At 44.4% G+C, this 140,648-nt stretch overlaps 10 protein-coding genes and 1 long non-coding RNA gene across 15 annotated transcripts in view; 6 read left to right on the forward strand and 5 right to left on the reverse strand.

Annotated features, from left to right (window-relative positions):
- LOC308147491 (histone-arginine methyltransferase CARM1-like) overlaps window positions 1-435 on the forward strand; it is a gene marked incomplete at its 5' end in the record, with an annotated part of 5,160 nt that extends 4,725 nt beyond the window's left edge. Inside the window, 3 exons of the mRNA XM_080519663.1 lie at window positions 1-19; window positions 194-263; window positions 386-435. The exon at window positions 1-19 is cut by the window's left edge and continues 71 nt beyond it. Coding sequence (XP_080375789.1) covers window positions 1-19; window positions 194-218 — 44 coding nt within the window. The 3' untranslated portion in view covers window positions 219-263; window positions 386-435. The remainder of the gene's footprint in view (window positions 20-193; window positions 264-385) is intronic.
- A 3,174-nt stretch (window positions 436-3,609) lies between these two features.
- On the reverse strand, window positions 3,610-11,777 carry LOC308147487 (ubiquitin-protein ligase E3A-like). 2 transcript variants are annotated; one of them, XM_080519654.1, is made up of 11 exons: window positions 11,643-11,777; window positions 11,025-11,069; window positions 10,487-10,776; window positions 9,008-10,266; window positions 8,782-8,926; window positions 6,866-7,071; window positions 6,621-6,785; window positions 5,700-5,855; window positions 5,543-5,616; window positions 5,065-5,208; window positions 3,610-4,886 (listed from the first exon to the last, which is right to left on the reverse strand). In XM_080519654.1, exons 1-11 carry the CDS (start codon window positions 11,747-11,749, stop codon window positions 4,766-4,768), a joined length of 2,712 nt encoding a protein of 903 aa, XP_080375780.1. In that variant the 5' UTR covers window positions 11,750-11,777; the 3' UTR covers window positions 3,610-4,765. The 2 variants fall into 2 exon arrangements, with proteins under 2 accessions (XP_080375780.1, XP_080375781.1); XM_080519655.1 differs by having other exon boundaries at window positions 11,591-11,771.
- A 3,585-nt stretch (window positions 11,778-15,362) lies between these two features.
- Window positions 15,363-18,250, forward strand: ddx4 (DEAD (Asp-Glu-Ala-Asp) box polypeptide 4; the record flags this gene model as incomplete). Its single annotated transcript, XM_080520156.1, has 12 exons — window positions 15,363-15,381; window positions 15,462-15,485; window positions 15,873-16,129; window positions 16,282-16,434; window positions 16,517-16,671; window positions 16,748-16,877; window positions 16,973-17,139; window positions 17,216-17,361; window positions 17,436-17,535; window positions 17,653-17,923; window positions 18,000-18,098; window positions 18,176-18,250. 12 exons carry the CDS (start codon window positions 15,363-15,365, stop codon window positions 18,248-18,250), a joined length of 1,596 nt encoding a protein of 531 aa, XP_080376282.1.
- A 2,087-nt stretch (window positions 18,251-20,337) lies between these two features.
- ccdc14 (coiled-coil domain containing 14) lies at window positions 20,338-23,067 on the forward strand. Of its 2 annotated transcripts, XM_080520078.1 has the most exons (10): window positions 20,338-20,444; window positions 20,722-20,765; window positions 20,873-20,945; window positions 21,239-21,410; window positions 21,507-21,971; window positions 22,048-22,162; window positions 22,232-22,284; window positions 22,368-22,451; window positions 22,519-22,600; window positions 22,672-23,067. In XM_080520078.1, the coding sequence occupies exons 1-10, from the start codon at window positions 20,421-20,423 to the stop codon at window positions 23,021-23,023; spliced, it is 1,464 nt and encodes a 487-aa protein (XP_080376204.1). In that variant the 5' UTR covers window positions 20,338-20,420; the 3' UTR covers window positions 23,024-23,067. The 2 variants fall into 2 exon arrangements, with proteins under 2 accessions (XP_080376204.1, XP_080376203.1); XM_080520077.1 differs by having other exon boundaries at window positions 22,048-22,284.
- Window positions 23,068-23,610: 543 nt separating this feature from the next.
- On the reverse strand, window positions 23,611-29,388 carry LOC308147682 (ankyrin repeat domain-containing protein 10-like). The gene is made up of 6 exons (XM_080519975.1): window positions 29,128-29,388; window positions 28,213-28,365; window positions 27,749-27,840; window positions 25,472-25,686; window positions 25,295-25,396; window positions 23,611-25,150 (listed from the first exon to the last, which is right to left on the reverse strand). Exons 1-6 carry the CDS (start codon window positions 29,323-29,325, stop codon window positions 24,828-24,830), a joined length of 1,083 nt encoding a protein of 360 aa, XP_080376101.1. The 5' UTR covers window positions 29,326-29,388; the 3' UTR covers window positions 23,611-24,827.
- Window positions 29,389-30,762: 1,374 nt separating this feature from the next.
- On the forward strand, window positions 30,763-33,217 carry hsf2bp (heat shock transcription factor 2 binding protein; the record flags this gene model as incomplete). The annotated part of the gene is given in 8 exon segments (XM_080520157.1): window positions 30,763-30,810; window positions 31,351-31,554; window positions 31,557-31,634; window positions 31,724-31,873; window positions 32,227-32,371; window positions 32,482-32,599; window positions 32,776-32,879; window positions 32,958-33,217. Coding segments are annotated over 8 exon segments (1,107 nt in total).
- A 601-nt stretch (window positions 33,218-33,818) lies between these two features.
- On the reverse strand, window positions 33,819-35,426 carry cryaa (crystallin, alpha A; the record flags this gene model as incomplete). The annotated part of the gene is made up of 3 exons (XM_080519553.1): window positions 33,819-34,028; window positions 34,943-35,065; window positions 35,229-35,426. 3 exons carry the CDS (start codon window positions 35,424-35,426, stop codon window positions 33,819-33,821), a joined length of 531 nt encoding a protein of 176 aa, XP_080375679.1.
- A 3,970-nt stretch (window positions 35,427-39,396) lies between these two features.
- Window positions 39,397-96,297, forward strand: LOC308147608 (diacylglycerol kinase zeta-like). 3 transcript variants are annotated; one of them, XM_080519857.1, is made up of 36 exons: window positions 52,413-52,484; window positions 56,860-57,981; window positions 60,046-60,154; window positions 60,360-60,455; window positions 61,072-61,149; window positions 61,389-61,451; window positions 62,417-62,473; window positions 62,551-62,619; window positions 63,109-63,180; window positions 63,277-63,393; window positions 63,729-63,800; window positions 63,889-63,987; window positions 64,078-64,160; window positions 64,250-64,310; window positions 64,391-64,504; window positions 64,587-64,724; window positions 65,330-65,408; window positions 65,481-65,536; window positions 66,623-66,685; window positions 66,770-66,843; window positions 67,191-67,302; window positions 67,388-67,474; window positions 67,671-67,783; window positions 67,869-67,969; window positions 70,415-70,494; window positions 79,507-79,576; window positions 81,883-81,923; window positions 83,891-84,036; window positions 88,517-88,606; window positions 89,680-89,736; window positions 90,432-90,481; window positions 93,525-93,565; window positions 93,780-93,900; window positions 94,003-94,039; window positions 94,124-94,223; window positions 95,605-96,297. In XM_080519857.1, the coding sequence occupies exons 2-36, from the start codon at window positions 57,062-57,064 to the stop codon at window positions 95,719-95,721; spliced, it is 3,783 nt and encodes a 1,260-aa protein (XP_080375983.1). In that variant the 5' UTR covers window positions 52,413-52,484; window positions 56,860-57,061; the 3' UTR covers window positions 95,722-96,297. The 3 variants fall into 3 exon arrangements, with proteins under 3 accessions (XP_080375985.1, XP_080375983.1, XP_080375984.1); XM_080519859.1 differs by lacking the exons at window positions 52,413-52,484; window positions 56,860-57,981; window positions 61,389-61,451 and adding exons at window positions 39,397-39,561; window positions 40,740-40,849; XM_080519858.1 differs by lacking the exon at window positions 61,389-61,451.
- LOC308147610 lies at window positions 94,112-95,728 on the reverse strand. Its single transcript, XR_013937165.1, has 3 exons — window positions 95,591-95,728; window positions 95,343-95,442; window positions 94,112-94,217 (listed from the first exon to the last, which is right to left on the reverse strand). It is a non-coding gene; the product is annotated as an uncharacterized lncRNA (long non-coding RNA).
- Window positions 96,298-100,984: 4,687 nt separating the features above from the next.
- LOC308147723 (midkine-B-like) lies at window positions 100,985-111,633 on the forward strand. Its single transcript, XM_080520038.1, has 5 exons — window positions 100,985-101,061; window positions 107,012-107,088; window positions 108,001-108,168; window positions 108,635-108,796; window positions 111,213-111,633. Exons 2-5 carry the CDS (start codon window positions 107,013-107,015, stop codon window positions 111,239-111,241), a joined length of 435 nt encoding a protein of 144 aa, XP_080376164.1. The 5' UTR covers window positions 100,985-101,061; window position 107,012; the 3' UTR covers window positions 111,242-111,633.
- Window positions 111,634-122,927: 11,294 nt separating this feature from the next.
- The window catches only part of chrm4a (cholinergic receptor, muscarinic 4a), a gene marked incomplete at both ends in the record, with an annotated part of 28,550 nt that continues 10,829 nt past the window's right edge, over window positions 122,928-140,648 (reverse strand). The window contains 6 exons of the mRNA XM_080520195.1: window positions 122,928-123,173; window positions 125,738-126,007; window positions 127,353-127,442; window positions 127,666-127,864; window positions 129,054-129,208; window positions 130,205-130,803. Coding sequence (XP_080376321.1) covers window positions 122,928-123,173; window positions 125,738-126,007; window positions 127,353-127,442; window positions 127,666-127,864; window positions 129,054-129,208; window positions 130,205-130,803 — 1,559 coding nt within the window. The remainder of the gene's footprint in view (window positions 123,174-125,737; window positions 126,008-127,352; window positions 127,443-127,665; window positions 127,865-129,053; window positions 129,209-130,204; window positions 130,804-140,648) is intronic.

Here is a 140,648-nt window from a genome sequence, read left to right on the forward strand (position 1 = left end):
TCAAGAACCCGTTCCTCAGGTAGGAACTCACTGCAGGGAACCGCTTTCCTACAGGATCCAAAAAATTAATTCTTATGATACATTAAAAAAAATCTAGCTAATTTGAGGTATTCAAATGATTAAAAATAGTGAGCAGAAGTGGAGAAGTGAGCATTTTATATTTTCTAGAAGACTTTTCTTGTGTTTGGTGCAGGATGTCATCCTGGTTGAACTGTTAACGTCTCTACTGCGCCTCAACGGGACAAATAGCGAGTAGAACAAAGGTACTAAAACAGTTAAATACACAGTGTGTACATTAATGTACAGTGGTGCAGTGGTGAGCTCAGTCCATTACACTGAATTGTTGACAATAAGTTTGATCACTCATTCGCTTTGTGTTTTCCAGAGGAGCCTCATAAGGAGAAAAAAAACGGCCTTGTTTTTTTTAAACATCAGCATTTTTTTATATAATTTTAATTTTCTGTAATAAACATCACAAAAAAACTGTTCATTGATTGGTGTTTATTTCTGCAGCTAAACGATGGCTCAAATGGTTCAAACTCGTCAAGACAAAATGCAAATGCATGCATAGAATTCAAATATCTCAAATTGCTGAATTAAAAGGTGAAATGGTAAAACTGGCTAAAAGTGTAAAACAGTTGCAAGAATAGATTGTTGTAAAAATGGTTAAAAACGTTAAAACAGATCAGATTGTAAGAAAAAACCCCACCTGAAAAGGTCAAATAGGTAAAAATACTAAAATCAGTTTTGAATAAAAGACTACAAAAAGTAAATCTAAGAATATTTTTGTAAATAGACAAAGAATGAACTGACCAATCACTATGGTATGTGACTTTGGATTTTTAAGCACTAAATCCTGAAATCGGAGTGATTTTAGTCACTTAGTCATTAATATAAGAAAATCAAACAAATGTTCTATTAATAGTATTAAGTTACCTTAAAGTGAAATTACCTACATTTTTGTTGCATAAAATAAACTTTTCCTTTCAGTAGGCAGAGAAATGCCCCATTTAGAGAATACTTGTATTGTTCAGTTTCACAGAAAGTTTTTTTAAATGGTAAATTTTTTTTTTTTTTAACATTTTAAATCAGTTTGAACGTGAAACTGAGATCAAACTGAGTGTTTTCATTGCTGCTGATGTTCTGAAAATCAGAACCTGTTCTGGGTTAAATCTGGATTAAAATCAGGCCAAACAAGCTGGAAAAAAGCAGTTTTCTTTATTGAGCATGTTTTCACAACACTGAGCACTTTCAGCCTTTCATCGAACCCGTGACCTTTTGACCTCCAGCCCGGTCACAGGTCCAGGTGAGCGTCACAAGCCTCCCACATGGAGGCACTCCCTTCACTGAAACCAAAGGGCTTCTCCATAAAACCCAACGAGGAGGAGAGGAAACGGAGCGAGAGCGGCTCGCTCAGCATTTAGATCCAGGTCCAGACCAAGACCCAGGTCCAGATCCTGACCCCGGGTCCGGACCCAGAGCCGGCAGACTGTTGGCTCAGGTATCGTCACATGAGAAGTGGTTTTCTGGAGCAGCAGATGATCAAACAAGCCTTTATGTCTCGACGCGAACGCCGCCGCATGTTGAATGATATGAACTGTTCTTGTGGAGTGGACAGGCTGAGGAGGCTGGTGTCAAATTACTTGTTTGAAAGTGAGACAAAATGTGACGAGCGCGGACGTCTGGTAACTTTAGGACCAAAAGAGACACTTTTTTTTTTTAACCACTTTACATCTCCAGCTGCTCATCTTTCATTAAATCCACTATAATTTGATTTAATTTTGCCATTTTTAGCAGTTTGTTTCTTGTGATATCAGCAGTGTTTAATCTATTTGAACTTTTTTTGACAAAAGTTTGCAGTTAGACCCATTTCACACTTTCATTTTATATTTATAAAGCAGTTTTACCCATTTAGACACTTTCAGAAGTTTTAGCTCACATGCAGGTAAAAGTGTCGTCAGGAATCTGGTTTCCTTAAAAGATGATCTGCTGTGCATTAAAACCACAGTTAAATGTTGGTTTCTTTGACGCTGCAGAGCCGCGGCCCTCTGGGGTTGTGCCCAGCTTATTTTCGGGTTCTTAATTTGTTTCCCCTTCAAACAAGCGGCGAGGACACTTTGGATAAATGAATTGTGTCAAACCAAAAAAACAAAAAAAACCCAACCAAAAAAACAAACTGAAAATAATTAAAAAAAAAAAATCTGAGAAAGCTTCCAGCTGCAACACATCTGAGGGAGGAAGTGGTAGAAATGACAGAAAACATCCTTTCACAGTCAATAACTCTGTTTATATCAAACACAAAGTGCTAACAATCAGCAGTGGTTACACCCGTCTCTCTCCACAGATCCAACCTGAATCAAACACTCAGTTCAGCTCCGTCCTCATCTTCTGGACATTATTCACCCACTGCAGTGGCACATTACAGCCACATTAATACCAATTAAAAAGCCCCAAAACGCATGGATCATTTGAAAATATTGAAATGCATTATTGTAGATTTTGTTGTGCATTTGTAAAAAAAACATAAAAGTCTTGAGAAAACATTTAAAAATTCTTACCGAGGAGCCAATTTGAGAAACAAAATTTAGAAAACAGCCAGAATAATTTTTTTTCACTGATTTCAGAAAATATTAGTTATACAAACTATAAGAAAAAAAGCCTTAATGTCAGAAATATAAACAGAATTTTTTTTCTTCACTTTCTGACTTTAATAGTTAGAATTTCTAATGTAGCCAGAATAGAAATAAGCAAAACGTAAACATATTGTTTATTCAGATAGCTGAAGTGGAAAATTGTACAGAAATAATTTAATGTTAAAATATATCAATTTTTAGAAATTAAAAAGAAAAAAAATGTAATCAATACAGGCATGATAATAAAATTCAAGTAAAAAAAAAAATGGCAATCTTTTGAAATGATTTAAAAAGATCAATGCATTTCTATTTCCATTTTTGAATATTAGTAAAACCTATTTAAAAGAAATTTAGATCCAGAATACGAATATCAAAAAAGAAGAAACTATCAAGAATTAAGTTAAAACCGTAAACGTTTTGAGAAGTTTGGTACACTAATAAAAAAATGGGTGAAAAGTCCACATTTTAAGATCAAATAAGTGAAAATATCAATAATTAAGCTGAAACATTGAGAATTTCTCACTTGCATGGAAGAATGAAATAAAAATCAAATTGTAAAAGATTTAAGTCAAATTGAGTTCAGCAGAAACTCAAAAATAATGTGAACATAATGTCGAATAAAAACTAAAAAAATAGACTTTAATAAAAGAAGAATTACAAGCATGTGGTCAAAATGTCGATGGGAGGAAACAGAAAAAAAAATGGAGAATATAAATGAATAAAATGGACATCATAAAAAAAAGAGAGAAGTTTCAGATTAGTCTGGTTGTTCTAATCTGCCGCCACCGAGCGGGAAGTTATTGACGGGAGTGTCTCACCAGGTAGTGGAAGGACGGGTGTAACCAGAGCCGGGACCCCCGGTCCAGATCCACATCCAGACCCCTGGACCCCCCCCCCCCCCCCTCCCCCGCCGAGCGCGAAGGATGGCGCCAGTAGAGCGGACGGTCTGTGAACGGCCCCGCGGCGGCTCGGCGTCCTCCGACTGAACCGACGTATAAATACTGTTTCCTTTTCTGTTTGTTTTATTCAGAATCGTTAACACAGGAAGACAAGGAAATAAAATGCTTCGAACAATCATGGCGACGTGCGGCCACAAAACAAACATTCTGAAAATGTCTAAGTGCACTTACACAGCCTGACATGTTTTAGTCCAACTTGCAATGCCCCCCCCCCAAACAAAGAAAGGAAACGAAAGAAACTAGTGAAGCAGCGATCTGATGATGTGCCGTTGGAAGGAGCCTCGGCGGGCTGAAAGGAACCGTGGTGGGTCATGGAGGATGAGATGGACATGATGAACCACGGGGAAAAAAAAAAAAAAAAAAAAACCCAGAAGGGACCGAAGAGAGAAAACGGTGGTGAGAGACGTGATCGCAGTCCGTCAACGCGTTAAGTCGGTGAGGGACTGCGACGGATCCTATCGGACCATCCTGTTCCACGATGGCAGGAACAGAGTAGGCTATGATAGAACCAGAACCTCCAGCAGGAACAGAGTAGGCTATGATAGAACCAGAACCGGGCCCGGCGGGCCGGATCACACTGTGGTGAACCGTGCTGGATCAGGTCCAATCAGGTGTGAGTGGAATGATCACTGGGGGGAATACAATATTTTGCAGTAAAAGCTACTCTAATACTAGATCCTCTGTGTGTGGACCAGAGTTCGGGGCTACTTGAACGTGGTTTTAATCCACACATTACGCTTTACATCGTCCCATATTTACGTTGCTTAATTTGAACCCTCCCCCAACAGGCAGGCAGGAAAATAACCCATTTCACCTTAAAATAAATAATAAGGAAAACCATCCTCTCTGTACATTTAAAAATCAAAAAAAAAAAACCAAAAGGAGGGAGGGGAGGCTGCGTGGATGTGGGAGTGGGTACTTCAGAAGGTGTGTGTGCGACACTGACTGAGGGGGGAGGATGCAGGCACAGCAGCAGAACTACAGCGCTCTACCTCAACCAGGATTCCTCCAAACACTCTGCTCCGGCGCTTTGTCACCTGGGAGATTGTGTCGAGACGGGAGAGGGGGCGGGGTCCGGGTTCGATGGGCTATCTGAGAAGGAGTCCGTTCGGAGAGAGAGAGGGAGGAAGGGGAGGGAAGGAAGGAGGGAGGGAGGGGAGGGGGGGTGGGGGCTCAGAGCATGCCAAACCCTTTGGCATAGGTGATGGCTTTCAGCAGTCTCTCCCTCAGCTTCTCCTTGTTGCTGTACTCGGGCAGCAGCAGCACGTTAAAGCAAGTGTGAGACGTGGGTAACCTGCACCAGGACACACACACACACACACACACACACACACACACACACACACACACACACACACACACACACACACACACACACACACACACACACACACACACACACACACACACACACACATCAGAGATCACGTCCCGCCTCCTTGCGGCCGCTCCACCTGTGGCAGGACCCTCACCTGTCGGTGTCGGGGCCGTTCTTGGCGATGATCATCTTCAGCTTGCCGAGGCCGCCCACCGGGGCTCGGTCGGTGCCGGTAGTGAACTGCAGGAAGAGGCGCTTCTGCTCCTCACCGAACGAGTGCAATGTCTCCCAAAACTCCCTGCGGACGGACGGCTGAGGTGAGACGGGAGCGACACACAACTTCCACCAGTTTAAAAGCTCTTTTAACTGCGTTTCCTCTACGACAGCTTATCTTCAGCCGTTCTGCTGTTTCAGGTTATATTGCCGTCTCTTTTCACACATTTACATTTCAGGCTCTCGTATTCTTTCCATCCATTTAAACTCTTTCATCACGTAAATTGTTTTAGCCATTGTCAGCTCTTTAAATCTGAATTTTCATTGAAGCATTTTCAGCCATATTAGCAGTTTTAAGTTTGTTTTTTTAAAGACAAACTTCAAGATGAGAGTTTAAAGCAACAACAAAACTTTCTTACTTGATGATTCGAGAATCTCTATTATAACCGCCGTCGTACTCTGTGGTTTCTTCCAGTGCGAGGAAGTCCAGGTTCTGAGAGGAGCAGAGACAGGACAGTGAGTGTGAAGAAGAGGACGAGGAGGAGGAGGAGGAGGAGAGTCTGTGGCGGTCCTCACCCTGCTCCCACAGATCAGCAGCTCGATCTCCTCCGGTCTGAACAGGTACTTGAGAGGAGACTCGTTGGTCACCATGTGGAAGCCTCTCCTGAACGCTTTGAACTGCTTCTCCACGCTTTTGTTCAGCATGTACTCTGAATACTGTGCAACAAACTCCTGCGCGCGCACACACACACACACACACACACAAACACATGAGGGATGCTGGACGTAAACAGATTTCAACCCTTCAAGATAAGAGCTGCAGATGAACATGTGACACTGGACTGTGATATAAGCAGTTTGTTGTTTAGATGATAAAACGTGTTTTTTTGTTCTCCACTTCTGTAAAAATAAGCTCATGAAAAAGCAGCTGAAGTATTTTTTTTTAACAGATAAGAGTATTTAGCAGCATGAAAGGAGTACTTTAGAGAAGCACAGAGGTTAAAACGTGAAATCTGTGGCCTGTTTTAATTAATCGATTTATCAAAATTTGTAGCCAAAAGAGATTTTTTAAGCTTGAATTTGTTGAATTCACATTTTATTTTAAGGATTGTTTATATGCATTTTAGCTCCGAGGACAATCACAGCAATAAATATGCACGTTTGACAACATAACTGATGTCTGCAGATATTATGTGCATTGAGAAATGTTTTTTTTTTTAATTAAATCTTTCTTGGAAAAAAAAAAGAAAAACGTCCAAAACCACCCAGCCCAGAATTAAACCATTATTTATCTCATTGATCAATTCTGCTTGTTTTCCCACCGTAAAGTGATAAACACCTGACACATGGGGATTTTAATTATGCTGTACAACAACTTATCATCCAAATAAGACACGTCAGAGAAGATTCCATTCCTCTCATCATCTCCATGTCTTCATGCAGTTGAAACGAGTCGAGATGAGCTTCTGGAAAAAGGTTGACCCCGTTCGTACTCACCTTCCTGTTTTCATTGGTCACTGGGATCTTGTCCCCGTTCTCCCTCAGGTCGTACATGAGCGGATTCCCAAAGAGGTCGGTCTGGGAGATCTGGAAGGTGATCATCATGTCGTCCTCCACGCTGCCCTCGTACTCCAGCAGCACCTTCAGGCTCTGGAACAGAACCTGAGCAGCAGAGCACCGACGTGAGCGCGGCGCCGACGCACAGAGGCCCCGCCCACAAACCGCGCCACAATCCGTGTTACCGGGTTAGCGTCCGCCAGGTCCCTGAAGGTCCCCTTCTTGCCCATGAGCTTCCTGTAGACCACCATGGGGAAGTGGACGTCCAGGATACAGTTGTTGTAGATGGCCAGGCCCAGAACGATGCCGATCAGCGTGTACTGGCCCTCGTTCTCGAACGACGACGGGTTGAACCAGAACAGCTTGGTGCGCTCGTCGTACGTGAACATGCCTGCAGGAGCACAAACAGGCCGCGTCAGTCCTCAGAGGCGCTCTGCTGCCCCCTGTTGGCACGGAACAACTCCAGGACAAAAACCATCAGATCACGTCAACGGAGGCCAACGTTATGGGATTTTCTCTGATTGAGGAAACTTCAGGATTAACTCTGGGGTTCCCATGCTGGTTCACTTCTTACCAGTAACTTACTCTGAACTGCTCACCTGCTCCGGAGCAGGTTCTGTTCTGGATAAGAGATCAACATGTATAAACGCTTCGCCCCATGACCAATCAGATCTCTTGGAAAGTGGCCTGCTCATTCTTAGAAGACCCTGATTGGTACGCAGATTGAGAGCGGACAGGAAGGTTTGAGAGAAAGAGTTCTTCGGAAGTGAAGAAATCCTCTGACATAATAAAATTAACCCTCGTCACTGAGCGCTTTATGCTTGTTCTCAAGTCCACTGGGGATGATGTGAAATGATGAGGTTCATGGTCACACACGGCACAACTGCAGAAACATCAATACATGTACCGACAACTACTTTAAGCCTGGTTGGTGTGTTTGAAGTCTTCATATTTTGGGAGAATGATCACTCCTCCGTCACACAGGCACTTTCAAAGCAGACTGGTGTGAGCTTGCAGACGAGGCGAAAGTGAAACAACAGATTCCTCTCCGATTACACCAGAGACAGTTTCTCTCCGTCTTCACTCGTACGGATTGAAGTGGAGCCACATTAGCAAACTGTCTGAAGGCAAGACCCACTAAACCAGTGACGATCAGCTGCAGTTAGAAGATCTGAGAGCGTAATCTCAGGATCAGAGGAAATACACACTCGGTGGATTTAACCATTTAAAGTCCTGCAGCACTTTCAGCTTTAAGTTGTGTTTTCAAGGTTCAAGGTGTTTTATTGTCATATCACCAGTAAAAGCCAGGTTTCACAGTGAATGAAATTCTTATTTTGCCGTCTACCCTGGAGCCGACATACATAAATAAGAAAGTATATACACAAAAAATAGAATAAAATAAAATATAAAAATAAAATAAAATAAAATAACAGAGCAGTGCAAAAATATTAGTAAGAAAGTGAGATGTGCAAAATGTAAACATGTCAGAAGCTGTTCAGAAGTCTGATGACAACGGGGAAGAAAGAGTTTTTGAGTCCATTCGTTTTGCTTTTCAAGCAAAACGATTTTATTCTTTTCAACTGCGTTCAAAGCAGTTCAGGTTTTTCTCCCCATTACTTTTGATCATTTTCACCAGTTTACCTTTTGTTTGTTCTGATTCTTTAAAAACTTTGGCCTTTTTTTTTGATTGATGACTTTTCTTGTTTCATCTTTCGTTGCGGATTCAGCAATCTCCTATCTTAAGCCATTTGAGAAATGTTTGCTTCTTTAAGCCGTTAGTATTTGGACTCTGCACCTAAAGTTTGTTAGACATCCATAGTGAGTCAACCTTTTAATCTTTTCCAGAGCTTTGAGCTTTATTTAGCCATTTCATTAAGTTGAGTAGTTTTTTTTCTCCATTTTAGTTGTTTCAGCTATTTCACTTGTTTAAGGTTTGAATTTGAATGTTTTCAATTGATCCAGTACAGAGGAGTTGCAGAGCGGCGTGGGTTATTGAGATGCAGTGCTTGTTTTTTTTTTTAATGAGAAGTGGGTCGAGTCTGAAATATTGGAAAAAGATCTCCTTAGTTTCTGGGGTGTGGGAAGAGAAGAAAAGAGTTACCAATGTCTGGGTTGAAGATCTCCTCCACCACCAGCTGAAAGAACTCTTTGGAAACGCCTCCCTCGTCCACACCTTGCTCTCCCTCGAACTCCACGTACAGCTGCTTCTTCAAGTCTGCAGGATTCTCCATGGCAATCATCTCCAGCTGCGGGGACAGGATAGACACTGGGTGAGATGGAGGGTGGGGGGGTGCGGGGGTAGGGGCAGCGTGGGGTCGACCACCTACCCGGACCAGGGCGTCGTCGATGATATGGTCGCGGCGCACTTTTAGACGGAGGTAGGGGTTGAGCTGCTGCCCCTGCACCAGGCTATAGAGCACAGTGATGCGCCGCTCGCTGTACATGCGGATGCGGTTGTCGTAGTAGAGGCCGAGGTTCTTGGTGACGGCGTTCAGGATGAAGGGACACGTCATGAAGGAGAACTTGTTCTCCGTCTCCACCTTGAAGAACGTGTAGTCCTTGTCCATCTCCAGGACTTCGTTGAGCGGCTCGTTCACAAACTCCTCGAAGGGAATGAGCGGCCGTCGGCAGTCGTTGGCGCGGATCCCCTGCTCCGTCTCCAGGGGGTCCACCCGGGGCCCCTTCTTGTTCCGCCGCTCCTCTCCCAGCAGCTCCTGCAGGGTGAGCTCGCTGGACTCGGGGATGGGCTCCTCGTCCTCCTCCTCGTTGTGCTCCGTGTCCAGGTCACCGCCCAGCACATTGGCGTAGTACACGATCTTCAAGCACTTGGTGGCGGCCACCACGGCGTCGTCGTCGTTGACCAGGTTGCGGCTGTTGAACTCGTTGCTGATGACCTTGTAGGTGATGAGCTGCTGGAAGGTTTCCACCATGCGTCGCATCTGCTCGGCGCTGTAGCGCGACCACAGCCGTGCCAGCTTTGCCTGTGCTGCTAGCGGCAGCTTGCTCATGGCCTTGCAGAACTGCGGCAGCGCGATCTCCAGGTACTCAGGGCTGTGCAGGTTGCTGTTCTCCATCACGATCACGAACAGGTTCAGGTAGTTGGGGTCCCGTGAGTACACGTTGTGGTAAGTCAGGTCGCACTCCACGTTGGGTGAGAGGTATACCAGCGCGTTCAGGAAGGCGGCTTCGATCTTCTCATTGGACAGGAGGCGCTCGTAGACCCGCCGTACAGCCTCGATGTCCACCGACACCTCGTCTGGGGCCAGCTTCTGCACGTCATTTTCCCCGGAAGACCCCTCTCCGAGGCGGGACGATGAAGACGAAGAGGTGGGCGAGTCCTCTTCTTCCATGGCGGTGGCCGAGCAGGCGGCCGCCTCCTTCTCATCCTCGTCTTTGTCTTCATCTTTACCTTGGAGAGATTTGAGCTCCTCCTTGGTATGCGGTTTGGACCGCCGGAAGCTCTGGACAAGACCCTCGGCACTGGAGAAGACCCGGCCTATGACCCGGATCAGGGGAGAGTAGTCCTCCTTCTCTGCACAGATCTCCAAGATCTCGTACATCTTCTCCTCCGTCAGGTAGCTCACATCTACGCAAACAATCAGACAACACATCATTACTAACTGCATTCTTGAACTGGAAGCTTCCTTCAATGTTCACCACCAGACACAGCCTCGTCCGTAGCATTAACAGCCAACAATACACATGAGAAAAGGCTGAATAAATATTCTGGCACTCACTTAGGCCAATGAGATTGATTTGGAAGGGTTGCCCACATTAATAAATGTTTGTGCTGCCACTTCTCTCACCTTTGAAGTTGTCTCGTACGGAGTGCACGTCTTTGTTGTTCATCTTCATGTTACCATGGGCACCGCTCTCCAGGTAGGCCGACGCCGTGCCCTTCTTGGAGGGGTGTGGGTCACACAGCTTGGCGTTGCCCTTGTAGAGCTCCAGGGCTTTGACCGCCGCCGCGTTGTTGTCCATCCGGCTGAAGCCCGCCGACGAGGCGCACCACGAGTTGGAGCATGACTCATTCCCGCAGCCCTCCGTTAACTGGTGGTAGTAGCGCTCTATCAGATGTTTGGCGGCTGCTCGCTTCCTGCAGGTCAGAGGTAAACGCACGGTGAGTACCATTCATTCAAAATACAGACACACTATGTGTTCCCTCTGTGGAGCCACAACAGAGGGGCTATAGAGCCACATGTGGCTGCAGAATGACATTAAAACAACATTTAGTTATAAAGCACCGTTATTAGGTGGAAAATATAAACAGCGTGATGGGAAGCAAAGGAAACAAGAAGTGAGAACAAGCAGAAAATCTATGAAAGAAAAATGAGCTGGACTTACATTCGGCTTGCTTCTGGGTTTTCTATTTCAGGCTCCTCAAATTCTCTGATAGAACAACAAAATAAGAAGGATGAGGAGCACGTCAGAGGTCAGTGTGTCACCGCTTTTCTGCCCGTCTGGATCAAAAGGGACTCCACTGAAACACTCTTACTTATAATACGTTACACATTACCTTTCTTTAACTGTAATTGACTGTAACCTCACTGTAGTCAATGCATTCTGCTAAATGTGCAGCCACATGTATACAGTTCCTTATAACACAGCAGTAACTGTCAGATATACACCCTCTGCCCTGTTATTTTGGGGTTTGGGTCTAGAGAAGTGTCAGGTACCTGTGCATTAGCACTGTGCTGAGGCTAGCTCGCTCACACTGCTCAGCTTTCATGCAAAAAATTACAATTTTAAACATAACATGTTATCAAAACTCCTTTTTATTAAACCAAAGCTTTGTCTGACATGTGCCTAATGAAACCAGTAACATATTCAAACCGCACCCAGCACTACACTAGCTCTCCGCGGCATAGGCCCCCTTAGCATCCCCGGCTCTTTCCTCTCGGTGTCCCCACCTATCGGCTCCTCTCCCCGGGCTAGTCTCGGCCTGTGGTGGCGCACACTCACAGTCCTCCTTCTCGTCGGAATTCATACGAGACTTTCTCCGCTGTGGTTTTTCTTATTGTGCGTGCTGTGTGTGGATGATGCAGGTCCTCCGCGGGCTCTAACTTCATTTACGGCCTTCCCGCTGCGGCTCTTTCCTCTGCCTCAGCTTCGCCATCTTGACTTCACCAGCAGCCCACGACCCACAATGCACTGCGTCCTGAAGGAAGACATACTGGACCGGGCCGAAACGAGGACCGGAACCGGACCGACAGCACCACCGGAACGGGACTCCACAATGGATGGAACTAATTGGAATTGAACTACAAGCTAGATATATGGGGCAAGAACCGTAACAATCACAAACATAAAAGTTGAATCATAGACATATAGTAGTAAACTCAAAAACAGAAAACAAATACGATTGAAGACGTATACCTGAAAATTCCAGAGGAAATTGTTAAATAATAATACTACGATTAAACGGCCACCTAGAATAGTAATCTCTGTGTGTTGAAACTAAGACAGACACAATAATTTCTTCATGTAGATAAGTATATCCATAACATACAAAATTCAGGACCAGGAGACTTCTTGTCCGAGTTCAAAGATTCAATAAAATGTGTTATTGTAGTGAGTTTACTTAATTTACATTAAAAGTTAAACCTAACATTACTTACTAGATTTTATCAAATCAAAACACACGATTCTAGAAGATTGCTTGCTCACAACTTTTCATTTTTTGATAAATATTCGTTTTAGAGCTATAAGTAAACGCATGTCGGTGTGGCTGCCATCTTGGATTAGGACCTGCGTCTCCTTCCTCTTTTACATTCGATAAGGAAATCGTTTAAGGCATTAAATAATCCAAAAAATACGTAAGCAAAAATAACCACAACTCACAATATACACATTGGTTTGTAATAATTTTTAATATATCAATGACAGAAATAGGTCCTCTTTCAAGATGGCGCCGTGTTTTGCGATAGTTCGCGTGGGCAGCCAGTTTTGATTCACACTCGTAAGTAAAAACATAAAACAAAGTCATTTAAATGAAAGGGAAACGAGGGGGGGGGGGGGGGGAACAAGCGAAATTATAGAAACTGAACTATCCCAATATTTTGAATAGAGTATATAGCTATAGTTTGTGGTTGTGTTTTTTATGCATAGAAGCTTTGGTGTTGAGCATGAAAGTATCGGAACTGGCAACCCAGCATTCGGCGAGGTCAGACTGTACACGTGCGGGCTACTTGACCAGAGAGCCCGAGGAACCGCGACGGGACAGTCACGTTTTAAGTTTCTGCAAGTTTTTCCCACAATTTACGATCTTTTTTTTTTTTTTATTTCAGCAGGTGTTTGACTGCTGGTAATTTATCAACTAATTTGAAAGAGCAGGACGACAAGTAGGTGAGTAATCCACATTTACGGCAACACTCCGTAAAGTCGTTTTACTGAGTCGCAACAAGCCAGCAGATGCTAACTTTTTTTTTCACTTAATTTTTTTTTTTTTTTTACTAATAAAGCGTCAAATTTTTATTTTCCTCCCGCCCAGGCAGAATGGAACTGATATATTAATGATAATTAAAAGATAATGTGTAATTCTCTTATTTTAATTTACCTAATAAAATTGCCATATGACGCAAACATCAGAGCGATTTCACTCATTAGTGAGTTTAATCCATACTTTAGAGGTAATTTTAACCTTTAAATCGCGTGTTTCGTGTAGGCTAAGGTAGCGGAGACACCTGGTGTGGGCCGCTAATGAGTCACGTGGTCACCGCGTGCTGCGACACATGTTCGACCTCTGACCTCGGAAAAGTAAAACTCCCACGAGGTGTGGCCTTGTGGGTAATATTTCTCATCCGAGCGTCGCTTTGGCGTTTAATGCAAAGTTATTTTATGCACAATCCCAATGTAGCCCGTTAGTGATGTCTATGAGATAATGTTAAAAATGAAGTTTGATGGGACTTGACCATTTCTGTAATAATAATAATAATAATAATCATTTGGGTTGCCATTCATTTGAAATAGGGTTAGGGTCATTTCATGAAAAAGTAAATTACAAAATGTAAATAATGAAAAAATATATATTTATTGACCCTTTTTGTCAAGTTTGTGATGTAATTAAATGGTGGGATTATAAATGGGTTTGTTGTGAATTATTTTGTATCGATGAGCACCTTAATAACTTGAAGCTTGTTCTTCATGTGATCAGGAGAGAAATGGACGAGTGGGAAGAGACAGTGAGTATACTCTTGAAACAAAAGCTGCTGCATGTCTGCTCGGTGTGAATCTCCATCTCACCCGAGTCTGTTTCCAGGAAGCGGAGATGACGCGCAGCACCCCCTCTGAAGGTCTGGACCTCTGACAATGACGTCTGATGTTTCACTGCTGCTTTTAGTGTGTTAATGAGCTTTAATCTGAACAGTGAGTGTGGGATCCAATGGAGACTCGTGGAAGAGCTTTGGAGAAGAGTCCAGGCGTGGTGAGGAAGAGGCTCTGCTGCTTAGTTCACATTCTATAACCCATGAATAAATGTGTGTGTGTGTGTGTGTTTTCAGGTGATGGTGGTCGAGGTGGAGGATGTTTCAAGAGGAACTTCTCAGGTTCATGTGTTTTTCATCTCAGCTGTGACGATATTGGAGAAATCTTCCACTGAAGAGCTTTAGAACACATTTTTACTACTTTTCATCATTTAAAACATGTTTGACCTTATAAAATGAAGACAACGCAACTCAGACAACTTGTAGACGATCAGCTAAAGTCAAACTTATGAAGAATCAGATCTGAAACTGATGGTTAGCTATTCTTTTAATTTCAGCCTTTTTTAAAAGCCAGTTTTCTCTAAGAGTATTTATAGTCAGTGAAGTTGTACCTGTCTTTTTAAAAACATTTAGTCTAGTTAGCCACTTAAGCTGTTTGCATAGCTTTTTTGATATTCTGCTATTTTGTATTATGTGACAGGATTTTCCTGTCATCTTTTTTTTTCCCCAGTCTTAAGTGTTTTGTTATTCATTTTATTGAGTTTTTCAAGGGGTTGAACAGGTTGGAGACTCGTCTGTTTTGAGGTTTGAGTGATTGATGTTTGGTTGCATCTCTGACATCTTCACTGAGCTTTACACCGGGTTGGTTGGTAGTTAATTAAAATATGTGGTTCACGTGTTGTGACTAGGTGTTGGTGGCGATGGTGTCCTGAATAATGGTGAGCATCGTGTTTGTATCATTGAGGTTTTTTTCTTTCAGACGGGGACAAATACAACAGTGGAGGAAGAGGAGGCTTTGGAGGGAGAGGCCGTGGTGAGACGCACACATTCAACCTAACATGTTGAATCCAGGTGGATGAGCTCAGCTCTGGTTGATAAAATCGGTCTCAGCCGTGGTTTGGATTATAATTTTTTTTTAATTGGTTTCAGAATAGAACATATTCTGAAATGTGACTTAATTCAGAAATTGGCATGTTTTCAAAACTCCACAAAACAATGATAAATATCAAAACATAATATAATTGTCCACCTTCAATTAAAATAATCTAGAGTGTTAATCTCACAAATCTCTAAATATTAGGGTTTTTTATGATTCATCCCACCTCACCAGGAGACAAATGCCATTTTTCAATAGTTCTTCCAGTTAATTGTGCCTCCTCAGTTGGTAAACAAGATTTCCTCACTGGATCATCCAGGGTGTATTTCACTATAAACATTAAAAGCTCGCTGTTAATTTTCAGGACATGGGAGTGGATTCAGAATGGAACGCGAGTCTGAAGGTAATGCTTGAACACAGTTTATCCGACCTGCAGATATGTGAGCTGCGACTGACCTGGTGTTGCTCGTTGTCTTTGTGCAGGAGGGGATGGAGACGGTGACACCGGTAAGCTGCTGCTCCCGGTTTCCTCCCAAACAAACTGCTGAGAGTGCCAGTCTTACCGTGTTTGTTCACAGGAGCCTTTGGAAGAGGAGGCCGAGGAGGCTTCAGATCAGGTATGAGGTGATAAACCTGAGCCGTTTGTCATTGTGACGTGTTGGTGAGTGTCTGTTTGCTGTGTTGAAGGAGGATTTGAGGGGAGGAGAAACGGAGGAGGAGGTGAGTGGGAAAACTGCTTCCTGTGAAGTATTCTGTTGCTGAACTCTCGTCTTTTCAGGTTATCGAGGCAAAGATGAGGAAGTCTTCACTCCAGGTTTCTACTGACTTGTTAACAATTCTCATTAACAGTCATTTGTGTTCTGAAGTTGTGAGTCTGACCAGTTTGTTTGTCAGGAACGAATGACGGTGAGGAGAAGGAAGCCGGCGCTGGAGAAGGTAAAGTCAAACATGGTGGAGCTGCTCTGGTTTGTTTCAGATCAGCGACACCCTTACACATCTCTTCTGCAGGGCCAAAGGTCACCTACATCCCACCGACCCTCCCCGACGACGAGGGCTCCATTTTCTCTCACTACAAGTCTGGAATCAACTTCAGCAAGTATGACGAAATCTCAGTGGAAGTCAGCGGGTCAAACCCTCCCAAGGCCGTCGCGGTGAGTTCATCCAGCAGGGATTTGGTTTTTACTGATGTTAAAGATGAGTCTGGACACACGAGCTCTGTTCAGGACGAAGGTTAAAATACTTGTGATTAACAAAATGTTGGTGACGGTATAAAGTGAGGTGACCGTACACGTTTTCTCCTCAGACCTTTGAGGAAGCGGGTCTGTGTGAGTCTTTGAAGAACAACGTGAGTAAATCAGGGTACGTGAAGCCCACCCCGGTGCAGAAACACGGGATCCCCATCATCACCGCCGGCAGAGACCTGATGGCCTGCGCTCAGACCGGATCGGGGAAGACGGTGAGTGTCATGTCTGCAGACCGGCACTGTCGACCGACTGATGGTGTGAACCTCCCTCCTCCTCCTCCTCCTCCTCCTCCAGGCGGCCTTCCTGCTCCCCATCCTGCAGCAGCTGATGGCCGACGGCGTCGCCGCCAGTCGCTTCAGTGAACAGCAGGAACCTGAAGTGGTGATCGTGGCCCCAACCAGAGAGCTCATCAACCAGATCTTCCTGGAGGCCAGGAAGTTTGCCTACGGGTGTGTTGGACCTTCCTCCTCCACTCATTGTGCTTCAGGGTTCCCCGGCTCATTGTGCTGCGCTGCTGCGTTTCAGGACGTGCGTGCGCCCGGTCGTAGTCTACGGAGGAGTCAACACCAGACACCAGGCCAACGAGATCAATAAGGGCTGCAACGTCCTGTGTGGGACTCCAGGGCGTCTTCTGGACATGATCAAACGAGGACGGGTAGACGGAAGAGAGAAGAAGAAAAAAGTTCTTGGTTCTGTGTCCAAGTCTATAAATGTTTAAAACACGTTCTCCACGCTTCTTCATTCGTTCAGGTTGGTCTGCAGAAAGTCCGTTACCTGGTGCTGGACGAGGCCGACAGGATGTTGGACATGGGCTTTGAGCCTGACATGCGCACGCTGGTGGGCTCCCCCGGGATGCCGGGTCGAGAGAGCCGCCAGACGCTGATGTTCAGCGCAACGTACCCCGCAGACATTCAGAGGTCGAATCACGCCACACACACACGGCACTCCGCTTAATGGAGTTCCATCCTTCAACCGCTTCTCTTCCTCCTCCAGGATGGCCGCCGACTTCCTGAAGGGGGACTACCTGTTCCTGGCCGTGGGGGTGGTGGGCGGGGCCTGCACAGATGTGGAGCAGTCTTTCTTGCAGGTCTCCAGGTTTGCCAAGAGGGATCAACTGGTGGACTTCCTCAGGACCATCGGTTTGTTTCCCATCATGCTCTGCTTCAGCCTGGCAGTGGGGGACGGGGTCCTGACGGGTGTGTTGTTGGTGTAGGAAATGAGCGCACCCTGGTGTTCGTGGGGACGAAGAGGCAGACGGATTTCATTGCCTGCTTCTTGTGTCAGGAGAAGTTTCCATCCACCAGCATCCACGGGTCAGTCACAGTGATGTCACGACCAGATTTATCCTTTCACCTCTTTAATACTTTCATCTTGGAGTTTTAGCTTCAGCATCACTAAAACGTGTTGATCTGTTGTGGCGGCGGCTGCAGTGACCGCGAGCAGCGCGAGCGGGAACAGGCTCTGGCAGACTTCCGCTCCGGGAAGTTCCCGGTCCTGGTGGCGACCTCGGTGGCGGCTCGTGGTCTGGACATCCCGGAGGTGCAGCACGTGGTGAACTACGACCTCCCGACCACCATTGACGAGTACGTGCACCGCATCGGCAGGACGGGCCGCTGCGGCAACACCGGGAGGGCCGTGTCCTTCTTCGACCCCGGCGTGGACGGTCCTCTGGCTCCCTCTCTGCTGACCATCCTGTCCATGGTGAGACCCTCCTCTTCCTCCTCCTGAGGACCCCTCCTCTTCCTCCTCCTGACCGTGCCTCCTCCTCCTCCTCCAGGCTCAGCAGGAGGTACCCTCATGGTTGGAGGAGTGCTCCCGCAACAGTCACAGCACCTCCAGCTTCAACCCGTCCTTTGGTTCCACTGACACCAGGAAGGTACCGACCTCCCCTCCTCTTTACTGCCTCTTCTTCATGTGCTCCTCCTCTTCACCTGCTCCTCTCTCCTCCTCTAGACGAGCTCCTTCAGAGACGGCGGAGCGTCGAGCCAGCCGTCTGCGCCTCCTCCAGTGGAAGATGAGTGGGAGTGAGGAAGAGCCTCGTTATTTTTTCATTCACTGTGTTATTTTTGTTTGTTTCTCAGTGTTTGTGTTTGATTGTTCTCTGGATGGACATAGTTTAAATGTCCTCATGAAGAAAGTATCGTTTCTCAACCACAAAAACCTTTTGGCTAGTTTGTTTTTCATCTTTGCATTTAAAGGTGGTTGATCATTAAAATTGAATGATGGCAAGTTCAAACTGAGCTGATCGAAGTGTTTTCTGTCAGAATAAAACGAAGTCTCATTACAAAGGATAACGACTGAATGGATTACATTTTTTCTGGTGAAATGCAAGATCAGTAACTTCCAACCACGAAGTGACGAACATTTTCAGTGCTTTTTGCTGAAGATGTTGTATAAAGCCCATTAAGGCAGTGCTTCTCAAATGGTGGGGCGAGCCCCCCTGGGGGGGCGTGGTGGGGTGTCGGGGGGCGTGAGGCAGGCGCGACTTTCAGTATTAGTGTCTTTATTCATGCTTGAACGATAAAAAAGGGCCTCCAGCTCATTTTATTAATTTATTTTGATAATCAGGCGATTGTATGCAGAATGCTGGTGCCAGCAAATCATACAGTGGTTTATACAGATAGATAAATATATATTATCAGGTTCTCAATGGTAGTACAATTTGGGGGGGGGGCTGAACATTTTTTTGTCCTCTAGGGGGGCATGACAAAATAATTGAGAACCACTGCATTAAGGTAACATGAAATGTCCGTTTTAGGGCCTAAGCAGCCACACAACGCTTTTCTGAGACTTGATTTACAATGACTGATTCTATAACATTAATTGGTTTTATTATATATATATATTTTTTAAAAATTTCTTCGGACTTAAACCAGGAGAAAATGTCAACAAAATGCTTGTACATGCTGGAGAATCAGCAAGTTATTATTTTTGGATTAGAAACATGTAAATGAGTACTAATAGACTTCAGCATTTCTCTGGAAGTGACCTCCGGCGACTTATGTTTCATGCCGCTGTAAACATGGGGCTGCTCAGATTAAAACCTTTCCATTGCTTTCTGCAACAATTAAAATCTACTAGCTTCTGTTTTTAATATGTTAAAAATACACACAACTGCAATTACTGATTGGGTCATATGTATGTTAATCAGTGAATATCACAAACTACAGAATTAAATATATTAAATATGAATATTAACAGGTTGTATGACATGTCTGGTTTGTGTGAGTGTGCTTATAATAGTTGAATTAAATACGCTATGGACAATATGAAAACATTGTTATTGGTGTGTACAAAGAAGACGTTCTGTGTTTTTGTGTGTGTGAGGGAGAGAGAACTCAATCTGAATGAATAATCAAGCAGTGTAGTACAATATTATATATACTTTATATGTTTGATATACTTGTTAATAGTCCATTTGTATGTCTTTGCGAAAGAGCGTAATATGAAGTATTTCAGCATGTAGGCACGTATTTTCAACACGTTTTTCGGGAAGTTTTGATGCTTTGGGGGGACACGCGACACACTTTGTTGTAACGTCATCAACCATTGGGAGTTCAGCCAATCCGGTCTTCGGTACGGCGCAGCAACATTTGCATACTACTTGGAGACAGCGCAGGAACAGATGCAGTGATTTGTCTCCATCCTGTATTTCACGTGTTTGAGAGCTTCTAATGATTACTGAGAGTAAGTACACCTGCAGTGTAACGGCTGACTGTCTCCACTGTGTGTCAAATGAACATATTCACTTACAAACAAGTAGTTTTGGTCAAACTAAAGTAGAAGGTGGGACGTTAGAGATATTAGGATGTCTTACATAATTTGACCAGCAGTGGTCAGTAGTATAGCGGCTCATTCTCTCCAATATAGTGGAAACTTCAAGATTTAAGTAGAAACCTAAACTGCCACTTCCGGGGTCGTCATGGTTGACGCATTGCCTTCTATGTGTAATTCTCCGTGTGTACTACTGCAGAGCAATGTCATGATGTGTTTTTATCAGTGTTTTGATTCTACCTTCATAACTCTATGGCTTCCTCTTCTCCAATGAGCGGGCACGTTTCGAGACAAGCGATTTGATTGGTCGATTTCAAACTGATTTCCGCCCGGAAGCTTTGTTGTGTTTAGAAACTTTCTGAGACTGAAATCCGGAAAAGCCACAGTTTGTCCTGCAGCCGGATTCGTCTTTCTACTCGACACGATGAAGGGGAAAGTGAAACGGAAGGTAAGACAATGTGATGACGATACACAGGTTCACTTCCTGTAAGCTCAGGTGTGTGTGTGTCACAGCAGTTTCCTGTAATACTGTGATCCATCAATACATTATTAATTCCTCTAAAATCTTCGTCCTGGAAACTATTGTTTAGGTTCAGTGTTTAGCTGCTGGAGCAAAAGTATCCTGTACATCCGGGTCATCCACCATGCAGCCTGCGGCCCTGCAGGGGTTCCAATGCATGCAGTTGTTAGTGTTGTTGTTGACAAATGTTGTCTGTGACTTTCAGGTGGTGACATCAGGGAGGCTGAGCGGAGCAGTCAAAGCCAGCCAGTGAGTCCTGAACAGTTCCTCCAATCCAACTCCTCCAATGACTCTGTGACTCACACTGTCTGTGTCTGTGTCTGTGTCTGTGTCTGTGTGTGTGTGCGTCCTGTCAGAGGGTCTGTAAACCCTGCAGTGGTCCGTCCTGAGCCTGCCTACTCGCTGTACTCTACAGACTCAGAAAACCAGGTAATGAAGGAATATTTCAAGTCTTTTTTTTTTTTTTTTAATTTCTGGTGTTTTTAGTAAAGTCTCAGGTGCTGTTCTCTCGTTCTCCATGTTTGTATTATTTATATCATTGTCTTCCTTTTTCATCTCTTTCGCACCATTTCTTTTTATTGCTCTTCTCACTGTCAGTTGTTCCCGTGGACGTACTTTCCTGTGAATGTCCTTGTCCTTCCTCTATGTTCCAGTCTATCCTCGGTGTTTGTTCTGGAGGACTCTGCTTCTTCTCAGCTTTGTCTTCACCTCCCTCTCGTCAGGTCTCCACTCTCCACCAGGATCTGGATCGCTGCGCTGCCTTACTGAGCGACCTGCTGCAGGCTGAGCATGTAGGTAAGTCACCTGTCCTGACTGTGAAGCCTGAAGCCAAACCTGCTGCACCTCCCGCCTCGCAGGGGAAGAAAGTCCAGAGGAAGCTCCCCACACACACAGGTGGGTGTGTGCGTCCATGTGGATATTCACCTGACACAATCACAGCGGTTGCTATGGCGATTCCATTTAGTCTGAAAGTGTCGTCGTCTCCTGCAGGTCAGCAGAGAGCCGCTAACAACACCAGGGCTCGTTCACACTCCGTTACAGCAGCAGCGAGGCCGCCGCCCCCCCACAGAGGGATGCCGGCCTCTCACAGAGGGCCCCCGCCCCCCCACAGAGGGCCGCCGGCTTCTCACAGAGGGCTGCCGCCCCCCCACAGACTGCCTCCGCCCCCCCACACGAGACCACATGTACTCCACAGCGGACCGCCAGTCCCCTCCTCGGCCCCTCCACCACACAGCTCCATGCACCAGTCGTCCTCTGACCACATGTGTGTTCCTGAGGCTCCGCCCACACCCCAGCTTCATCAGGAGGAAGAGGAGGATGATTTAGTTCCTGTGAGGGACTCGGACGGCGTGACGACAAGGGATGGCGTGATGTCAAAAGACGGCGTGACGACGGACAGAACGGAGATGCTGCGGAATCTGCTGAGTGAACTTAAAGCTCTGATCACTGGACACGGTGAGAAAAACTCTCCTCTCCTCTTCATTCACTGCTGGGACTCAGCTCCTGTGTGTGTCTGTGTGTGTGTGTTCAGGCAGTGTAGCTGAGATGCTGCTCAGCCGTCTTGAGCTCGTCGTGTCCTCCAGTCTGCAGAGCAACGACACACCAGACCTGCTGTCACTGCAGAATGAGAATGCTCAGCTCCGCAGGTATCACACACACACACACACACACACACACACCTTCACCTCCAGTGCCCACAGCTTCGTGTGTTTCAGGCGTGTGTGGACTCTGAACCAGCAGCTGCAGCAGAGTGAGGAAGCAGAGAAGCGTCAGTAAACGTCAACATTCCAGATTCTTACTGTTGTTCATGCGCAGAGCGGTCAGCTGATCACGGACTGTGGCGTGTCACAGGTGCGGCGCTGCAGCAGGACGACCTGGCGGAACTACGGCGAGCGCTGGAGGCCAGAGAGGAGGAGAACGCCCGCCTGCAGACAGGTGAGCCGCGCACTGTGAGTTGACTCCGCCCCCTTGCTGGCGGCACCCTGACCAACGTGATGTGCAGACGTGGAGGAGGCGAGGAGGAGGCTGCAGGACGGAGAGTGGCAAAGGAGCCGGTTGGAGGAGGAGCTTCAGAACCTCAACAGGTGAGAGAGAACCAGGAGTGGTGATCTCGTCTCGTACAGTCTAAAACCTGCTCCTGTGGTCTGTGTTGAAGCCTCCTGCAGGTCGGCGGCTCCTCTGGCGGTCCCGCCGTTACCGACACTAAACACCGGGGGCAGGACTCCTCAGCGCCTCCCGCTGACCACATTGCCCGCTACCTGGAGTCTCTGAGCCTGACGGAGCCGCTGCCCCGACCGGAGCCCTCGTCCCAGAAACTGAGCACACACCCGGACCCGTCCCACGGTTCTTCTGAGCCGGAGCCGCCTGGACCCCCCTACGGAGAGTCGGCCTGGTCCGAGTCCAGCTTCAACACCAGAGATGAGGCGGCGTTCCGGGACGGGCTGGCAGCTCTGGACGCCAGCATCGCCAGCCTGCAGAGGAGCCTCCAGCTGGACCTGAGGAGGTGACCCCCCACCCCCACTCACTTCTGTTTTAATGCATTTATAATAAAGCTTTTTATTCTATTCTCACCTGGTCGTCATGGAAACGGTGAAAAAGTGCTGCTGAGTCTGCACCTCGAGAGGAAATGTTAAAATTAAAACTTTAATCCTCAATATGACAATCTGGAGCATAAATTAAGATATTTCACACTGAAGCGCACATCATATTCCTATGTTTCATTAAAATTCAAAGTCAGTTTCCATGTTTGTGTTTTGCTCCTATTTTTATATATCATGTTTATATATCACAAAACTAGGTCAGATTATACATTAACAAGGTTTAACAAAATTAGCATTTCAACTTTATTCTCCCCCTTATTGACATTTTAGTAAATTTCATGTGGGATTAAATGTCCTTTTTTAATGAATAAGAGAACATATATCGTGTTTGTGTCAGAATATCAAGTGTTGAGTTTATGATATATTAGATGTGATTTTATCAGATAAAAGGGTTTAATAAAGGGAAAAATGTGAGTGACGGATGAAGAAATAAATAAAGACCAGACCGTTTTTATTATGAAAATGTAAAACCAGTTTAATAGAAAGTGTAGAAAAGTGTCCGTCAGACTGCAGCGTGTCGGTGAAAGGCAGTTTTTGGCAAACATTCCCACACGGCTGCTGTAGTGTTCAGAAAACGAGAGACGGTACCAAAAAAACAATTTGCTTATAAAACAGGTCGAGTTCCCTTTGGTAGAAGGAGGAGGTAACGGTCCACATCAGCTGAGCACCGTTTTCACCAACGTGTTCAAATACTGGCAAAGATTCAGCTCAGAAATACAATTATACCATCAAGTTCAGAACTTTGAGCACTGAGGCAGCAGCCTTGTGATACCACTCCGTACCACAAAGTGGTGCAGTGAGTCGAACAGACAAAGGACGATTTGAGATTGGACACGTGGCTCACTGCTGCTATCTAAAAGAGGGCCATGTCATTTTTATGATAGTCTTAGCTGTCTCCATGGTAACGGAAACATTATAGGCTAGAAGCTCCGCCCCCTCACCGTATTAGCCGACATAAACGATAATAGGTCCAATAACAGATATTCTTAACTCAGAAGTCTAAATCAGGGGTGTCAAAAAGGTGGCCCCAGGGCCACTAGAGGGTCCAGTCGAGCCTGTCGAATGGCCCTTCATCACGTTACAATGATAAATTATACAAATTCAATTAAAGTAAACACTGTTTCCTATTCATCTACTGGGAATAACAACTTTTAGAAAGATTAGTGGACATATAACAACACTATAATAATGCTAGCAAAGTAGCATTAGCATTGAAGCTAAACTGGCACGTGCACACACAGGGCTGCTGAAATTTTGTAAACCGTGCTCAAGTTTTTTTTTTATTATATTGAATTAAATGCACTCTTTTTGTAATGTTTTTGTCCCTTTTCATACTAAAACAACTCTTTTAAAGAAGGAGGAGATGCTAGCTTACAGTTTCATCCTACCTGCTTCTGTAACCGTAACAAAACAAACTGGAGAAAATAAAAACTACGACAACACAGAATCATCTGCCGTTAACCTACAATCCAAAAAAAAAAGAAGGGACGGTTTTGTTTGGAGTCACCTGGCCCCGGAGCATTAGCATAAAGCTCACAGGGTTAGCAAACAGTATTTAGGCTAAAGTATTTTTTTTTTGCTAACAATGCAAAAGTTGATTATGGATGGAATTGTTTGGAGAAACAAACTTTCACACATTCTAATATTCCTGTCGTACAAATACATGGAGTTGTTGGGACATCTTTGTTGCCCCGCCCTGCGGGCGTGGTTCTTACGAGCCATGGTACAGGTGGGGGTTCCCGGCCGTGGCCTGCGCCGCGGCCTTGACGTGGCCGTGCTCCTTGTGGTCGCCGTCACTCAGCTCCTCCGCCGTGTCGCCGAAGCCGTGGAAGTGTCCGTAGTGCAGGAAGTCGCCGCAGTCCTCCCCCATCAGCCCCCACCAGCTCGGGCGGTGGGACACGCAGCTGCTGGGGCTGCCGCCCAGGTGCAGCGAGCCGCACATGTCGGTGGCGGTGCGGCGGGTCGGGGGCGGCGCCGCCTCCTCCTGGCGGCTTGGAGGGGGAGGCAGGACTGGCAGCGCGGGAAGACGTCGCTCTGCAACAAAGGTCAAGGTGTTTCAGTGTTTGTCTTTGGTTTCCGTCGTGTCTTAAGTTGTAAATATTCAACGTTATTCTTTACATTTACTGCTTTAGTTTTTGACATTCTGTCTTTAATCTGAACGCTCAGTCTTGTTCTTACCTGTCATGGGTTCCTCCGCGTTCATGCTCTCTTCGTTCATGTTCTCTTCATTCATGTTCTCCTCGTTCATGTTGTCCTCGTTTATGTTCTCCACCTCGTCGCCTGCAGAGCATCAAACTGGTGTCAACCTTGTCCAGGTGTGTGTGAGGCGTCCTCGCCTGCTTGCATGCTTCTTACCGTCGGCTCTGCGGGACTTCTTCACGAGGCCCGCGTCCTCGGCGGTCCGCTGCCTCTTCCTGCCGGGCACCTCCTCGCCATAGGGGGCGCCGTTGCGGTGCAGCCCGGAGAGCTGCAGCAGGTTCTTGTGGGCGTTGGAGATGAAGCAGAAGCAGTCGTGGAAGCCGTGAGCGTGAGCCAGGTCCGCAGCCGTCTGCCCGCGGGCGTTCTTTAAACTGAACCAGAGCAGGGAGACAGACTGAGTGCTGCCCCCTGCTGGACGCCGACAACAGTCTGGACTCACAATTCACTAATTCTGAGTCAAAAGTTAGAAAATGTTGAAAACTTCATTCAATTCTACCACAGCATTTCAGAACACCTCTTAATGTGTTTTAGCAACATTTAAATTTTTACTGTCAGAACGTTTAATTAACTTACTGGTTTAATTAATGTTATGAAAATGCTGATTGTTGTTCTCTAATTTCTCAACTTTTATCCTGAATCCTGAACAGATCCAAACTGGATATCTCAATATGCTTCAGTTGTTAACTAGAGTTTCTTTCAAAATTCTGCTTTGAAAAAATACTTTTAACAACCTTTTATCAAGTTACAATTTGTTGTGGACTCCCTCGGGGTTCTGTTCTCAGGCCTCTTGAATTCCCATGTATCTTACGGTTAATCTGAATCACTTTATTTGGACCTTCGACTTAGTTTTATAGTCAAACATCATCTTATGTTGACGTTATGTAGTTCCAAAGAACAGTTATCGTTAATATTTCACTGTTTGTTTGCTTTTTTCAACTATTCCTGTGGTTTAAAGAATGTTAGTTATTTTATCCACCTTTTGCGACAATTTGGATTTTTCCCCCCTCCATTTTTAATTGTTTCTCACAATTTTTGCATTTTAACAAGAATTGTTTTTTTGCATCAGTGATGAACTATAATAACAGAAGATATTAAAGTAAATTTATTAATATAGATTTCAATGCAATTTATGGTTACATTTTTACACCAAATGCTTTGAATTATTGTACATCTGGAATGAATGTTATAGTAAATGTATTTTCATCTGGTATGTTGAACTTGCCATTAGATTGAGCTTGTGTTTACAGAAACTCTTGAGGTTCTGACATGCTGTTGTAGAGAAGAGCTGATAGTATAAATGAATACTGACATATCCTAGGTTCTATCTATATGTAGTAGAAGAGGAGGTAAACATGCAGGCCTAGACATGGCTATCATGATCAGAGCTTTGTAAGCATTGAAACCAATCGCTGCAGGAAATACCTGGACAGAAACTGGAGGAAGCGATAGTGAACACTCATTGCCACAGACGTGTAGCAGATTCTGCAGTGCCTATTTGGATTGCTCCCTCTTTTCTGGGATTACTCGAGAAAATCATGTTCAAAAGCCCTGGCTGTAAAACACGAGAATGTGCAGGGTTTGTCTCTGCCAGCACAGTTTGGACATGGAGCTCAGGGTCAGCCACCGATCCTGAGCTCAAGCAGTCACAATCAAACAACAGGCGCACCGCGGCTGACTGTCAAAACCTGAAAAGCTCATGAGGCGTCATCACCGGCTTCCTCCTCCGGTTCAATTCACAACATCAACGCCACTCATTTAAAACTCCATTGAGAGAAATTTGAAATTAAAGGAAGTTCCTGTGTTGATTCTACAGTCGGAATTCAAAAATAACATTGCTTCAGATTTTAGTTTTTGACTTTCGTGTCTTTCGTTACATATGAGCTTTTCTGCTTTTGAAACACGTGAATAACACACAGATACACACACACACACTTTATAAACGATTCCTTACTTCATCATTCACATTATTACAGTTAAAAGTTTAATTCACTTTGTAAACTGAAATTCTGGCATGAACTTAAAAAGGAAATAAAAAGTGCCTTTTATGATCTAAAACGTTGAAATGCTTTTTCTATAGGATGAAAATTTGTTATTCTTAAATCAGCTTTCCCAGTGAGAAAGAAAGCTGGGTGTTACTGAGTGGGAAATCAATGAAGACATTTGAACACGAATTTTCACCTTTAAAAGGCAGAAAATGTGAGATTAGGATCCCTTTTGTGAGTTTTCTGTGGTAAAACTGCTTCTGTTGGAATCAGAACCAATGACATGTAAACTGGGCTCAAAGATCAACAAGAAATTAGAAACACGTTTCTCCATGGATACAGTCTGTGTGTACTGCTAGCGGCTACAAACCTGCCGTGAGTTGTGTGTAATCATGCAACAGTTGCTGTGGTACAGACACACACACACACACACCCTGTGCCGGTTACTCACTGTGGTTTGGCGCCGGCTATCAGCAGCACCTGGATACACTCCAGGCTGCCGCAGCGAGCTGCTTTGTGAATGGGAGCTTCACCTACCAAATCCTGGAAACAATTCAGTTCAACTTTAGTCATTTTGCACCAAATACAACACAATAATTTCTTTTTAAATAGGGAAACCCAACAATTCAGTATCACATATTCCATTCGGATTATTTATTGCTAAAGTATGGAGATTATTACACAAAGTGAAAGTTCCTGATGTTTACTAGATAATGAGGTGGGACAATTTAATATGTAAGATTAAGACAACACACCTTTCATATACACACAGATCGGTCTTACCGATTTTAGCAAGAAATTTCAACATAATTTGTAAGGTCAAAAGGCCAGACGTGTTTTGTGGCTGCTGTTTAGTGTTGTAACGTGGCGATCGCGTGTCTTTGGGTGAGCGCTGGTTTTGTGCTCCACACTGACCTGATGGTTGACGTCGGCCCCAGCCTGAGCCAGCCACACCACGCAGTGTGTGTGTCCCCCAAACGCCGCGCTGTGCGTCGGCGTCTGGTGGAAGCGGCTGGTCACTGAGTTCACCTGGCAGCCCATCTGCACCAGACAGACTACACACTCCAGCTGTACACACACACACACACACACACACACACACACACACACACACACACACACACACACACACACACACACACACACACACACACACACACACACACACACACACACACTTACTGATTAGCAGCAAGAAAGAAGACATCATCACTATCTATCACTGTCAAAATAAAGTAAGCCGCATTGTGATTGTTTCCCAGGTCATAACTACATCTCTGCTGTTTGTGACAAACCAATCCAGGTAAAAATAACTTGTAAGATCAGTGAGTTGTGATTTTTATTTTATTTTATATAACCTTTATTTAGCCAGGAAAGTCCCGTTGAGATTAAAAAAAACTCTTTTTCTAGGGAATCCTGGCCAAGAGGTCGATTATTTTAACTGTGCCAAGACCTCCATCAGGAGAACTGAATGTACTTTAGGATCCTCATCCAATATGGCGGTCTGGCTGGTACGTTATTGACATTTTCATTTCCTGGTTTTGCGACGCTGTTTTGGCGCCCGGGCGGTGATTGGCTCCGCGAGAGCCAATCCGCAAACACGAGGCCAGTCTATGGTTTTAATTATTTAATTTATTGATTCAACAGTAAAAACTTTATTTAGCATGACAACCGTTTGAAAACAGCATCTCGCAATAAAACATTAATCACGATATAAAAACTTCATCTAAAGTGACTTATTCCCGCCTTATTCGGATTAAGCAGATTATAAGAGTGATTAATGGAGCCGGAGAGGGACATTAGCCATGGAGTCGCGTTGGGGGTCCGTACCTGTCCGTGGTGGGCTGCCCAGTGGATGGGGCTCCATCCGTAACAAGGGTCCTCCGCGGTGAGATGCGTCGGGTTTGACAGCTCCTCCAGTACCGACACCAGAGCGCGGACGTCCCCGTCCCGACAGGCGCGGTGGACCGGGAACCGGAGGATGAAGCCCTCATCCCCAGACAGAACGGCCTCCAGCCCCGCAGACATCAGCGCGCTTTCCGGGGTCTCTTTCCTGGAGGATCCCGGTCCCGGTGCAGGCACGATCCGGGGTTCAAGCACAAAGGGAGAGAGGATCAGACTGTGTCCGCCCGGAGGGACACAACACCCGGACTGGAGCCGAAAAGGACGACCCGGACCCGGAGGGACACAAAACCAGGACGGGATCGGCAGAGGAAGACCCGGAGCCGAAGAGACGCCACCTTCAGGCCGGAGGAAGGTAACCCCGGGGCTATTATTCTATGCTATTTTATTCTATCCCCTTTTTAAAATGCTTCCTTTCCATTTGTCAGTCGTTTATCTTTTATAAGCTGTATATTCTCACGTTTGTTTTCATTGTAAATTCTTGTGATTTTGTCTTTGTCTTGTTGATAATTCGCTACACATTATTGTAAAAATATTTAAGATTTACTACAATAATAACTACTTAAGCTTAAGCTTAGGCTTTAGCTTATTTATTTTAGCATTGAATAATGGAATTTCTTCTTCTTCTTCTTCTCGTTCTTCTTCTCGTTCTTCTTCTTCTTCTACTACTTCTTCTCGTTCTTCTTCTTCGGCTGTCTTCATACGTCATCACGTCACATTTTGTTAGCTAAGTGTTGCTAACGGTAAGTGCCGATAGAATTACTAAATTTTGTCTAATATGTCACCTAATGTCGTTTTTTTAACAACCAAAATATAACGTGTTGCTTAAAAATGCCAGTGAATTTTATTGACTACTTATTCTTTACTTACTCATGACTAAACATCCAGATACATACTTAACTCATAGAACCTGTAAAATCCCGACATTGATTAACTTTTACCCCAAATGGAAAATTCAGTTATTTAACAAAATAATAAATGTCTCGAACCAAATACACACATTTATTTGTCCAACATGCTTCATTATGAATTAAGCGATCTGTTTTCCACTATAAATGGTAGAAAAGTAACTTTTAATAATAATTTAACAATATTAATGAAGAAAGTACGAAATATTGTTGGAAAGTTTAAATGGTTTAATCCTGTTTAAACAAAAATATCTAACTGTTTAGAAATATGATCAATAACTACTCAAGTTCAACTGTATTTGGTAACTATTTTTTGTAATTTTTCTGTCAAATTTTATATTTAAAACATTAAATTGGAGGTCAGAAGTGTGTCAGATGTGACAACAGACATCCACTGAGAAATCACTCATCCATGAGCAAATTTAAGAAAAATATAGTTTTTTCAAAAGCCTGATTTTGCTCAATTTTGCACTTTACAACAGATTTGTTTGTTAATTTCCTTCACTATACCTTTACAACCAATTCAGTTTTTTAGTCTGAGTGCATCAAATTGAGAATTTTAATGAAATAAATAAATGTGGGAGCAGCTGTACTGTACTGTACTGTGAAGGATGTTTTCTACCATGTGGCAGGAGTCCGGAGCAGGCGTAATAACATGTCGGCCTCACTGAGAGAGAAAACTCTGCTGTGTCCTGGAGGAAAGGTAAGATGTGAAACATGCTGCTGTCAGCAGAAAAACCCTGCTGCTTTTGACCCCACCTGCGTCTGTAAAGGAAATCCCAGCATTTTTAGCTGTTTTTAATGCTTTTATCTTTTATCTCTGCTCACGCACTTTTAGATAAAGCAAAGGCTCATAAATGTATCAAATGAAATTATCACATGCTCACATGTCATCAAACAACAAACAGGTATCCAGATGTTCTGAAACCAAGTTTGTATCCAGTTCAGAAGCTCATTGTGCTGATTTGATCCAGTTTGACCCATTTCTATTGTACAAGAACAAAATGTTATAAATAAAGAATTCAGTTCATCTGGAATGGAACATTTATTTAAGTTCTGTCAAATTAATCTTCCGTGTGTGTGTGTGTGTGTGTGTGTGTGTGTGTGTGTGTGTGTGTGTGTGTGTGTGTGTGTGTGTGTGTGTGTGTGTGTGTGTGTGTGTGTGTGTGTGTGTGTGTGTGTGTGTGTGTGTGTGTGTGTGTGTGTGTGTGTGTGTGTGTGTGTGTGTGTGTGTGTGTTCCAGGAGGACTTTGTCCGGGTGAGGAGGAGAGATCTGGAGAGGTTGAGCACAGAGGTGATGCAGCTCAGAGAGTTTCTGCCCAGGGTGGTGAACAAGGAGCTGATGGAGCTGCTGCACAGAGCGCAGAGCACTCACACGGGTACGCTCACACCGAACAGCACATGGCAGGTGATGATGATGATGATGAAGACGGTGTGCGTTCAGCGCAGGAGAAGCTGCAACAGGAGTGTGTTCACCTGCAGTCCCGCCTGGACGCCCAGCAGACGCAGTGTCAGAGGGAGAGAGAGGTGACAGACTTTCAGCCGGGAGAGGGCGTGTCGGATCAGACCTGGACCCGTGTGTGTGTTTGTGTGTGTGTGTGTGTGTGTGTGTGCAGGAGAAGCTGCTGCTGCGGGAGCGGCTGTGGCAGAGCGGCGTGGAGCTGCAGCAGCAGGCAGATTTCTGCTCCACTCTGGGCTCGGCAGCCTGCGGGCTGCTGTGGAGCTGCTCGGGTCAGGAGGACACCGTCACTCTGTGGCTGGCCGACGTGAGTCCTCCTCTGTTCGATGGATGTTTGGATGAGATCAACGTTCGCTGCCCTCTGCTGGAAGAGTTAACGGACACAGTTTATACACAACGACATGATACTTCACCTGAAGAGGCTGACAGCAAAAACCTCTGTCGAGACTTAAAGACAATTATTAAAGTTCAGATGCCCACACTTGTTTTTTTGTGTTTGTCAAATCTACTTCTGGACACTGTGTGTGTGTGTGTGTGTGTGTGTGTGTGTGTGTGTGTGTGTGTGTGTGTGTGTGTGTGTGTGTGTGTGTGTGTGTGTGTGTGTGTGTGTGTGTGTGTGTGTGTGTGTGTGTGTGTGTGTGTGTGTGTGTGTGTGTGCAGGGGAAGCTGCCCTCCTTCCTCACGGTGGCCGCTCAGACTCTGGAGAGCTTCGTCCACTCTCTGGACGAGGAGACGAGGACTCAGACGGAGGATCCGAGCTCCCAGGAGCACCAGTTTGTGTTGGCTCTGGCGGGGAGCGTCACCAGTGAGTCAAATTCACCTTTCATCCACCAACATGTGGCCCCTCAGCCCCTCTGGAGTGTCTCTTTTTGGGTCCCCTGCGCTGTGAGTTCTCTTTATATTCCCACCAATCAGACATAGCAGCAGTGACATGTGGGCGGGACTTCCTGGCCACCTCCGCACATGTCCTTTTGGACACTCTGCTGAAACTTCTAGAGCTGATGAAGCCGGGAGTCTTCCCCAAACTCAAAGTGTACGTACAGCTCAGATTCACATCACAGGACGTGACGTGACATATCTCCTGTCATGTCACATGTCCAGTCACCTCAGTTTGTGTTTTTTTTCTAACTGGTGTGTAGAAACGGACTGGTGTCTGTTTGTGGACACCGGCTGTCACAGTGTGTGTTGTGTTGGTGTGTTTCCCTGCAGGTTGCTGCTCATGTGTCTCTACAATGTGAGCATCAGTGTTGCTGGACTGAAGCACATCAGTGAGAACCAGAACCTGCTCCCGGTCATCTGGACCCTCCTGGAAGGTAACTGCTCCGTGTGACTGCACAGTGCATGTCGGTACCCTTCAGCTAGAACCATGCTGTGTGTGTTTCTCGGGGCAGACGGGCACTGGGAGGTGAGCCTTCACGCTCTGCGCCTCCTGCAGTCGCTCCTCCTGGATGAGGAGGTGGTCCTCCAGCTGGGCTCGGCGCTGCTGGATCCGGACCTCCGAGCTCGGGTGGACCGCCTGACGTCCAGCGCTCAGCCCGGACTGAGGCAGGCCGCCCAGCAGACCTTGGAGGACCTGCAGCAGGTCGCCCGCCCATGCCTGAGGCCACGTCATGAGGTACACCTGCTCCAGGGTGCAAAACACAACCCCTGACGCCCGCTTTCATCCAGTCACGCTGGACCAACGTCTTTTCATGTTGGAGTTCAAGAGTTCAACGTTTTCACACTTTAAGATGTTGGAGTGCTCTCAGTGTTCCTGGTGTTACTCCCCTAATACCTTCTGGTTCTCGCAGGTTCCATAACACATTCAACACCACGTTTGTGTTTTCGGTGTTGCATTAATCTGCTGTACTTCTCTGAAAGCAACAAAGGTGAATATTAGAGCACTAAAACTCCCTCCGATGGGCTGAATCTGAGAACACGGCGGGTTAAAGTCGCTCACGGAGTGAAAAATAAACTCAGGCGTTGTGTTAATTGTACAGCTTTATTGTGTGTTTCTTTAGTACGGACTGACGTGTCAGTCTTGAGCGGGTTTTCCACTGAACGAGGCCTAACGCTACAGAACAGAGTCAGAACAGGAGAGGAGAGGCTCGGTCAGCAGCCGCGCCCCGCTCCCCACACCGGCCGCCTCCCGCTACTCCAAACAATCATACTAGCCGAGTGTGCTGAGAAGAAACTAGAGAGTGAAGCGAGGAGGACACACATTTCCTCGAAGGTGGAGGCGAAGACGTGGAGGTCTTCGGGGCCGGGCCCGTCTAGGAGGAGGCGGCGGCGTTGGGCTTGTCGTCACGGGTGACGGGGATGCTGCGCTCGCTGCGGCCGGACTCGCTGCCCCCGCTGACCTTGGGGCCGGTCAGGGTCAGCAGGCCGTCGGCCGACAGGTTGCAGGTGATGGCTGATTGGTCCACGCTGGAGGGGAGGCGGTAGCGGCGGTGGAACTCGCGGGAGACGAAACCGTGGTCGTCCTGTCAAACACAATCCCAGCTTTGTCTTCCATTTATACTCTTGCACAATTTAAAGACACACATGCTTTAACCTTTAACGATGCCAGCGAGAGCAAAATACAGTGAAATATCTTAAAACCACCTCGTCATAATGTCATCGTGTTGGCTCGTATTAATGTAGCTTTTCACTGCTTCACTTTTACAAAAACTGCAATTCTTAGTGAATAAATCATATTCAGGTGCGACATATAGTCCATAAAATGTGGTCCTACCAGCTGAATAGTGCATCGTTTTCCAGTGGAGAAGAAATCTTTCAGTAAAAACACGTGGGAGTGACGATAAGAGCTTCAGCATTTCATCCATATTTCATGTTGAATAAGCTAAAATGGCTAATCCCAACTGAAAACTTCTAATCAATGCTAAAATTACAAAAAAATTCTAAAGTGACTAAAATGGCAAAACATCTGAGCTCCAGAAAAACGCTAAAAATGTTAGATAAAAGACGGATAGTTTTGCTAAAGTGCCTAAAATGACCCAAGCACTTAACAACAGTAATCAAACATCTTATTATATTAATTATAATTCGATAACAACATAAAGAACAGTTTTGGTAAATAATTAAAGTCTACGTTGGTGTTAATGAGCAGTTTTCTTCAAAGTGAAAGTGAGCCGCCTACCTGCTGAGCACATGATCAAACTTTGATTTATCAGATATTAAATGCTTAAAATAGAAGTTACTGACTTCCAAAAGTCAGTGAAGTGTAAATAACCTCACACTTCCATCAGAGTTTCACTACAATTCTGTCACTTGCGGCCATAAAGCGGCTCTGACTTCTTCATAACTTGAATTCACTCATGGATTGACCGTCTCCAGCCTGGACGCTCCAGTGACTCCCCTCCCGTCTCAACTCTTCCCAGAGGGCGTTTGAGCGTACCTGTCTCTCTCCATGCTTGCCCTGGATTTCCACGTAGTCGTCGGTGACCTTTACACTGAGCTCATCGGGGGAGAAGTGCTTGACGTCCAGGTAGACTGTGAACTTTTCTCTGTCGGACCTCACCTGAGGAGCACACACAGCATTACCAGAGAGGACATCCTGCAACAGTTAGCTTTAACAAAGTGAAGAACAGCGGGTGGAAGACGACCTGTACGAGGTGTGAGCAGTCTTTCTCTTTAAAGAAGATTAACTCAGACTGAATACGTGTGTTTCTGGAGTCGGTTACCTCAGACATGCCGGTGCTGAAAGAGTCCACAAAGTTGCGGAACAAGGACTGTCTGTAGTACGGGCTGATGGTGGAGGTGGTGTAAGGAAGAAGGTCGTAGTCGAACATGCCCTCGCCGAAAAACTGGTCAAAGAGTCGGGCGGGATAGGCAGAGCCCATGGCGCGTCTGAACCAGGGGTGCTGGATGGCAATATCCATGTCTGCTGGGGGGAGTCGGGCTGGGCCGGGGGGCTGGCAGGTGCAGGTTGGCAGGCCGAACGGAATGAGCGTAGACTGAAGCAAGAGAGGAAGGTTCCCAGAGCTTTGCTCCCCGCTCCACGCTCCCTCCTCTTTATATACCTGAGAGCCAGAAAGAAGGGCTTTACCCACGATCCCTCTGGAATGGCATTATCTCATGGTGTGTCGGACCCCGTCAGCACAATCGGGGGGCTGAGCGTGGTGGGGGCACGGCTGGGTCCGGACCCCGGTGAGACCCAATTCCACCCAGTTCCACCCGCCCGCCCGCCTGCCCACACACACACACACACACACACACACACCAGAGCAGACCAGACGACCGGGGGGAGCCAAAACAAACCCAGGGCACGGCGGCGGAGACAAAGAGGTCAGGAAGCCAAGTACAGACACTGATAGAGTTCACCTGGAGCATAACACACACACACACACACACACACACACACACACACACACACACACACACACACACACACACACACACACACACACACAAAGCTGCAGGATTGTCCCGCCGATGCAGGGGAATGGAGGGAAGCTTTACAAACAATGCTGCTCAGAGTCAATGGAGCAACAACACACACACACACACACACACAGTTGGGCATTAATATTTAAAAGTTGGATTTTTGATCTTTTCAACATGGAAATGTTCAGAGACCCGTGGTTACTGAGGTGATGGCACGCTGCATCATGATCATGTGGAGTAAATGATTCCCAGTGATTACAAACGCTCTTCCGGATGATGTGAACGTACCATCAGTCTAGTTTGCACACAGATATCTACGATCCCAAACCAGCCGCAGCATTGCGTACACCTGACCAGCTGCATGTGTCTTACATTGAGAAGTAGTTTCATTTGATCCTTCCAACAAGGTGCAGGGAACATTTAATCTTTCCCTCGTCTTGACATGATGGAATGAAAACAAACATTCAACCACGAGACGAGGCCAAAAGCAAAAATTGAGAAAAATATAAAAACGAGTCAAAACACAGCGAGAGTAGCTGAACTTGTGAAAAAAATTAAATGGTCAAAATAGCTTAAGAGAGTCAGTGAATAAAAGAAGTTGAAGTTAAATCAGTTTAAATGACTTGACTTCCAGCTTGAACTGTAATAAGAGCTCTACCATCCTAGGTTATTGTGGTGAAACATCATGAAATGAAATGTTTTATGTAAAAAAACTATGAAAAGACCTTGACGAGCAGATTTGATTAAAAGGGGTTAAAGTGAACTCTTTAGCTCGGAGCTCCTTCCCATGCCTGTTGTTTGAGCAGCAGTGTCTGAATTCAGATAATCCTCCAGCTCAGAGGCTTAGCCGCTCCGCAGCCGCAGGCCAAGAGCAACTGGAGCCGCGGCGCTCCAGGACCATCCGGGACGCGCCGGGGGCCGCGGCGTTCCGGCCGCGGTTCGGGGGAAGCTGGCCACCGCAGACCGGACGCTGATGCGGTTCAGCTGAGTCAGCGTTCCGCGGTTTTATCAATGGGACAGACAAAGGCTGTGCGCTCAGCTCTGAAAAGTTGTTTTGGACGGCGTGTCCAGGTTCTGCCCAGTTCACAAGGAACCTACCGAGGTCACGGAGGGAGAGACGCATAGTTCACTTCTATGTTGTTAAAACACGGCGCTCCTTCCTCAGCCAGACTGACGTGAAGACGAGGGTGCAGCTGATCACAACACAAATTATAAAAGCAGAGCTGCACTCGGTAGAGCGCAGACCACATCGGTTTGTGGAGTGAGCATCGCCAACGTGGTAGCCGCGTGTTTATAGCGAAGCTTTTGCGAAAAGTTGGTATATCAGTCAATCTAATCTTTAATAAACCTTTTTTCACACTTTAAGATGACAAATGTGACTAAAACAGCTAAAAAATACTGGAAGAATTAAGCCACCAAACAGATTAAAACACTCAAATTGCTATAAAAACTAAAACAGCAAAAAAACGGCAAAGAAAGAACAAATGTCACTACTTGATCAGAGAAGATGTTTTGCAGTGGGTGCAAATAAATAGGTCAGGGTGAGTTGTCTACAGTCGTTCGCTCTCAGAGAGGCAGCATCTTCTTCCTTTGAAGAAAACTTCATCCACTTTTCCCATTTTCTAAAAAAAGTCAGTTCTATTTCTTATGTACAAAGTATTTTTTTCATTGTGTCTCATTCTTTGTCTTTGGCATTCAACTGCCATCACGGCCTCCAGCATTGTCTTTGAGTTTGTTTAACTTGGGGTGTAAGGAAGAAGAGAACACTCAATGTTTGATTGGCCGTTTCGTTTTTGGTTCCCTGGTGGAGTTTGGTCCCATTTATTTCCAATTTTGTTTGGATTTGGTCGTTTTCTTTGGTTCACTCTATGTCTTTCCATCTTCCCTGATGTAGAATCTCACTTGTGCAGCACAGACATATTCTTTTAAAATGGGTACCGACAGTTCACCCTCATCTTTATTTAATTGAAGTGTTTTAAATCTGACGCTTGGTTTCTTTCCAGCCCAAATCCACCTGGATATCAATTTCTCCCAGGACCTGAATTGCCCTTCAGGTGTGTATTTTAAGAACCTCAGTTCTTGTCTCAAAGAACTAGTTTTAGTATTTGCTTTGAAATTAGCATTCGTGATAGTTGATGGTATTGTTGCAGTCAAAAGTAAGTTTGCACTGGTTGTAGCACTAAAATAATAATTAGCATTAGCTTGCGCAATAACATGAGTTAAAGGTTTTAGCTTTCTGAGGTTCACAACAGAAGAAAAGACAAGTTTAATCATGTATGAGATCCTGCTCTGAAACACTCTGGCTCCCTCTGCTGGGCAGGGAGTGAACACCTCTGCCACAAATTCATAATAATACATATATTCATTAATTATTTACATAGAACTTTCATGGAAAAATTAAATGCTCTCATTTTCAGATTTTTATTTTACATTTTGAGCTTTTTAAGAACAAAATCATTATTTTTCCTCAACTGACATCACAATGGAATATTTCTTAGTTTGAGACTGATGCACATATAGTTTTGGTGGATGACTAGTTTGCAGTCTTGTGTTAAACACATGCATTTTCCACATTTGTAATAAACCTGTTCACATTTTAGATGAGTGGACGCGTAAATGAAATTATTTCTCCACTCAGGACTCTGCTTTGTAATATAGTCTGCGGCAGATTGTGAATAATTCACACTGATGATTTTTCCTCGCTGTGATCTGCATTGATTCACAATAAAATAGAAATAAAGAAATCAGAATTCTTGGGCGGGAAAGGGAACAGTTCTTACTTCGAACTGCCAGTTCTGAAAGAAAATCAGCATACTGACATTAGTTAAAACTTCTAGTGGAAAATGTATAATTCTGATTAAAAAAACATAATTGTGAGAAAAAATCCTTTAAAATTAAATCCAAAGATATTAAATATTCATTTTTGTCCAAACAGAATAAAGAAAAGAAACAACCAAGTAAACAACTTAAAAATAAGTAGAGCAAAAAAATACATAGTATTTTACAGAGCACACTCCATTTTTCATATTTGGCTCTATAGCTTCACATGTTCGAACGTGGTAGATGTAAATGTAATAATAATAATTCTTAACTTTCATAGTCCGAGGTCGCAGTTTAAGCTGAGCGGAGGATCGTTAGAATAAAAGATTTATTAGACATGAATGCGGGTGGTTGTGTGGATTATTAGCGGTCCTCCGTCAGCACACCCCGCCTCCACACTGTACCACGGTCACAATAATGACATGAATATCTGATGAGTCCCAGCTGCTGGATCGGAGGGACGGAGCTCCTCGCACCGCGCACACCTCCACCCTCCGCCCGCCCCACCGGCGCCCGTCCCCCGCGGTGTGACACCCGGAACGAGCCGGTCCCTCCGGCGGGGCATGGCGCGGAGCTCCGCCGCTGTGACACGCGAATAGCCAACTGTCAGCCCCGGAAGACGTCCGAACGGGCGGACACCTTCCACCTGAGCAGCCGACACAGGCGCACCGAGGCGCCGCAGCGATGAGGAGGGAGTCCGGTCCTCCTCCGGTGGTGGAGCGGCCCGCGCTGGAGGACGTGGCCGAGGAGGAGGACGCGTCCGGCGGGGAAGAGAGCGTCAAGAGCCCGCTGGAGTGCGGCGGCTGTCAGGTGTGTGTGTGTGTGTGTGTGTGTGTGCGCGCGCACACACACACACACACTTCCTTGTACTTCCTTGGTAACTCGCTCACACTTTAACTTCTTCCTTTATGAAGTGTTAATTGAGCATAAATCAAAGTGAGGACTGAACTGAGGGCAGAGAACAACAACACCTTGTTTGAAACTAAATAATCCAGCAGTCGGCTTATTTGGTGTTTAAAAGAGGACAGTTTGTCTCCCAGGTGCAGGGGTGTCAAACTCAGACCCTCGAGGGCCGAAACTGCATGTTTTCCACGTCTCCCTCCACTGAACGTCCTGATGCTTCATCAGTTCAGCACAAAGCCAGATAACCAGCTGCTCATTGCAATCAGCTGTGTGGAAACAGGAACATGTCTAAACCCTGCAGGGCTGCAGCCCTCGAGGACCGGAGTTCCACATGTGTGCCCTGGTGGTTTCAGGTCGTTAGTCCAGGTGTGTGTACTGCACAATCACTCTGCAGCTGTGTGGACCAGCATGGGCGTCCCTGTCCTGTTGGTCCTGTCCTATTGGTTTCTGCCCCGTCCTTTTTGTTTTTGTCCTGTGGATCCCTTTCCTATCCTTGTCCTGTCCTATTGGTCCTTGTCCTGTCCTATCTTGTTGGTCCCTGTCCCGTCCTCCCCTGTCCCCTGCCACAACCGCCTGCATTTCCTCCCACCTTCCACCAAATGTAAACTGATCCCTTTGTCTGTTTGAAATACGATCAATCTTTTATGTACCTCTTTTATTTCTCAGGAAAGCAGCGAACTGCCTTGTGTTTGATGCTGCTCTATAAATAACTTGCCCTGCCTAGAAAATACACACACACACACACAAAATGTTTATGTCTTTATTGACACAGTGATAACAGAACAAGGAAGCAAATATTTAATTAGCTTCAATTATAGTTTTGCATTGTAAGTTTAGTATTTGATTTTCAGGTTTAGTTTTTGTGTATTCAGTGTTCATGTTGTGGCTGTTTGGTTTGTTTTAACTTTCAGCTGTGACTTTTGAGTTCGTGTTTGTCTCCGTACTTGTTTTAGGGCTTTTATTTTGTAATCGCTTTGTGACTTTGTTGCATTAGGAATGAAGTCCAAACTGCTGTTGTCCTCATTCTGCCGAACGCTCGACGACTTTGAGGACAAATGTTGAGAGAACTTGTCTGTTTATTGTAGGCGAGGGGGTCCAGAGCCACGGAGGAAGAGGAGGAGGAGGAGGAAGGGCGGCTGTCTGCCATGGAGGCCGAGTTCGCTCAGCTCAACCTGAGGAAGCAAGTGTCCTACAGGTAGGGAGCAGGTGTCCTACATAGGGCTGCTCGATTATGGAAAAAATCATTATAACGATTATATTGGGCAATATTGAAATGACGATTATGTCTTTGAATTTGGAACAGAATTTATTGAACATGTTTTTAAAAAAAAGACTTTCCTGTTAAATATACATCTTGTAATGTAGTAGTAAAAAAATAAACCGTTGTACGACACTCAATCTTTTTAAAACAAGTAATAAATAACTTTAGATACTAATCTAAACTGCAGTAATGAATCATGTTGCTTCACATTATATGTTGATAATTTGGCTGTCCTGTATTTAAAGCTACCGTAAGTAATAAAGCTAGTAGCCCCCGTTAAAATTACTTCGCTTTAAAATGACACGGAACCTCAAACGCTGGTGTAGCATGTTGTTATTATCATCAGTGTATGTTAGTTTACAGCAGGTATAACAACGGTGAGCACGCGCAAGAAACCATCCAATCAGAACATTTTCGAGAAATTTTAAGTAGCAAGTTTGCGCTGAGAAGCTCACGCCGGCGTGTTCAGGTTAAATGTGTCGTCATTTCCTGTCTGCACCGGAAATGCCTGCGAGTGCAGCTCCTGCAGATGCGAGTCTCACAACGAAAACACCACATAATTGTTTTTCCTTGATTATATGAATTTTGAGATCGTCTGGAGCCAAAATCGTAAACTCGATTAAAATTCAATGAATTGAGCAGCCCTGGTCCTGCAGGTGGGGAGCAGCTCCGACACGAAGTAGGACATTCAGCGGTGAATCCAGCACACGGATCAATCACATCGAGCTCGGCCAGCGATTCTAAACTCGCTCTCAAGCTGCTGAACCAGCAACACAAATCACATCATCTAATAATAAATAATAACTCAAAATACTAAACTGAAATTACAAAAAATTCGTCCTGAAAGGTGTGGAATTGTATAATATTAAATTAAATACATTAAAAGGAACATCAGACACAGAAAAACCTCTATTTGACTTCGTTTTATTACATTTGTACTTTTTTCTCTATATTTGTGTCACTTCAGCTTCATTTTCCAACATTAGCTTCAAATATTCAACGTGTCAAGTTTGCGTATTACTTATAGATGTTTATATTGTAGAATTATAATTTTTTATCTTATCAATTTGATATTTATATTTATTGTGTTTTTTGTTTTGCTTTAATTGTTTTGATGTTTTTCAATTATACTTTCTTTTGTTTCTTATTTCATTCAGAATGTGGGTTTCATGACTAAAATGTATACATTTTTGGCATATTTTAGCTTTTGACAGAATTAAAATGTGATTAAATTGCTTGAAATCTGATTTTCATGTAAAACTTTTATCACTTCACTAAAGATTTTGACCTTATTCTGACAATAGGAGATATATTCTTGACATTTGGACTTTACTTTGGGATACTTTGGGATACTTTGACCTTTTCCCCAAAATGTTGACATGTTTATAACATTTTTCTTTGTCACGATTTTTGGTTTTTTATTTTTCAGGTTAGGGTTATTTCTATTTTATGTTCAGATATTTTCACATTCTTGGCACTTTTTGCATATAATTTGAGCTTTTAGAGATTTGTTTGGAATATAAATTCTTAAAAATTGTATATCATCTCTGGATTTTTTTTGGAATTGATTTTAACTTTGATATCTGATATCCTGATTTCACATGAAACCCATGTTTTTAATTCTCTTTTTAAACGATTTCTCAACATTAAAATGGTAAATTTGGACGTTTTTGCCAAATAAATGGTGACTTTTACTTAAAGTTCTGGTTCAACTCTCACCACCGGAGGTTTCGTGAGTTTATTTCTGAGATGTTGAATCACTCTGGAGGTTGAACTGAAGGAAACGACTCTTCCTGTCCTGAACCTCGTATTGATGACTGCCTCTGTCTTCTGAATGACACATTGGCCAGTTTAGCTGTTGCCGTGGAAACGTGTTTAATCTAATCTAATCTGGTCTCAAACCAGATTCTCCCGAACCGTGTCATCTCGGACGCCCCGTGCTGCACGGTTCAGATTCAGGTGTAAAAGCTTTGCGAGATGAGTTGATCAGACGGCTTCCTATGTCACTGCCAGCGCCAGGCGTAATCTCAGAATAATTTGGTGTAGTCACTAATCCAGATGGGATTGTGTGAGTGGGACTGGTGGGGGCAGGGTGGGCTGGCACAGCCGTCACTTCCACTGAGTCAGAGCAGTTATATAAGCAGCAGCTGTATCTCTGTGTGTGTGTGTGTGTGTGTGTGTGTGTGTGTGTGTGTGTGTGTGTGTGTGTGTGTGTGTGTGTGTGTGTGTGTGTGTGTGTGTGTGTGTGTGTGTGTGTGTGTGTGTGTGTGTGTGTGTGTGTGTGTGTGTGTGTGTGTGTGTGTGTGTGTGTGTGGGTTGTGAGGTATACTCATCACGAGAGGTAAGAGGGTTTTGAGGGAAACGGCTCTAACCCACCACATCAGCACACGGCTGGAAAACGAAACTCTGTCGGCTTCGTTGGCGCACTGAGACGTTTAACGTCGATCAGTTGGTTTTTCATGCGCGGAGGCAGAGCGTCCTGCTGCACGCGTCAGGAAAATGCTCGAGAGAGTCGGGTTTGATGGTCCGCCGTCCCTGAAATCTATTGTGTGGATTCAGATCTATTTGAAGACTCAACATGAATTAGTGAAGCCTTTAAAACCTTCGTCTCAGGATCATAGTGTGTCCAGGTCGCCAGAATCCACTCAGGAAAAATACTGATATTTGTGTTTGGTAGTTGATGCTCATCTCTAATATATTTTCAACACCTTTCTGAAGGAAATGTGTCTTTCCACTCATAAAAACACATATTTCCAGCATGATAATTTGCACATTTCAGCCTCCCCTCGTGGTTCGAAGACTCTTTCTCTGAGAAAGTCTGAGTTTTTCTATTCGGGGCTGAGTCGGTCGAATGTTGATATTTTCACCATCATCTTTGATATTCCAGAAACCCTTGCAACAAGATTCCATCGACGACGTCAGTTAGAAAAACATACCCGGAGTTTGATGGCCGTGTCAGTCGTGTAGCGTCGTGCGACAGGACGGCTGTTTGCACAAAACAGGACGGTGGCCTGGTTCTGCTGCTGCTATTTATATGTACAACACTTGAGTGGAAACACGGTGCAGATGGAGCTCCGGTCTTCAGAGGGACAGGAATTGAATTACCTGGAGGTCTTGTTGTGTGTGACACATGCTGATGATCGCCAGGTCTTCCTGGATATAATCATGCTAATTAGGATATATACTGTTTGTTCCTCATAATCGGATCTGTTTGCCGTTTGAAGAACGTATAATGAAGGTGAAGCAGACGAGACTCTTGATGCCACGTCTTCCTCAGAGTTCATGTTCCACCTCCAGGGGAGGGGAAAAAAAGAAAAAAGGTCTCTAATCACCAGATTTTAATTAGTATCCTCTCAAAAAGACGAAGTGCTTTAATTCTGATCAGTCCAGGAGCTTTTCTATAGCCCCTTTTTCCACATTATTTGGCTGAAGTATCATCAAAAATCTCAGACGTATTCATAGCAACAACAGCGCTTCATGAAAGGAAACGACCTCCACGTTTATTTCCATGAACTCTGGAGGATTAAAAAAGCAGGAAGCAGCCTGGTCAGTCTTTTCTAAATGACATGATATATAGATTATGTAGTATTGTGATCATGGCACGGTCCTATAATCCCGCGGAATCCCTTTAAGACGCCTTCCCCTCTGGAGGGTCTTTTCAGTTTTCAGTCTCTTGACATTGTCTCGCATGAGGGACACTGATTGAGTCCTCTTGACCGGAGCGTGGAAGTGGAAGAACAATGCTCGTCGTGTGTCACGCCAAAATGTTGTGTAATCCAAGAACAACAGCACAGCAGATGGAGGCCGGCGCAGATGGAGCAGATAAGCACACCGGAAGTCCAAAACTCGCCGTGCAAACCCAAAGTTGCTCAATCTGCTGGTTGTGACTGTGGAGGACGGCGGAGGACTGAGTGTCCCACAGCAGGGGGAAACAAGCCATACTAATTAGAAGAAAGAAAAAGGAAAAAGCCAAAACTTGACAGTGGGGCTGTTATTGTAACGACTCTGACACTCTGCTTCGGAACGGTTTTGTCCTTCATGAATACTAATGAGATGAATGAATGTATTCATGAGACCTCGGAGAGACAGCGATGCCTCCAGATGAGACCAGCCACGGTTTCAAGGTTGGTTTAATGGGAACAAAATGTGGAATACGACAAGCTGAGTTTGCGCAGAGACGATATTAACTCAACGGTTCATAGAAAAAGATTTAATGATGACACTTTTTGTGTTTTACATCAGTGGAAAAATCCTATTATGTTTTCTTTGACTTCTTCCTGTAGTTCTTGATCCTGGAGGCCTTGTTCCTCCTCTGGTACAGAAGATCCACCAGTGAGTTCCAGGCGTTGCCGCCTCTTGGCTACTTGTGGTACCTGAGGTTTACCGCTGGATCTTAATCCAGCCACTTGTTAAAGCCTCCTGACGAGCTCTCGTATGACAGACGGTGGTTTTGTCAGTTTGTCGGTGGGAGTTCAGGATGATTCTGGTGCTGGAGGTTCTGTTCTGTCCACCAACAGCGACGCATTTCTCTTTGGAATTGGAGATTTTCTGTTTTAAAAACGTTACGAGATGTTTGTTGTAACTTAAACTCTGGGTTTCTCCTCTTTTTGAGGTTTATAGAAGTGGATCAATTAGTAAGCAACTGAAAACTCCTTTCTGTGTCTCGACGCTGTGACTGAACTTGGCTTCCTGTGACGATTCCATGGTGCCGACTGAACAGTGCCATTAGCTGGACGTGTGCAGGGTCAGATACAGTAAGTAGGTTAATCAATAACTCAGATCATTGCCCCCCCCCCCCCCCCCCCCCACAGAGGACAGTTTAATGGAGTCACTTGACTGCGCTGCCTTGTTGTTGATCTTCATGTTTTGTAGCAACATGCTAACCCGTCCTCCCCGTCGACGGCAGTGCAGATGGAGTGGACAGATGGCTCCGGTCTCTTTGTCTTTGACGTGACGCTCGTCACTCTCCACGATGAGAGACATTCCTACAGCTGATCTTTGAGCAATCATAGCCCGTTTGCTTGATTATAGTCATTTAGCACTTTCACTCTGACCTATTGTTTATAAGTTGACGTGATGGTTGACAGACTGTCTCCTGTTTGTCCCGTCTGCCACCTCAGAGGGAGAAAGACCAGATGAGAGCAACACGTTTGTTTAAAACCACAGCAGAGCGGCTAAAGAGGGACACGATTCTCGTTTGTGACATTATTCTAACGTGATGCTTCAAATTGATTGAATTTAGCCGGAGGTGTTTCTGGCAGATTCCAGCAGCTCCATCTGAGCCGTACTTCTTTGATTCCTTCGTCTCCCCCAGCTTGTCAGTATGATGGTCCCGCCGCCGTGCTTCACATTAGGAATGATGGACTTTTATCTCGGGGATTCGTTTGAATTCCCGACAAACAAAGTCAGAAAACGTAAGATTATAATTATTATAATGCTTTCCTGAAGATGGATCTGTTCTCTGTGAGCGTTTCTGCCGCGCGTGACGATGAAGCGGCGTGTTTGCGAGCTCTGTGGCCCGTCATCAGGAGAAGCGTTCGCTTTCGGGGTCAGGTAGTGGATTAATGCTGGAATTCATAATGAGAGGATTTAGGTCGGCTGTGGGTGTTGGGAAGTTAAAAGGATCTCCGTGAATTGTGCTGCGTTTTTTTATTTGTCATAGAAATGTGGAGTGTGTGTGGGATGATGTGGGATGGTGTGTGTGTGTGATTTGAGGCCATAATCACATTGCACCATAACAACAGCAGGTTCTGTTTGTTCTGGTGGATGTTTGACACAGATGGTGATGTAACGGTCAGGACGGGGTTAAATCACATCCGCACAGAGACGTTCCTCTTTTAATCCCCCAGAAGCTTCAGAATGTGAGATTATGCTAATTCAGTTGGAATCGGCATTTGTGGCGTTACGACGATAAAGCTAATTCACACCCTTCATATGTTTGTTGAGTTCAAGTTTAATTTGTTTATTAACTGACATTTTTCCATCATCTGTTTATTTCTATTCATATTTAGGATGTTGTTTAAAATTTCTGCTATTCTAGTTACTACATTTGCAGGTTTAAATCGACTCTCTCTGAAGAGAGTAGTATTATTATATTGTGCTCCCTGGCAAGATTAGTTTAGTTTTAGAAAATCCCCCAGGAACAAATTCAGGACTAAAATCAAGATTTTGGAAACATCAATGAATGGAATAATGTTCAAATAACTTATAATACTTTCACAATAACGACTCGAAGTGTTCAAACTGATCCCAAAATATCAGTAATATAAATATGATTGATGTGACGAAAACGTCACTTTTTAAACGATTGTATTATTTTTATTTAAAAACCTAAGAAGTGTTCAGCGTAATGGAGTTTCTGGATGAAAACCTTAACTCATAACTAAGTACACAAGTAACTAAGTAAGATTAAAGTATGTCAGAGACTTCTTCTCTCTGTAGCGCAGTGCCCCCCAGTGCCAAAGTCTAAACACTGCAATGTGCCCAAACTCTTTCTTAGAGCATAAAAAAGTGTATTTTTAGTATTATTGAATATTCATAGAGAAGTTGAAGTTTGTGATCTAAATATATCTTCTGGCTCAGTTTAATCCCATGGAAGTGTTTTAATCATACATTTACATGCTGCACAGATACTGGAAGTTGACTTACTTTCATATTATTTATTAAAGTTTGCTTAATGAAATAACTTCCAAGTGCAGTTTCATGAGGTATAATGAGCCCAAGATAAATATTTAAATAGAACAAATGGAAGTTTTAGTCGGTTAGTTTAAGTTTGCTTCAGGAAATAAACTTAAATATGGTTAAATTAAGTCCAATGTGCTGATGAATAGTATTTTTTTTTAAGTATAATCCTGAGTTTACTCACTCCGGATGCAATACTTGGAAAGTAAATCTGCATTTTTTTTTCAGTTTATTGAAAAGTTCAAAGCTAGTTTTTTCATGTAACATGTGCTCAGTTTTGTCTAATAAAACATAGAAGTAAACTATTATATTAATATAACTAAGTACTACACAAAGTGTAAATTCTGAAACCTCACTTAAGTTGACAATATTTGAGTTTTGCTGATGACGTGTAGCTTACAGACTACTCGCATAAATGGAGCACTTTCTGTAATTCACATCAAAATGTGGAATAAAATGCTGCAACTTAGTTAAAGTTTAAAATGATAGCGTCATAAAGTCAAATGTTCTGTAAATGTATGGTACGTGTTAAAGTGAACCACAGTTTTCTAGTGAATGTGTGGAAACTGCTGAGAAGTTTCGGTGATTTCTGTAAGTTTCCTTCATGGAATAAACTTTGAATGGAGTTTTGTTCACAGTGTGGTTTCAGTTTGAGTCAGGCATGTGGGAGGGCAGCTCACAGCCAGGCCCTGACTGTTGTCATTCTCACTTCCTGGTCTGAGCCGGGCGGTGCTGCTGCCTGGAGTGGAGGAGCAGTGTGTGTTGACTGAAGAGTGTGTGTGTGTGCGTGTGTGTGTGTGTCTGTGCATGCCTCACATGGAGTTTTACTGAACCCGGAGAGACAAAGTGAGGACGAGGAAGAGGAGGAAGAGGAGGGGAGGGAGGGGGGGTATGAAGAGGGGGCGAGGAAGAGGAAGAGGAGTGACTGTCACAGGATCAGTGGACGACTCTGATACTCACACTGCTGCTGACATGGAGACCAACGAGGATTAACTCTAATCTGTGTCCACACACACACACACACACACACACACACACACACACACACACACACACACACACACACACACACACACACACACACACACACACACACACACACACACACACACACACACACACACACACACACACACACACACACACACACACACACCTTGTACGTCTTGTAAAAGACCTTTGGCATGTGGATTATTGACTTTGCAGGCACTGCAGGGAGCCATGTTTTTGAGCCTTTGGGCTGTTTGACTGTCACTTTGTTTGTTTGTTTATTGGCGCAGGAAACCGCTTTCATTAACTCGTGTTCGGGTATTTATAGATGACTTTTTTCTACCTTCATAGCTTAAAACTTTTTGAAAAGGCGTTTTTAGTGCTGAAAACACAAGGTTTTTCTTCCTGGTAGACACAGACAATTGGAGGCTTTGTTCAGGGTTTTAAACATAGAAGCTGGAGTTTCCCTGGTCAACAATCAAACACTGCCAACGAGGCTTTACAAAGCAATTTTTTTACACTGTTAAAAACCTGTTTGTTGCTGCCATGAGAAAGAACACAATGCAATTAAGTCTTTAAAAAAAAGCATGCAACTTGCACATATTAGTCTAAATCTATATGTTGTTATTTTGTCGTTAGAGGATGCTTTACTACCAAAGTAAAGTCTGCTGCAGACAATCAGACCGTGCCAAAGAAGTGAAAAGATAATTAAAAATCCAGCATATTGTTGCTGTTGGCGCAGAAAACCTCTGCTTTATAATGCGCATTTAGAACCATTTGTTGTTGCGAAAATCCCCAAAGTCTCATTGTGGCCATCAGAAAGAGCGAAGGCCCGGCACCCTTCCCTGCTGGACTCCTCTGTTCTTGACGAAATGTGAATCGAGTCCATCGTCTGGACTATGGATTCCGAAGTGGCCACCGAGCCGGAGACCAAAGAAAACCCCGAGGACATGGACACAAACGTGGACGACGACCTGGACCTGCTGAAAGGAGACGAAGGGGACGTCAGCTCCGCGTCCTCCTCGTCGAACTCGCCGCCGCCGTCCCCCTCGCCGTCCCCCACCGTCTGCGTGGACGAGGAGGAGAGACTCACCGGGTGCTCCAAGACCTTCACGGGACTCAAGCTCTTCAGGAGGTAAGCTGGGCCTGCAGCCCAGATTGTCTGCGAGCAATGAATTATATGAAGAGGCTCAGAGGCCGGGTTGCCGGTTCGATTCCCTGGACAACATGGTGGATTGTTAGCAGAGGAGTGGAAAGTTTTGCTTGTTTGGGCCCTATGCTGCAGCAACCTGCAGTAAACACCCTGTGGAAATACAACAGGATTGTTCACCTATTTAAATACTTTAATGTGCAATTTAAAAAGAAAAAAAATTATTAAACTTGCATGAATCATTAATTTTTCATTTTATATGAACATGATGTCTATATAAATCACATTCCATTGCTAACCAATTTAAGGTATATGTGACAAGTCTGCTGTCATCGTAATAAGAAAAATACCTTTTTAAAACAGCTGAACACATCACCTTAAATCAGTGCGATTCATTATTCTACATACATCAAAAATTGTCATTTGTAATAGTCCTAAGGAGCAGTGAGGTTGTAATGGCAATACAGGCCCAGCAGGGGGAGCCCTGACCTTCTGCTTGTAATACATGTGACAACTGAACAGATGTGAAGAGTCACATGGAGACACACACACACACACACACACACACACACACACACACACACACACACACACACACACACACACACACACACACACACACACACACACACACACACACACGTCCTCATGACAGTACGGGCCGTTTCATTGGCTTCAGGACACTCAGACTCAGCTGTGAACTTGAAAACAGGCCTGGAAACATCTTTGTCTTAAAATGTCACCATTTGTAGGGATTTGCTTTTTGTCCCCACGAGGAGAATCTGTCCGCACAACATCCATGAATCTCACTCACACACACACACACACACACACACACACACACACACACACACACACACACACACACACACACACACACACACACACACACACACACACACACACACACTCTCATGTAGATGATGATACCGACATCAGAGCAAGATGAGCCACTGTTGTGATGCTTATTTCACATGTTGGTGGAAAAATTACTTTTTGTTTTTTTTTAACCCCGTTGTTTCTGTGAATCACTGCGGGATGGTTTCAGTGTGTGTATGTGTGTGAGTGTGTAACCTTGCCGCTGGGTCAGTCGTCGCCATGTGGATGGGTGACACAGGGTTGCGGTTGTCATGCCAACAGAGGCAGCGGTGGCAGGCGAGGCTCCAGCGGCACGGCTCTGCGGGGGCCGGTGGGAGGGAAGTGAAGGGCCGGAGCATCACTGGCGGCTAATTGTGTGCGTTTGTGAGCGCTGTAGCGAATATGGCTTTATTTCACATCGTATTATCGTACAGTTTTGTACCACGGGCGTCTCTGTTGACGCGTCCTTTGCTCATCAACCTGCCGTTTAATATTTAACGTATCATGAAAAGTCACATTTATTTATCACAGCTGTTGTGCAGCACAGCTCCACGCTAATGCACAGATTAAATGACGCTGTGCAGATTAATGTACCGCCTATTTTTTCCCCACTTTAATGTGTTCCTGATGCATCCTAATTCCACGTATTCTCTCGTCTCAACATCTCAGCTTCGTTCTTTAAATAATGTTCCTCCAATTCTTTCAATATCTTCAGTGGCATCTAACTTTTTTTTCCTGTTTTTAGCTTCAACTGTGACACTTGTTTTTGATAAGTCATTGTTGTGTTTGTAAATGGATTCAGTGCTTAGTAATAGATGGACGTTCTTGGACATTCATTCCACAGTCGATGCTTTTATTTAAAATATTTTCTCCAGATGCCTGAAGAAGTTGTTTAATGGGATCTTTTTTTTTTTTTTTTTAAGCAGTTTGAGTCTTTTTCATACTTTAACTAACTGGGAGAGTCGGAACGCCTGTAGTTTCATGAGTGAAACTCACACGAGTTTCAAGAGATTAAAATATAAACGCAGGTTTAGATTTTAATCTTGTGTTGCTTTTAAGTGGTGAGAACGTGCAGTTAGATTTAGTCTTGAGTTTCAAGTCAATCATAGAAATTTCACTCGTGAAAACATGAGATTAGAGTTAACTGCGTCATGTTTAGAGTTAACCACACAACTTTCAAATCAACCACACGAGTTTAGAGTTAACCACTTCAGTTTGGCCTTGCAACAAGGTCAGCTTAAAGTTAAATGTGCAAGTTTCTTCCTGAAATTGATAGAAATCGAGTTTAGAGTTGATCTTTTAAGTGAGAAGTGTGTCCTGCTATAGTAAAACAAACACTATATTTGACATGTTTTCACCCAGCAGGCTGGTGAAGTAATAATCACGCTGAGAGCGAGTCTATTTGATCCCTCTGAGATAAAAATAATTCATGGAGGTGGGCAGAGAGTGAGTGAGTGAGTGAGTGAGGGGCTTGTCCCTCCCGTCCCCTGATTTTCATCCTATTAGCTGCAGCTGTGGAAATATATAATCCTTGTGGTTTTCTACTTAAAAACTGAAGAGTAGGTGTTGATGTGTCACTGTAATCTCACATTAACTGGTGTGTAATGTGGCGATCTGTCTCACGCCATCTCTGTTTCCTCTTTCTGGGGAAACATTTGATCTCAAACAGTGTTTGTGTGTGTGTGTGCATGTCCAGGAAGTATATTTAGTTATTTTAGTCCTCTCTTAGGCCACGCCCACTTTCTCTCCCCCCTCTCTCTCTCTCTCTCTCTCTGTCTCTCTCGCCTCTCGCCTCTCTTCTGTTCACCAGGCTTTAGTCTCAAATCATACATACATACATGAGAACAGCCTTCACAGCATGGACGGATAGTTGTCTTCACCTTTTCACAGGTTGGCTTTAATTTTCTTGTTTCGAATCGCTGTCGCCGGGCTTTTCTTAAACTTTTACTGGATGTCTGTAGTGGTGTGAACTCCTGGAGCGTGATGCAGTGCTGCTTCGGTCCCTGTCAACTCAAACACTTCACCAGAGGTTGGAAGACAAATCCAGCGAGAAAAAGTTATTCTACTTGGAGAAATGTTTGACGTTAGTTTGCTGATGTGTAGTATTACTTGTTCTTTCTTTTTAGATTCGGATAGAAAACTTGCAAACACTTCGATGCCAGCATGTGAAATCCGTCCACCCCTGCTTTCTACACGCTTAAAAACACACAATATTCTTTAATGTCTGGACAACGCAGGATTTAATCGATGATATTGTGGAGAATGCTGACTGTGAATACAACTTGCAGGGAGCTTCAGCAAACTTTAAAATCCAAAGGAGCTGTTATGAATGATTCAAATAATCTGAATACACAGAATTTTGAGAATGTTTCACTTCAAACTGAGTTGCATTTTCAATTTTTTCCAAGTATTTTCATTCCGTTTTTCATTCCCAAGTCAACAAGTTTTTTTTGAGGATCTTTTAGAGAAATTCCAGTGTTTTACGATAAAGTAGAGTTTTTTGTGTTTTAATAGCTTTTATAGTTGTAGCACATTGTTTTTAAACCATTTGATCAATTTGAACTCCTTCGCTCTGACCTTTTTCTGTTCGGTAACCGCGAACTACTGAAGCTTTCTCGTATTTGTCAACTGAAACTCTGACATGAAAGCAAAGTGAAGGATTGTGGGAGATGAGAACACGCTTTGTTCCCTCCCTCAGTAAAACCACCTGCTCAGACTCGGTATGTGTTGAACTTTGATAAAGAAAATTTGTTTCCTGGTTTTTCCCGTTATACTGCTGCAGCAGAAAGCCCTGAAACGTTCAGCTTGTTGTTGCTGCAGATGAATCAAAGCATAAATTAAGCGTAGAAAGATCACCCAGGTGCTTGTGCATTAGTGGAAATGCCTGTTCAGATAATTGCAGTTATTAGACTGCGATAAAAACTGTTTACACTGACAACATGTCCCTGTTTAAACCAACGACAAGGACATGAGGGCAGTTTAATATCACATCTGTGAGGGACAACAACACGACAAAAACCTTCAGACTGCTTAGAAACACCGTCAGTGCAGCTTCCCCAAATGTGTATTATCTCTGGAAGTTCTACCACAAAACTATGAAACCAGAATCGTTTCATAGTTTTGTCACTTTTGGCGTCTTCGTCACGTCTGGTTTGACTGCAATCAAGACATTTCTGTGTTCCTGTGGGCGAGGTGGTGATCAGACACAGAGAGAGGAATTAACGCCTTCTTAGCGTTTTTTAACAGATTTTACTTGTTGCTTAAAGAACCAAATCGGCTGAAGATGGTCATAGCAGCTCTAAAGGTTAAAATGACTATAAATGTGACAAAAACAGAAGGGAAAAAAACGCTCCCATAAAATGAATAGGTATAGTCGCTTAAAACTGTTCAAAAGGAGAAAAGAAAAATCTAAAACTGCAAAAATTGTGATAACAGTTCTACAGTTCTATTCTATCTCTATACATTCTAGTTGTAAAGCTTCATAAAATCCAGTTTTGTCTTCATTGTAAAGTTTCCGTGGCTCCAGATGAGTTGAATTTGGTAAAAGCAGATGTTTTGGTGCCAACTGTCGCACCTGCAGGTCGATCTTTGTGGTCAGGAGATCAGAAGAACTCAATTCTGTCAGTTTACTGGGAAAAAAAACCCAAAACAGTTTGTGATCAGGAGCGAATGCTATCATTAAATGTGTTTGCGTGTCCTTCCGTGTTCCTGGTGCTGAACTTTGCTCTGATGTGACGTCTCCGGGTTAAAAATAGCCTTTGAAAGCTGAGGGGAAATGTGTGGAATAATAATAAACTGAGCAGTGTGTGAGACGCTCACACACACTCACACACACACACACACACACACACACACACACACACACACACACACACACACACACACACACACACACACACACACACACACACACACACACACACACACACACACACACACACACACACACACACACACACACACACACACACACACACACTGTTTGTCTCCTGGGCAAAACCAGGACAGTTCTGACGTATTCCAACTGAAATTGATGTGTTTTAGTCTCCCTCAGAGAGCCTGGTGTAAACAATATAAAATATCTGCGTTCTTGTGGATAGAAGTGAGTGAGTGTGTGTGAGTGTGTGAGTGTGTGAGTGTGTGTGTGTGTGTGTGTGTGTGTGTGTGTGTGTGTGTGTGTGTGTGTGTGTGTGTGTGTGTGTGTGTGTGTGTGTGTGTGTGTGTGTGTGTGTGTGTGTGTGTGTTGCACAGCACTGCTCTGTGTTTCTTGTAAATATTGGAGTGCAGCTCGTCTCTGGACAGTGTTCAGTTCTCTGGCACCGACAGCCCGTTAGCTGTGGTCAACTCCTTCACTCAGCCCGATCTCACGTCCTGATGCTGAAGTTGGCATTAAGAAAAAGCTCCGTGACGGCGTTCATGGCGGCGCTCCTCACGTCTCCTGCCTCTCCTCCGCCTGACAAAGAGCATTAATCCACCATCAGATGTGTAACCTTTTATCACTGAGTGCTTTCCTCTCATCTGGCTCTCACTTTGGAGGATTATCAGCTGTTACGTAACGACCGCGCACAAAAACCCGTCGTCACAAAGGAAATGGTGCTCGGCTTTAAGTAATGGCGCCATTAACAAGGTCCTGACGATGATAAAGGCTAATACTCTTTAACATGTGAGCAGTTTTCCTCCTCGCTTGTCAAGAAAGCAGGTTAATAAAGAAACTGGGTAATGGCAAACTCCTCTGCCTGGGACTTCCTACACTATCGGCGTGGCATTTCATCTTTTTATAACGGTAATTACATCATTCTTCAGGGTGGCATGAATAGATAAACTTCCTTAAATAGTCAAACTTGCTAACTCAAAAAAGTAAAAGCTGCCAAAACGAATCATGCAGTTACAATGAATGGTTCTGAATCTCTAAAATTCCAAAAAATTGAACAAATATTGTGAAAATAGCTCAAACTGCTACGAAGTTGAACCCAGTTCAAAAGGGAAATAGGAAAACATCCAAAACCGCAGATAAAAGACCTTGAACAATTTGCACTGTCATGAAATTTTTAACACAAAGCTGCTCTTTGAGAAAAGTTTTTACTCAAACTAAAAGTTCGAACAGTTCAAAGTGTGGCGACTGCAGAAAACGGGAGCGGAGGGTTGGGGGCGTGGCGGGAGAGCCGCCCGGCGCCGTAGGAGGCCCCGTTGGTTTCTGACGATGCGGCGTTGAGTCAGGCTGAAACTCCTCCAGCGGGGTAAATGTCACGGCTGGAACAAGCGAAGACGCTCTGGTTTCAGACGCTCACGGTTCCGGCGAGCGTCCTGTCCGTGCACGCCGTGGTCTGACGGCGGTTTGTGGCGTCCTGCTGTGCTGGCGTTTTGTTCCCACGGCTTCACCAGCACTCTCAACTCAAAGATCTTTATCGAGAATGCAAAGCTTCTCTTGTAAAATTTAACTTATACACAGATAATGCAACATTTTCTTCCTCTAAAGATCATTTTACCTTCCATATGTTTAGATGTTGTTTTGGTTTTCATCCAATTAGACAGGAAGTTAATGAAACATTAGTTTATTTGCAAGTTTCCTTAAAAAAAAAAAAAAAGGTGTAAAATTGTGATTTGTTGACCAAGAACTGTGCAGGAAGGTAACAAAAGCGTAGATAATATGAAAGGGAGTATTTCAGGTGATGCTGGTCTTTCCACCTCCACCACGGCAGAATCTGATCCGTTCAGCTCAGTCCACCTCTACCGTCTCTGCAAAGCTCACATTTCTACTTTTCTGCCCAGAAACTTGTTTTCTGGCTTCATATTCTGAACCTATGGAGGAATTACTGATGTGTTACTTTCCCACCTTCGTGCTTTGTACTTTAATTGTTGTTAAGAGGACACATGAGGATCTGCTTCCACCACTTTCTTACGCTGGTTTTATCAAAAGACAGGAAAAGTCATTGGGAGACGGTTTTCGTTGCTGTTAGTTTGTCGGTTGGTCAAAATGATAACTCAACAACTCGTCAATAAGTTTTGATAGAAATGAAACGTATAAAAGGACAAGGAAGAAGATCATATCTTCACCAGGTGACTGTACACCTTCTCTGAGGGCCTTTTTGTTTCGCAGTCTTCTTGACGTTCTACTTTAGTTCAGCTTTAGTGACTTTGACCGAAATGGCACTGCATCAACGATGTTTTTTTAAAGATTTCAGTGATTATCCAACATGTCTTGGTCTTCTGTCGATGGTCATGATAGAAGAACGTGAATAACAGAAAAGCCTATTTGCCTCTTCAGACTCTGGACGAGAAGACATGAGGTCTCCCGGAGTAGCGAGACCGTCGTCTTACTTCGTCTTCCACTGGACGGATTCCATCTCCTTCAGTCCAAACATGAACACGTTAACTTTTATCTCACGTCTGTCTGTCAGATGAACGTCGCCGCCGTGTTCTCCAACCCACCAGATGCCATGAAGCTGCTGTAGGTCAGCCTGGACGTGATGGAGTACTTCTTCCAACGCCACTTCCGTCGACGGCAGAAGAGACAGAAGCCGGCTGCCGTGGCGGTGGCAGCGCGTCAGCCTGCCCCCGCGGTTCAGACCAGCAAAGCCAGGAGGCGCTCTAACGCGGGCCTGCCTTCTTTAGCGCTGGTTCAGTCCCGCCGTTCCTCCGTCGGCTTGCCTCCCTGCGCGGAGCAGCGGCGGCGGCCCAGCGCCGGCCTGCTGGTGGCCAGTGGTCAGCGCAGACAGTCCATCATCGAGCTGTCGCTGGCAGGGGAGCCGCTGGCCAACGTCAAGAGAGGAAGGGTCCACTGGCGGCGTCCCTCCGGCGCCGCCTCCTGCGTACACAGAGGACTCGCAGTCCGACGCAGACGTCCGTCCAAAGTCAAATCCATCGAGCCTCACTTGCTTGGATCGTCGATGCTGCTGGCGAGTGTGGTTCAGATGGGAGGAGGAGGAGGAGAAGAAGAGCCGGGGAAGTCCGAGTGTCAGACGGAGTCAGACGGAGAAGAAGCGAGCGACGAAGACGCAGAAAACACAATAAAAGATGGAGGCCGTGAAGCCGGTGATCAGATGCATTTGGCTCGGGGCGTCGTCGTCGAGAACCTCCGCGCGCGGCCCCTCCTCCGAACGCCTCGCTGCCTGAGAAGAAACTCCTCCCACCTCCTGCCCGCCGACTCCGTGTTCCAGGGCGACACGGCGGGTTACGGCGTTTACGGTCGATATAATCCACAGACGAACCTCAGCGTGAACAAGCCTCTGCAGACCTCCGTGACCAGTCCCAGTCTGCGCTCCGGCCCGGACCTGGACGCCCGAACCGACGGAGCCGCTCTTCCAAAAAGCTGCTCGTCACCAGTGGACGTCTCCGAGGGAACCATTTATTATGACCCTTATTCTGAAACATGGGACAACTTCCTGTCGTATGTAACACACAAACAAAAACACACTTGTTGGTAATAGGTCTGAGTTAACTGCCCCTCTAGAATCCATCCAAGTTTCAATATTCAAGATTTCATTTTAGGAAATGTTTATTACATCTGCCAAGGATGCATGTCCGTCTGTATGATCGTTAGCAAGATTACGTCAAAACTGCTGCACGGATTTTGTCGAAATCTTCACCACAAATAGAAATGAGGCTCTGGAAGATTCCATTAGATTTTGGAGGTGATCCGATAACAGGTCAGACTTTGGCAGACGTAAACGTTCTCGGTTTACTCTTGATTTTTATCTATTTTTTGGGGCGATAAAACCAAGTGAAGCTTTCGGAGTTAATAGTCTGACCCACTTAAATTAGATGTAGACTCCACATGGCCCCTGAATTAAAATAACAGCTTCACATTTTACAAGTTTTTTTTTTTAGGCACGTTGCACCATGTTTGTTTTCAGGTCTCGAGATGATGAGTGTCACGTGGAGTTGTGTTTTATGAGGACGACACGTCATCAGAATGTGCCGGAATAGAGATTAAGGTTATTTAAGCTGGTGAACGTGGCTGTTTGGTCCAGATTTGTGCAGCTGGCAGAGCAGAGGAAGTTTTGACTGACAGGATAACAACTTATTCTAAATGCTGGCTTACATTCAGCATTCTGTTTCTACATGAAGCCTATTGCCATTCGAACACAACTCCAGTCCTCGAGGGCTGCAGCCCTGCAGGATTTGGGCGTGTTCCTGTTTCCACACAGCTGATTGCAATGAGCAGCTGGTTTTCTGGCTTTGTGCTGAACGTGGTGATGAAGCATCAGGACGTTCAGTGGAGGGAGACGTGGAAAGCATGCAGAGATTCGGCCCTCTGGGATCTGAGTTTGACACCCCTGCATTAGAAGTACACTATTTACCCCTTTTTTATCCACAGCTATAGAATAGAATAGAATAGAATAGCCTTGAATGCAGATGTCAAAACTGTTGCTCAGGTGAGATTTGTGAATTTTAATAATCATATTAAGTAATGTATACATTTTATGACAGGTTTTAACCAGTTTGCCGTTTCAAATGGTTTCAGTTCTTTGACCCATCTTAACTGTTTTCTGGTATTTTTTGCACTGCAGGTTTTATCATTTTAAATTTAAGGCTTTTTGAGTTTGCGTTTTAGCCATTTGTCATTTCATCATAGTTTCTCAGTTGTACATTTCACTTACAAATATAGAAGTAAACGAGCATCATTGAAGGTAAAAAAAAAAAGTGGATGTTAAATGGAACTGTATTTTCCTCAATAAGGGATTTCTTTATTGTGATTTCCTCCTGGTTATCTTTCTAAGAGGTGTGGCTGGAAACTCAACATTGGAAAGGTTTGTGTTTGATTGGTGGCATTAAGTCGTACTTGGGACAAACCGCAGTAGTGTTGTTCTTTTGTGGTCTGTGACTGTCAGACGAGGTGTGAGGAAGGAGGAGCACAGGGTTGGTGGGATTCTAACCCGCAGCTGAAAATCTGCAGCATCACAAGATCACAAGTGTGGTCATAATCTTATGGCTCATCGTGAGGATGTACGAGTTTGGTGTTGGTGGTTGAAACCCTCCCTACTGTAAATGATCTTAAATGTCGTTTTGCTTCAGTTGACTTGATGAAAGAAAGTCCCACAGTCACATCTGGATCCGTTTTTCAGCTTCAATTCAAAAACATTCAACCCAGATGATTAAACAAAATTCCTGGATTTAATCTGTGATTCTCACACACATTACCAGAAAGTTTTTTTGTTGTGGAACCACAAAACAACATATTTGAATGGGTTAATTGTCTATATTTTTATGAACTAATCCCACTTTTCATCTTTATTTTGAACTTGAGTTCTACATTGAATGGAAACAGAATTACAGTAAATTTACAACACATTCTACAGCCCTGAAGTCAAAAGTCCAAAAGACAAAACTGTTTTTGTTTCCATGACAACGGTGTGGTGTCCTGAATCATTCACACCTGGACAGATCAGATCAACATGACACTGGAATGCTATTTCCAGCATCGTTGTGAGGAGTTCCGTTGTGTTTCCAGGAAAGCCATCGCCAAATCTGGCCTGCAGCATCTCCCCTGTGAGCCCGGCACCTCGTCTCTGAACCGGACCGACCCCGAGTCCAGTATCCGCAGCACCGTGGACTGGACGGTGAGTCCCCCCCCCCCACCCACCCATGTCCACTGACACTGCCATCACATCCTGCTCCCGATTCTTTCACCAAACCAACTCTTAACACCGTGTTCCCTCATCAGCCACTTTATTATATATTTCACACGTCGACTGGGACTTTGACGTGTGGGGGTTTGCAGGCGGTGGTGAGGAAGAGAGAACATGCTGTGTGTTGTTTCCGCAGGAGTCCGCCGTGTACGGAGATCATATCTGGTTTGAGACCAATGCGTCTGGAGACTACTGCTACGTGGGAGAGCAGCACTGTTTCGCCCGCTCACTGGTCAGTGTCCCCCCTCTTCCTGTTTTCCTTCTCTGCCCCCCCCGGACTGGAAATCCTCTGCTTTGTGTCGGTGGTCTTTACTTATGATAAAAATCAAACACATCCATGAGGTTCTCTCAGGAACATCTTCTGATTTGGCCCATACACATTTCAGAATTCTACTGAGTGGTTAAAACTGATGTTAAACCATTTAAGAAAAGGTTGAATTCCCTTTGTTGCGGTATTCATCCCATTTCTTCGAATCTTTGATTCTGACACTGAGCAGAGTCTCCAGACCCTTAAAGCACCCTTCCAGTGGAGCACTGATCCACGCTGCTGCGACATTGAGCCGTCCTCCAGGGTTTAGAAGTGGCCGCCTCGCAGGCTCAAACCCAGTATTTTTACTCAAGGTCAAACGTAGGAAGAGCGGCTGCATCACATTCAAAGTCATGACATGTCACATTCTGTCATGTCACAGATGTGGTCCCCAAAGACGCCTCGGTAATCCAGTGCTGCCCCCCTGTGGTTAGACAGGACACTATGTCTTCATGATTGAGGCCAGAATCTTCTGAGGATCGAACCGACAAAGTTTGAGTGTTTCATTATTTAAAACGTAAACTTTTTTCTCTCTTTCCAGCAAAAGTCGGTCAGTCGGAAGAAGTGTGCCGCCTGCAAGATCGTCGCTCACACCATCTGTATAGAGCAACTGGAGAAGGTAATAGATCTCCCAAATTCTGTGGTGTTGAACTTGATTAAAGGTGGCGGGGAGCAGATTACAGACGGACGCCTCAGTCGTCTTTGATGAGGAACGAGCGCAGAAGGATTACACCTCCAGTCCTCCAGAATGAGTTTAATTTGAGGGAGAAATGAAGAGCAGGATTACTCCAAAGCCCTCGGTCATGATGGAAATGATTGATGTTGATCTTTAACTGTCCTCCCCCGTCTGACCTGCAGTTTGCAACCTCTAAAGCCATTCTGTTGGACGCCACCGTGCCCCTCAATGACCCCGACTTTAGAGTGAGACACACCAAAACTCCTCGTCTCCCTCTCCTCTCTCCACCTGCGTCCCGCCATCCGGCAGAAACACAGCGACCGGGGCTGGAGTGGCGCCGGGGTCCAGTCCATTCCGTGGATTCTGTTAATAGAAACACCAGCACAACACGGGGGTTTTCCCTCCATTCGAACTCGGTACCAGTAGAACTGAATGGACTGGATCCGGGCGCTGCACACAACCACTGGAAACTTCCACTTTCCCCTTCTTTCGTCAGGCTTTGAAATGGAACCGAAACTGCTCTGTCTCCGTCTGATTGTTTTCGGTGTGATAAATAAAGGCTGCGCTGGTTGAAGGAGTAAGGAGATCTTTGGGAGGAGGCTTCCTCGAACAATGAGGGAGGAAACGGTAAAGGTGGGTCATGAGGGAGGAAAGGCTTCACAATGCAGACTGAAACTGGAACACACACACAGGTTTAAATTGTCGGTTCCGGTTCTCCTCTTTGCCTCCCTGAAGTCGGAGCCTTCCTTCACAGGGGCCATTCTTTCTGTCACCATTTTGGATTTGCTTCATATTTTACAGAGATGATCTACATGAAGCTGACAGTCAGCATGCACACATTCAAACCTTGATCGTCTTTGGTTTCTGAGATATGAGGGGCTTTAAAGTGGTTCACGAACTACCAGCTGGACCTGTTTTGACTTTTTAAACGCACGTCACATCCCACTTTATAGTAATAAACGATCTCAGAGGGTGAAAAAGATGCAGGCTTTGCTTTGTGTGTGCTTTGAAATCTGAAGCAAATTCAAGGTGGTTCTGTTGGAAAACCGTCTGATTTGATGTGGACTGACTTGCGCTTCTTTCTTCTAAATCAAGAATGAATCTCTTCGCCTCGCCTCTGAAGGGACGTCCACGTCTCTTTCTAACCTCTCCCTCTGAATGGCTCTCTAAATACAATCCCACCTCTCCTTCTTCTCCTTCTGTGCTCCAGATTAATTTCAGGTGTAAGCCGTCGTTCAGAGATTCCAGTTCCAGGAACATTCGAGAGGTGAGTTGTGGAAGCCTTCAGGTTTAATGCAGTCACGTTGATGTGTGTGAGACGTTACCATGTGTTTCTGTGTTCAGCCCATTGTGGTGCATCATCACTGGGTCCATCGAAGGCGGCAGGAGGGCAAATGTAAACAGTGTGGGAAGGTGGGTCCAAGTCTGATTACAGTTTTGTCTTTCAGGCAAGTTACAAAGACACAATATCTTGGTTTCCTAGGAAATGATTCACAATATTCAAATTTTCTGCACTGAATGGAGGCTTATTTGACATTTTTGCTCTAAAAAGTGCTGCAACATAGAAGTTTGACAATTTACTTTACCACCAATAAGTTTGTTTTTTTTTGTTTTTTTTGTTATTAAAAAAAAGACATTTTTAAATACATTACAGTCATTCCAATGTGCTTGTATAGAGAAAATAGAAAAGCCCAACATATCCACATGAGCAAGCATTACCACCAATAAGTTGCATAAAAACTTTAAATCTCAACCCGAAAATTAACATTCTCCGAAAATATAACGAAATAGTAGTACCAAACTGTACCACAAGGTGGTGTCGTCCGAAATAGTTAAAATGAAAAACAGATGATCTCATTTACAAGCACAGAGCGGGCGCTTCTCCTTCCTCCCTGTTTTTAGGGTTTCCAGCAGAAGTTTGCGTTCCACAGTAAAGAGATCGTGGCCATCAGTTGCTCCTGGTGCAAACAGGCTGTGAGTAATTTATTAAACTTTCTCTAAGTTCAACATCATGTGTTCTCCATATCCTGATGAATGACTTTGTCTGATTTGTAATTTTTTTTTTCTTAGTATCACAACAAGGTTTCCTGCTTCATGCTGCAGCAGATCGAGGAGGCTTGTCCAATCGGAGCTCACGCGGCTCTAATAGTCCCGCCCACCTGGATCATTCGGATCAGACGTCATCAGGTGAACGCCAGGGCGCCATACTTGACTTTGAATTAGGTTTAAGGTTCATATAGTCGTCAAAGGTTGTTTTTTTTTTATGCCAGCTGAGATCTGCTTCAGCTCCATACCAGCCATGTTGTTAGATTTCTTTAATCTGAGATTGTCAAGAAGAAAAACCGTAAAGGATCTGGATGTGCCTGTAAAGACGGAGACATGTTGAATTTTAGTTTGGCCTAAAATCTCCAGGTAAAGAAGTATAAATGAGACTGGAGTTTTGACCTGAGAAGTCTGGTTAAAGACAGGATGTTGGTTTTGCAGGATTATTTCCACGTTGATGGTTTTTCTTCTGCTTCCAGTCGTCCATGAAGTCCAGTAAGAAGAAGAAGAGGACGTCATTCAAGAGGAAGAGCAGCAAGAAAGGAGTGGAGGCGAGTCCCGAATTAAGACCTGTGCTATAACACACTTTATTTAAAATGACTGGTCACCAAGCCAATGCTCCCTGTTCCTCGCCGACAGGACGGGCGGCTGTGGAAGCCGTTTATAATCCGACCAATTCCGTCACCGCTCATGAAGCCGCTGCTCGTCTTCGTCAACCCAAAGAGTGGAGGAAACCAGGTACAATCAGACACTGAGGATGGGAGATAAGTCATTGATCTTTCCAGCTCGCCTCATCAGTCTGTTTCCACGGTTGTTTGTTCCTCACAGGGAAACAAGATCCTGCAGTCCTTCATGTGGTTCCTGAACCCGCGGCAGGTCTTCGACCTGAGCCAGGGCGGACCGAAGGAGGGGTCGGTGCCTCCCACACTCACGTCACACTCCTCCACGCAGCCGCCGGCGACCTGGGCTCAAGAACTAACCCTCTGTGTTTCTCTTCCAGTTTGGAGCTTTACCGTAAAGTCCATAACCTGCGGGTGCTGGCGTGCGGCGGCGACGGCACGGTGAGCTCCACCGCTTTCCCCTCTACACCTTCATCCACCAAATCCCCCCCACGTTGACCAGTCGCTGTCTGTTCAACCAGGTGGGCTGGCTCCTGTCTTGTCTGGATGAGCTGGGGTTGAACCCTCAACCTGCCGTGGCCGTGTTGCCGCTGGGAACAGGAAATGACCTCGCCAGGACCCTCAACTGGGGCGGGGTGGGTACCAACCGGGACTGTTTGATAGCCAACAACCACGGCAGAACTGAAAGATGTGTATGTGTTTGTCGTGTGTTTCCAGGGTTACACCGACGAGCCTCTGTGCAAGATCCTGTCCCACGTGGAGGATGGAACCGTGGTCCAGCTGGACCGCTGGAACCTCCGCGTGGAACCCAACCAAAGTGCCGCGGCGGAACCGGACGAACAGCAAACCGATAAGGTCGGAGTTCAAACCGTCTTATGACTGAAAGAGGCTTTATCTTTTTTTTTTTTACCATTTTGAGTTCACCTGAATCCAAAAACAAACTTTAATATTCATTGTTTTCTGATTTTAGCTGTTATTTTTTTAGTTTAATTTTTTCCTTTTTTAAACATTTTTTGGTATCATTTGTCATTTTAGCTGTTTTGGACATTTGATTTGTTTTTAATTTCAAACTTTTTTTGACATAAAATAGTAATTTTATAGTCATTTCAAATTTTTTTGCAGTTTTGAGCAATTTCAACCATTTTAGCCATTTTAATTTTTTTTAATTTCTAGATGTTAAGTAATTTTTCTTCTACATTTCAAGCAGTTTTTTATAAAAATGTTTTGCATTTGTAGCCTTTTTTGCAATTTTTTTTTTTAGCTAATTCACTATTGTATCGTTGGAAACATTGAGAAATTTAGTGTGAGGGTGTTCATTGCAACTTTTCTCTCCGAGTCTCACCTCGGTGTGTTTTAAGCTTTTAGACTGAGAGACATTGTACTTTAACCTCCTTGCAGTTACAGATTGTGTTTATCCAGAACCTTCCATTATCTAATCCTGCTGCTGTTCCTCCTCTCAGCTCCCTCTGGACGTCTTCAACAACTACTTCAGCCTGGGATTCGATGCCCACGTGACTCTGGAGTTCCACGAGTCCAGAGGTAAGTTCACTTCAGTGCCGTTCACTGCCGCGTCTGCAGAATTCTAAATGTTTGAACACCGTCTCGCTTCAGAGGCAAACCCGGAGAAGTTCACCAGCCGCTTCAGGAACAAGATGTTCTACGCCGGGGTGAGAAAACCAAAAAGAACGCAGTCACACACAATCATTTTTAAAGCTTTTCAGGTTCTAATTGTCTTTTAAATCAGCTTGAAAAACTTTGTAATCATCAACTCTGTTTGTTTTATTTGTATTTTATCCATTTACTGCCACTTTTTTGTTTATTTTGAGAGAATTTCTATATAATCGACTCTCCTCTTTGTTCAAATGCTGTATTATTGCAAAAGTTTTGCAACTTTCAGTTAATTTTATTTGTATTTCTGCAGATTTAGTGTAATTTCAGGGCTGCTCAATTATTGAAAAAGTCATAATCACAATTATTTGGGACAATATTGAAATCACATTTATTTACACGATTATGTCTTTGAATTTGGAACAGCGTTCATTGAACATGTATAAAAAAGACTGTTAACTATATAAAAATATCTTGCGATGTAGTAGTAAAAAAACTGTTGTACTGCACTCAATCTTTTGAAAACAAGAAATAAATAAAATAGAAAAAGAGTTAGATATACTTTAACATAAATACTTTGATCAAATGTTCCAAAATAAAGTAGTGGAGGTGCAGAGCTGATGAACGGGAGTCGGAGGCAGCGTGTTCAGCAAGGAACTCCAAACTTTATTCTCCATTCCAATACAATTCTCACAAAACGATTTTCTTTTCTTCCACTCGGAAACGCTGCCTCTCTACAAAATAAAAGTTCCCCACTTCCCCACAGTAATTGATCGCCACAGTGGGGAGCTTTATTTTGTAGAGAGCCGTTTCCGGTCAGTAGTATTTTGGTGTAACAGCGTGTGGCGCTGCGCTCTCATGTTGGAGAGAGAGAGAGAGAGAGAGAGAGAGAGAGAGAGAGAGAAAAGACAAGAGTTACTGAGAAGTGTGGATTAATGGAGAATAAAGTTTTGAGTTCCTTGCTGAACACGCCGCCTCCGACTCCCGTTCATTGACTCTACAACATCGTACTGTTTCCTCCATTAGAGGAATTTTGAGATCGTCTGGAGCCAAAATCGTAATCACCATTACATTTTGATTAATTGAGCAGCGCTATGTGATTTGCAGTGTAATTTAAAGGGTCTCCTCATGTTTGTCTCTTCTAGACGGCCTTCTCCGACTTCCTGATGGGGAGCTCCAAAGATCTGTCCAAGCACATCAGGGTGGTGGTGCGTCCTCAGTGAGGTCACGCTTTGTTTCAGCAGCGATTCCCCTGCTCTGAACACAACGTGTGTATGTGTGTGTATTTGCAGTGTGATGGTACAGATCTCACGTCGAAGGTCCAGGACCTGAAGCTCCAGTGCCTCGTCTTCCTCAACATCCCACGGCGAGTCCTTAAAATACTCTTTATTTCCATACGCCTTATTGGAATTCTCTTCAAAAGAAACATTGAAAACATTTTTCCAGCTTATAAAATTGCCATTTTAGTGGATTTTCATTTCGTAAAATGCAACATAAAGTCTATGTTTTGTATATTAAGTGAAACTATATAAACTTTCTGAGTTCCAGTCTCTTTATTTTAAAGTTTAAACATATTTTGTGGCTCCAGTTGAATCTGATTGGTGGACAATTGGTAAAATCAGAGATTAGTTTTACATCAATGTAGTTTTAACATCAAACCGAGAATTGAATAATGAATTCAGGGTGCTGATTCTCACTGAATTGTGTGTGCAGGTACTGTGCGGGGACGACTCCTTGGGGAAACCCCGGCGATCACCACGACTTTGAGCCTCAACGACACGACGACGGATACATCGAGGTTATCGGGTTCACCATGACGTCCCTGGTGCGTAGCCCCTCCCATTTCATTCCAAATAATAATCCATTAAAGTGACATCAGTAACGATCAAAGTGACACCGTGTTCGTGCAGGCCACCCTCCAGGTCGGGGGTCACGGTGAAAGGTTGAACCAGTGCAGAGAAGTCACGCTGACGACCACCAAACCTCTCCCAGTCCAGGTACACACACATCTTACCTTCTATACAGAGGAGACTCTAGTTCAAAGGTAGATTTATCTTCTGGTTAAAGAAGCCTCAACATTTTTCAACGAGTCTATTAAATGGATAGAGCAGCTAAAAATAGCTCCAACTAGAAATGCATGAGACTATATATATATATATCTGTGTGTGTGTGTGTGTGTGTGTGTTTCTTCAGGTGGACGGTGAACCCTGCAGATTGGCGCCATCTGTGATCCACATCAGCCTCAGGAACCAGGCCAACATGGTCCAGAAGACCAAGAGACGCACCTCACTGCCACACCTCAACGAGTCAGTCTCTCTCTCACACACACACACACAGTCTCAGCTGGCTTGAAGTAGTGTGTGTGAGTGACCTTGTGTGTGTGTGTTCCAGTCAGCAGCAGGTCCCGGAGCGGCTCAGGATCCGAGTGAACCGGGTCAGTATGAGCGACTACGAGGCCCTCCACTACGACAAGGACAAACTACGCCAAGCATGTAAGGACAAACCCAGAAAACTCTTATTTCTTTATTTATTTTCCGTGTTTCTGTGTGCGTTGTTCCACAGAGTGACCACTGGGGGGAGCTCTTGCCTTTCCCTTCACATTGAACTGGGAGTTTCTGGCAGTGTGAACTGGTTCTGTTGGTGCACAGTCATCCTCCCCGTCTGGCTTTTAAATGTTTACTCAGGCGGTTCCGTCAGTGTTTACAGTCAATAACAGGAGAATCTATATTCCTGCACCACTTGCCCTGAAATCGTTCATTATTTTTCTGTGTTCTCTGGGCTTGTGTGTGTTTTTACATAATCGCGCTCTCGTCCTTTGTTCTAGCTTTTGGAAGTTTCACTTGTTTTCTTGTTATGCAAATCAATCGGCGCTCCACTCGTGGATGTGTCACTCTTTGGGGAAGGTGATAAAAATATGTTTCCTACCCCGAGGTGCCGAGTCTCGTCTCAATGTCACGTCTTTCTTTCTCTCTCTCTCTCTCCGGGCTCGCCGTCCCGTCCTGGACGTTGACACACTTTCACAGCGTCAGCAGGTCGACCCTCGAGCCACCATTAACAGAGCCGAGAAATCCAGGTCAATGTGAGAGATGTGAGGAGAGACGAGCTTCCAAACGAAGGAATTAAACAAAACATAACGAACACAACACTGAGAAATAATTGCCTGGTTGTTGTAAAGTTGCCCCCGGCTCCTGTGGGTTTGAGGCCCCCCGAGGTAAACGGCGTTGGTGTGGCGATATTTGCCGAGTTGTGAATGAGCCGACAGGAGTAAACAGTGTGTCGGTATCAATGAGAGGTGTCTGTGTGGGCTCTCTCTCTCTCTCTCTCTCTCTCCCTCTCTCCCTCTCTCCCTCTCTCCCTCTCTCCCTCTCTCTCTCATGCTCAGCCAGCAGTGGTGCAGCGGCCGGCTACCCGCCCAGCGCCGCCCTGGGGACGGCTCGCTTTGTGTTTGGGCGCTCACTCACAGATAGCCGGCCAGCTCGGTTCGCCTCCATTTCCTGGAAATAAAAGCTCAGACTTGGACCTCGACCCACGAGGGAAGGAGTCATATCTGAGCATCAACATTTCTCAAAGCAAAAAGACATAATTACATTTCATAATTGAAAGAAGGCGCTACAGAAATCATCAAAATGAATCGAAAAAGATATGGGGAAAAAAAAAGAGAAAACATCAAAAACAGGAGAAAAAAGCTGGTGCATCAGCCCCCATGGCTGCACAGCTTCAAACAGCTCCACATATACATGCTGCTCCCCGGAGGAGCCGACGCTGCATCCTCAACCTGTGAAACTCCATCATTGTGAGCAAGAGAACCACTGCAGATCATTACTTTGTATTTAGTTTCACACTATAATTCAATAATGCCACCAATTTATATCAACTTCAGCTGTTCTTTGAATGACCATCAGAGGTCAGCTTGTCTACGTTTTCATTCTGTGGCTTCCTGCAGCATGTTTTTGCAGACTCACCCTCGCAGTGTGGCTCTACGCTGACGATGCGTCTCTATTGAAGCTCGCTCACTGTTAACGCGGCACTCTTTCCTCTTGAGGCGATTATTTAGATGGAAAACCATCTTGAAAGGTTGAGGAAGCTAAAACTGGTCAACAAAGGATAAAGCAGATAAAGATTGATATTCAATATATCACTGAGGAGGGAAGGTCCAAACAGGTCAGAGCCAAAGGCTGTTCAAATAAAGAAAGAAACTCCAAACTGCGCCACAGTAACGTACTCAGATCTGGCGAGAAGATAGAGTACTGAGGTCAGTCAAAACTCAGAACCTTGGTAAAGAAGGTTGGTGCCAGAAGTTAATCTGTTAGACCTCGTAGGAGGATCTTGACAAACCTCACAGTCCACATTCATCGTCTGCATTTTCTCTCGTTACAGTAGAAGGAGAAACAGACGCCGCTCTCGAGTGTTTTGGGCAGTTGCCATTAGCAGGCTGCTGGTCAGTCCACAGAAATCCTCCTTAAATTAGTGGAAACTGCAGATAGGCTCATTTTAATTGCTTCGTTGCATTCTTTTATTATACGGGGGAATTCCTTGAGGAGTGTCGGGATAATAAGGGAACGTGGAGGTTCTCCTTTGGGAGGTCTTCTCTGCCTCGGGGGGCGGCCCTCCAATATTCACACTTTCAAGGACTCGGTGAAGTCTCACAAGTTTTGACCACTGGGACTAAACAAACAATCGCTTGTTGAGCAGAAACCCGAAGTTCTGAGGTGAATAATGACGCCTCACACGAAAACAGAAGTGAAGCTATTTGACGGGAGGATTTCAGCCTCATTGTTCCACCAACATGGATGAAAGCGTGAAATGGTCTCCGGTCCAGCGGTGGCGGTCCCAGGTCTGACCAGAAGTGAAGCGGGACCGTCGGGGTCCTGCAGGCTGCTGTGCCAGTGGATATCAAAGTGCTGCTGGATAATTGTCTTGTTCCTCTGTATCTGCAGCCATTCCTCTGGGACTGATCGTGGTTCCCGGCGACAGCGACTTGGAGACCTGCAGAGAACACATCCAGCGTCTGCAAGAGGTGAGGGGGAGGAAAAAAAGGGACGGGGCATGAGAAGGTCACGGTTCTGTGTCACGAAACGAGACGAGAAAAGCTGCGAAACACGAAAAGAAGCAGGAAAAGTACTTTTTTTTTCTTTTTTTCTTAAAGTTACCATTGAGATAATGAAGCTGTGTGAATATGTGAGTTGGATTTGGATTTTTGGACACATCCAGGTTCTTCTTCTCCTTCTACAGCCAGCTTCTTAGTGGATTTTGTCGTTTCCATCCTTGGTTTTTGGTGTGACTTCAGTCCTGTTGCCACCAGGTTTGATTTAATGTTGAAAGAATGAAGTGAAACACGACGTGGTGCAGCCGCGATGGACTCGGTACATGGAGAGTGAATTTATCGCAGTTCAGTCGCTGTATTTTCCCAGAGTGAATTAGAGCTTTGTGGTGCAGCCCGGCAGAGCCTCCTCCATCTCGCCTGCTGACTCCTCAAACATTTTTATTGTATTTTCTCTCATTCTTTAGCCTCTTTTTGCAGTCTGCTCATCTCTTGCTCTCTCTGCAGTGAGCTGATAGCAGAGCTTCCAGTAATGTGAATATTTATCATGTGAAAGAGACGTATGGCGGCTTTAAAATGTCTTCAGATTATTTTCTAGGGGTGTGCTTTTAATTTGAAGGTTTGTTATTCTTCATTCTCCAGGCATTTATGAGCACGAGTCCATTATTAGAGGTAAAAATGGAGGTCATAGAGACGTGCCTGCGTGTGTGAAAACTCGTCTTTTCCCTTCTTTCCTACACTCCTTATTATTCATCTCCAGGACTTCTGCTCTGTCCATCCCTCCTCCCGGAGAGCGGGGACACAGGTTGGTAGTTAGACTCTGTTTGTGGTGTGTTTGTTGCTTTGGCCCAGAGGCACACGGGAAACTAACATGTGGGGGGAGAATCTTTGAGTGATTAATTAGGGAGCCGCTCATCAAAACGTAGAAAAGCCGCAGAACAAAGGTCAGATCTGACACTCGTCTTACTCGTCCTGCTTCGGATCCACAAAACACGCTCCGATCTAAACAAACCAGCTCCCACACAGATAAACAGAAGAGTCTGTACTCCACAGGTTACACAGGCCATCATGTGCTCGGTGTCTGTTACACAACACAACACACACAAATAAAACCTGTTCCAAACAGGTTAAAAAAATCCTCTTAGTCACTAAAAATCCTATTTGGAAACTGACTTTTGTGTGGATGTGAAAGCAGAGCAACAGGAAGGAGATCATCTGCTTGGATGTTGTATTACAAAAGGCTTCAGTTTGATTTAAAATACACACAACATGTGGGCGCCGACTCCAGAGGTCCGACCCGGTTCTTACACGCCGGTGAGTTGGCGATGGTCTCCTCCCTCACTTTCCCACAAACGTTTTTAAACATCATCGTGCCCTCAGATTCACTGAGGAACATTTCATTGTGCCGGGGCGGCCAGGAAGGGAAAAAATGGCTTTGGAGACTTTTGTCTAATGTGTCAGACGCTAAATATCACATGAGCTGCGCGGCTCTATTCATTACGGCTGTGTCGTGCTGGATCATCTCTCTAATGGAGGACTTTGCCAGAGAGACTAAAAGGCCACAGATAAATGGAGGCAGCACATGTCGGGGAGGCTCAACCGAGATCAGGAGCAGGGCGGAGAATCACACACTGCCATGCTCATGACGGGAAACATCCACATTCACTTTAATGAGGCAACAAGAAAGAGAAAAAGAAAACTCGAAGGATATGAAGGCCTGATATCGGCAATGTGACCGGAGGAAACCTCAAGTCACAGGACGACACATTTTGTTCACAGTCCTCAAAAAACGAAGGGAAATCCTTCCGATCCAGTTCAATCTGACTTAATTCTATATGATCAACTTTAATCTTCACAATCTGACTTAATGTCATTGTGTAAAGTAGAACAGCTTCAAATTTGTAATCGACGCTCCGACTTTAATCTCGATCTTCCCGTTTTATTGTCAAAGTTGCGAAGACACGATTCTAAAGCGTCTCGACTCTTCTTCTGATGCTTTTTGTCTTTAATATTCCTCTCTCGACATATCGCCATGATTTAAATATCTTTTTATTGACGTTATCGTTGATACTTCCTCCATAATTTGCAACGTTTTTTTTTTATTCTCGACTTTCCCGCTTTTCAAAATGTCCAGTTCCTGTACCGTTTAAACTTTATTGAATTTGACATCAATGTTAAATATACCCAACGACTTCTTTCTATCCTTTTCCTTGTATCTTGTCGCACAAATCCATTGATATGGACGCGTTGTGTGTCGGACTGGAGTTTGATTCCTGCCACTGTGGAGCGATCAAAGCACACATACAGTCAGTTTCCATAGAGATTAGTTCCCCCATGTGTCTGGGCGCTGTTGCATGATGCATGCTCTGTCTGTGAGTTTCTGCATGTGTGGGTGACCTTGGATAAGTGTATCGATCGCCTCTTTCTTCTTGCATTCGGTCTGTTTGTGCGCCGCCGCGTCTCGCCGAATTTCTTCTGCGGCTGATGAACGAACAGTTTGTCCCGCGATTCTCCGCTAATGAAAAGTAATTCCCGTTTCCTCCGTTGAATGAGACTCGTGGTTGAAGGGGAGTCTCTTTCAAGGCTCTGATCTTCGCCAGCGAGGCTCGAGAACAAACAGGGCCGTGATAAAAACGACACAGTCGGGAGTGTTTGAGGAGTCTTTTTTAGCGCCGCGCAAACTGAAGTCAAGAACAGTCAGAGGACCTCATTAGAAATGTTCTGAATCAAACCCAGAAAGCTCTTTGTTATAAAACAAGTCTAGATACTATTCTTGGTAGTATTCCGCCTCAACACTACTGATTTCACATGGTATTTAGTTTGTAATCATATCCAGGAGGGAAGAGAGTTGGGTTTCGACCCGATCCCAAGATGTTAAGGTCAAAAACAAACTCTTAAAACGAGACATAGAATGAAACACAGAACAACACGTGTATTGAACAACACACATACACATCAGGGAGGGAGGACGCTCATCAGGAACAGCTAACGTTTGCTTAACTAATAGAACAGTTTTATGTTCTTTAACCATCTTCCTCATATTCGCTTTGGACTTATTTCATTGTTTGTCCATTTTCAGCCGTATTATTTTATCCATTTAATCCACTTTATGCCATTAAAACAGTTTTAGCTGCTTAAAACTTTGCCCAAATAATAAAACAGTATTTCTTTACTTTTAAATCATAGTGAATGCCGTAACCAACTAGTGGATTAAAATGGTATTATAATACCAGACTTCAGAGAGCTTCAGCTGCAACTGGTTTAATTTTCCTTTACGGAAGTTGGAACGATCGCATAACAGTTGTTACCTCACATTTTGTTGAGTACTTTAGATGAACAATGTATAATTTAGCTTTGAGCTAAATTATACACTTGTTACAAATAATAATCTTTGCTTTGCAGTGATTTTGTATTAAGTTGAAGAACTCGATTAGCATAAGAAATTTTGTTATTATATATTCAATCTATTCATTCGTCATATTTGAGCAGGCTGGGATCCAATCAGAAATATCTGATTTCATTCCACAACACAACAAATTGTGTATGTGGCATGTCGGTAGTTGAAATAATGGTTTCTATCTGTCTGCGGTGTGGAAACAGCGAAGAGTTTGTGAAGGAACGATCGGGCGGAACAAAAGTAAACGGCGTCATAAAATCAATAAATCCTCGCCTGACGGACAGAAAAGCATCACAGACGCACAACTAGACATGGAAAAAAGTCCAGCCTGCAGAGTTTTGTGAAAACAAGTCTGTCAAGGACGGAAAATGGATTTATAGGAAGTGTGAGGACGACGCTCACACCACAAAACAATGCAGGGAGTTAAAGTAGCATTCGGTCGGTTCTTCTTCAAACTCTTCAGTGATTTTATTGGAAGATCAACCCCAATATGTTTGTCATCGTCGATCAGAGTCTTTATATTCATCGTGACTTCAGCTCTTTGTTTTCCGGCCCTGTTTGGTTCTGTCAAAAAGCTCCGCCGAGCAACAAATTGAGCGAATGCGTGTTGAATAGTGCTGGAAAAGGTCAAGATCCCTTCGCCAGAGTCCGTCCTTGAAAAGGTCATCGTGGGATGAAGCAGTCACGTGGGTCCTGCCGCGCTTTATCAGTTCATAAAGGTGGAAAATGTTCCGTCGCTGAGGTTGGGAGCGACCTTCGATGATTCCGTGAGTTTCACTGATTCCAGACACGAGATAAACGGAGGCTTTATGCTTGCAGAGAGCGTCTCTGTGTAAAAGTCCGGGTGACAGAACATGACGTCCTGCAGGTTAAATCCCCTCGGCTGCTGACAAGAGGGAAGAATAGACGCAGACATGTTGAGGGGGTAAAAAAAAAAGAAAGAAAAAAGACTGTTAGTAGCGACTCAGTGAAGCGGCGAGCAGGTGAGGCGCTTCCTGTCGGATCCCACTGGACTTGTTAAATGTTGTCGGGTCAAAGAATATTCATGCTGAGCAGTTAGGAAAGGAAGGGACTCGTTAAAATGAGGAAATCTGAGAACACTGTGCCCATTCCATACGTTTGGCGTCATGCGGAGGTGAAAAAGGCTTCAGTCAATGTGGCGTCTGACAGCAGAGGGCTTCATACGTTCTTACGTCTCTGAGATCTTCTGTGGGGGAACCTGGACTGAACGACCTTAATCAGAAACAGTTTGATCAGAAACAATTTATACATGAGGTGAAACATCAAACCTGGTTCAGGGTGATAGAATATATAGATTACAATCGTGTTGCTGCGTCTCTTGAAGGGTATCCGAGGCCGTCTAATCAAGTTTAATCCCGCAGAGCGTTTTGTTAAACGTGTCCTAATTCCTCCGCGTGGAGAAAGACCAACAGCAGCAGGTAATCCTTTTATTTAAAAGCATGTTAATGGAACTAACTGTGTTGTGAGCGCAGCTCGGCAACATGCTGCACACTGGAAGCGACGCAGAGCTTCTGATCTTCTGCTTTTCATCTTCCTTCTTCTGGAGCCAGCACGCTCATGTTAACGCCGCCACTGTCGAATTCGACAGAACTATTCCTAATTCTATGTAGGTTACATCAGTAATAGTAAGACAGTAGCTCGTGACTTGTCTGACTTTGTGTTGCATAGCAACCAGAGCGATGAACGCTTGTTTGATCTCCGGCGCTGCCACAGTGGCGAAGCTCTCTGGTGCAGCTCCGGATGGAACGGAGGGAAAACGGCTCTTCCTACATTCCTTTTGCTTTGTTGCAGGACATTCAGGACGTTAAAATGTTAAAAAGCAGACTGACGCTCCGTGTTTGTGCATGCGCCGCCGCCCGGAGGCAAAGCGTTGGTCCAACCAGTGGTGCAGGAAAGTGAACTTCCCTGCATTACCAAGCACCGCCACAAGGTGGTGTAGGGAGGTGCTTTGGTTTGACAGATAATACAGCTTAAACCGCCGAAGAATATATGAAAAGAGCTGGAGTTCCGTTAAAACGTTACAACAAATAAAAAAAGATAAATTACCTTCAATGTCAGAAATATGTAATCAAAGGAGCAAAATGGAGAAAAAAAGCAAATAGTTAAAAAATGTTCAAAAGTGCAGAGAAGCGGCAAAAACTTTGCATTGGAAGCTGAAACCACGATAAATCCCAAGAGAATATTAAAATTTAAAAGATAAAACTTCCAAATCGCAAGTAAAGGCGAGGAAGAAAAAACTAAATCTTAAAAAGTGAAAATGGGTATAAGAACTAAAGTCAGCTGAAAACCCTGAATGTTGATAAAAAAGTCATGTGCAGTCAAACTCCCCTCTGCGCCGTCTGACATTTATTAAATATGTCTCCAAGAGAAGTTAATAAGATTGAAATATTTCATCTCGGCTTCAGAAAGATTCTTAAATAGCTTCTTTGCACTTCATTCAATCTCATCCAATGATCTTGATCTTGTGTTTTCCTGAACAAAGCAGAGACAGAAGCGAGAGAACTCCTCTTCTGTTCTGTTGCACACTATTGAAATGAACTCGTACGGGACTCGGAGATCCGTCACGGCGCGGCGGGACTCGTAGCTTGATGAGTATTAGCGCTGCGTGAGACGAGGCAGAAACACCATCAGTCTGTGTTTTGGTGACGTGACGTTGCTTCACGCTGCCTGACAGGACTTCATCATAAACTGATATCTTTCTTTTGCTTTTGTGTGAAAGATGTCAGATTGATGTGTCGACCGTAAAACACAACTGGAGCTTTTGTCGCAATATTTCACTGAGGAACGTGACAGTGGGGAACTTTACTGAAGTATTTTGGCTCGGATTAATAAACTGGAAAATCGGGACACATCATCAACCTTTTTTTTAAATTTTAATTAATCACATGGAAAATTAAACGTATTTGATTTCTTGCTGCTACATGGAGTGACTCGGCGTACCACCTTGTGGCCCGAAGTGGCATTACGCGACTGACAGTGCTGTGGCGAGCTGGTGAACTCACAGTGCCGCTTCACTGCAGGTGGTTCAACAAGAAAAAGAAGATTTAGAGGTTGTTTCCAGTAAACTAAGGCTAAACTACCAGTTTGCATGTTTTTAAAAGACTAAGGTAAACATTTGACGCAATTCATCTTCGAGTCCCAACATGTTGCCGCGAGTCTGTTGTGATGTAAAAGAACAGAAAACAGGTGCGTCGACCCGGTGCGCTGCGATTGGCCGTTCCCGTTCCCGCCAATTCTCCTTCTACGAAAACCCCCCCCACCCCACCCCACCAGGCTGTTGTTGCGCTCGCTCTTTATCGGCTTTCTGGGAGCTTCCAGAATGAGGCTGACGGGAGTGAATGAAGACGTGACGGGAGAGAAGTCAGTCGGGGGAGTGGAGCTTTTTATCTGGTGTTTGTAGGTTTTCAGTAAAAGCCCGCCGGCGTCTCGCTGAGCGCTGCAGACCTGACAGCGGGATTAGATAAGTAGAGACAAACGGAGCAGGCGAGCAGGAGAGGTGTTTACTTCAGCCTTTCTGTCACCGCCTGCATGAAAGGAGAATAACTTTCTTTGGCTTGTTCTTCTTCTGTCACATCGTGTGGAAGGTGGCGGTTTTATTTCTGCGCTGGAGCCACAGACGACTCCCAATGTATTCGCATGTCACCCTCTCCAGTGTTCAGTGAGCAGAGAGCATGTTCACTTTTATTTCTCTGCACATATCAGCCCTCCGATAATTGCACCTGAATCCAAAAAAGTAGATCCAGTGTTTGAGACTTCGATTAACGTGCGTTAAATGACGTTATTTGTTTAGTTAGAATATGAAATAAGTGAAAGACGCAACGAACGGAAAAAATCCTGCAAAAGTGAAAAGTCAGACTCTGTTAACTGTCGGTAAAGTTTAACGAGAAGCGCGGCGATGTAGGAGGATCTGTTCTTCTTCAGCAACTTTCAGCCTTGATGTGTGGACAGCCGGCTGCCTTTGGTCTGAACATCTGAGGGGCCTGGCGGCGTTTTACGGGGGCAACAGTTCGAACATCGAGCCACACAGGCGCCGGACACTCAGTAAACAAAGACCCAGATTTAAAGATCAGCGTGCAGCGAAACAGAGGAGCGGGAATCTCACCAACACGCCGTCTGTTTCTCGTCTCGTTAAAAGTCCTGCTGCAGCTTCTGCAACTAATTGGAAAAGTTGAAGCGGCGGTAGAAAGGCTTTACTGTAACGAGACGGGAGAATGAGGAGGCGTGGCCACGTCGGTCTGGCCGCCAACAAACGATTCCCCAACAAGTTTCCACACGACGACGACCAGTCGCCAAATGCACAAATCTCAATTCCTGACCGCTGTGCGTCGTCACCTTCTCTCAACAATCCGTCAGGGACGTGGCAAATGGGGAGAATCTGGGGTGGATGTCGCTCTGAGCGTTGTGGGCAGCCGCCCAGGGCGCAATCCATGAAGGAGAGCAGGAGAGGAAAAGAGAAGCGTCTCACGTTCGAACAACCAGCCAGATCCACGACTCCACACACACCCCAGTCATTCTAACATCAGCTGCTGTGCTCTTCACGTGCACCAGATGGCGCCACATCCAGAGAAATTCCATTGAATTGGCAGAATGGAGGATACCCAATCACAAGTCATCCTCACGGTGGGCGGCAAACTTCACATATGGAGGCGATTCCTGGTGTTCTTGGAAGGTTTTCTGCTTTACGTCACAAAGAATGTCAGGAAGGGATCTTCGTAACTCGCCGTGCAGAAGTGTAAACGCATCTTAAACTTCCAGTCTCTCTGGAAGACGGAAATGTCACCTGAAGGGAGGAGAAGCTTCATTATTCCCACGTTATTATTAATGTCTTGGGATGTATTAAAATCAAATGAGGGATTCTCCTGAGAACAGTTTGAAATATAGTGTAACTCTTGAGATCCATGGGTTTGTGTTCAAGCTTCACTTCTCTGCATGATACGATTAACTCTGTTCTCAAAATGGATTTTCATGGACTAATTGTTGTTTCACCATGATTTGATCTCAGACATTAGTAGAGAGAAATCATGCAGGAAAAAGCAAACCCCTGAACCCCCTCCAACCCCTGAGCCCCCCTCAGGCTGCTTCCACAGTCTTTTGTTCCTCCCATGAGCAACGTCTGTATCAAAGGAAGGATTTCTGTCTTTTTTTGTCGCTCCTTTGCTTCAGACTTGTAGCCTTCAATAAACCCATTTTCTCGCTCGCAGGAGAATCCTCGTCGGATAAGCGGCTTCGACAACTCAGCCTTTCATCGTTTCGCCACTATTTTCTCCAGCGTTTGTGAAGGAAATGGGTGAAAAAGCCACCAACTTCTCTCAAGTTGGTGACGTTGTTGAGAAACTGAGATTGAACTCGCCGCGTTGATTTGAAAACGTTTAAGCGAGACGTTGGTGAGAGGTGGAGTCACCTGACCAGTCGGTGAAGTTAAAAGGTGGAGAAAGCTCACAGCAGGAGGTTCACGTCTTTCTCACTCGCATCTGGTCAAACCTTTCGTCCCGTCCATGTTTTCTCCTCCGTCCGACAGAAAGAACGATAAGTCTTTGTCTCCCACTCAGTAATCTCTGTGTTTGTTGCAGGAGGAAGCAGCCAAAGAGCCCAAGATTGTTTCCTCGCAGAGATTATCTCCAAAGTGGTGTTTCCTCGACTGTAAGTACATCCCGCTGTGTGGCTGAGCTCACGTTACCTGCTGTCCCTCCACTCCCGCAATGCAATGAATGACGACGCTAAGACGTGAAAGTAAAGAAGTTTCCAGAGTGTTAAAGCGGCATCATGTTGTAGATCCCAGCTTGTTCAGTTTACATGAACATCCTCAGAACGCAGACTGACCTCGTTGCTCAAAACTGAAGGAAACATCTGGACTTGTCGTTATCGGTTAGTTCGCCGTGGCTTCAGGCCCGACCAGCCCCCCCCCCCATCCCCCCCCCCCATCCCCCCCCCCCCCCCCCCCCCCCACCCCCGACTCTAACGCCGCTCCTTCTCCTGCTTTTTGTCTTCTTATACACGTCAACGAGTTTAATCCGACCAAATATAACAATACAACAGACGCCCCAGCGTTTCCCAAACCCGTCGATTTTAAACCGTCTGGGATTTTTTGTTTCCAGCTGGTCAGGTTTTCCTGGTCTGTTGTGGTTAGAAGCAGTCAGAACTCCTTCAAGATGTCATTTCCAATGTGTAAAAATGAAAAGAAAAAGAAGAACAAGCTTCTACCAACATTAGTCTGGATGCAAGTCTTTTAATCTTTGGCAACAATTTCAGAGGAAACATTTGGGTTTGTTGTTATTTGAAAGGAGTCATAGTGTGATTTTCCTGGTCCAAAGCAGCCGACATGAAAGATTCAACCAAACACTCTGAAATGGATGAACCTCACGTCGTCCAGAACATAAAAGAAGATCTGCTCAGATATTGGAGCCAGAGGTCTGTGGAAGCAGTGAGTTGGGGGGTCGGGGGCCGTTTCTGCAGCAACAGAAGGAAAATGTCCTCCGACTCCCAGGATTTTATGTGTGTGTGATTTTTGTCAGGTCATTTTGTTTGGCTTCCAAAACATCCTCCTCCTCCTCCTCCTCTGACTCCCTCAAGTCCGAATCACCATGACTGACCCCCCCCCACACCTGTAACACACACACACACACACAGGCACGCACACACACACACACACACACTGGCACTGCTCCCTTCATATCACATCCAGCAGAGTCTCATCACACTGTTTATTGTTGAATGTCATGAATATTAATCTCACTGTGCAGCGAACCAAAAATATCACAGAGGCAGAAGCTGGCGTCTTACACAACGTGCAACATGCAACACACACACGCACACACACACACACACACACACACACACACCTCTGCCTGGGTAGAGTCCTGGTGGAATTTAACAGAGAAAAGCTGGAAGAGAAAAAGAAGCGATGTGTCTGACAGGGAGGTCGGACAGTTTGAGGAGGACACAGGAAGCAGTGGTGAGGGAGCGTGAGCAGGGATTGTTATCGTAGCGTGAATAAATAATTCTTCATCTTTATAATGATGTGAAATGAGCTGGCGGGGTGTGATGGAGTTATCTGAGACCAACTCCCGTTGAGAAGAAAGGAACGAAAACATACAGGGAGCTCGTTTGTTTGTTGTCTGTTCAGTCGCGATGTGGAGAACGGAGCAGAATAAAAGCCAGCGTGGTGAAATGTCCGCATCACATAAACACACATAATAAGTTGAGAATAACATTAAACTGTTCGTTTATGATAAAAAAAAAAAAAAAAGATTGAAAATGTTGTCGTCACATATTCTTCGGTATAAACTTTGAGAAAGAAAAGTTAAAATGCTGTCATTTTCCCAGTCTGACCCCTTCCAGATGAAACGCTGCATCATGTGGCCGGAGAAGTAAGAACATTGAAGTCGTTTTGATATTCCTCAAAATCCTTTTGCTCCCATTTCTTTAAGCCCGAGTGTCGTCATTTCAGAAAGTTGTGAAGCTTCATCTGGTGGTTGTGAAAACATTAAACAGCCGCTGCCAGTCAGGGTTGAAGAGTGTCGTGTTAATTCCTGTCTGGAACGTCAATCCAGCATGAAAGTACAGGAATTAAGTCAAAGCAGAGCGTCATCATTAAAAACATGCAGTGCAAAGGTGAGCTAATTAAAACCGGATGAAAACATGGCTGTGGACAGACGCTTACATAACTCCAGTGGGGGGGGGGGGGGGGGGGTGTTGAAGATTCCTTCTTTTTGAGAAAGTGTGTTTTGCGGGTATGTTGACATCGCCTGGTCTCTTTACTCTGCAGGAGGTGGCAGTACACACACACACACACACACACACACATACACACACACACACACACACACACAGCTAAACCAGGATGAAAGTGACAAGTTTAACCTGAAACTGTCTTTTTTTTTTTTTTAAGTTGTGTGAGAGGCGGTTCTGATGTCACTGACTCGTCCTGTGGTTGTTTTGTTCTGCAGCGACGACGGCAGATCGGTTCTACAGGATTGACAGGGCACAGGTGAGTCCGTCTCTATTCCCTCACCTCCAGACGCCCGCCGGGGGTCATGTGACGTCAGCCAGCACACAAGTAATTAGCGAAATGGATTATTCATGAGTCTCCGCTCAGTTCGCATGAATTCGCTGGATAAGCATTCATTAGAGAACTATTTAAATTCCTCGATCTTGCTGGAGAAGCGCTCCCTCTGCACTGCTGGCTGTTTTCCACGCCATGCGTTGGTCTTAACGAGCCGCTCGGGTCGACTTCGGCATGTATGTAGCCCGAGGGCGGAAACCTTGGACACCAACATGCAGCCTGCCGGCGCTCGTATTCACCGGAGGCGACATAAATGTTTGTACAAGCAGTTTTACACTCTTGGTGTCTCAGTTTGAGTCCCGGGCCGGAGGAGGAGACGTCAAGTTGAAACCGCAGTACCAACGCCAGTCCACCTCCAATTAATTAAAACGTCAGCAGACAAAACTCTTCATTCTACATCCATTAATGTCCAGTGAGCACTTTTTACATGTTCTAGTTCCTTCTACTCATGCATGTGTAAACCAACATGGCCGACCCGTAGTTGTGTTCTCATTTTATCCTCCACATCAGTAGTTTGATAGTTGAGCCTCTCAGGCCTCGCGTGTCGGGTTCTCTCCATTTTGTTAAGATTCATAGTGAAGTCTGTGTGGCTTCATTACAAATGCAAGCTACAGCGCCCCCCCGTGGCCTGCTGCTTTTTTTTTTTTACAGATTAGATCAAGTGAAATGTAGAAATGTAGAAATGGGACCTCAGTCGTATCAACAACTATTGTGTTGACTCGGATAATTTAAAAGCTTCATTCTGCAGAGATGGGCGACGTTGTAGGAGCGTCACTGTATTTCCGGTACCTTTGTTGTCTCCTCTGTGAGGATTTGCTCGACGTGGAACTGGAATTGACCGCAGGTCCAGACGCCGCCTCCCTCTTCCTCATGGCCTCTGGGTGCAACGAGAAGCTCTGCTTCTCCCCATCACTTCTCCACAGCCTCAGTTTGATCTTGGTTCAGAGTGTTGCGCTCCAGCTGAAGGCACCTCCAGGAGATCAAGAGATCATCAAAAATGCAGTAGATGCACAGAAGCACCGTCGCTCAGGAATTCCTGCTCACTGCTGCTCAGTTACTCCAGAAATCTCCTGAATAATCTCGCTGGTTACTCGGTTTCTATTAGTCCCCACAAAATGTGTCCGATGTACATGGAGGCTCGTCTGCAGGGAAGGACTCGGGCACATTTCTTCTGCCTCCTGCTGACTCGTGGGCTGGAAATGTGTCCCACAGCTTTGGAAGGAGCCCAGAGATCCATTAAAATGTGTGGCTTGATCAGAATAGTGTGCTGCGAGTTCTGTTGGCGGCTTGTCAAACAGCGTTCATGAAAAGTCACAACAGGCGGATTCATGTCTACATACACACTGTGGGAGGAACAGGAGAAACATCCACGTTTAAACATGTTGGGGAAAATACTTTTTTTTCCCCTTTCTAAACCAATGTGTTGGCGAGATGCTTTAGATTTTTGCTGAGGAAGCTCACATTTACGTACAATTGAAACATTTTATTTCAAAATGTTCATGAGGTTAATAATGCACTGTCGGCAACTTTACTCCCTTTGGGGCCGCTAGTGGTTGTTTTCATCCACTCATTTGACTTGACTCTATCTTGTAAATTGTTTAATGGCTAAATGGTTAATTCTTTAAAAAAAATATTTAAAAAATTGGTAGTTTTGATCAGCACTGAGGTTGATTAACAGATTTATGCAAAAGAATTTGGCAAAAAAAATATTCTTCCAATATATTTTTGCAGCAGTAAAGTTAGTGGATGAAAACAGCCACTAACGCCACCAAAGGGAGTTTTTTTAACGCTCCCAAAGGGTTTATATTAAGATATAATATGTTAAAGAATCCTCCAAACAAACAGTTATTTGAGTTTTTAACGCCACGATCCTTCAACCTTGTCGTTTCCAGGAGCATCTCAACTACGTGTCTGAGATTTCCCAGGAGGAGATCTTCCTCCTGGACCCTGAGATGATCATTACCATGACAGTGGGAACGTCGCCTTCAGCGGTGCCTGACCTGGTCCACCCCGCCGCCCCCGGCCTGGAGAACAGCAGGTAGGATCAGTCGCCGGCTCGCCGCCGCTAACTAGCCCTGGCTGTCACTTAAAGTACACCCTGAGCCCGGCGGGGGTTTTATCTCGCCGCCTCTCCGTCTGGCTGCCATCGACTGCATCTTGGACTTTACAGAGAAAATCCAGTTTTCCAGAAGCGATCCTTCACTCCTCCACACAAATGTGTAATCCTCCAAACCGATAGGAAATCACCCGTCTTCTGATCTGACAGATATCCAGAGAAAGTGGGCCACATGCTGCAGCTCCAACTTCTGGAAGCAAAGAGATGACTGCACATCACAATAACAAACCCGGCTGACAAATTAAAGTTACATGACGAGTAACGCGAATCCACAGCGCCGCGGCTGAAACGCTGAAAAGAAACTCTGGGAAGTGGCTCATTCTTCCTGGATTTTCCTGTTTTGAAGCAGTTCTAAAGATTCCGAGAATAACTTCCTTTTCAAGAAGACAAACAGACAGATGAGCAGGCAGCATATAGGAAAGGTCCATCAATGTCACACGGGACAACTCCCATGGTTCAAAACCAGAGATGGAAGAAGCGGCAGCAGCTCAGGGTGCAGTGCTCCGTGTGAGGAGGGATCCTGAGGGAACTCCGGTTGGAGAAAGACACGACTGCCGAGCGCAAAGAAAAAAACTTCACAATCCCTGATCGTCACCCAAACAGTCCCCCATAGTTCCAAATGACCTTCTGTGTTTCTAACGTCTATGAAAAAAAACGAAACGGCACAACGTCATCCCCAACGCAGAAAATTGTAAGTCAAGATTCTAATCCAACATTTTCACAAACAAATACCCCCATAGTTGTAAAAATATCACTGAATATCACCAAATGATTCACCACAGTGTGCTTTGGAACCTCGTCCTCTCTGGGTTGTCTTCAGGGACAAAGACGTCTTTACCTTCCCTGTTTCTGCCTCCGCGTCTTCATTGTGTGTGTGTGTGTGTGTGTGTGTGTGTGTGTGTGTGTGTGTGTGTGTGTGTGTGTGTGTGTGTGTGTGTGTGTGTGTGTGTGTGTGTGTGTGTGTGTGTGTGTGTGTGTGTGTGTGTGTGTGTGTGTGTGTGTGTGTGTGTGTGTGTGTGTGTGTGTGTGAGAGAATAATGTTGTTTTCCCTGTGAAAAGGCAGCGTGGCGCTCACGTTAGCTCCGTCTGCGAGTGTGTAAACGTGGAAAACACATTTTCCCTCCTCCTTTCACTCCTTTTGGAACATATTTACACACACACACACACACACACTGAGACAGATTAATTTCTCACTTAGTGGAACCTGAGAGACAAACGGAACCAGATGCTGGGTTTTATTTCCTCTCTCTCTCTCTCTCTACCGGGTGAATCTTGTTGTGTTTTACCTCGTTCGCTCTGCAGCTCGTCCTGAAGTGTCACACCTGACTAGAGAGTCTGAGGACGCCATCGGGACACGTCTTCGTCAGTGTCCTCGCTGAGCTGGCGGCTCTGTCTCAGCACTTTGTCTGCTTAAAAACCGTTTCAAAAAGTCTTTCAAAATAAAACGTTTTTGCAACATTATAAAGTTCCATCGGAAAAAAAAAAAATCAGATTTCTTATGGTGGTATTTAATTGTGGTTGAAGCAGTTCTTCCTCGGCGGCGTAGAGGTTCTGAGGTTTGCAGGAGAAGACGAGCTGCTAATTGGTGACTGTAATGAAGTTGTTGTTCGGCGGAGAGTCGTCTGGCTGCTCGTTTCTTCAGGCGCCTCTCATTAGAGTCCGTCTGTTTGACGGCCATTAAAGCTCTCTGAAGGAAACTAATCAAACATCGGCGGCGGCAGAAGAGCCGCTGCTGGACTCAGAAACACTTCACCGCTCTTATTTCACATTTACATACTTTTAACTTGTGTCAACGACAAACTTGATCCTTTGTCTGCATTTGGCCTTTTGCTGGATTCGTGACATTAATTTGTGTTTTTTTTAAATGCTATTTTCACAAGTACATTTTATATTCATTGCCATTTGTAATTAATTTAGAGTTTTGATAATGAAGCAGTAATATTAAAGAACTTTTAGTCAGCTTTAACAAAAAGTTGTAAACTTTACCGGATATTATGTTTTAACCAGAATAGACAGTTTAACTTAGAAATCACTTTTCAAAATCACTTTTCAAATAATAAGTCACAGCATAACCTTTAATTATTTCACACCTTGAAGTCTTTTTGAAAACAGAGAATTACACCTTTTCAGTTCACCACCAAGTCCATCCCATAATATCCCTCCCAAAACTGACACACATCTGTATTTAACATTTGTCCTTACCCCCCTTAAATTATATATTGCCTTTCTTTGAAAAAATTACTTTTGCATCTGGAACACATGGAACATCAGTTCTATTGTTTTTAAATATAATATCATGTAGAATGTTTAATCCCGATATCCTGCTCTATTTGGTATCCTAATTTCTCTTTTCTGCAATTTGACTATTGGATCTAAGTTAGTTTTATATGCATTTCCACACAAATATTAAATATTAAGTTGATTAGCATTGCGACACCACTTTGAACCACCAGGTGGAACAGCAGCGCGACTCAGAGGAACGATCGCGACGTGCCGCAACTTTAAAGGCTTATTTTTGATAAAAGTGTGAAGCGGGCAAAACGCGTCCAGATTAGCAGATTAGCATCCGTAACAGAAGCAGGGAATAAATAAAGTAACAGGTACAATGTGAGTCGAGGCAGAGCAACCTGCTGATCCTGACTACACTTCCCTTTGGCTACGTTGGTGTGTGTGTGTGTGTGTGTGTGTGTGTGTGTGTGTGTGTGTGTGTGTGTGTGTGTGTGTGTGTGTGTGTGTGTGTGTGTGTGTGTGTGTGTGTGTGTGTGTGTGTGTGTGTGTGTGTGTGTGTGTGTGTGTGTGTGTGTGTGTGTGTGTGTGTGTGTGTGTGTGTGTGTGTGTGTGTGTGTCGGCGGGCTGATTTGCAATGCTGAGTGCACTGAGTGGGAGGATGAGGAGGAGAGAGGAGACGAGAGGCAGGGCAGAGAGACGAGTTGAGGATGGAGAGAGAGATGTAATGCATGTCAGAGCACTCCAGAGTCACACCAATCTACTGTACACACACACACACACACACACACACACACACACACACAGCGGTGTTTTCAGGGTTGTGCCCACGCAGAGGCCAGAGGTGAGCGTTATTCCTCCCACTATAATTACTCGTCTCTCTTCTGTTTCGCTCCATCCCTCCGTCTCTCTGACAAACACACCGAGAGACGCCCACACAGCAAACATTTCTCTCTCTCTCTCTCTCTCTCTCTCTCTCTCGCTCTCTTTTTAAACATGGTTCCTGACCCGACCTCTCGCTGTCAGTTCGGCGGACTCTCACGTGTGACGGCGAGGACTCGTGGGAAACGTCCATCCTCGTGTCTCGTCACGGTTTTCACCTTCAGGCCCATTTGTTGATCAGCTCTGGCAAACATGAATAAAAAATAAAACACTGCACCTTGGTTGACCGCAAAATATTTGTTATTTGCAATATTTTAACTTTATTCCCAACTAGTTGGTTTTTCCACTTTAATATACAAAATGTAGTATTTTGGTTAAAATGTCTGTAGAACCAAACTCATCCTGAGTTATTATGTCTTTATATTGATGATATTCAGTAAAAGTTCACTTAAATATATGTGAAAATGAGCAGATAAAATAATAATATTATTTCTGTTTTTTTTAAGACTGATGCATTGGAAATGTTAAAATTTTATGATTAACCAAATTAATGATTTTGTGGAATGAGAAAGGAAACCGTTGTGTTGTTGTGCGTGTTGTTGCAATACCAGCTCGTACCAGCAGGTGGAGTGTGGATCTCCACGGAGGTGTATCTTACATGGTTCCTCAAAGTTAAGGCTTTAATTTTCCAATTTAAATGGTTATTTATTTAAAGTTTTTTTATTCTATCTTTTTATTTTCTCAAAATGCCGGCTTTTCTCTTGTTTTAATCAGATTTTCTGCAAATTTCACCTTTATTTTGCTTTTTAAAATATCCCACTGAATCCTCAGCTTTAATCCAGATATTTTACTTTATTCTCCAGTTTTTAGCAAACTTTTCAACAATATTCCAGATGATGTAACTTTAATGAGTTACTGTCACGGCACCTGAAGCCCAGACCTGTTGCCCCCCCCAATGTTGTCTTCCTCTTCATCTCCCCCTGCTCATTATCTCCACCTTCAACTCCGCTGAGCAGAATGAGGTGCCGACTTTTGACAAACCCACCGTCATGAGAAGCGCCGCCGCCGTCGCTTCTCTTCTCATCTGATCACTGCAGGAGCGACGCCACTTCTGCTTCTCAGCAGATTTTAAAAAGAGAAGCTTCTGAAGTCGAGTCTAGAAATAGAAGATCTCACAGGGGGCTGAAGGCCTCCGCCCTACCTGAACGGAGGCGTGGTGCTCCTGGGGGGGAGGGTGGGAGGTGAGGGGGGGTCCAGGTTTCTTCACTGACTGACTGTTTTCTTTGTGCTGCAGTTCTTCCCAGAGGCAACGAGTGAACAGTGACAGCTCTGCAGCCGAAGCTTTAACACACGAGACGCTGCCTGTGACCAGCAAACTCACCCGGTCAGTACACACACACACACACACACACACGCACACACACGCAAGCCAATGAAATGAAGATAATAAAAATAGAATGTCCTTTAAAATAAAAATAATGAAAATAATAATAATAATTTATATATATATATATATATATAATGTAGAAGCAAAAAAGAAAATATTCAGAATAAAGACAAAATATTCAAGAAAAAACTAAATATTTAGAATAAAAACAATTGTGAGATTAAAGTAGATTATTTCCTGTATTCAGGAATGAGCCAATCAGGAACCATCTCAGGAGTCCAACAGAACCATTCTGGACTGTTCGATAGGCGACAACACGTCAGAACAAAAGCACAGAGCTGCTCGGCGCCGTTTTTAAATTCAGCCTGACTTGTTAGAATTCAGCTTCAATTGTGTAAATAAACACAAACCAGGAAATAAACAGTTCACGCTGTCACATCAGTTTATCGAAGTTCTTGAGGTGAAGTTCCTCGGCTGGAGGTCGTCTGGAGCTCCTCTCACACGTTCCACATTAACCGCTCTCTCACCTCCCCTCGGCCGATCGATGAGGAGCTGGAGTCCCGGTTCTTCACCTCGTCTTCACGTCTCTGAAGACGCGTCCGAAGTCCTTGAAGCAGAAGAAACGTCGATGTTCAGCCCAGTTATCGATCTGCATCTTCCACTCACGTTTTAATGTGAAGGTCCGATTCCGGACATGTCTGGACATTTAAAGACGGAGGTTTGAAGGAGTCACGTTATTCAGACTGTTTCTGAATTTCCAGCTCCTCCTTCATTTTCTCTGTTAGAACATTGGATCCTAGGAGCTGCATTCAGAATCTGCTGTGTCTGTGTGAGCTGGACTGGCTCCGCCCACACATCTATGGGAAGAGGAGGAAGTACTTCCTGTCGCGGCGCCATGTGCCAGAGCAGAGCAAGGAGTTCAAACTGAGCAGAGAAGCACTTTGACTTCCTGCCTGCAAATCCTGATCAACATGTTGATGAGCTGAGCTTCAGTTTTCCCCTCAAACGCCCCAGAATCTGCTCTGATACTGTTAAAAGTGCTTCGTCTTTCTAAATGTCTTGTTTTGCAGGGTGGGGGGAATCCACCGCTCCAACACCACCGCTGCCGACTACACCCACAGACTGAGGTAAATGAAATGACTTAATTCATTTTATGTTCCATTTGATGTTTTTGGGGGGTAAATTTCATCAGGAAATTCAAAGCAGGAATTAGAGGCTTTGCTTTTTAGGAAACATAGTTGGATTTACACACAAAAATCAACATTCGATTAGCAGGAAATGTGACTTTAAGATTGAACGTTAAAGAAGACGAGTGTGTGAGAGGTTCAGCAGCGAGACGTCTCCCCCACCGTCCTTCATCACCAGAGTGTCTTGGTCTCGTCTCCGGGCTCATTTAACGCTGGCGCTGCTTGTTAGCGTCCGTCCGCTTCCTTCGACGCCCTCCTTTCTGGGACAAACAAGTTTAGTGTAAAACGGCGTTTATCATAATTCCACGTCTCACGACGGGACGTCAAAACGGTTGATGAGGTGATGAGACGTTTCTAGGGAGGGTAGGAGTGGACGAGCCTCAGCAGCTCCAGAAGCAAACAAGCTGGATTAAAAGCAGAGACTCAGTCGGGCCTCGTTCACACGGCAGGGAAATGAGACCCGATTCGTCACAGATAAGTCCAGGAGGAAGCGGCTCCACCAAAATAAAAGTCCGACACCAGAAACCGCCTGGTCTGAAGGGAATCCTCCACAGGGAAACAGGCGCTGAGATCAAAGTGTCATCGGTTCAAACTTTAATAATGAAACAAGACGATCTTTTGTTTTGTGTCTCCAGGCAGGAAAAAAACCAGAAGATGAACCAAACTGACAAAGACAAAGAAAAAGGTAACACACACACACACACACACACACACACACACACATAATCAGGTTTAAAGTGACATCATATGTTATCTTCCCAAAGTGTAAATACATATTTGTAATCAAAAAAGAAAATTTAAATCAGTTATTATTTGAATGTTAAGAAAAAATGTCAAGAATTTGGATAAATTATTTAAAACTGTTAAAATATCTGAAATATATGACAGGAAATGGTTGAAAAGAGGAATATTCACAACAAAGACAATGAAACAGACTGATGGTCATTTAATTCTTTAATATTTTGATATGTTGTGAAATAAACATGTTAAAGTCTCAGTTCAAGATATTCAGAGCTTTTAAAAAGAAAGAAATAGATACATTATTTGTCTATTTTGTTATTTGTTCATGAAGTAAATATAAAACACCTTTTTCTGGACGTCATGACGCACAAATTGAAGAATAATAACAAAATGAAGCAAAATAATTATGAAATGTTGATGAAACTCAGGAATACGAATCAAGTTTAGATGTGTTAATGAATTAAAGCCGATAAAATGTAGATAACAAAAATAGATTGTCCTTTAAAATACAGACATATATTTCGAAGCAAAAAAAGAAAATATTCAGAATAAAGTCAAAATATTCAAGAAAAAACTAAATATTGAGAATAAATAGAAAATATTACAATAAAGACAAATCATCTAGACAAAAACAAAATTCTGAGATTAAAGTTGATTATTTCTGTATAAAATCAGAAGATTAAAACCTTGACAACATTAAAAACATGTAATTAAAAGTCATCACAAGACTTTTGTCATTGAAGAGAATCTGCAGGAGAAAAGTGTCTTTCTTTTCTGAAGCGTCACGAGAAATAGTTGCACCAGTCAGATGGGTGTTTATTGTCATCGACCTTGAGCTCGCCGCCGCCACCCCGGTAGCGACTTGGTGTAAGGAAGAGGAGGCGAATCCGTCCAAGCGAGGCTGTTGTTGGTACTTGAGGGAGAAACGGCGTCCTGGACGTTCCTCTCGTCCGTCACTATGGATCAGCACTGACTCGGATGTGTCTGTGGTCTGCAGCTGCTTCGCTTCATTAAACCGCGTTGGTAAACCCCAATTATACTAATGTGACAAAACTGCGCTAAAAGGCAGAAACGGCATCGGCGTTTCATGTTTCATGTTTAAAATGCACCAAACAAATGTTGCTGTCACATCTCCAGAAGTGATGCAATGCGGTGCAACGCGGCGTACAGTGGCGTTATCGCTGGATAGCATCAATAAACCGCGTTATTCATCGTTAGCAGTCAGCGAAGCAGAGATACAAACTGGAACAGGATCACAGAGGAGTGAAAGATCGGAAGAAATGTACAGTTTGTGGAAGGAAACAAGACACAAACTCAATTTAAAAAAGCAGCAATCACCAGACGACTCCCCCACAGTGCAAACTCTCCCCCAAAACAGAAAATAAATCCTGCAACTGTTGACAAAACACCACAGTTGAAACCCAAATCCCCAGAGAGCAGCCGCTAAGCCACTAGCTACTGCAACACTCCATAGTGCAAACTACCAGAAGTCTTTTTGTCCCCACAGTGTAAAAGTCCAATGCAGTAATTATGCACAAGACAAACATGAGCATAATGTAGCACAAAGCTATCGACTGTAGTGGTCGGCGGTGGACAGCAACAGATCCCCCATAGTGCAAACAAGACTCGCAAAAAGTGCAACATATTCATATGCAGAAATCAAGATTTTAAATAGTTTAAATACATTTTATCTAAAACTTTAACTTAACCAAAGAATAGAAGAAAACCCATTCAAGACATCATCTCCATGTGTTTGGTACCGACGTTAGCCTGTTAGTCTGTTTTCTGTCCTTTGTGAGAAAATTACACATGAAACTGAGCTAACTACCAACGACTGCCACCTAGTGGACAAAGGTGGCGTTACATCAATGTCGCAATGTTTGGTGAAGTTCAGTCCGGGTGAGTGCGGAGCTAGCGTGTGGCGTTTCAGTGTGCCGGCAGGCGGGAAAAGTGGCGAGCAGACCGCCGGGCGCCGTGTTTTGTTGTTTTGTTTTGAGTCATGAAAAATTCAGCAACACTTCCTGTGTCCGACAACTTTCACCCACACAGACGCTTCCCGTGAGGCTCGGGCGGCGTGACGGCTTCAAACTGAAGGGTTCAATGGAGCAAGTGACAGTGTGTGTGTGTGCGTGCGTGCGTGCGTGTGTGTGTGTCTTTCCCTCTGCTCTCATGTTGTACGACCGGCTCTTATTTTCCTCTGCTCTCCTTAATTCCTTCCTTGGGCTAAATTCATTTAATTCCTACATCCGGAGTGTGTGTTGGGTTTTGTATTTTGTGTGTGTGTGTTGGGTTTTTTGTGTGTGTGTGTGTGTGTTGTTTTTTGATTTGTCTTACAGCCACAAAAGCTCTTAGAGGTTTTTGAAGTCGGCTCTCGTTCCCTCCCCCTTCCTTGCCTCTGTCTCTCTCTCACACACACACACACACACACACACACACACACACACACACACACACACACACACACACACACACACACACACACACACAGTAAGCCTAACATAACTGGATTAGGACTCAGCTATTTAGAGTGAGAGGGAGTGAGAGCGAGTATTGAGGTCAACCTAATAAACATTCATCTCATATCTCAGCCTGAGCCGCCGCGCCCCGTTTCACCGCCGACTCCCCCCATTGAGTCTGTTTGAACTGTTTTGCACCGGGGTGACGGTTTCATTGCACTCTTTACATGTTTCAAGTTAATAAGTCCAGATCACTCCTAAAAAGAAACCTGAGGGCAGTGAAAACCATTAGAAAAGCCCAGCAGATACCCCCACGGTGCAAACATTTTGGCAAAAAATTCATAAAACAGGAAGAAACTCAAACCACGGTGGCAAAAGTCGTAAAAAGTATCTGGAGGCAGCACTTTTGAACAACACCCCCACAGTGCAAATGAGTGATCAAAAAAGTGTTAAGAGAGCAGAAGATGAACGTTGTGTGTTGAATCGTTTCTCGTCTTTGATGTAAACACTCGTCTCATTCCCTCTTTCCAGACACGCTGATCGAGTGTGTGAAGAACAAAGACTTAAAGAAGGTGAGCAACATGACCGCCGTGGAAAATGTGGGGTTTTGTGGATGACCACGCCCCCTTTTTGGAGCCACGCCCCTTTCTAAGCAGATTTAAAGTAGTGAGTTTTAAGGTTGAAATTTGTTGGAGAATAAAATATTAGACATGTAGAAATCATTGTGACAAAACCAGAAACTGGTTTAATATTTATTAAAATTTATTATTAATATACATTATCCAGCTGCAGGAGCTGCATCAGAAGGGGGCGGAGCTCTCCGTGTTGGACCAATCAGGATGCAGCTTGCTCCACCACGCCGTCAGCACGGGGAACAAGGAGATGGTCCGCTACATCCTCGACAACGGTGACGAGCCGCACGCTGGAACTCAAGAAAGTTTCATCAAATCATCATTTATGAAGGAAATTCGTCTGATTTCTGTTTGTTTTGTGTTTTTTTTTTTTATAGCTCCTGGCGACTTGCTGGACGTCACCGAACACCTGCTGTGAGTCCAGACGCTTCATGAGGCACGAAGAGGAGTGAATGAAGACGAGTCTGACCCTCTCTCTCTCTCTCTCTCTCTCTCCAGGGGGGAGACGGTCCTCCACCGGGCGGCGTCTCTGTGTCAGAGGACGATCTGTCACTACCTGGTGGAGGCCGGGGCGTCGCTCATGAAGACCGACCTGCAGGTAAACAACCATTTATTAAAATACATAAATGAAATAATTCAAACTTAAAAATTGTATTCAAAGGGTCTAGAAATCAATAAAATAAATAAATAGAAAAACCAGAATCAAAACATTTTAACTTAACATTTTATCACTTTTAATTTATTCATGTTTCAAAATGTTTTTATATTTTTTTGTAGAGAAAAGAGACTGAAGAATAAATGATTAGAGATAAATGTACAATTAAAAACATTCTATTAATTATTGAAAATATTGTTTCACATGTTTTCATAGTTTATTCAATTTTTTTTATCAATGCGATAAAATCTAATTAAGTGTTTAGGGATAGTGAAATGATCTATTTTGAAAAATCTAACTTATGACAAATCTGAATATTTGTTTTCAGCATTTCAATAAAGTAATATTGAAAATTAGAGAGATTTTAAACGTAATGAAGCCAATTATTATGTAATGTTTTCCGTAATGAACATCATTTAAATAATGTAGTTTTTTTACATAATCGGTTCGATTATCACAACCTGTGTGTTGCTTAAACTCGTCTGCAGTTATAGATTGTAGAAAATCTCTGTGCTGGACTCAGCAATGACCTACATACAGTGTGTGTGTGTGTGTGTGTGTGTGTGTGTGTGTGTGTGTGTGTGTGTGTGTGTGTGTGTGTGTGTGTGTGTGTGTGTGTGTGTGTGTGTGTGTGTGTGTGTGTGTGTGTGTGTGTGTGTGTGTGTGTGTGTGTGTGTGTGTGTGTGTGTGTGTGTGTGTGTGTGTGTGTGTGTGTGTGTGTGTGTGTGTGTGTGTGTGTGTGTGTGAGATGAAAACAGTCACTTTGACATCGGCTCTGCAGAACCGTTTCATCTCTAAATCCCCCACACACACAAGAAAATAAACAGGTAAACATCAACAAGACAACAGAGAAGTTTAAAACTAAAGAAATTCCATCTTTTCTACTTTATACATTTATTAATTAAATGTTTTTATAAAAGTCATGAGGGACGAGTCGTTCTGCTGAGTCATGTCTACAGTGGAGACACACTAATTAGAGGAAGCGTGTGTGTGTGTGTGGTCTCATCATGGCGAGCATCAGCTGGTCTGTAAACACGCTGTTACACACACACACACACACACCTCAGCCGGAGCAGTTGGACGTTTGCTCCGAGCCCCAGATGGCGGCGCTTCGTCCTCCGATCCCAAGGTTGGCAGTTCGATGTGTTTCTGTCCACGTGTCCTTGAGCAAAACACAAAACACGGAGCGGACCATCAGTGGAGCCGGACGACGAATCAAATCTGTAGAGAGACTGAAGTGGAGCAGTTTAAACCAATCAAAACGTCAGAACGGTCAAAGTGTGTTGTTGTTGTTGGTCTTCCTGACTCGCCTTGTGTCCTGCAGGGCGACACGCCCAAGAACCGGGCGGAGAAGGCGGAGGATGGCGAGCTGGCGGCGTACCTGGAGAACCGGCAGCACTACCAGATGATCCAGAGGGAGGACCAGGAGACGGCCGTCTGACCGCCCCGGTCCGCACTGTGCCAAACATTCCAGCAGCCCCAGTTTATACAAGTAACTTCTTTCATGACTGACTTATGTTTTTGCCAATTAAAGTTAGAATGTGTCAGAATGGGTGGAGCCCCTCCCCCCACCGCTTTGTCTCTTGGTGTCCGTCCTCCCGAGACGAGAAGCGCCGAGTGACCTTGTTTTGTTCCGTCTGGCTCGTTGGCGCCGGGTCGCCGGTCCGACGCCCTTCCAAACGTGGAAACGAGCGCCGGCGTACAAACTGTCATATCAAAGAGATTCCGCTGCCGTTCCAAAAACACCTTGAAGACAATGAGGATCAGGACGGAAACACTTCATGTCGTCGTTTCGTGTCTTCAGCTTGGCGGACCGTCAATAACGTGGCTTTATAAATAGAAATCTGTGGCTACTGTAGTTTTTATTCTTGTTTACCATGTTTTTGTTGTTTTGGTTAAAATGGTGATAAACAGTTAAAATTTTCTATTTTTTTCTTTGCTATTGTGACTTTCTTTCACGTTGTTTGGACAAGTTGCTTTAGAGATCAACGTTAAGACAATAAAAGACGGCAGTTTCTTGGAGAATGACTCTTGGATGTTTTGTTTGAGAGGTGAAACTTTACCTGGTCGGACCTTTCTGTCGCCCCCTGGCTGCCTGGAGACACAAAGTGTAAAATAAAATGTGTGTCGTGTGACTTCACGTGGCAGAACTTTAGCTCATGGGGTAAGACGATGTGTGACAGTGTGAGGCAACGCTGGTTCCAGAGTGAGTGGCTCTGCTGCTTGTCTTTTATTTATTTTTTTGCCTCGTTTGTGGCGAATGTAAGGATAAATGGAACCCGAGCAGAATGTCCAGTGTGGCTGGTTGGCTCAGTGAGGAGGACCAGTGCCTTGCATGTGGGAGACCTGGGTTCAAGTCCCAGTGAGGGTGAAACTCCAAGCAGACATAAAAGTTCCCGCAGGTGAGAAAGAGAGTTATATTAACTCTAAATTCAACTTATATGAAAATTTTCAATAAAAGCCCCGGACCGGACAACTCCTAATCTCCCTACTCTTCTTTTATTAGTCCCTCTTTCTTCCACCTTGACATTCCTACGGATTCTTTTTAGACTATTTTAGACTCCGCCTCTTCTTAATTATCAGTCCCTCCCTCAAGATTGAGTGTCCTTAACTTATACGATCTAAAGGGGACCTACCCCGCCTCTCCTCAACACTTGATTTTGATGTCAAGGCTCTCTGTTCTCCTGACGGTTCCCTGACCAGGATTTGAACCTTGTCTAGTTGGTACCTAAGCACTCCACGTGCGAAGGTTTATCATGTGAGCTGTCCGGCCACCTGGGATCCTGCAGTCGTTCTCACCTTTATACTCACTGCTTCTACTGAAACACTCAAGCAATAAGTTAAAGAGACACAAGCCCTTGAGGAGGAATTGAACCCACGTCTGCTGCAACAAGAGCAGCTTTGTTCCTCACTGAGCTAAAGACCCTGAAGTCAAGTCTTGGACTCCTTCACCTTTATACTGACATGTATTGAAAACTGTTCTACAAAGAGACGAGAAGAATGAATTAAGTACAAGTTCCAATGTCAGATTCCACTTAATACACACTTTAATGGAGAAAGAAACACATAACATATAGAAGTAAGGTCTCCACTGACCAGGACTAGAACCACCAACCTTCTACTCCAATGACAGTGGTTCTTCTCACTGAGCTAAACAACTTGGAGGTCTGGACCTCGACGGTTCAGCCTTTGTGCTCAAGGGTTGAAGAAACAAGACCAAACACCTTGGTGTGGAAGACTTCACCTTAACACACCTCACCTCCCCACACCTCACCTCACCACCGCCACACCTCACCCCACCCCACCTCACCACACCTCACCACACCTCACCTCACCTTCCCCCCCACACCCCACCTCACCTCACCACCCCCTTCACCCCACCCCACCTCAGGTGAGGGGGGGGGGGCTGAGGTGGTGATGAGGTGGGGTGTGGGGGTGGTGAGGTGGGGTGTGGGGGGGGAGGTGAGGGGGTGATGAGGTGTGGTGAGGTGGGGTGAAGCGAGGTGGGGTGAGGTGGGGTGCGTTAAGGTGAAGTCTTCCACACCAAGGTGTTTGGGCTTGTTTCTTCAACCCTTGAGCACAAAGGCTGAACCGTCGAGGTCCAGACCTCCAAGTTGTTTAGCTCAGTGAGAAGAACCACTGTCATTGGAGTAGAAGGTTGGTGGTTCTAGTCCTGGTCAGTGGAGACCTTACTTCTATATGTTATGTGTTTCTTTCTCCATTAAAGTGTGTATTAAGTGGAATCTGACATTGGAACTTGTACTTAATTCATTCTTCTCGTCTCTTTGTAGAACAGTTTTCAATACATGTCAGTATAAAGGTGAAGGAGTCCAAGACTTGACTTCAGGGTCTTTAGCTCAGTGAGGAACAAAGCTGCTCTTGTTGCAGCAGACGTGGGTTCAATTCCTCCTCAAGGGCTTGTGTCTCTTTAACTTATTGCTTGAGTGTTTCAGTAGAAGCAGTGAGTATAAAGGTGAGAACGACTGCAGGATCCCAGGTGGCCGGACAGCTCACATGATAAACCTTCGCACGTGGAGTGCTTAGGTACCAACTAGACAAGGTTCAAATCCTGGTCAGGGAACCGTCAGGAGAACAGAGAGCCTTGACATCAAAATCAAGTGTTGAGGAGAGGCGGGGTAGGTCCCCTTTAGATCGTATAAGTTAAGGACACTCAATCTTGAGGGAGGGACTGATAATTAAGAAGAGGCGGAGTCTAAAATAGTCTAAAAAGAATCCGTAGGAATGTCAAGGTGGAAGAAAGAGGGACTAATAAAAGAAGAGTAGGGAGATTAGGAGTTGTCCGGTCCGGGGCTTTTATTGAAAATTTTCATATAAGTTGAATTTAGAGTTAATATAACTCTCTTTCTCACCTGCGGGAACTTTTATGTCTCCTTGGAGTTTCACCCTCACTGGGACTTGAACCCAGGTCTCCCACATGCAAGGCACTCGTCCTCCTCACTGAGCCAACCAGCCACACTGGACATTCTGCTCGGGTTCCATTTATCCTTACATTCGCCACAAACGAGGCAAAAAAAAAAAAAAGCAAAGACAGAAGCTGAAGAGGAAGCAGGAGAAGCAGAACACATGGTGGTGCAGTGGTTCAGTCTGTCAGACACACTTTGGTGCTGCAGACTGACGGAGGTTCAAGTCCTCCTCACACCAGTTCACTTCACTAGAGGGGTTCAGACTACAAGCTGAGGTCAGGAGGGTCAGGTTGGGGGGGGCAGGGTGGGAAAGTCTTCTGGGGGGGTAGGGAGGGAGGAGAGAGGGAGGGAGGCAGGCAGGTGGAGAAGGAGGGGTGGAGGGGGAAGGGCTGGCAAAACACTTCGGTGGGTGTGGCGGTTCCCGTCCAGCCCTTCCCCAGGGAGGACAGAGGGTTATGCTGAACAAAGTTATGAAATTTTTTTATAAAATTAACCCCCAAAAAGTGCAGCTCTTCAGTGGGTGTGGTCATGAACTGCAGTCTTCTGTCTTGACTCCTCCCACTGTTCCACTCGCCCTCTGGAGGGAAGTGGAACAGTGGGAGGAGTCAAGACAGAAGACTGCAGTTCATCACCACATGTTCCACTCTGGAGGAAGGCTGGACGTTGTTTGCTGCTCCACCGTCACACCACGCTTTGGTGCTGCAGACTGACGGAGGTTCAAGTCCTCCTCACACCAGTTCACTTAAACACAGTTCTGATTAAGGCCACTAAAAGACAAAAAAAAAAAAATCCATGTTTTAATTACAGCGGTATGTAGTTTGTTTTTAAGTTACTGATGAACCTAAAGGTGTTGCTTCATTCAAAACAAGTTCTGGTAGAAAACAGTTCAGACGTTGGACAGAGAGACGTGGTAGTAAAGCCGTCACCTCGTGTTCTTCTGCCCATTACACCTTCCTCAGGTGTGGAACTGATCAGAGACGCCAGGAAACCACTGGAGGGACTGAAACTGGAGAGAAAAGGAGAAGTGAACAAAACGACTTGTGATCAAATCTTCATATCCAGGGTGAACAGTCCTGGTCCTGGAGGGCCGCCGCCACCTGATCAGCTGGTTATTGATGGTGATGACATCATCATCACATGAACTGTGTTAATATAAAAATCAGATAAAAAGAGGTTTACCTGCAGGACGACAGCAGGATGGTTCACGTCTGTGAGAGAAACAAACAAAGAGGCTCCATTCATTCATTCATTCCTGTGAATCTCTTTTCATTTTCCCACTGACGAGTTCGTTTCTCCTGAATAATTGAAGCTTCAGTTCTGGGCTTATTTTCACAGCTTTGATCAGGAGTGTGACACACTGCCAACTGCTCTTATGCTCATTTACAAAGCTTAATCAGACTGTATTATCTCCTGTGTGGCGAGGAAACTTGTTGTGAAGCCCCCCCCCCATGAAGAATCTCACCTCCTCTTCTGCTTTGCGTTTCCATTCGGTCGCTCAGAGTCAACAGTTTATCAGCAACGTTCTTATTTTCATCTGAATCTGTAAATTTCACTGAAGCTTCTCTGATCCATCAAAACTGTGATTTTCTCTTCCTTTGGTCTCCCCCGATGTACATCAGCTTCAAATTATCAGAGCAAGATGAAAGCAGACACGAATTGATTCAGTCTTGTCTGATAAGACGAGGCGATCAAAGAAACAACAAAAGCTGGAAAGGGATTCTCCCCGATGGGCTTTTATCAGCCGCTGACGTGCAGCCGCACAAAGAAAGAAAGTGAAAAGTAAAGTTGGAAACGTGAAGTGTTCTCTTCCACACGGCGACGGGAAGAAGAACCACGACCTCCGTCCGTCCTGAGGGGACCACGGAGGTCCGGCACCAGAAAGGTCTGATCTAATAAACAAATATCACCATTTCCAAAATCTTCCTCTCGTCTTGGTGTGGCGGGACGGCGGCACGCTGAAACTTCAACAAGTTACACTTCCTATTCATGTTTTTGTCTCCACACTGCCACCTGCTGGGACTCGGAGGTCTGAAGAATTCCACCCTCTAGTGGCCATAATGGTTATGACAGTGACAGAGGGGAACATCATCATGTCCTATAATGTGGAAAAAACCGTGTGTTTGGGGGGGGGGGGGGGGGGGGGGGGGGGGGCGGCGCTGGGGTGAATGGGGCTAATGCAACCAGAATGAACTGGTTTGGGGAACAAAGGCAGGGGGGATGTGGGGGAGGTGCATGAGTGCCCGGGGTGGGAGGGGGGGTTGAGGTGGGGACACACACACACACACACACACGCACACACACACACAAACAGAAGAAGACACACAGACTCAACTTTTCCACGACTGACGGCTGAACAAGTAAGTGTCGTCTCTGTTGTTCTCAACGCGAAGGAAAACTTTTTGTAAAACGATTCGGTTCTTTCAACCAGTAAAAATACGAGTTAAGTTTTATAAAGTTTTCGTTGGACTTTAGTCAAAACAGACAAGTTCATTGAGCTTCAATGGAAAAGTGTACATTTATAAAACAGTGCATTTATACTTAATCAAATGTATTTAAAGTCATTAAACTGACTAAAATCTTTACTTCTATCTGGAAAAGAACCTGGACGTGTTCCTATAATGTCACGCTGCTGCTGCTCAGCGCTGAAAAGCTCAGAAATATGACTGATTAGCTCAATATAGGTTAAAATACATTCATCCAAACTGTTATAATGGTGATTAAATACACTTTGCCTGCACTTCACTGTAAATAAAAACATGAATACAAAGAGTAACTATAACTGTAAATCCACTAATACCTGTAACGTCACTACATGTACAATATTTCTAGTGGCAACTATGAGGCGATACTTTATTACAACTGTAACTCCTACAATACAACTACTTATAACCGTTTAGCTTTAAAAATAACTATTTAACTGTAACAACATAGTGGAAGTGAAAATGAACTTTAAGTAGAGGAACAGGAGGATGATGAAGATGAAGGGTGTGGAGGATGAAGAGGAGGTGAAGAAGATCCAGAACCATAAATCCTGAGTCAGATAATGTGATTGTCTGACAAACAGCAGCTCTCAGATCCTCTCTGCTCCTCCTTTCTCTCCCTCTCTGCTCCTCCTTTCTCTCCCTCTCTGCTCCTCCTTTCTCTCCCTCTCTGCTCCTCCTTTCTCTCCCTCTCTGCTCCTCCTTTCTCTTCCTCTCTGCTCCTCCTTTCTCTCCCTCTCTGCTCCTCCTTTCTCTCCCTCTCTGCTCCTCCTTTCTCTTCCTCTCCGCTCCTCCTTTCTCTCCCTCTCCGCTCCTCCTTTCTCTTCCTCTCCGCTCCTCCTTTCTCTCCCTCTCCGCTCCTCCTTTCTCTCCCTCTCCGCTCCTCCTTTCTCTTCCTCTCTGCTCCTCCTTTCTCTCCCTCTCTGCTCCTCCTTTCTCTCCCTCTCTGCTCCTCCTTTCTCTCCCTCTCTGCTCCTCCTTTCTCTCCCTCTCCGCTCCTCCTTTCTCTTCCTCTCCGCTCCTCCTTTCTCTCCCTCTCCGCTCCTCCTTTCTCTCCCTCTCCGCTCCTCCTTTCTCTTCCTCTCTGCTCCTCCTTTCTCTCCCTCTCTGCTCCTCCTTTCTCTCCCTCTCTGCTCCTCCTTTCTCTTCCTCTCTGCTCCTCCCTTCTCTTTCTCTTCCTCTCCGCTCCTCCTTTCTCTTTCTCTTCCTCTCCGCTCCTCCTTTCTCTTTCTCTTCCTCTCCGCTCCTCCTTTCTCTCCCTCTCCGCTCCTCCTTTCTCTCCCTCTCCGCTCCTCCTTTCTCTCCCTCTCCGCTCCTCCTTTCTCTCCCTCTCCGCTCCTCCTTTCTCTTCCTCTCCGCTCCTCCTTTCTCTTCCTCTCCGCTCCTCCTTTCTCTCCCTCTCCGCTCCTCCTTTCTCTCCCTCTCTGCTCCTCCTTTCTCTTCCTCTCTGCTCCTCCTTTCTCTTCCTCTCTGCTCCTCCTTTCTCTTCCTCTCTGCTCCTCCTTTCTCTTCCTCTCTGCTCCTCCTTTCTCTCCCTCTCTGCTCCTCCTTTCTCTCCCTCTCTGCTCCTCCTTTCTCTTCCTCTCCGCTCCTCCTTTCTCTTCCTCTCCGCTCCTCCTTTCTCTCCCTCTCTGCTCCTCCTTTCTCTCCCTCTCTGCTCCTCCTTTCTCTTCCTCTCTGCTCCTCCTTTCTCTTCCTCTCTGCTCCTCCTTTCTCTTCCTCTCTGCTCCTCCTTTCTCTTCCTCTCTGCTCCTCCTTTCTCTCCCTCTCTGCTCCTCCTTTCTCTCCCTCTCTGCTCCTCCTTTCTCTTCCTCTCTGCTCCTCCTTTCTCTTCCTCTCTGCTCCTCCTTTCTCTCCCTCTCTGCTCCTCCTTTCTCTTCCTCTCTGCTCCTCCTTTCTCTTCCTCTCTGCATTAATTAATGTTGAAGACTTGTTTTCCTGTAAACACTGAGCTTAGATTAAAGCACCGGAAAGTCTGGGTTATGGTTGGAGTTAAATCCCCCCCCCCCCCCCCCCCCCCCTCCACTCCTCCACCCCCCACTGAGGTGATGGGAAATGTGTGTATCAAAGACAAGAGCAGAGGACAACAGAGTGCTAGCAGATGTGACGATTAAAGATTATTAGTTTGGAGATTCTGCTGAGGAGGAGAGGAGAGGAGAGGAGAGGAGAGGAGACATGCAGCACTAAGAAAAAAGTCCATAACTGATAATCTTCCTCCTCTAACAACAGATTATAGAGCATCTTCATCCCCCTCAGCCAGTGGCTGCTCTGTTCAGTGTTCCTCGACTGGGTCGCCATGACGACAGTTCCAAACACACCGAGGGGCCCCGAAGCTTTGCCTGCGCCGAGGTTGTCAAATAAATTTGCACACGTTAAAGAAAACCATAAAAGACGCTGGAGCTAGGCAGATTTGAGAAAGTGTTGGCGGGAGTGGGGAGGGAGAGGGGGGGCCTTGGGGGGGGCGTCTCAGCGTTTGGCCTCAGTGTTTTGTTGTGTCAGATGGGGGGGGGGGGGGGGGGGGACTTCAAGTCAAAGGGTTCTGCAGGAATTAGTCACGGCCAGTGGGGCAAACGTCACACCACTGTCGTCACTCACCTTCCTGGTGGGAACTTTTAGAGAATACTCTAACAACAAAAGACACTTGGCTTGAGGATTTCTGCTCCGGCGCTTCGCGTCCTGGACGTCTTTAGAGCCGGAGAACAATGTAGACGAGAGCATTGATGGTGGAAGAACTCCTGAAGGGCCGAACGTCCTCTCTTCTACTTTATTTAACTTCAATACGGCGCCAAACCTGCACGTTTATCCTTGACTCGGCACTAATTTCTCACAGTAACTGCAAAGACTCTGGACAGTGGTTGTTTATGTTTCATCCACACGACGAGAAAAACAATCTATTTTCTCCTCAGCCGTCTCCAAAAAAAACCTCCGTCCCTCGTCACCATGGACTGGGCTCAACACGAAGCTTCAGGACATGGAGGACACATCACAGGCCTTTAGGGGCGCTGTGACTCACCAAACACACCGTAAACATAGAAGAAGACAGAGCACATAGAACACATCAGGCATGTTTTCTAAAACAGGCCTGATGTGGACGACAGGCCAGAAACATCTGGTTTCCTGGTGTGGACAGGCTCTTAGTTATTTGCCTCCATTACAGATTTAATGAGTCGTCAACACTCTGATAAATCTAAAAGACACGCAGGACGCTGAGTCATTGTTGGGCTTCGGCTAATTGAAGGACACGTTTGCAGACTTAATTAAAAAAAAAAACACCAAACTGTCAGTGAAGTTGTGAATAACGAGGTCTATTTAACACTTTAGTGCCGTTAAAATTACGTCTCATCATATCTAAGACATGAATGTTTCCCCGTTGTGTGGAGAAATGCAGCATAATGAGCGTTTGGCAGAATATTACCTGACCTGCTTTAGTCAAATGCTGCTTTAGGAACACAAATCAGCTCTAAACTCTGAGGACGGGAGGCAAACGCTCCGTCCCCTCGGCTTCAGGCTCCCGTCGTGTCGCTTCACATTGAGTCTCCAGCTCCCAAACTAAATTACAGTTTGGTCATTTACCCCCGGGGGGGCAGCTTCTGCTGCCCAGTTAATCCAGCTCATCTACAACTAGTTAGATTTCCCTTTTCGATGTTGACAAAAAATAGCAGCAGGTAAAACGCTATTTAACATCATTTTACACGATTGAATGGGAGAAATGACAGCTTTTATCTGGTGCTGCTGATAAACAGGAGCATTTTCAACCAGAGCAGTCCTGGTGGACACGGTCCGGTGTGTCGCCGCCCCGGTGGCCGGGGGTATTTGGCGTGTCATTAGAAGCAGAGTGAAGCGAAGGTGTTCAGGCTGTCAGTCACTCTGGTTCCAGGTCACAGTGAAGCCACGCGGACCGCTTTCCACTCGCCCGCCTCTCACAAGCCCTAATTGCATCTCACACATACACATCAAATCCATATTCAGCAGCTGCAAAACAGCTTCTGCTCGGGTCCAATAATTCGCTCCCGGTTTATACTTGACCGGCTGCGAGCAGCGAGAGAGAGAGAGAGAGAGAGAGAGAGCAAGAGAGCGACCGCGAGAGAGCGCGAGAAAAGAAAAGAAGAAGCACGTGGCAGAAAAATTGCCGTGGTCTTCAGTGTGCGTCTGTGTTCCGGTTCAATGAGCCTCAGTGACTCTGATAAGAACCCGTCTGCTCAGGCAAAACTTAAAGGGGGGGGGGCTGCCGATCACACAGTGATCCTCCACCTTCACATCAACACTCAGTCTGATGAGGTCGACGCAGGATTTACTCGCCGCCACCGTCGACTTTAAACCCTACATTTGTGCGTTCTCACTTCCCGCCGCCGAAACAGCAGAACGAGGAGGATTCGGTGTGGTGGAAGTAACTCCCCATCAGCGCCACATCTTCCCCCTGCCTGCTCTCGTGCTCAGTGGAAAGTCAGAGAATGGTTTGGGGACTGATTTTACTGTTTCTCTCCTCCTTTCTGCTGCGTCTCCTGGCAGATGGACCTCTGGGCAATGACTGAGACAATCAGAGCAGAGAGGACGAGTCCACCGCCGGGACGCTCTCCCTCCGCTTCCTGCCTCCTCGTGTCACAAGACAAATGTTTAAAATGCGCCTCAGATGATCTTTCTTTACATATTTTGTGTTTACGTGTCAGATATATCATGAAAAAAGCTCCACTTTGACTTCATATTAGATATTATGGTACTACTGTAGAGATCAACATGCTGGAGGAGCTTCCTCACCACTTATTAACCTTTGACCTTCACCACACTCGACACCTCCGACCCTCACCGGGAGTCTTAATTGTTTCAGGAGCCGATGGACTGTTAATTCGCTCCATTGGTCATTTAATAAGCCATTTTCTTTTTTTTTAATATTGTGGTTAAAGCTTCTCATCTACCTTCTAATCAGCCTCCTCCTCCTCTATTTAATGTTTACGGCGTTAAACAGGAGAGTGTCTGGCTGCTGGAGTCGATCCTGGAGAGGCTGGCAGGCTTCCCTCCCGGGGCGCTCTTCCCTCGCAGTCCCTGGACAGGTTATTAGTGCAGCAGTTGCATAATTGCCGCCTGGTTGGCGTGTGAAACTTTGGCGCCGCCACGCTCCGCTGGCTTTGCCTCGGCTGCACAACGCCGTCGTTGGAAGAGAAAGAAAAATTCCTCCCGGTCTTTAATCTATTTCAGTGATTTGCTTTACTTTTCCACTGCTTCTTTCACAATTGAACACGAGGTTTGAAACAACGTGAGCTTTATCAACCTTCATCAACACGAGAGACGTTTCTACAAACTCCCTGCCAGACGAATTCGCCCGGAGCCACTTCTCAACGCCTCCAAACTTTTATCGCAACAAATCCATTTGCTGTATTTACAATAAACAATTACTGAACTCTTTCGGCGATGAGAAGTAACGTAGCTGCTGCTGAACTTGGGGGCAGCGGTTCGCCCTGCAGCCTCACGTGGATTCTGGGGGAAACTTGCGCCCTGCTGCACGAGGTGAAGTCCGTATTTAAAGTGGGTTGTATTCCCAGCACGCGGTTTAAACCGAATCTTTCTGCGGCTTCCTGTCGCCCCGTCTTCCTACACGCCTCACATTCCTCGTAGCCGCCGTGATTTCTGGTCTTTGGGTTTGTAAACCCTGTAAGTGGCGGTTCTGTGTCTCCTGCCGGGTCGTTATGAGGCTCCGAGAGCAGCAGATAATGATTCCACATGAAATAACCTCTGCCTGCGGGTCAACACTTAATGGCTCACTGGCTGTGGTGTATGTGGACTTTTCCCACGCTGACTGTTTTTTTTAAATTTATTTTTTATTTTTTAACAGGATGAAGCTGCTGCTGCTGCTCGCTGCTCTGCTCAGCTTTAGCGTCAGCGCTGAGGCTGCAGGGAAGAACAAGAAAGGTGAGATTCTCCACGGAAAGCTTTGATTTTAACACGCTTTTACAATTCAGGTCCCTCAAATGACAGAACGTGGCTCTCAAGACGCCACCACAGGTCAAATTTAACCCCCAGAACTATAGAGGTTACTGAGAAATTCATCACTGTCACCACGTCCTTGCACAATATTTGAAGATTCTTCTTTATTTGTGAACATAACTGGATGTTTTTCTATTAAATATCAATGTAATCTTTCAAAAGAATTGAACATATTTCAAGTCTTACATAATGAAAATGGAAAAACTTGATTTGTAGGTGTCCTTCACGACATTTTCACACAAATGTATGAAGGGGATTTTTTTTTTGCGCATTAAATTGATAAAACGGCCAAAACTATTGGAAGCAGTCAAGACCAGAGCGTCTGATGATAAAACCAAGACTCTCAGAGGCCGAGACCAGAAAGTTCTTGAACATTACTGCAGTACTAAAGCGACTGATACGGCCGAAATAGATCAAATGGCCAAAAGAGGTAAAACGGCTCCAACAGCTGAACAGATTCAAACGGCTCCAGATGTTTAGGAGAAGATTTACAGTGAAAATATGAGTTTCAGCAGTGGGATTGGAGGCATCGGTGTATTTCTGGTTCCAACATGAGCAGATGAAGAGTTCAGTATTGTTTTCACTCTCCTTTATCTGTTCGTATCACTTCACTGACAGCAGAGGTGGAGGAACGCGCCACATTTTCTTACACCCGAGTTTCAAATAACCAAAGCGAAATGAGCCGCAGTTTTAATTGCCCTGCTCTCAGCTGCCGCATAATGACTTTAATATGTTTGATTCAGACTAACAGTTCACTTCAGACCTCCGTCAGGACCGTGTGGATTTGTTTACGTCTGAAATATCCACTTGGCAAATCATTTTTTCCCCTGTCCTCAGAGAAAAACAAACCCTCGCCGTCTGGGTCAGAATGCGCCGACTGGCGCTATGGCAACTGTGTCCCTAGCAACGGGGACTGTGGCGCCGGCTTCAGGGAGGGGTCATGCGACCAGCAGACCAAGAAGATGAAATGTAAAGTGCCGTGCAACTGGAAAAAAGACTTTGGAGGTAAATCACACGTTTACGTCTCCAGAAGACCTTCCATTGACTTGCTTTCCTTTCTTTGACTTCAGACTCTAAATTGATTTTTTCGCCACGACAAGGCTCTGACCTTGTCCCGATGCAAAGAGGTTTGGGCTTTTTATGCAAAAATAAAGAAACCGGTGAATTGAAAGCACAGTTGAGACTAAAGTTTTGACTGAAAGTATCCAGCAAGTGGAATAGAAGAGGACCTTGCACCATTGAGGTGAACCAAATGTAATTGGATTCTTAAAAGAGGAAGATATTTAACAGGTAAGGTGTGAAATATGCTGACAGCTCACCTCCACTGCATATTAGAAATTTGTGATGTGTCTGCTTTTACCGCCTGAAGTCCTCATTAGAGTTCCCGCTCTGCAAATGAAGATTGAGCGAGAGCTGAAGCCAACGTGTTCTGCTATCCTGCACCTGTCCCTCATTCATCCCTCCTTTTCAGCCGACTGCAAGTATCGCTTCGGCAACTGGGGGGAGTGCGACCCAAGCTCCGGCTCCAGGACCCGGAGCGGCACGCTGAAGAAAGCTCTGTACAACGCAGAGTGCCAGCAGACCATTTCTGTCTCCAAGCCGTGTCCGGGGAAAACCAAGACCAAAAACAAAGGTGAGGGTGAAGCGGAAGACTTCCATTGGTCCCAGCAGCTCGTCTCCCACCGTTTCCATTCGTGATCGAAGAATCTTGAATTTCTTCTCATGTACCTTTTACATATAAAAGGATTTTTTTCCCCACTAATTCCTCTAATAACTGCTAATATTTACATCTAATTTGGTTTAGTTTAATTTTGCCATGAAGTTTGAAACCTTGATCATCATGATGGATGTATTTATTCCAGATGTTTCTACAACATATCATCGTATCGGCAATAGAGAAAGAGTCAGTCTCACCTCACCTGTCGCCTCCTGCCCGTCTTCATAGTGGACGACGCTCTCGCTCTTCATTTTCTTCATCTGACACAAAACATGAGGCAACGTGCAAAATTTATAAATCTGACCACTACTTTAATCATAATCAATAGGTTCTAGGCTGGAATTAAAAGGCTTTCTTTAACATTAAAAGCCATGAAATACACTTCTACTGTTGAAAAAACTTTTATCATGCTTTCTAAAAACGTTAGATATAATTAATGATCTACCGACAGTTAGACATATTTAACTATGAATAAATGTATACAGTGGCTATTAAGTGTAATTAAATATGTGAATGTAATATGGTACATTCCAGCTTACCTGTCTGGTTGTTTGGTTCTCCAGCAGCAGTTACAAGAACTTGTTCTCAGTCTTCTTACTTTGCTCTCGACGACTCTGTATTTTTCAACAGATTGACAGTTATTATAATCTCAGCTGCACTGATCACCACATTAAAATGATCCTCATTTAAAACACAATTTCTATAAAGCCTGAAAATAAGAGCACCTCACTTATTCCAATATTTCTCATCCCTTGTCTTCTTTTCAGACATGTACAGTAACTATGGGAAGGTGAATGTGAATATTGTTAAAGTCTTAAATTTGTTTAACTCGACAGAACTTTTTTACTTAACTTTTAATGGGTTTATATAAACCAGCTTGTTTTGTTTATTTGGAGCTCATTAAAGTGATCAGCGCCACCTGGTGGTGAGTTTAATAAAACTGCTCCTACCGCTGGAAATGCGTCTTCTGACGTCCTGACAGGGAAACGAGAGTAACTGTGGCGAGCCTAACCGAGTTAACTTTGAGCTAATAGCGACTAGCCTAACCAAGATAGTTGTGAGCTAATAGCGACTAGCCTAACCGAGTTAACTGTGAGCTAATAGCGGCTGGGCTAACGGAGCTAATAGCGGCTGGGCTAACGGAGCTAACTGGTCGCTCCAGCCGGAAAGAAACACACTGTCAAAAAAACAATCAAATAAACAAAAGTTAACAAAAAATTAACAGGATAAAAAATGAACACGATAAAAAATAAAAATAACAGGACAATCAACATAATAATCACGGTAAATAAACACGTTGACACGCTCACCTTTCCGAGTGCACCTCTTTTTACCTTCCCCGGAGTCGACCGGAAGTAACCCTGTGCAGCCATACCCCCCCCTCCAAAAAAAAAAAAATATTTCAATAAAATAAAAGAATAAAACCCAACACAATAACTTAAATATATAAATAGTTCTTTTTTTAGCTGCGCGGTGAAGCAGTGTATATGTCTCTCGACTCACAGCAAGATACTGAAACTTACACTGTATTCACTATTAACTTAACTTCTAAAAAGTCACAAATAAGTCAGAGTTTAGAAACTTTCATTCTCTGAAAGTAAAATAATTTTAATGGGAGGAAAACGACCTTTTCTCTATATGAAACACATAACTCACCCACCTCCATATTATTGTCATAATTTAACTGTCATCATTTAAAACACAGAGTGCTAGAGACTGTCAAACTTTAAAATATTAACCCTTCAATCAGTGATGTCATTTCTACACGCCAACAGCTGCTGCCATTCAGCAGGATGAATCTTCTTTCAGTAGTCAAAGCACGTCATTGTTTTGAGCTATTATCAATCAATCAATCTTTTCATACAAAGAAATGCAGCAGCGTTGAAGCCATGTTTAAAACAGAGACTCTCCCTTCGCCCACAGAGGTACGGTTCTACTTCTCAAGAGAAAAAAACACCATAGCATAACATTTTTTAATGGAAAAAAATACCACAGCAGGTGAGACACACAACAGCCAAAAAAGTAAATCAACATTGATTCATTAATTTTTTACAAAAAAAGACAAACTTTCAACCAATTTTCAACCAATTTGGTTTGATTTGGACTGAAAACAACTTCAGTTAACAAGAATTTCTTTTAGAAATTTCCAAAATATTTTGAGTCATATTAAGAAAAAAGTTATTTGAGGATAAAGTAATTGTATCAAGGGTCATTTCTACTGCTGTCAAATGTGGAAATGGATCAATTTGGACCAAAAGAATCAACGTGAAGGTGAATGAAACAGCCGAAGGGTTGAATTCTGTGATTTTACTCACATTTGGATGTCTTCCAGGAAAGAAGAAAAAAGGTAAGGGCAACTAGAAGCCGGGTCCCAGGAGGATCTCCAGGGCTGGACGAGTGCACATCTGTGAACATCTGGTGGCCCCGACACTCCCGCGTCTGCAGCTGACTTCCACGCAGGACCCCGACAGTGTCCCCCCACTGGCAGAGAGGACCGGCGTGGACACCTGGACGTCCATTAAATGTGCAAATATGCAGTGCATACATCTAGATTTTGACTTTTTCTGTGCTTCTTTTCTTTTATATGACACTTGTTTGAGATGCTTTGCCGTTCACCGCAGTGAAGTCACAGACGACCCCATGCACATTAACCACAACATTGCACACATGCATATCCAATGCCTCCATGCCTCATGAATTAATCATTTCTAAATATTTTACTGAATTAAATAAAACGACTAATAACTGTGTAATTAACGAGCAGCTGTTTTTTTTTCTTCTTTTTTGCTGCATTTCTCTTTCTTCATTCTTAACAACCTGCTCCTCCCAATCTAGGTCAGCTCTCATGTTCTGATCTCTGTGCTCCATTTCATTGGACTCGGCGCCGGAGTAAAGGATGAGAGTAGTTTCTCCGCGTGTTGCCATGGTTACGGCGTGACGTTGGCATCGAGGTAGCGTGTGGGAGGAGCTTGGCTGGGCAGCATCATGCCGCTTCCAGGAGGCAGAAGACGCCACATGACATTAAGTTTACAAGAAATTATCAATGAATGATATTTTTAATCTACCGGCACTCACATCCCAACATTCAAAGCACCAGATTACAGATTAGTGTCACTCATTTTTAAATTATAATATAAGAGGAAAGAAACACCGACCTGGAGGACACACTTTGATAATCAAGGTTAAAACCCTCATGTGGCGTTTTATTGTCGAGTCGACATTGTTTAGAATAGAATTGAAAGAACTTTATTAATCTCACGGGGATTAACAAAGTCTTAAGTAAAGTTTGAAAAGTCTCCACAACGACGTGACACAGAAAACGTGATTTTTTTTGGTTCGAATAAAACTTCACTTACCTGCAATTAGCACTGGTAATACTGTTTAATACATAAATACATAAATACATACATACATACATGAAGTTGAAACAGCAATGAATACATTAATGAATAAATGTTTTAATAAATAAATAAATACATACAAGAGCAGCAACAGCCGTCAATTAATGAATGAATACATGAATGTAATTTACATTCAAACACAACAGCAGTTGAAATGAGGAAATGAATGTATACAGAAATAAGTAAACCAAATAAAAGATCAAATAGAACAGCAGCTGCCACAGCTGTAACTCGTTAAAGTATTTTGTTTGTCAAATAAAACCGCAGTTGAAACTGGTATGAATAAATGAATGAAAGAATGAATACATAAAGCAATAAAGCAGCAGCTGCAAGAGCAATGAATGAATGAATGAAGGAACCGAACAAATAAAGAAATAATACACAGAAGAATGAAAATTACTATTAAAACATAATGATAATTTACATTAAAAACTGATTTAATGTGACAAAACAAACCATCTGAGAAGTTTTAACACCGAGTGTTTATTTGCAACACAGTTTTGTATGAACACGAGTTGTTCTGGATACATCTTCAGTACATTTCAGTTAAAAAGGAAAAGCCACAGCGTGTCGTGTCGTCCGCCTCTCCTCAAACACTGTTCTGAACATGAAAAAGTAGGAAGAGAAAGTACAAACAGCAAGAAAGCGTTTTACAGACGAGAACATCACCCACAAGCCGCCACTGGAAACCAAAGTCAACGCTCTTATTTTGATAGGGAATCAACCGCGACCGAAGCTCTTTGGACATTTATTTACAGGGATATTTTACTGACATTTAAGCTGCATCTACTTCAGTATCAATAAGAGTTTTATGTGGTAATTCAAGTTTTTATGGCTGATTGATAAACGATAGTTATGTTTCCCAACTGCAATTAAATCACGTCGTGTACATACTGACTTTAACAAACTAGAGTGGTGTGCTTGCTTTTTTTTTAAAGTGTATCTTTGGTTTAAATTTGTAGTGGACGACCGTGTTGTGGGTGTTTTCGTTGAAATGGATGAAGCATACGACCAGCGGCAGTGAAATCCCCTGATGGCCAGGTCTCCGGCTCTCGGCCTCACCGCTGAATAAAACCTGCTGCTTGTTTGTGTGGAATAATGTGAGGCAGAAAGAGTCTGGGCGGACAACATATCCTTGTTTCCTGACTGCTTGGTGACGAAAACTGAAATAGATATTTTTCTCCCATTTAAAAAGTACATTCCTCCCTCTGTGTATGTACATTGTGGTCAACTAGGTTGTCCAGTGTTGCAGCACCACCGTTAACTATCTTCTCTCTCACCCCGTAGACACATGGTGAGAGAATTTCAAGCACACGAGTGGCGTTACTTCACCGTTGTACCTTCAGGGGGAAAGATTTAGTGTCAAACGTCCATTTGGTCGCGTCCTGACTGGAATCCTGTGGCGGCTGAGTTGCAGATTCAAAGCGTTTACATTACATATACAGATAAAATAAAAGAAACATTACATTAGGCGTTTCTTTTACTTGACCTCTTATATTACAGCATCTCTTAATATAGGCTAGAATTCTTTATATACATATATATATTTAAAAAATGAATGTATCCTTTTCTCTTTTTCTTCTGAAACTTTTTTTTAAAGCAGGATTTTGGACAAAAATAGGAGTACAATTCACAATGCTTTTAGCTCACTAGAAAGTACATGCTCTGTACACTGGGGAGTAAACGTCTCGTATACTTTGAGAGAACACAAGGACCACGTCTCCTTTCTTTGGAATGACTCAGTGTGTGATGACTGAAGCGAGAATATCCAGAAGAGTTGTGTATTTACAGCGATGCGCTTTCAATCGACATTTGTACAAACAGTGGTGTGTTTCAATCTAGTGGCTAGATTATATCTCTGCATCACGCGTTACATCGACGAGTATAGATTCAGATATACAGACAGTGTTTTACAGTGAAGAAGAGTTGGGCGAGCCTTCAGCTCCGAGGACTGGAGACGAGACGCAATAATGTCGTTCACGTTTGATCCGAATAGGGAAAATAGTGGGCGTGTGAAGCTGCTGGTTACAGGATGAAACCCGTCACCACAACGCGTCGATTAAATCTTAATTGAGTTTTGCCTCTTTGCACAAGCGGTGGGAAAATAATGCATCACTTTTAAGGCAAAAATACACTTTTAAAACTTATTTTTACTGTTTCAACGATGTAAAAAAAAAAACAATCAAAGTGGATATTTAAAAATTTAAGAGTTCTGAAAATAAAATCATATTTCTATGGAAAATTATGACATTAAATCCAATCAGATAATGAGAATAAAGCAACATTTTTCCTATGTTGAGAATAAATATGCAAATTGAGTTGAACTGATGAGATTCAGTCATTAAATCAGTCACAGTATTAAAAATGGAGGCATTAAAGCAAAGGAAAAGCGCCGTATTGTCAACATGGTTTCAGTCGCAGTGTGTTTCCTGGGTGTGGCCCAGCCGGAGCGTTTTCCAACCCGATGTGCTCCTGCAGGAGACTGTTGGACGCGTCAGCGGCGCCGCGCAGAGCGCAGACATCTGCACATCCAAGGACAGCGACCTTTCCTGGAGGGGTGATTTTACCTCGGGATGGAGGAGGGAGCTTCGGCCGGCTCGCTGGCCCGCGGTGCCTCTTGCTTTTACACCCGTGTTCCCTGCTGGTCCTCCTACGCCAAGCTGCTAAAACCCTCGGCAGCGGCGTCACTCCTGTCCTCAAGACATTTCTGACTCTGCTCTCGACCTGCTTCTCGTTCGGAACGTTTGGAGGACGGAATGAGAAGGAGGTGCAGACTTTGTGGGAGACGCTGAGGCACGGATTCAAACAGACGCAAGAACAAAGCTCAGCCTCCTAAGAACAAAACGTAACAGAAGAATGAATGCAAAACCTGTTGATTCAGTCACTCGACTGTGATTCGAGTCACTCTACATTGTTTCAAAAGGCCTTTAAATCTAATTTTAATGGATTTAATCAATATTAATACAACTAAATCAGTCCGATTCCTGACTTACACTTTAGTTATTTGAAATCGACTGACATAATCCCTTGAGTAGTATATTTGTATATATAAGATATACACCCAAATTGGAATATTTCTAATCCAGCAGTATGAGACAGCAGTCTTGTAATACCAATAAGTACCACAGGGTACTAGAGGAACAAATCAGAGTCGGGCCGGGGCCCTTTAACCCCAAATAATAGAGCTCATCATAACATCCTTTTACATCATGGTGGGGGCGGAGCTTAAAGCTTCAGCACCACGGAGAGCGACTCTGTCATTCTGACGTCCATCAAACAGACATGAAGTATCAGAACCCAAGAGAAGAACAGAGACACGAGGCTGCTGGTGAGAAAACCAGACAGTCAGAGCAGTTCAGCACCACGGACAGCGACACGTCATGTTGACAGCCTCTTCAACTCATTCAACCAATGAGAGCTGCTGGTCTGTATCAATAGTTATAATGTTTAGTCAAACTGGACCAGCAGCCACATAGTCACCAACAAATACTTTCTATATGAAGTACTACAGACCTACTCACCACTTTATGAAGTACTACAGTCCTACTCACCACTATTTGAAGGCCATACGACGAGCCTTTCGTATGAGATGCTCTGAATGTCCACTTTCTTTGCTCTCTCGTTCTCTATGGACAACATGACCAGTCCACTGCGTCCCTCCTGTCCCACTGAGCTCCTCAAGTGGTATTTAATGAGTTTTAACTTGGCGAATGAGGCTCAGACGTTGCTACGGTGACGGGAAGAGTCAAAAATAAAAGGAAGGGCGGTGCAAACCTCAAGGAGCGTTTCTGCCTGATCCGCAACGGACTTTTGCTTTGGTATCTGAGACTCAGCAGATCGATAAAGTTCAGTTTGATCTGTTTATTAAATGTATGAATTTAATATTTGAACAGGGACGGTGAAAAGGTTCAGTGGAGGCGGAGGGTGACGATCAGGATTTACAGCCATAACGTATAAATATACTAAACTATATCCCATCTTTATAATAATAAAATAAGCAATATAAAATCTATAATTTCTTTCTTTCACATGTGAGCCATGGTAAATGGCTCACATGCCTCCCAGCCCCTCCTGAAGCTCCGCCCCTGCCACTGGGTGGTGTAGATCTATATGGTCGTGAGCTGAATACCGGGACAACTACAAAAAAAAACTTGAGGGCAGACTGGATGCCACCGACTGGAAAAAAACTGATACTACATCAGGGATCATTTCGAGGAAAACTTGGACTAAATGTTCTCTGAATGGTTCAGGTTTTTATTGACGTATTAACGGTGGTTTGAGGTCCAAATCACTGCAGAGGCAGTCGGTGACGTTTAAAGGAGCTTTTCCTCAAAACGTAACGCTTTGTCGGAAACATCCACGCTTCCATACAGACCTCAAAACAAAAGTCAAAAATCCCAGCAACACCGATGAAAAGCTGCCGAGCGCTTCAGGAGAAAAAACGACTGATGAAATCCCAGAGAGTACAAAAGCTCTTTTCGCTGCCCTGCCCACGAGCAAGACTTCCAGGCAGACGTACACAGTGGCGCGCCAATCGATGGCGGGCCGCGGAGCGCTCTCTGGAAGTGGGAGGCAATTTGTCCAACCGCAATAGAAGTGGAAGAACTTCAGTCGCCGTTGCAGGAGCGAGCGAAACGCCCACAGCCTCACAAGTCTCCCTTCTCTCTCTCCGGGGTCAGACTGGCCTGATCTCCTCAGATCCACCGGCGCCGGCGTGGAAAAACTCACGAATACGCTGGAGTGGAGGGCGAAGCGTTCGGCTGAATGAGCGAGTGAATGAACTGCGGTCGTTACGGCTCCAAAACGATCGACGCCAGGAACAAATGCTGACATTTCATTCTGTGCCGACTTCTTAAATTTGAGATTCAGAAAGTTTGAGGAGGAGTTTTAGAACTTTGCCGTCCAGAGGGAAAGAACAAAACAAGCTGCTGTGTTGTTCTGCTCGTTCCCCGATGATTGAGGACTTCAGCTTGAATCCCTCTTAAACAATACGGTAAATATTTGCCTCTCCCTGCCGACAAACAGCCCACTTCTCTAATCTGAGGCCATTAAGATGGATGGAGCTCCTCATAAACAACACACCCAGCCAAGCTTTCACTCTTTCACTCACTCAAGCAGCAAGTCCAATTTCCCCCCCGACGCTGCTGTCTTCCACTTATTCTTCACATCTTGTCAATTAAATATGTCAGCAGGCCGAGCGGAGATCCTTTCTGCCAATCACAGCTACACGGCCGCCGATTCGCCCGCTCGTACAGTTCCTGAATAATAAAGCCTCGACTTTCTCCTCCGTCATCTCTGCCCACTCACTCCTTCTCTCCTCGGCGGGCCGCTGGAGAGCGGCGGATCTCCACAGAGGCTTCAGTCTCATTGTCGAAGCACAAAAAGGCTTTTCAGAAAAATATAGTCGCAAACTACACGTTAAAAAAAAAATCTGAAGTGGAAACGGGACTGAAAAGTGCCTTTAAAGAGAAAAATGTGAAAGAAACAGAGGGAGTGGATTAGTAGATGTGAGCAGGGAAACATTTATTCCTATCGGCAGCATTAAATGATGAAGAATAGAGAAAAGTGCTGAATAAAGACGCTGGTTCAGTCACATGGAGATTCATTAGGACTAATGAGCAGCCGTTAAAAACACAACGTCAGCACATCGAATCTCCAGGCGGTCGCCATCATTCAGGACTGTAAATACACAATAATCAGTGTAATTACAGGAAGTAAACACCAGCCATCATGTCTAATCTATCTTTCTTAAATTTGGTTTAATTACATTTTTATTCCATCTTGATTATTTTTCTGCAGAATTCACCAGTTTGTTATTTTATTTGCACATTTTTCAGTGTATTTAATTAAATTCTACTTTCAGTGTTCTAGCCTGAAGGTCACGCTGTCAGGGGGAGTTTGTTAAAAACACCCAGAATGCAACAGCTCTAGGAGAAGTTGTTTTTAAATTTTGGGACATTTCTCTGTGCTTTGCAAAATAAGGTTTCATTAACTTTTGTCATTTTTCATAGTAATTATTTGGTTTATTTGCAGAACTATAGACATTTTACTTGCTCTGAGACTCAACAAATTTTTGTTTATGATGGCTCTATATTACCAGTCCGGTCTGCTCAATATATTGTTTTATGAGTTTTTTATTGTTTTTGACACAATCAAGCATTTTAAGCCCTTTTAGCCTCGTTTGCAGTTTTTGTTTTTTTTATTTGTAGTTTGCTTCCCTATCAAATGAGTTAAAAAGTTGCTTTTGACATAACTTGTGTCGATGAAAAGAAGCGTTGTGTCCTCGCGCTCTTCTCACACTCCAAACTAAAGTCGGCCCAATTTGCCAAAACTTAGCGTGGCAATTAAAAACCCAGCGAGCTAAATACAGAGCGGGAAACGAGAGCGGCGACTGGAAACAGAAATACAGCAGGGGAGCGGAGTGAATGAATTACCGGAACCTTTTGAAACGTTCCTGCTGGGCCTCCAGAGTTTCTCACCAACAACAACAATTCCCATCTTCCAAAAAAAAAAAAGAAAAAGGAAAATGTTTACACTCTGAATCCCGGCGTTATGGATGTCTCCTCATTCTGGCACGCCAGGATCCAAATGAATGGCTGCTTATCGAGCCCTGCAGCCGCCTGATAAGGAGCCATTCATTTGGATCAGGTGTGCTGGAGGAGGAACACAGGAAAGACGTGGACGCTCTGGTCGCCGGCAGCCGAAGACTGAAGTCGCGTCGTGTTGTGTGTGAGGTCGTCTCCATCAGGGCTGAGTGACAGCGCAGGAAAGAGACGGCCGACCTCTGGTCGCCGACACAGAACGGAAGGTAAACAAGTCAAAATATGTCCATCTTTCTCCCCGTCTTAATGTCCTCCGATGCCGCCGAGGGCAGACGCAATGCCGCCATACTGAGGGTTCAGCTCCAGAGGACTGAGAAATAACGGAAAGTCATCAACAAACCATGAAGTGACAGTGATTCAGTCAAACATCTCGTCTGTCCTGATGGAATAATGGCTCTGGATCACCTTTTCATCATCGCTTGCTTCCATTTAATGAATTAAAGCACAACATTTCTCTTTAACCTAAACCGATTCAAGGACTTTTGCTACTTATTAAATTTCAACAAGGTAGAAAAATCATCCTTAAATTAAAAAAAATCCGGGGATTATTTATTATATCCGACTGATTTTTCACAGAATTTCCTCAAAACGTCTTGTTACCAGGTTCTAAAAACAGAAAACAACACATCACAGCGTTAGCACCATCAGCGCCATCAGATCGCAATAATGAGTCAGAACGAGTGTAAACGACGCAGAATTATTTAACATTATGGCGTCGTTCTATTTCTTTGGACGAGCTTAGAGTGAGAAATGACGCTAATTTGTCTCACATGTCAAATGTAGAAGTTTAATCTCCAGTCGCAGTGCACAATGTTAGGATTATTACTTATTTCTATCTGGTCGACGTGTTTCAGCTCCTCACGGCACGTATATACGAGTTGAATCAGTACCCAGAGGGTTTCTTTAACATAAATATCTGTATTTTAACTAAAGTAAACAATATACTTTTGCTGCCTTCTTGGTTTTTGCTGAACTTTGTGGTGAAACAGACAAATATGCGTTGGACTTTAGGCACTTTGGAGAAAGTGTGAAGGGAAACAGCGTCCAGCTATCGTTACTGTGCACTTTTATTATTTATTTGGGACTGATTTTGTGAAGACACTCCGTTGCTCACAGGCTGTACCAAGGAGCATCGGAGATACTGATTTGATGTGTGATTTTCCACATTTTTTATGTGTGAATGAATTAAAAAAGAACATTGAAAACAATTATCTTAGTTAAATCATATTAATCTACGGAGGTAAAACGTCTGGAAGACTTTGTGAGTGGCTTGGGTTGAAAGTTTCACTCACTTCTCAGGCCGATGACATCATCATTTCCTCTCTTCTTCCCTCGGCACTGCGAGCAACAGCCGCTTGACAAGGTCTTGATGAGTCCCTGAGCCAAAGCTAAGCTGAGAACGTCACGTTATAAGCAGACGGGAACGCGACCCGAGTCCTGCTGAGCCGCCCAGGATTTCCTGCACTTCGGCTCAGACGTTTCACTTCTCAGCTTTTGCAACGGACGGAGCGCAAATCCTCGTCGGACAGGAATAAAGTCATAAAGCAAGTCATGACCTCACACTCTCACCTCAGGAAGGAGAAAAGGCAGAATGACTGTTGGACTCATTTTCTGTTACGGAATATCCAAAATGCAGAAGTTCTCAGGGTCCACAGGGAAAATCTGGACAATTTCTATCGAGATCAGTGATGATTCAGCACTATTTCAGAGGTTTTTAAGACCTGCACTTGCGCTAGCTGATTGAGTTGCAGTACCACTTTGTACCACAAGATGGTGTTATGAGACAGTGAAGTGTCTTGTTTGTCCTGGAGCTGTCAACAGGTCTTAAAAACTAAATCTATAAAATGCAGCAAAGGCTGAAACTCCTGATCTTCCAGCAGATAATAGTTTCAAAGGAAATCAAACAAATGAATCAACAAGACGAGAAGACGAGCTTCCATGATGTCAAAATTATTTAAAAAAAACGTATGCAAAAGCAGATTTATCCACTTGCTTCCTTCGTATATATGACGATACCGTGGCTGTGGGACTCCAGAGGAAAGCCACTTTCGCTTCAGCATTAATTTGAAACAGTTTTTTGGGTTTAAGGTTTATCTACTAATTCAAGTCACACCAACATCTCGTCAATACGTGTTGCAACTGGTAAATCAAATCCTGGCTTGAGACGCAGAGCAGTGCACTGCATTAACTCACCACCGCACAAAACACCAAGTGGCATTATCAGAAGAAAGTCCTTCCTTCACTGTGAGATTTCAGTGTGAAATTGTCATTTTTCAACCAATTACTATGTTTGCAACTTGTCAGTAATTGTGTTTCTCACGGCGCTTGCTGCCTGAGCATTAGCGGAGAATGTGGGATTTCTGGGTGTCTCCATTCTATCGTGTCCTACTTTCCTTCTTCGCGCTCATCATCGCTTTCCCTAATTCCCTTTTCCCCCATTCCCCATTCATCCCAGTCCCTTCTTCTCTGTGTCGAATGTTTTTTCCCTCCTCCTGAACATCTATGCGAGCTGCATTCCCGCCTCCCCTCACCTCTTCTATTTTTCATCCCGCCCTCCGCGCTCGGTGCTCCCTCTTCCATATGCATGTTGTTTAAGCGCGGCGTATTGAAATCAGCTGTGAAACAGGTGTGACTTGTGGAGAGATTGAGCGGCTGAGGCGAGCTTTAATCCCTCCGTATGTCTGTTTTGATGGATTTAGTGACGTTTTCAGAGTGCTCCAGGAAGGGGAATTAGCATTAGCAGGATTCCTTTAAAAAGTACCGAGGGGATTTTCCAAACTGGTCCCCGGGAAAACAATTTCTGACAAATACAAATAGGATCTTCAAACTAAACCTCACTTTTTACAGTTGTGAAGCAACTAGAGGACTTTTGTTTCCGGTGATTGATTCTGGTTCTTACAGAAAATGACTGTAAATTTTGCCTCGGCAGTTTTACAAGATGCTGTCTTCATTTCTTAGTTTTTCTGTCTGCTCTAATATGCTAAGCTCCTACACCCTCCAACAAATTCTATTATTAATAATCTAGCCAAGCAGGAGCCTTCCAATTCTGCAGTACCATTTTGTACCACCAGAAGGCGTAACGAGCCCCTTCAAATTAATTTCAGAGGCAAAAATAAAGGATAAAACAAGGCACTGACAGAACTGACACACATATATATAAGTAGAAATAGACATATATAAGAAGACTTTCCACTGATTGCCAATTTGGGCTGATGTAGCAGCATGGTGGCCATCTTGAATGAGGATTCCTCAGGAAGGAGGATTTTACACAAGTAAACATAACGATAGTTTTCACGTTGTTTGGTTTGTTCCTGGACGTCAGTTCAGAATGAAATGAGACATTTTTTCACTGGATCATGACTGAATGTCCAGAGAGAAATTAACTGACTATTTTAATGGTGTAAAGACCTTCATCCTCAATAGAAAGGAATCCTCGATGATTGGGATTCATGGCGGCGCCTCAACTTACAGTTGTTCATGTCTCCTGAAAATTTCCCACTGAGAGCAAACAGCCAGAACAACTATTGAATCTCACGAACCAAACCTTTGAGGTTTCAAGCTCTAAAAAAAGACTAATAGCTGCTCATCCTTTCACGTCTTAATGAGGCGAACCTCCCATGAGTGCCGCTGTCTGATTGTCTCTTATAGCTCCTATACGTCTCCTCCGGCTCCCTCCTCCTGTTCTCTCTCTTCATTCACTGGGAGAACTCTCATCCCAGTGGGGGAAAAACTCGTCAAGAGAACTCAACCACTGACCTTCTAATTTCCTGTCAGAACAGGCCATCCCAGGAAAACCACCCCGTCAGGAACCGTCTGGCTCCATCAAACCAGTTTATGAAAGCGTTTACAGTCTGTGAGCTTTGTTCCATCAGGGGACGCCGAATCGCAGATTGTCGGAGACAGTGTGTGTGTGTGTGTGTGTGTCCGTGTGTGTGATTAAACTTGTCTTCGTCCTCCAGTCACCTCCCAACATCTGTGACCCGTCCCGGAGGCGGTGTGCCTCCACCCCCTCCTCCGTCCCTCCCTGGATCTCCTCCACCCACCTCATCTGGTGCCGATGTTCTTGTACTGGCACAGCAGCAGGTTCTTGAACGTCTTCTTGAAGGTGGCGTTGCACAGCGCGTAGCACGCCGGGTTGATGGTGGAGTTGACGTAGCACAGCCAGTAGCCGATGGCCCACACCGTGTCGGGGACGCAGGAGTGGCAGAAGGTGGAGATCAGCACCATCACGTTGTACGGCGTCCAGGTAATGATGAAGGCCAGCAGGATGGCGAAGATCGTCTTGGTCACCTGCGCAGACACGGCGAGGGAAAACGGGAAAATCTGCCGTCAGCCGCTCCCGTGGAAATCAATATGCTCACAATTAAGTTTGGCCTGACGTAGAAGATCAATAAGAGTGAACTTTATGTGCTTGTGTTCATAACAAGGTGGTGGAGGAGAGAAAACTCCAGCATAGTATCACTCAAGTAATCCAGTAAGCCTGCTTTATTTTCCATTAAGTCGCCTGTCGTCGTCGTTCCTGTCCTCGTCTTTCACATTTATTAGTGTAACTGTAGCTTTTGCTCACCGTCTGTCAGCAACTATCAAACCGGAGGTTCAGCTCTACACCTTTTTTTTTCTAAAATAAAACGTGAAGCGTGTCCAATCTGATCTAACAGATTAATTCTGTTGATGTGAAAGTGGAAGCCTTTGTGTTCAGTCAGAGTGGGCGACTCCACTGAGCGCTTCCACCAATCAGAGAGCTTCACGCCTATGAGGCTTTTGCCAGAATCTCAGACTTCTCTTCCTGTTCCTGTGGTTGGGCGGCGGCGAGGTGGCAGGAAACCCGAGCCGCCATGGCGGGAAAAACGCCTCCACCGCTGTTTGTTTCTTTGAAAGCGCCGCCCACTCTCAAACCAAAGCCTCGGTGGGCGAACAACCTGAAAGCCATACGGAGGCTGGCCGAGGGGCAACGTGGGAAACCAGCAGATGATCCTGGTGTCGATTCCAAATCCCAACACGTGGGAATGCTCTTCATTTTCCCATGTTTCATGTGACGACGGTCTCCGATGCACCTGTTGTATTTCCTGTATGTCTCAGAGGACAAACTGAGGCTTGATTCAAGTCTTTTTATCGTTTGTTTTCAGTGATTGAAACATTTAAACCTCAATATTTCCTCCTTGTCTTGATGATCATGTTTGATATCGTTGATACTCTAGATCTCTCATTTCCTCGTTCTGCAGTCTCCTACATGTCTTCTCATTTTGACTAAAGTCCAGAGGCTGTGAACTCATTTCAGTCAAATCAGACTCAAAAAACAAAAATAAAAGGAATTTTCTCATTCTGATTGTAATCACAAGAACTGAAGGAAAAGAAAATGCCTTTTTTTTAAAAGAATGCAATAAATTGGAAATGTAAAACAAAATATTGAAATACTGTGTTTCTTCTGCTCGTGTCGTCTATTGATTTCCAGTCTGACTCCAGTAAAGTGAACTTCCAATCGACTGTGTTTCTAACGAGACAAACAAAACTACACTTTCCTCTTGGGTGAAGTTCGTGAGCTGGAAAACTAATGGAGGCCACTGATGTTTGACATCGTGTTTTTTTTTAACAATCACTAATTCTCTAAATGTGCAATTCGAGCCGTTCAGCACGGCGGAGGAGAAGCTTTGTGAAAAAGTCCGGGCAGAAATCAGCGAAAGTTTCCAAGCAATGACTGAATAAACAAACAAAAGCAGACTCCAGTTGGACGTTTGATGTACAGCACAATAAACTCTCCTGTTTCCTCCTTGGCTGCCGGTGATTTGAATTTCAAATGTCGACCTGTTGTAGCTTGCAAGGACTTTTTTTTAAACACGTTAGATCAAAATGAGGGAAAAGGCCTGCTGAGGATACCTGCAATGTCATTTTGAAAAACATTTCCCGACACCATCTGTCACTGGCTGCAATAATTAAGTGAAGAAACAATAGCAGGACGCCAACTCCTCTCTGAAACAGCTGCTCCATACGTTCACACACTGCCGGGCCGGGCGAGCTGAGCCCCCGGTGCACGCAGCCGCCAGATGCCGCCATGCAAAACCGACGTGGAGGAATATAAAGGTGTGTTCTGTCGCCGCGCCATCATTCAATCATGTTCAAAATTACACGTCACAGTGTGACCTTGACCTCTGGCGCCTTCGCCGTGCCGCCATGAGGCCTGAGGAGCTCTCCGGCACTCCAGATTTCACAGTTTGGCCTGAATGGAAAGGTTTTGTTCTCCACAGAGGTCGCAACCTCACTGTGCGAATCACTGAGCAGGGAGTGTCTCCATGGCAACAGACGCTGATCTCCTTAGATCACCGCCTCTCCCATCTGCTTCGAATGGGGATTTTTTTTTTTTGCAGTTTTTTACGGGATTTATTTGGAAAGTTTTCCACCGTTAACAACCCAAAGTATCATTGATCGGTCCGTGGCTGATGACAAATCACCGCTCATATATTTCACGCAATTCGGGCGAGTGGCTTCTGCAAAAAGTTGGTCAAATAAACTAAAATAATAATAAATAAATAAACAAATAAATACACACATAAAATAAATAGATAAATGACACAGACAAATACATAATGCCAATTTTCTTTGGTGAAGGTAAATATGGAAAATTAGGAACTTTCCATAAAATATAAATTGCTTCAACTGAATAAAGGAAATACTAACTGATTTCTTCATGTTGGTACAAATAGCGATCGTATTGAGCCTGTTGACCTTTACCTCAGGTTGTACATTACAACAGTTAGGGGAAATTAGAAACAGTGCTTGCAATATATTTTGTATTTCTGTACTTCTATTTTTCTTTCCCACCACAAAGCGAACCCGGACCCGTTCACCCGTCAACATACTTTCTTTTCTCTGGCCGCCATCTGCCGTTTCCTCTTCACTTGGCTCCTGGCGATGCTGGCGAACTTCCTGGCCACGGTCCGGGGGCGGCTGATGGGGATGGAGTGCCTCTCGGCTCCCTCTACCGGCGGCACGATCTCGATGGCCGTGATGCATTCGTCCCCGGCCTGCTTGGTTACGATCTTTATCTTGGACCACCTGGAGCTGGCGTTGATCTTGGCCATGGCGGAGCTGCTCGCCGTCGTGGCGATCGGGTCGGGATTGGCGACAGTCTGGAGTAAAACACAAGGATGCCATGTCAGCAGGATCACTTGAGCAGTTGTTGGCTGTTTGAGTAAAGCCAGTTAATCAGATTGTGTCACTATATTTGCAATAGAAAACATATTTCTACAAGTCTTTGTAGTCAAAGCTGCTCCCAATAGAAGTGGCGCCTCTTGCAAGGCATTTCCAATGTTCCTGTATTTTAGTGAGACTGTAGGTTTTGGCGAGAGGATCAGTGTTTTGTGGAGTCTGTCCAGGGACGACTTTCTTTGTGACCAGAAGAAAAAAATACAGAGAGCTTTTTTAAAATCAGTGAAAATATTCTGAAAAACAGGCTGCGGGGCGAATGTGCAGACGTTAAAGTCCTGGCTTCAACAGTTGGTTGTGTGCTGAACAAGTTTCACAGTGCTGAAGCTGCTACAACGCCTCCGGGACGCGGCGCTGAGAAGAACCTCGAACTGCCGCCTCTCAGTCGTATGTCGACAGTAGCGTCACTCCATATCGTGAAAAAAGTTTCACTGCGATGTTGTGGTTGTGCTTTTGGTGGTTTGATGAGTCAATGTAAGGTCCAGTCTAGAATTCAGCTTTTTCCTTACACTTATCTTATCTGATAGGAAACATTAGTGGCTCATTACACCATCTAGTGGTAAAGGGTGGTATTACAGGAGAGAGCCCCCGCAGTACAATTGAGCCTAAAAACTTCGGAAAACAGATCCTTTCTTTATATGAAGGAATCTTAAATGTAAATATGCTAAATTATCGCCACATTTTAGACGTAATTTGCTGGTTTACACATTTTCAAGGCAGCAGCAGGTAGTTTTTCTGTTTTTTCACTGTGCGATCAGGCAGTTTAACAGAAATGACCATGTGTGGCTCTGATTCCTCAGAATGTTTTATTCTGTTCTTCTGCCAATAACTACAAGCGCCAACTAAGATTAGTTATTTTAATAATGGACTTGCAAGCCACAATATTATGTACATCCGTAATAACTCCTCTGTCTCTGACACTGGAAGATTACCTCCTAATTCTTAATTGTGTGTGTAAAGCTGTGCCAGCAGCAAAACCCGATCTGTTTGTGCAACTGCGCTCAAATATGCCACCGTAAACTCAATTTAAAATGCATCTGCATCTGCCCAGTTAGAATTTAAGTGGCGGCAACAGCTTAAAATGGATGATTGACAAACCCAATCACGGTGCACAGTGTGAACGTTCCTCCGGAGCCTCGCCGTATGGGAACAGCGACACACAAACTGCAGTTTCAGCTCCTAACAGTCGTCGATATAACGCGCAGCTCGCTTGGCTGAGGGGATGAGTTCACGGAAAAAAAACTTCTGAAATGGGCTTCAGACACGAACCTCTGCCGCGGCCTCGCTGTTGGCGTTGTCCTTGGGCTCCGTGGGGGGAATGAAGGCCGTGGACGAGTCGTTGGAGCTCTCCTTTTCTTCCTGAAGGGAGAAAAGCTTTAATCCCTGGAACTTCCTTTTGATCCAGAAGCGCTTAGCTAAACTAGTGCTTGTAATTTTTCACCAGCCTCATTAACACTGCGACAAAGACATACATGATACATTTCTAATCTGGCATTTGGCCTTTTGCCTCCTAAACTGTGTGAATATATATAAAGAAAAGTGACATGACAGCTGGGACGGTAAACAAAAAGGCCATCCCTACCTGAGTGACCCCTGGGCTGGGCTGCGGCGCCGCCGGCTGGGCCGCCTTGGCATCGTCCAGGCGGCCGTTCTTCACGGACTCCACGGCGGTGGTGGTGGAGTCCAGGCTGAGTTTGGGGGTGGAGCGCGGGCTGGCCTGAGGACTGGTCTCGTTGTTGTTGTTCTGCTTCAAGAGGTGACTCTTTATCAAGCTGGGAGTCCTGCGACACCACAACCACAGGCCCGCTTCAGAAACACGCACAAGTGGATATGAATCATTCATGGCGGACACGTTATGCTCATTAATTTTGTCGCAAATTGCGCATATGATTAATTCATGCTAATAGCCCGAGTAACACGAATTAGACGTCAGTTTGTGACTCATTAACCTACTTTAAAACTCTTCTGGCGGGATGTTGCACGCGTTTTGAAGTTTGAGCTAACGGCTGCAACTCTCCCAAAAAGTGTGAGAATATCCAGGTCAGTTGTGAAATACAGCTTCAACGTGAAAACAAAAATCTAATAACAGATGCTGCATTTCTAATAATACAGATACAGATACAACTTATAATATTTAAATAGCGTTAAAAAGTTAATGTTTTGTCTTCTTAACTTTAAAATGTGTTTGGTCTGGTTAAAATGTAAATATAAACAGAATATTTTAAATAAAATATATATATCTTCAGGGCTTGTGAATGATTAAAAAAGAAATCAGACAACAATAGTTGTAAAGATTCCATAACGATATGGAATTCTGACAGGTTGTAAATTAATTTTGTAATGTTTCGGATAACGTGCAGGTAAACTCCACAGACGTATGTAGAGTGAGTCTTACACCTTCGCTCTGATATGTTCATCGATGCACAACTAGGGACCGTCTGCTGTGTTCACTTTCCGATTGTCATCATGTCCAGTTGCCATGGAAACGTGATGTTCGACCCCGTTAGTGTGGCGTGGACCGAGGCGACTCTACCGTTTGCCTCCCAATCGTGAGTTTCACTCATTTTTCTTGTGTTATTGTTTCCTAATACGCTGAGTTGAGTTACGTGGAGACGACAGCAGGACGCAGGAGAAAGAGTCAGTGTTTCGCTACGACAACAGAACCTGCTGCCGGTCACCAGATGCTTCACGACATGACAACAGATGATTCATTAATGAACGCATCACATCAATGTATGGATGCTAAAAGACACGCCGGCTCATTCAGGGAATACTGGAGTGCAACACACACTGCAGATTCTTATTATCTCAGCTTGGGATCATGTGTATTCAGTAAAAACACTCACATTATGCAATCTTTCTTTGTTAAATCAGTCATTTCCAACCTTTTTTCATTGTGATTTCCAATGAGAAACTCAGAAAACAACCTTTCCTGAACTGTGACAGCGTCGATAATATCTGAACTCTCACTTGATCCCCTTCTTCTCTTTCTTGTCGGGCTTGTGTTTGGACACCCTGCTCCTGGAGGCCAGCGAGATGTTGATGTACAGGACCGTCATGATGATGACGGGAAGGTAAAACGCCGCTATCGCCGTCCCGAAGGTCACCACGGGGTTGGAGAGGAACTGTGGGTGGGGAGAGGAGAAGGGGACATGTGAATCTGCAGGACAATGAAGCTCAGTAATTCCCCCCACTTCGCGGCACCTCTCTCAATATAAATAGACCGGCTAATAATTCTGTTTCATGTGACGCCTCGCCCTGCAGGCAGCGCCGAGATCTGTCAGGGCTATGTTCACCGGCTGGGTCCTCCAGGACCCGCAGAGCCGCTGAGTGGATCAACAAGAGGCCCTGCAGAGGCTGGATTATGAACCATTCATTTCTATCCAGGCCGAGGAGAAACTTCCCTTCAGCATCCGACGGACAAACGGAGAAACATCAAAGAGAAAGTCACATCCGGTGGCGCCCTCTCTCTTGTGCTACGACACCTTTTAGCCCCGACTGGAGGCTCCTGGTCGACTAAAGTACCTGCTGCCTTGTGAGCATCATCAACTGTTTCTCTGTTGATTTATACTGATTGGTTTTTTTGATTTTTTTAATTTGAGATTGAAGTCAATGAACACAATGTCTGATTGTCCTGCAACACAGTGTTGCTGTTTATGGAATCACAGGAGGCCAAAATGTATTAGTTTTCTATCTTGTCTTTGCTTCTCCTGTTTTGTCTTTGTCTTTTCTAATCAGCGAGGGCCGTGAGCGGAGCTTCCTGTTCAGGGTGACCAATCGCATAGTGGCGATGTGGTAGCAGGAAGTCGACACATATGCAGGTTTATTTGAAGTAAAAGAGGGAAAGTTAAACATGACGGAGGTACATAGCCACTGTGAGCTGGCCGGAGTCACGCAGCGATTATATGTTTCCTCTCAAGTCCCAAATGTCGTCTCTCATTCATCGGTAAACCCGGAACTATAAATACGAGGACGAGTGGACACGCCCACATCACACCAAAAAACAACTTCACCAGTGGATTCTTAATCAAACTAAATACTTTTGCTGCCAAAACAAAGATGATATTTACAATATTGTACAAGAAATAAGAAATGTGTACAAGGAAAAATAAACACCGCACCTGGATGTAGCACTCCCCCGGCGGGACGGTGCGCTCCCCCACGATGAACTGCCAGAACAAGATGGCGGGGGCCCACAGAATGAAGGACAGGATCCACGCGGCGGCGATCATCAGTCCCGCCATCTTGGTGGTCCTCCTGGCGGGATACGTGAGCGGCTTGGTGACGCAGAAGTACCGATCAAAGCTGATGATCAGCAGGTTCATCACCGAGGCATTGGACACCACGTAGTCGAGGGCGAGCCATAGGTCGCAGACCACCGGGCCCAGTGGCCAGTAGCCCACAATGATGTAGACCGTGTACAGGTTCATGCTGAAGACACCGATGATCAAGTCGGCGCACGCCAAGGAAAACAGGAAGTAGTTGTTGACAGTCTGTAGGTGGCGGTTGACTTTGATGGAGAGCATGACTAAAATGTTCCCGGTGACGGTGACGAAGCTCAGGGAGCCGGTCACCAGGGCGATGAAGAACATCTCCAAGGCCTTGTACGGGCTGCCCGCCGCCTCGCCATTGTCCGCCGACGGGCAGGTGGTGGAGTCGTTGGTGGATTCGTTGCAGGAGGCGTTGGACAGCAGGTCAGCTGACTGGTTCATCAACGAACCTGGAGGAAGACGGGAGCGGTGGGAACAGGAATTACAGAGAATCTGTGGTTCACGACAATGAGGTTGAACTCATTTAGACATTTATTCTATTTCTCAGTCTGTAAAGGAACCTTTTCCCACCGAGCCGTAGTTTAAAAAACCTGCGTTGACACTAAAGTGATACTGATTTAACAATAAAAACATTAAATTACGATGATATTGAGCTGTAACATCTAAAAACATTAACTGCAATCTCAAAGTAGATAGATAATAAGAAGAAGAAGAAGAAGAAGAAGAAGAAGAATAAGAAGAAGAATAAGAGTAATAGAACAAAACAAGAATCAATAAATAACAACCAGGAATTGTGACTTTGGTCGGCTGTTTCACTGTCAAAATGTAATTATATTACCTTTTTTTTTTTTATCAATAATTTTTTTTCATTTCATAATACAACACCACAAAGTGAACACATACAGAACATAAAGAGGCAAAACAAAACACTAAATATTTAATAAAATGAAATACAATGTAATTAAATAAAATTAAAACAAAACAAAACAAAACAAAATAAAGAAAAACTTTAAATAATATGAATATAAAGAATAATTGAATTAGTCAGTGAACATAAGAACAATGCAAAAGTGTCCAGTGTCAAGCATTTCTGTTTACGCAGGTGGTAAACGGCCTTTTTGTGTTGTGAATCAAAACTCATCAAATCAAATTTCCAGTCGATGTATTCCCCAAAGATGAAAATGAATAAATTCCTATAATCTCTTATTCGGTTTTATCTGAGAGCACGATACAAATCACTTTTTATCCCATTCCTACTTAAAGTATAAAGCCTTTAAGTACAAAGGACATTGAAAGAAATGTCAAGACAGTCAGAAGAGATCACAATGGGGTACAACATATACACCTAAAAGCAGAAGGTATATCAGTGTTTCCAACACGGAATTATTTTAAAAGTTTGTACAGCGAGAAAAATCAAATCCAGAGGTCTGGAGTCTTTGTTAAAATAAAAACCTGAGTAATACTGTGAACAAATTTCAATGTAACCAGTATTAACAGGCACTGTGTTTTGGCGTGATGAGCCTCAGACACAAAAAGAGGCCAAATCACCAGAGTCTTCATCACTTAAACAAGACAAATTAGTTCTTATAATTAAAACACCATCTGCCTCTGTGTTGAATAGGACGCTATGTTTATGTCACCCCGATTCCTCTGATATGGCACCAGTGTCCTCCTTGACGTGGCCATAAGATAAACAACCATCTGTTGATGCTGATTTTTAGTTTTTTCCGTCTGAAATCAGATAGAAAACTGAATCACTGTCGTTGTCAAGCACCTCGTGAGTTTCCTCCCACTCCGTTAGCATCCGTTAGTCAGAGATTCTGGCCTTGCTGTCATTTGGGTCTGGACCAGCGAGGAAACCGCGCTGACGGCACTTTGCGCACATGAACGTGGACAAAACAGGAGAAAATGTCACGTTGATGTCAGTTAAAGGCGTCTGCTGAGGAGGAGGAGGTGGGGGCGGTGGATTATATGTCACATATTCAAGGTCGAGACAGAGAAGCGGTAAATCAAAGGGTGAAGTCAACATTCATTGACACTGCAAACAAAAGCTGCGCGGCGACTATTGAGAAAGTTTCCTTCAACACTAATAGACATTCACTGCAGCGAGAACCTGCAGCTGTTCAACCTCTGGGAAAATGAAATTTCAATTTCCAATGAAAGAGCTACATTCAGAATCTGCTGTGTCTGTGTGAGCTGGACTGGCTCCGCCCACACACGCCCATCTATGGGAAGAGGAGGAAGTACTTCCTCTCGAGCTGCTCTAATTGTGGGAGGAGCCTCCCTTGACTGTGATTGGCTAAACCCCCGATGACACTATGTAGGGTTTGATTTCTGATTGGCTGGTTGGAGCAACACACTTTTTAAAACCTGGAACAAACTTTCTTCACTTCTGGGGCGTCGTTCCAGGCATGGAGATGATTTGTGCTGCTGGAGAACCTTCAGGAAGTGAATATTGCATGATGCCTCCCCTTTAAGGTTTTAATGGCATTTCGCTTTTTAACGACAAAGAAACCAGAACAACTGACGTCTGTCCTTCAGCCACTGACCGAGGAACTCGACACCCGAGAATATTAGAAAGCTCAGCCTTTGGAAATATATTAATAGAGCGGTAATCAAACATATTCATGTGCGCATTCATTACTGCCGCTACTTCAAAGGGGCGTATTGAAAATTAATGCATCTCCCTCGAAAGAAACCTGAGCCGCGAATTCAATTTCGGCCACAGTTTAAGCACAGAGCGCATTGTTGTTCCAACGGGACGCTGAGTCAACACACTTATTCTGTTGGTATTCAAACTCATTCAGCACAGCGAGACTGCTCGGCTCTGATAACATTCACTGGCTGTATTAAGAAGAAACAAATGCTGCAGAACCAAGAAACGAGCAGAAGGAGCAGGGGGGGGGAGAGAAGTTCATCTTTTAAACATTAAAGCAGAATTCAAACCATTTTTAACCTCCCAACATTATTTATACATGTTCTTTTTTTCCAATATACTGATGTTTCATCTGGATATCATCCTCTTACAATTACGGTCCAACAGAGGTAAATACACGGCTTTACACAATATCACAGCTAATTAATGTATTTAAAGCAAAGGTATCAACTGTCATCAAGGTACAAGGAATTTACATAGAAAATAACAAAAAAAATATGAGCAGAAAAATTTAACTCCTCAATACAACTGAAGCTATTTTATCGTTTATAAATCCTGCTGGGAGAGCAAGAACTCAGTGGCGTCTTTAAACTAAACTAAATAAATAAACCCACAAGCAACAGGAACAATAGTAATGCAGCTAATGAACAAGACGAAACTCCAGATGGGGGAAATAGTGGAAATACACAATAAAATATTGAAGGAAAAATTTAATCTGAAACAAATTGTTGCTCTTGAACATGGAGAGGCTTCTCACCCCCCCGGGGGCTCCAATCAAATCAATAGGTATCACATTCAGGAGGCAGTGATATGATTGCAAAGTACTTCAATTTGATTTATTTATCTTTTTTTTTTTTTCGCTATCTGAAACTCTCCGCCTCCCTTGTTGGTGGTGTCAAACAGGAAAAGGAGGCTATTGTACAGTTGTCATCATGTAAACCCCTTTATCTTTTATTCATTCGTACTTTCCCATCCATGTACATGCATACTGAAAACACGACGATGTCAGGCATGCATGTAGGAGCCGGCGTTTGCAGATGAGTAGCCGGTGTAAAAACACGCTGGGGAGGTGGGCGGAGTGACGGAGGCCGCGTTAAACATGCATGCCTCCGCAGAGTCTGAATCATGTATGTGCTTCCTGTCACACAGATTCTTTTGCAAGAAATCAAAAGAAACTGCTATTTATTCAAAAGAGAGTTTTCCAGATGCATATTGACGAGTTACAATCATTAGTGTGACAGTTCACGTGAACTGATATGCTATTTCTGTTTTTCTCAGAGTAATTAAACTGTATTTGTGTTCAGAGTTTAAAGTAAATTCACAACTTCCCACTTAGGTTTTTGGGTTTTTTTTTTTCTTGCAATTAGTTCAAGTTATCTGTGAAATCGATCTGTTGTTTTTGGCTAATTACTGTTAATTGGTTTACAATTTATCTTAAACAGTGAAGAAATAACAGTTTGGTGGGATTCAGGGATGTTAAGCCTCAAATTAGACGAAATAAACTGATTAATGAGCTTCAGCTTGTTCAGAATACAAAGACAAGGACAGGAAATAATCTCTCACACACACATACACACACACACACACACACACACAGTTTAGTATTTTCATGAGTTTCATCAATCTTCCAGTGAAGCTCGTTAAATGAATAAAGTTTCATGTTGTGTACTAATTGGGCAATTTTAATGTGGCGTTCATTAAATTCCTCCCAGGGACTTTCTAAGCTCGGTTTTTCCTCCGTTTCAATAAAACTTGTCATCGTGAAGCTTCTAGTTGGCGACATGAGATGAAACACAAAGTCTGTAGTTTCACATAATTTTCTCCACAATGTAACTTTAAGTCCTTTAATCTCATTTATGAACAAATAGATGAAAATTCAAAGTCAAAAAGGAAAAAAAAAACATCCTCATTATGGGTTTTGTGTTCTTCGGCACGGTCAGCCATAACATTATGACCACCGACTTGAGCTGGCCTGTTTGTCAGAACGGTGGTTGTGATGTTCTGTATTTGTGTTTGGAAGCAATTTCTCCAGACTGATTCCGTCGAGAACGACGTCTCAACTTCAAAAACAAACGTGTGAAATATGAGAAATATGAGAACCTTAGAAGGCATCAAATAATCTGCATGTTTATGCAAGTTTTCACTTACGGTAGTTTTGAAATTTCAGACACAAAATGAGAATATTGTCGTTTTTGTTGACGTCCTGACTCTCTATACTGTGTTTAAATTAGGCGACCAGCTTACTAGAAGCACTTTTTAATTCATGCCGTTCAACGAAACGTTTGTAAAGACTGAATTCCCGGCAGAATGATCATACTGGGTGATTTTAAACTCTACAGGTGTGTGTGTGTACTGAACGTCCGGGCTCTTTATCATACGCAAACATCACTATTTCTTTGTTTTTACCTGGTTTGTGAAATGTAGAGAGGAAAATATAGATTATATTGAAATAAACTAATAAGATTAGAGTTGATTTGATAAGTTAAAACAGTTGAAGGCTGTATATAAAGACATTCACTGTAACACAAAGCTCTTTTAGTGTCTTTTTTAAAATTAATTTCACCTTTTCTCTTTATTATTCTATGTTTTGAACCTATTTGTGGACTCTGGATAAAAGCAAATCATAGATTATGATTTGCTAATACGAACCGCACCCTAATAAGCATCTCATCAATATACGGTTGAACGGTGAGGAGCACATGGAACTCTCCTCCCTGCGTTGTCGGGAGTGAAGTGGCCTTGACAGAAAAGCAGAAACTTCAGTTGCGTGTCTCAGTCGTGCACACAATAGAAGCGCCTCAGATCTGGTATGAAATATACAACACAGGCACAAGAGATGCACATTACCATTGATTTCATCACCGTGGTCTCGTACGCTCGTGTGTGTGTGTATATATATATATATACGTACGGCGTTCCAGCACACTGGTGCAACATTAATATGTGTCTAACATGGGCAACCAACACCAACAACAAGCAGCTGCCAGAAATCTTTGACTCAAATATTGAAATATTCATCTAAAATAGACCTTGTGTTAATTATACAAGCGCAGATCTCGTTGTTTCATTGCTAATTCACCTCCCGCCGCTCCACATCTGACACAAATCTAAATAAACGCCACATTACTTCATGTTATCTTGTAATAAAGCACCGTGCAGCTTTTTGACTTGTTTTGACTTCCTGTCAGAGGGAAGTTGGCGAGCCCGCCTTCAATCTCCGCACTGCAGCGAGACGCAGATCTAAACAGAATAACTGTAATGTTCAGGAGGCACAATTTATACCAGGGTAAAGTCAAAACAATTACAGTTAATCCAGCTGCTATTGTCCAGCCGCGAACTGGGATAATGGTGAAACGGTTTGAAAGTGTCTTCTGCCATTTACAGCAACAACACTGGAAGCCATTACTTAGTGAAATGAGGCATATGGTGCAAATGTGGTGTTAATGAGCTCGTCTTGGCAAATGTGGCCGGAGCGGAGCTGGCAGCACGGGGACGAGCTCACGTCTGGAGAATATTGTGAACCAGTGCTCAGTAGAAACAGCTTCACCGAGGAATAAATACTACAGATGCAGAGGAGACTCTATATTGGGCCGGATTGTTCATAATAATGAAGGTTATGTGCAGTTCAGACCCTGTTTTGACGGGTAAAGTTCTCCACCTGGTCAGCGGGTGGCGCCCTGAGCCTCCGCAAGCACAAATCTAACTTAACTTAACCCTCGGTGCATTATCACGTCAGTAAATCGACGTCTGGACAACTTGGATTTGATCGTTTCGAGATGTTGTGAAGAACAAGGTGATCCCCAGGAGAGGCGAGGGATGAAAACAACGGCGTGATACCTCATAACCGCGGGGGGCCTTTTAAAGTGGAGGAAAACCCACACGCATACAGAAAGTGTATTAAGTGATAAACAGTCCTTGGGGGGGGGGGGTAGTGGTTTACCCAGCAAACGAGCCCTCGTGGGGCAGCTGGGTTTGTGTGGAGGGTGAAAACCCACAGCGTCCCTCTGCTCAGCCCCACAGCTTCTCCCTCATTATTGGAACACGGAGGGTTTTGTCTGCAAGGTGCAGAAATCCTTATCGACCGCCAGAGTTAACGGAGCCTATTACAGCGGCGTCGCAGACGCATGATTACGATGCTTTGCACAAGAAAACAAAGGAATAATGCCTCAGTTTCGCGGCAGGAGACAGAAATCGTTCGACAGACATTACTGGGATTGTTGGAGAAAACGAAGCCCGGGAGAAAAACTCTTTCTCTGTATAATGATACACTCCTACCTTCTCCTTCTTCTACTAACACTGCACACTTGATCTGAGCAGCAGCTCCACAACAGCAACACAAATACTCCCGTTTTTTTTTTTTTTTTCTTTTTAACTGCACAATGACTGGGGCCGAAGGTGAAACTGTGTTGAATGGGTTTCTCTTCTTCAAGCTCGAACTGCGACTCTGAAGAAGCCGAACAAAGACGAGACGGAGGAGGAAGAGAAACCTGAAGTGAAGGTTACAGCCGAGAAGAACCAACGAGTCACGACTGCGCTTTAGCAGTTTACCCATTAATTAATACACTAACTTTCTCAACGTGGACGACTGTGGAGCGACTTTAAACTGGCTAACAGGTTCCAGGAGCTGAAGTCACGCCACTGCTGGTCACCAGGTGGCAGTGTTGAGTCAAGTATATTTTTTCCTCATCTTCCGTTTCGAGCTGCAGACTAACCCTGCCAGAAGTGGGATTCAAACCTGCAAACATCCAAACGCAAGCTTCGGGTATTGTTAAGTAATCCTATGCTTCTTTGTGCGACTCAGTGCTCCATCTGGTGGCCAAAACATGTATTGCACCATTGGCCAGCTAACTGGTTAGTTTTGGTGAGCAGAAAATTTAAAAAAATACCAGATTTCTTATTATTGAGTTGATTATTTGAGGTTTTATGGATTCATAGTGGAAGAACGTATCACATATTGTCTCTTGAAATTTAATTTAAGTTTAGTTTCAATGAAACCAATGCAGCCAATTTATAAATTAAGGCACATGAACGATGCATTTTCTTCTTTTTAGAATTGATGTGAAAACGATGTATCTCACCGTTTCACAACTTGTTCGGAACTCGTTTTTATTCTCGTTTTGACCACTTTTCAAACGACTTGTTTACAGTATGTCTTTAATCTGAGTTTCCACTTTTCAAGCGTTCGCTAAATGAGAGGATGGCATTACTAATTACGTCCCGCCTACACCGCCATGTTCCAGTAATTATGATGAACGGGTGAAAAACGACAACAAAAACAAATTAGTCAACAGCTTCAAGCCACACACACACACACACACACACACACACACACACACACACACACACACACACACACACACACACACACACACACACACACACACACACACACACACACACACACACACACACACACACACTTTGACTGGGCCTCATTATAAACGCATGCAGCAATTTTTTTTTTACATTTAATGATGTTTTAGCTTTACAAGCGTGACACAAACTAGCTGTGACATTATCAGGAAGAACTATGTGTTTATTTAGTGTGTGACATTTCAGATCCAGTATTCATGTGGGTTTTTGTTTTTTTTTCACTTATTCTGGTGATTCAGGTCCGAGGCAGACAACCGGACCAGAACCACGTCCATTAACTCCGTCAAACGACAAACTTTCCCACAAAGAAGATCTCATTTCCAGTGTTTTCATCCATGACGTCACATAAAGGAATCCAGAAAAGAAACCAGCAGAACTGAAGCTTAAATTCATTTAAAAAAAAAAAAGGGATAAACAATAACAACAAGCAGCAAAACGACGAAATAGACTGTGACTCCATTATTTAATGTTAATAACAGTTTTAATCGGATTAACTTAATTTATCTCTGGAGTTTAAACCTTAATCTGCAGTTCCACACAAAGCACTTTAACTAACCTGTAAAATATTGATTCTTCAGCCTGAGGATCAATTAAAAAACACGGTATTTGGAAATCAGTCTGCACGTCGAATATCCATAGATAGAGAGCTTTATCCACTTTCTTTCTTCATCATCTGCTCTTACATCAACGCTTGCTAATTGTCCAAGACGCGCAGCGTTTTGTTTTGTGCAAAGGTTGAAGCAGCTCAGACGTTTACTTTCAATCTGGAGTATAAATCTTCTCTTTCTCCCCCTCCCTCCATCTTTTCTCTTCTCCTTCATCTCTACATCTCCCTCCTGCCCCCAGCCTCTCTTTCCTTTGGTCAAGCTACTGGTTTGGTCTTGTTCCACTTTCAATTTCAAAAGTGTGTGTGTGTGTGTGTGTGTGTGTGTGTGTGTGTGTGTGTGTGTGTGTGTGTGTGTGTGTGTGTGAGAGAGAGAGACTTACAACCCCCCCAAGCACATCATAGCGTCGCCAATCCATACTTCACAGCGTAGGGCCAGCAGTACTTTGTGTGTGTGTGTGTGTGTGTGTGTGTGTGTGTGTGTGTGTGTGTGTGTGTGTGTGTGTGTGTGTGTGTGTGTGTGTGTGTACACGCAGCATTAGCCATTCTATTTGACACATTCACAGTGTAATTAAGTTTCTCAGCCTCGCTGCCATCAGTCTGTCTCTGCGGCGTCACACGTCTCCTAACAAACATTCAGTATTTCTTCTCTCTTGTTATTTTGGCTCCGTTCACCGCGAGGGGACGTCAAACTAAATATGTGATCTGAAAAAGCCCTGGCCCCACACACACACACACACACACACACACACACACACACACACACACACACACACACACACACACACACACACACACACACACACACACACACACACACACACACACACACAGATGTATCACCACACTGAATGCAGTGCATGCGAATGCTCTAAATATGGATCATGTATCCAGTCCCTGGTCCCGTCACTATTAAACTCCTCTGTCGTGAGTTACACCGTTTATTGGGGACAAAAGCTGCCAAAATAAAAGTGGACAACTTCATACGTGGCTTGTAATGTAATATCCTGTCATGTAATAACTAATCAATATGTAATAACAGCTCATAATATCAGAAAAGTGTTATTATCATTGTGTTAAATAACGATGTGAATGAATGAAAACACTTTTACAGTTAAAGAGGTCATATTATAAATAATTCACTTTCTAAAAGTTTTCCCAGCAGTACTACTCTTTGGGCGACCGTTTGGGCGACCGGTTTTAGCCAATCACAATCTAGGTAGGCCCCTCCCCCTTTGACTCCTCCCACAATCAGCTCTGCTCTGGCACATGGTGCCATGAGAGGAAGCACTTCCTCCTCTTCCCATATATGGGTGTGTGTGGGCGGAGCCAGTGCAGCTCACACAGACACAGCAGATTCTGAATGCAGCTCCTCCGATCTGATATTCTAACGGAGGAGAATCAAGGAGAAGAAATAAACTTTGATCAATAAGATCATGTGGAAGAGTTGAAAACTCCTTTATATGGAAGCAAAAAAAAAAAAGAAAAAGCCGCCATTTCGACAAAGAGCAGCGCTTGACGCTATCAAATTCCTGCTTTGTGATTAGCATCAGATGTAACGGCGTGGAATGGCGCTCTCCTCCAGCGGATCGAGCGGCGCTGACCTTATCTGCGCTGTCCTCAGAAAAAAAACACCGCCTCCCGTCTCCGCTGGAAACTTT

This window comes from Blennius ocellaris (genome assembly GCF_963422515.1).
Source record: "Blennius ocellaris genome assembly, chromosome: 24".
NCBI classification, from domain to species: Eukaryota; Metazoa; Chordata; class Actinopteri; order Blenniiformes; family Blenniidae; genus Blennius; species Blennius ocellaris.

Bases quoted from the DNA above. Each gene is read 5' to 3' on its own strand.
- LOC308147487 (XM_080519654.1), bottom strand. From the start codon at position 11,749: ATGAAGTTAGAGCCCGCGGAGGACCTGCATCATCCACACACAGCACGC. The intron at 11,070-11,642 runs GTGAGTGTGCGC...TTGTTCTATCAG, and splicing joins TTCCGACGAGAAGGAGGACT to AGAATTTGAGGAGCCTGAAA. The intron at 10,777-11,024 runs GTAAGTCCAGCT...TCTGACCTGCAG, and splicing joins AACCCAGAAGCAAGCCGAAT to GAAGCGAGCAGCCGCCAAAC.
- ccdc14 (XM_080520077.1), top strand. From the start codon at position 20,421: ATGAAGGGGAAAGTGAAACGGAAG. The intron at 20,946-21,238 runs GTAATGAAGGAA...CCCTCTCGTCAG, and splicing joins CTACAGACTCAGAAAACCAG to GTCTCCACTCTCCACCAGGA. The intron at 22,285-22,367 runs GTCAGTAAACGT...GGCGTGTCACAG, and splicing joins GAGTGAGGAAGCAGAGAAGC to GTGCGGCGCTGCAGCAGGAC.
- LOC308147682 (XM_080519975.1), bottom strand. From the start codon at position 29,325: ATGTCTGCGGGGCTGGAGGCCGTTCTGTCTGGGGATGAGGGCTTCATC. The intron at 25,397-25,471 runs GTAAGAAGCATG...GATGCTCTGCAG, and splicing joins GAAGTCCCGCAGAGCCGACG to GCGACGAGGTGGAGAACATA. The intron at 25,151-25,294 runs GTAAGAACAAGA...CCTTTGTTGCAG, and splicing joins CGCGGAGGAACCCATGACAG to AGCGACGTCTTCCCGCGCTG.
- LOC308147608 (XM_080519857.1), top strand. From the start codon at position 57,062: ATGGAGTACTTCTTCCAACGCCACTTCCGTCGACGGCAGAAGAGACAG. The intron at 65,409-65,480 runs GTAAGTTCACTT...GTCTCGCTTCAG, and splicing joins GGAGTTCCACGAGTCCAGAG to AGGCAAACCCGGAGAAGTTC. The intron at 89,737-90,431 runs GTAAATGAAATG...TTGTGTCTCCAG, and splicing joins GACTACACCCACAGACTGAG to GCAGGAAAAAAACCAGAAGA.
- LOC308147723 (XM_080520038.1), top strand. From the start codon at position 107,013: ATGAAGCTGCTGCTGCTGCTCGCTGCTCTGCTCAGCTTTAGCGTCAGC. The intron at 107,089-108,000 runs GTGAGATTCTCC...CCCTGTCCTCAG, and splicing joins TGCAGGGAAGAACAAGAAAG to AGAAAAACAAACCCTCGCCG. The intron at 108,169-108,634 runs GTAAATCACACG...CCTCCTTTTCAG, and splicing joins CTGGAAAAAAGACTTTGGAG to CCGACTGCAAGTATCGCTTC.